The sequence below is a fragment of the Meles meles genome, chromosome 17 (genome assembly GCF_922984935.1).
Source record: "Meles meles chromosome 17, mMelMel3.1 paternal haplotype, whole genome shotgun sequence".
NCBI classification, from domain to species: domain Eukaryota; kingdom Metazoa; phylum Chordata; class Mammalia; order Carnivora; family Mustelidae; genus Meles; species Meles meles.
The window spans coordinates 15,968,714-16,112,892 of NC_060082.1; the positions used below are offsets into that span (position 1 = coordinate 15,968,714).

General features: G+C 40.6%; 3 protein-coding genes, 1 non-coding gene and 1 pseudogene across 5 annotated transcripts in view; 3 read left to right on the forward strand and 2 right to left on the reverse strand.

Annotated features, from left to right (window-relative positions):
• The window catches only part of USH2A (usherin), a 714,551-nt gene extending 695,912 nt beyond the window's left edge, over positions 1-18,639 (forward strand). Inside the window, exons 65-71 of the mRNA XM_045983172.1 lie at positions 379-617; positions 1,560-1,768; positions 6,108-6,284; positions 6,869-6,952; positions 11,228-11,472; positions 16,757-16,978; positions 18,536-18,639. Coding sequence (XP_045839128.1) covers positions 379-617; positions 1,560-1,768; positions 6,108-6,284; positions 6,869-6,952; positions 11,228-11,472; positions 16,757-16,978; positions 18,536-18,625 — 1,266 coding nt within the window. The 3' untranslated portion in view covers positions 18,626-18,639. The remainder of the gene's footprint in view (positions 1-378; positions 618-1,559; positions 1,769-6,107; positions 6,285-6,868; positions 6,953-11,227; positions 11,473-16,756; positions 16,979-18,535) is intronic.
• Positions 18,640-22,871: 4,232 nt separating this feature from the next.
• KCTD3 (potassium channel tetramerization domain containing 3) lies at positions 22,872-76,456 on the reverse strand. 2 transcript variants are annotated; one of them, XM_045983055.1, is made up of 18 exons: positions 75,918-76,456; positions 71,726-71,779; positions 71,423-71,468; positions 68,884-68,957; positions 64,302-64,360; positions 63,806-63,886; positions 62,762-62,902; positions 62,172-62,262; positions 56,860-57,050; positions 46,830-46,945; positions 39,797-39,884; positions 39,563-39,679; positions 37,138-37,308; positions 33,093-33,248; positions 29,017-29,113; positions 25,610-25,794; positions 25,391-25,523; positions 22,872-24,608 (listed from the first exon to the last, which is right to left on the reverse strand). In XM_045983055.1, exons 1-18 carry the CDS (start codon positions 75,998-76,000, stop codon positions 24,050-24,052), a joined length of 2,442 nt encoding a protein of 813 aa, XP_045839011.1. In that variant the 5' UTR covers positions 76,001-76,456; the 3' UTR covers positions 22,872-24,049. The 2 variants fall into 2 exon arrangements, with proteins under 2 accessions (XP_045839011.1, XP_045839010.1); XM_045983054.1 differs by having other exon boundaries at positions 25,391-25,529; positions 75,918-76,454.
• On the forward strand, positions 57,276-57,780 carry LOC123928026 (60S ribosomal protein L23a-like). Its single transcript, XM_045983056.1, has one exon. The coding sequence runs from the start codon at positions 57,280-57,282 to the stop codon at positions 57,730-57,732; it is 453 nt and encodes a 150-aa protein (XP_045839012.1). The 5' UTR covers positions 57,276-57,279; the 3' UTR covers positions 57,733-57,780.
• Positions 62,541-62,646, forward strand: LOC123928539. Its single transcript, XR_006815750.1, has one exon. It is a non-coding gene; the product is annotated as a U6 spliceosomal RNA (small nuclear RNA).
• Positions 69,194-69,344, reverse strand: LOC123928582 (annotated as a pseudogene).
• Positions 76,457-144,179: the final 67,723 nt, after the last annotated feature.

Below are 144,179 nucleotides of genomic sequence, written 5' to 3' on the forward strand. Positions count from 1 at the left end.
TCTCTCTCAATAAATGAATAAATCTTTATATTTTTTATAATTTTTATAATTGTATTTCATATATTATATATATTTCTTGCATGTTTTGTGTCCTATTCTATCATCTTTCTATAGGGACAAACACTAGTATGGCTTGTGACTTCTGTCCTGTTGTGTCTAACTTCCAACTGTTCTGTCATCACATGTTTTCCGTGGTTAAGTTAGGCCTTTCCAAGCAGCCTGGCAATTCCGAGGGCAAATGCACTGCTAATGGCTCCGGGGCCTCTCCCAGGGCGCAGAGCAGGGCCTTCCCTTCGGAGGAGCTGAGACACGTGATCCACAGGTTTCGGTCGTCGGTGACCGCGACCGGCCTCACGGAGTGTCCCCGTCTCCCCACAGCTGTCGGAAGGTGCGGCGGCCCAGCAGACCCTTCGAGGCCTGCAGCCCTTCAGCAGGTACTCGGTGGGCGTGGAGGCCTGCACTTGCCTCAACTGCTGCAGCAAAGGGCCAACCGCTGAGCTGAGAACTCAGCCCGCTCCGCCCGCAGGGCTGTCCTCTCCGCAGATCCAGGCGCTGTCCTCGAGGACTGCTTCGTTCCAGTGGAGCCCGCCCCTGCACCCCAACGGCGTCATCCAAGGGTAAGGGACGGGTCGGGAGGACGAACTAGCCGCAGTGAGGCACGTGCACACGGAACTGCCCCGTTGCGTCCAAGCAGGTGGTGCTTGTTGAGCAAACACTACGGCAAAACAGACGAGTCATTGGATTTGAGTCATCATGTTCCCTGCCAAGTGTTTAAGTCACAAAATCAACTAGATAGAAAGGCGAACGACCAAATTGTCTTTAAGAAAGAAAGATGATGCGGTGTGTTTGCATTCAGTGAAGGAGGCTCCTCCTCGTGGTTCCCTGAAATTACTCCTTGCTTAGACCTCAGCTGGAACATGGGCAACGGCTGTGGTTAAATCAGAATTTCCTTGATCCAATTTAAGATGTCACAAACTGGGGCGCCTAGGTGGCTCAGTGGGTTAAGCCTCTGCGTTCGGCTCAGGTCATGATCCCAGAGCCCCACATCTGGCTTTCTGCTCAGCAGGGACCCTGCTTCCCCCTCTCTGACTCTGCCTGCCTCTCTGCTTACTTGTGATCTCTGTCAAATAAATAAATAAAAACTTAGAATGTCATGAACCACCGTTTGGAAAAACAAAGGAGGTATTTCACTCAGAATCATCTGGACAAAACGATACTGTTTTGTTTTAGTTGGCTGGTGGGTTTTCATTTATTGGTTTAAAAAAAGACATTCTCTATTTTCAGCAGCAGAGAACGGTGTTATCACTCTTCTCTGAAAAGAGAGACCTGTCTTCTCTCTACCAACTTTGCTCGCTGCCGGCGGGACCGCAGCCGTGAGCACGTGCGAGCCCTCCCGCTACACCTGCTGCTGGTTTACGCAGAGGGTTGCGGAGAGCAGTTTCCCGCAGGTGGGACTCAGAAAGAGCTGGTGGTTCTGTGGACACAAAATGTGTCCTCACACAACACACCCGGTTTTCAAAGAAAGCAACACTAACTTCACGCCTGCTCTCTCCTCCTAGCTACGAGCTGCAGCTCCACGTGGCTTGCCCTCCGGATTTCGCCCTGCCGTGTACCCCCGGCCAAGCAGAGACCAAGTACGCGGGGCCGGAGCCCACGGCCCGCCTGGAGGGTCTGCAGCCCTACACCACCTACAGCCTGCGGGTGGTGGCCCACAACGAGGTGGGCAGCGCCGCTTCAGACTGGATCCGCTTCATGACCCAAAGGGAATGTGAGTAGGCGTGCCGCCACCATCAGCCAGAGAGGTAGGGGCAGCCGGGAGACACTCGTTGTTGTTGTTTTAAAGATTTTAATTATTTATTTGACAGAAAGAGCGCATGTTGGCAAGCAGGGGGAGCTGCAGGCAGAGGGAGGGGGCGAACAGGGTCCCTGCTGAGCAGTTCCCAGGACCTGAGACAGCAGACACTTAACCCACTGAGCCACCCCCCGTGCCCCTGAGATTTTTTTTGTTTTACTTCACCACTCCTTTTCTTTTCAAATTACATGGCATAGAATAATCCAGAAAGTATTTCCAGAAAGCACTGAGATATGGCACTGTCAAGAAAAGCAGAACAGGGGCGCCTGGGTGGCTCAGTGGGTTAAAGCCTCTGCCTTCGGCTTAGGTCATGATCTCAGGGTCCTGGGATCCAGCCCCGCATCGGGCTCTCTGCTCCGCAGGGAGCCTGCTTCCTCCTCTCTCTTTGCCTGCCTCTCTGCCTACTTGTGATCTCTCTCTCTGTCAAATAAATAAATAAATAATCTTTAAAAAAGAAAGAAAGAAAGAAAAGCAGAACAATTAACTAATAAATTGGGGCCTCCTTACATTTTTATAAAATAACTTCTTTTCAGAATGTATAAGGTATATGTGTCTATTGTTTAAAAATGACAGATACAAAAATAGGGTACCTGGCTGGCTTGATCAGAAGAACATGCGACTCCTGATCTTGGCGTCATGAGTTTGAGCCCTATGTTGGGTATAGAGATGACTTCAATAAATAAACTTCAAAAAAAAAAATAACAAATACAAAAATACTAAGAATAAAATTAGTAGTAGGGGCGCCTGGGTAGGTCAGTCATTAATTAAGCCTCTGCCTTCGGCTCAGGTCATGATCCCAGAGTCCTGGGATCGAGCCCCATGTCTGGCCGGCTCCCTGCTCAGCGGGAAGCCTGCTTCTCCCTCTCCCACTCCCTCTCTTTGTATTCTCTCTCTCGCTCTCTCTCTCTGTCAAATGAATAAATAAAAAATGTTTAAAAGAATAAAATTAGTACTTACAGGCAGAACCAATTACATCATGTGCAGGGCACAGTAGAGAGGAAAGTCATGGGGCCCCTCATTCAAAAATCGCTAAGACTCTCATGACCGTGACAACAGAGCATAAGAGCATTTCGTGACTCTTGTGTGAGAGGCCCAGGCAGCTGTGCGGTTCGCACACCCGTAAAGCCAGTCCTGCTTGTAATCCCACCACCCAGAGGCAACCACATTAGTATTTTGGCATAATTGATTCCTTTAATCCTTTCCTCATGCAACTTCTATTATGTGGCTGAGATCATTACTCTAATGGCAATTTCATAGTCTGCTTTTTATATGTGACATTATTTTATTTGCATTTCCCGTGACATTAAAAAAGCTTTAGCCACCAAATTGAATGGCTTTATAATTTTCCATCCTATACAATGGGTTGGACATTTTAGTTGTTCTAATATTTTCCTTTATAAATGTGGTGAGAAATTTCTTTGTGAACCCATCTTTGAACGTCTGATCATCTTCAAATTCAACTTCAATGAATGGAATTTACTGTATCAAATATTTTAATATTTTAAGGCTTTGGACACTTATCACAAATAGGCTTTCCAGCCATATTGTATCAAATTATAATCTCATCTTCAGGGTCTGGCATTGGCATTTCTTAAAAGTAAGAGTTACACATTCACAATCGTCCACTGCCTCATACAAAGACCTTAATGTGACTGGGCGACATGGCAGGATGTTAGCAATGTGTCACTCAGAGTGGCTTGGTCCCGGTACTGTTCATGGAATTACAAATAACCCTCAGCACGAGCCGATGAAGTCAATGCTGTTATCCTAATATACAGAAAAGAAAGCCGAAGCAGGACTGTGGACCATACACAATTCCAAGATGCTGTTCACATGGACCAGAATCTGATCAGAGACTCTGGAAGCTGTACCATGAAGTGATCCCAAACCAAGGCCAGAGCTGAAGTGACCTGCCCATTGCCACCCTCGACAATGGAACTGTTACTCTAAGTTCAAGACCGCCCAGCTCAGGACTACCCTCAGTTCCACTGTGTTACCCTGGTCTGTCATAAAGATTTCAGACCTCCTCTACCCTGCTCAAGTCTCCCACATCTTCCCACGCTTCGCCCCCCGCCCTGCCCCGCTACACACACACTCATCCTATCCTCCACCGCCTCTCCTATATTCCCTGCAGAACTCCTTGCCTCCAAATTCACCAGGAAAAGACAGGTCACCAGGCAGAAGTTTGCTCCTTTCGCACCGACCACCACACTTCCCTGTAATTGGTTTCATTTCTGTCTGCAACGAGGAACGTGGTCCTTCCACCTGAAATAATCCCCCCCCAGCTGCAAATACAGCCCCTTCGCCGTTGACCGTCCTACTCTCTGCAACCTTCGGTGTATCCCAGTTGGAGCGCAGCTGTTTCTCTCCCTCACGGCCCCCCTGCTGCCCGCCGCACTCCTCCCTTCACAGCCAAACTTGTCTCAAGAATGCTCTTCCTGTCTTTGCCCATTACCTTTCCTCCCATTTCCCCTTTAGCCTCCTCCAGACTGATTTTCACCTCCTCACTGCATGAATACTCTTCCTCAGTTTGCCCTTGACCCCTAGAGTGACAATCGGGGGAGGGGGACATTTTTCACCCTCATGGACATCCTGGAAACATTCCAGGCAGTGGAAAACTCAATCCTTTTTAAAAAGCATGAGTTTCACGGTTGACAGATCTGGGTTCAGATCCTGGGTCTCCTACCACTAACTGACATTAAGCAAGTTACTTGGCTCCTCAGAACCTGAAAAATTAGGAACTAATTCTTACCAGATGGTTTTGAAGATTAAATGAGATAAAAGACATCAGGTGCAGAGGGCATAGTGGCTTTTCCCGTTTTCTCAGTCTCCAAATTATTTTGACATTATTTTTGACAATTTTGGTTGTTTAATTACTCTTTCCTCTGGAAGATCTCTGTGTCCTGCAAAGCAAATAAAGCTCCTATCTTTCTATTTTCGTACTATTTACAAGCCTCCTCTTTATTTATACTGTTACAAAGGAAATCTACTGAATTACGCGACAGAAAGAAGCCACAAATACAATAGTACATTCCATTGTGTTTTAGACAAACTTTGTGTTGGAAAAACAGATATTTAAAGAGGGTTTTGTAGCTTCTGATTTTCATATTTGCAGAAATATTTTTTATGGCTTTATAAAAATGTCTTATTTTGAAAGGTAAGAATCAAAGTTGTCTCATGGTTTAAACCCCAGGATAACCAAAGTATAATTATCCCTTATTTTGTTATATTTCCTAGCATCAGCAACAGATGGGTCTAATTTTTAAAGGAAAAAAAAAAGGATATCTAATTTATTTACACCACTCCCTTTTTTTCTTTCCTTAAAAGCCAATTTAGTATATAGATGGATCTTACTGCTGTTACAAATGTATTGATTATTTTGGAGAAAACAAAATCTCATGAAATAAATCTCTTCTGACTTGACAAGATGATATGGTAACTCTTCATTTGTTTCTGCAAAAATTACTCATTTAAAAGATGAGACTCGGTTACAGATTGTTTTTCCTTTGTTTTAGTAAGGAGCTGAAAAATGGAAAGAGAACATGCACACCAAGTCGCTTCTGTCTCTGATATAATACTTAGGAGACCCGAACCTGATGATATACTAATGTACTATGCTATTGATTGATTAGTCAGGGCAATGAATTATTATAGTAGAATTGCTATTTGCAAGGCTTTTTAACTATCTTAGAAAACAAACTAACGGTTCAAGAAAAAGCTTTAAAAATAAATGGGTGCCAAAAGGACATAATTCACCATCTAAGCAGTTTCGTTTGGAGAGAAAAAAAAAATATATTAACTTCATCTAGTCCTTGGGGCTTTGTAGCAATAAATATTGATTCAATATGAAAAATAGCAATCCGCTGTAGTTAATAGTGTTAAGGATACTTTACCCGTTAAAAGAGGGAAAATGCAACAAAATATGAGCTCCAGGGCTATGTTGGTAAGCACAACCATTGTATGTTAATAGTTTTATTTCATAAAACACTGCTCTCCATTGATTTTTTTTTTTTTCTGGAAAGCAGGTGCAACGTTGCTGAGAAAGCATTTCACACATGTTCCCATTGGTGAATCCCGCCCCCCATGCCAGGTTTAAAAAAAAAAAAACAAAAAACACTGGGAAAAATAAGAAAGTTTCCAGCAATCCAATTTAGGGGTGAGGGGGGCCATATTAAAAAAAAAAAAAAAAGACCTATATATACACACATGTACTCTGAGGTAACCATTTTTAGAACATACAACTTTCTCCCCACAGTGCCCCAGTACCGAGCCCCGTTTTCGGTGGACAGCAATTTGTCTCTGGTGCGTGTGGACTGGAGCGGCTCTTTCTCGCTGAACGGCCCACTGAAGGAGTTCGTGGTGACCGACAGAGGCCAGCGTGTGTATAGCGGGCTCGACACCACCCTCTATCTACCCAGGACGGCGGACAAAAGTTAGTTTCTGACTCCCATTCCATAGTGCGTCAGGACCTCTGGGTCCCCGCCTGATGGTCCGTCTGGAAGGTGACCAGAGAAGGGGGAGGGTCAGAGGGAGAAGCAGACTCACTGCCGAGCAGGGAACCCCATGTGGAACTCGATCCTGTGATTCCAGGATCATGACCTGAGCCAAAAACAGTCACTCAACCAACTGAGCCACCCAGGCGCCCCAACACCTGCACCTTTTGGAAAGAACAGGTGTAGACCATGTACAGAACAACTAAGATACACCGTGCATTATCCTTTACTGTTCTGATTCTTCTTTTGGGGTTTTTTGTTGTTGTTTTGTTTTGTTTTGCTGTATAAGCTCTAAGCTTCTTCAATTCTGTTATTTATAAATATGTACTATTATTACACTGATGATAAGCTATTTTTCTTGGCAATTTTAATACTAGAAATAAGTTTGCCTATTCGATACAACCTCACAACTTGTGCTGGAAAACTGTTTTCAGACTTTCCTGTGCTGTGAGATGCTGCCCTGCAAAAAGCCTGCCCGCTCTTTGTAGGTATTAAATGACTGAGGCATGTATCTTTTCTCTAGCCTTCTTTTTCCAGGTCATCTGCACCACAGAGGAAGGAAGTGTTAAAACGCCTGTGGTCCAATACGATACCTCCACCGGATTTGGTAAATGTTTAACTCCTATTATATTTAGTATAGAGCCTTTTCATTTTTCTAAAGAAACAAGCATATGTTCGTTTCTACATACTTGTGCTAACATATTAGCATAGACTATATGGAAGGAAATGTGTTAAGTATTATAAGAAATATTTTTAAAGGTTCTCATGGAAATTACATCAGGCGAGGAGTTAGGCAATGTGGTACTCTTAAAATATCAAGTCATTGAATTATATACACAGAGAGATATAACTAAATTCTCTTCTACACACAAATCCTGTCAGTTAAGAGCTAAACTACTTTGTTTACCAAAAAAGTGCTTTATAGAGGAAGTCAGAGAAAAGAGATCAGAGGAAGAGAGAAAATACTCTAATGCCAATATGTGTTGATCATAGAGATAATATTGCAGATTCAGAGCCTAAAATGGTGAATTGGAGAGATTTCTCTCTTGTATTGTCTGTAAAAGATTATGATTGATTGTTATTACCAAGTAATTTAGCTGAAGAGATGAAATTGTAATTTTTATGCAGCATCTTTTAAATTGAGTTCTACCTACAATCTTTGACTCTAACATGTGTAATACTTTACAGTTTCAAAGGGTGAGTTAGAGAGATGTCAGATCTTTTCCATTAGAACAGAACTGGAACTGATACCTTATTTTAAATTCCAGTAACTAATGTCATATCAAATTTGTACGCATGTGTAATTAGGATTTTTTAATACAAATGTCCAAAAATTCTGAAACACGGTAAACATACATATTGTTATCAAGTATAATTTCAATCACTAAAACTATATATATATATATATATATATATATATTATACTATGATTCCAGACTTAACATGTCTGGATGCCATGTACAATTTTGTACAATACCTAACACAATTCCACATAGTCTGTCTCATTTCGTTTCATAGCTGTTGTGGATTAGAGTAGACTTTATTTTGGTTTTGGTTTTTGGGTTTTTTTAGAGAGGAGGAGAGGCAGGGGCAGGGGGAAAGAGAGAATCTGATGCAGGCTCCATATCAAACTTGGGGCTTGATCTCATGATCTCAGGACCCTAAGATCATGAATTGAATCTAAATCAAGAGTCAGATGTTTAACCCACGGAGCCACCCAGGGCCTCTCTGTTTGGTATTCTTTTCGCAACTCCAGTGTTTCCATAAGTGGAGTAGACCAATGGAGGCCTAAGGGACACCGGAACTTACCCAAGAATGCCCGCAAGCTCATTGCTAAGATGCGAATTGGAACGTGGTTTCCCTGCTGACCCCTGGTCCCGTCCTTTTTCTTGAGCAGCTGTTCTCAAATTTAAGGTGCATAAGAATCCTCTCCGTGTGCTTGTTTGTTATATGGTTTCCCAGGCCCCTGGCAGAGATCCAGAGTCAGTAGGGCCCAAGAATCTGCTCTTTCATCAAGCCCTGCCCATAGCATTGTGGGTCAACTATACTCAGATTTTAAAAATCAAAAAGTAAACAAAATAAACAAGCCCCACCCAATGATTCCGGTGCAGAGGACCCAGATGACGAGTTGAGCAAAACCCCATAACCTAGATTGAGCCCCCTCCGAAGCCAGCCCGTCCAGTCTCCGAGGTCGGGAGCAAGTACGCTTTCCCTAGGGCGGGCAGTCCCCAGGCAGGGACCTCCTCTGACACCGCTGGGGTTTTTCTTTGAAGTCGAGTGAACCACTGCAGTGCCTTCCCTGACCCTGGAGCTCCCATGTGATGGTTGGGGTCCCTTGAAATCAAAGGGACTTTGAAAAGAAAACTGAGAAGGGATAAAGACACACCATCCCCATTTTTTTTAATTTTTTAAAATTTTTTACTTTGTTTTAAATTTGTTTTTAATTTTTTAACATATACACCATCCCGATTTTAAGCTCTCCATAAAAGAGGGGAAGCCTGTATTCAGTTCCTGAATACAAGCAGAGGTTTCCACGGGTGAGAGAAGGAACACCGAGGACAGTGAGAAGTTATGAAAAAATTCCAAGATGTATTGTCCAACTAATACCCCCAGTCAGCTTTAATTTTGTGATGTAACTTTTAAAATGTTCCTGTTCCCTTCCCTGAGGCAGCCTTGAAGCACCAAAGTCTGGCGATCCTCATTTCCCTCCTCCTGTTCTGAGAGCTGTTTGCTTTCTGCGGCTTCCCTCAGGCAGGCTGCCCTACATTCCCTGTGTCCTCCCAAGCACGGGGCCCACTGGACCCATCAGATCTGTTTCTGGAGTTACAGCTCCGTGCCACACAGAGGAAATTCAGCTCTTCCCGTAGACAACCAAGGTTGTTGGTTTTTTATTTTGTTTTGTTTTAAATTCAAACAATACATATTGATTCCTAATTAGGGGAATTCCTATCTGCTGGAACTTGGCAGAGCTTCGACTCCAAGTCTTTACTTCTGAGATGGTGGAGCGGAGCGACTTTTAGAACCACAGAGCTATGGGAAGTCCAGTAAGGATTAGCCAAGTCGTCAGCTCCTCTTAGGAAGCTCAAAATTCAATCTCAGTCACCTTCTCTCTCTCTCTTAAACCTCCTCACCCCAATTCTAAAGCCCTCCCCTTCCCTTCCACTGAAAGTGTGGGTATCAAGTGTCTAACAGCCCCCCCCACTGCCCTGTCCTTGAGGAGCTGCAAAGGGGGAGTCGGTGCCGATAGCAGGGAGGCCCTGGCCACGGCGTCTGTTCGCCTTCCTGCTCTGGGCCACGGGCACGAGCGCTGGAGCAGCAGCTCTGGCCGCCAGCCCCCCACCAGCCAGCGTGCCTGCTGCATCCACGGGCTTCTGAGCCCGCCCTGTGACCCCAGTTGAGGTTTGCTCCTTGGGGTCCATCAAACTGAGCACAGTCAGAGGAAGTGTTGAAAGCAAAAAACTTATTTGTTACAAGTAAGGAGACAGGGAGAAAGCTCTGTCTCCCCCAAGGTTCGTACAGGGAGCTTTGACTCAGTGCATTAGGGATGGGCGCGGGGGCGGGGGGTTACAGAGGCACTTCTGGTTCAGTTGGACGTGCCTCGCACATCGACATGCTAGGGCCAACACCGTATGTTCAAAACACGGCAGAAAACTCCACCCATAGGAGGAGATCTCAATGTTATAATGAGCTAAAGATGACTTCGGGATAACTCCGGGGGGCGTCTGTCTGCGCTGGTGCTCCTCCAGGCCTGTTCCAACGGGCTCACGTAAGGGGCTCTCTGGCAAAACACCTGCTCGGCGGTTCCCTGGGCTGGAACTGTTCGTTCTGCAAAACAAAGCACATTTCTCCCCAGCTCTTGTCCTTTCCCCGCCTCCTGTCTGCTGAGAGGGTGCAGCCCTCTTCTTGAGTGACTTCCCGTGACGTCTCAGCCAACAGCCCCAGCAAGTGGCTGGGCTGGAGATGATCTCTGAGCCCCGCTCGGGCTCCTGCCCCGTTTGCTTGATGGCACTGCGTTCTGCTGCCCTGCAGGGAGCTCCGTGAGCCTCTCTCCTGTCTGCCCCGGCTCATTCCAGCATTCTGCACACCCACAGATGTAGAGCCGTGGGCCCAGCACAGGGTAAATAGTTGCTCATTCAACATGAGCTGCTGTGATTAGCCTCAAGTGCAAAGAATCACATTGACCGAACTTGAGACCCTTGAACAGAAATCCAGAGTAAGTGGTCTTGTGGCCAAAGGGTTTCTTTCCAAGGGAAGCTCTCTGAGGGTACTTGAGTAATGACTCCCACAGCCTTTGCTGTGTCACAGAGAGGCGAGGGTGCGGGAAATCGGAAGACAACATGTTGGCAAGCACAGACTGTCAGCATCACGATAGAAAACGGGATCTGGGGTTTCTAATCCAGTTTGGACCAAACGTCCCAGGACCATGAAGTGAGGGGACCCTGGGTCTCCTCAGCTTTGACGGGATGTATCCAGAAGTTTCTTTTTGGCGACAGTGGTCAGGCTTGTCCGTCGGAGAGTCCACTGCCCAAGGAAAGGCTTTGCGCTCAGGACACACGACTGTGAGGCAGGAACTCCTCAGGTTTACTTTGGTGACCCCCCTTAGGATCCCCTCACCTTCCTCCCCCTGTCTTTCCCAGGAAGCGTGCAAAGGCAGCAGTGATTTCCATCCCGAGCTGTGTGTGTCCCAGAGGTCTCCCGAGGGCTATAAGCTTCTCCCTGCCATACACAGCACCATTTTCCCAGCCGGAACACGAGTACAAACAAGCACCGTGAGACAAACTGCTTTAAACTCCTTTCCAATTTACTATCAAACATCGGGGCAAGGGATCACAGAACTGCCTTCTGAAATAACATTTCCCTCTCCCGTCCCTGGGTTTTGCAGGCCTGGTTCTGACGACTCCTGGAAAAAAGAGAGGATCGGGGAGCAAAAGCACCGAGTTCTATAGCGAGTTATGGTTCATCGTGTTAATGGCGATGCTGGGCTTGATCCTGCTGGCCATTTTTCTGTCTCTGATACTACAAAGAAAAATCCACAAAGAGCCATATATCAGAGAGAGGCCTCCCTTAGTACCTATTCAGAAGAGAATGTCTCCACTGAGTGTCTATCCACCGGGGGAAACCCACATGGTAGGTGTCCGACGGTGGGCCCCGTTTCCCTATCACTGGGCTGGAATACTTGCTGTTATGTAGAGGGAAACATTTCCCGAGTCATGGTAACAAGAGACTAGACAACAGTTATGTTTGATAAAATATAGGGTCCGAAAAAGGCTAATATAGAGACCTTATGGAAGAGAACACCAGAGAGCTTTCTCGTCCCTTCCTCCATGCGAAAACAACAGCAAGAAGACAGGACAACGCCTGTCTGTGAACCAGGAAGCAGGCACCTACCAGACACTCCATCGGCTGCCACCTTGAACTTGGACTTCCTAGCCTCCAGAACTTGAGAAATAATTTCTGTTGTTTATACACTAGCCAGTCTATGGGATTCTGTTAAAGCAGCTCAAAGGGACGAGGATACCTGGGAAGTTTGTTTTTTTTTTTTTTAAAGATTTTATTTATTTGACAGAGAGAGATCACAAGTAGGCAGAGAGGCAGGCAGAGAGAGAGGAGGAAGCAGGCTCCCTCCCGAGTAGAGAGCCCGATGTGGGGCTTGATCCCAGGACTCAGGGATCATGACCTGAGCCAAAGGCAGAGGGTTAACCCACTGAGCCACCCAGGCACCCCACCTGGGAGGTTTTTAAAAACGCCATTGCTTGGGCCTTATCCCAGGAACTCTGATTCCATTACTTTCAGGTGGGGGCTGGGGATTGGCATTCTTTTTTTAAACTCCAAAAGCGATTCTCTGGTACAACGAGGAGTGACTGTCTCTGCTCTAACATTGTAAATCAGGGGATGGTGGAGAAGAGCTGCATATTGAAATCACCCAGGGAACTTACAGGTTATTTAACTGTGCAACTTGGGTGGGGGGTTAACAGTAAAAAGGGGGATCTAGGGAGAAACTAAATTGCAGGCAGTGTTCAGTTTGTCCCCTGCCTATGACACGTGGGCCACTGAGGGTGAGTGACTTCTCATAGCTCCCAACCACCTGCTCCCAAGATAGGAGGTCAGGCAAAGGTTTAGGGGGTGAGGCCACACGTGTGGTGGTGCGGGGGGATCGTAGCCCAGAGCACTCGATGACAGGGTAAAGGGTGATTGGAACCGAAGTTGCACTCTGGTGTGGGGCTGGGTCTCTCTGGAGGAGGAAAGGCTACAAATCCTAATTCCCACCAGGTGCCAGTGCTTTCCAAGCCGTGCATCCAAAGGGCTACATCTGCCTGAGAAATCTCTTTTTACCCAGTTTGCGCAAAGGTTGAGCTCATGGCCAGCCTGTGCAGCTAAAACTCTGATTACCACTTCCACCAGGGGGTTGGGGGGGGAGTTCTTCCACAAGAAGTGGTTCTCAGACACGAGCTGGGTGTCCTACGATTCAACTCAGTTCTGACTCTACTGAGAGACGGTGTCAGATTTTACAAATCAAGGGTTCAGTTCTCCAAGACTATCCCCGCCCCTTAACTTTAGACACCAGTCACAAGTCCAGGCTGCCACCGGGCTTGTGACAGACCAGCTACAGACTGGAATTCGCAGTCGCCCCTCCTTGGGTTCAGCTGGTTTGCAAGAACAGCTCACAGAACTCAGAGAAACATTTTACTCACTGGATTATCAGTTTATTAAAAAAAGGATAGAAGTCAGGAAGAGCCCCATGGAAGAGCTGTGTACTGGGGGGGGGGGGGGGGAGGGCAATGCTGCAGGGCTTCCTCACCCTCTGAGCTCGCCACTCCCAGAACCTAGACGGTTCACCAACCCAGAAGCTCTTACACCCCAGCAACGGAGGCTTTATCACTTAGGACCAAAATTAAGCCCAGAATCCTGGTCAAACCAGTTGAGTTGCAATACTTTAAAAAATAGAAATGAGTGAATCGCCGGCCATCCAGACCTCTTCACTTTCCACAACCCAGCAACAAACAATGGTTAAGGCTCTGACAAAGCCATATCATGCCCAAGTAGTGGAAGTGCAGGCACAAGGACTGTCATCCCTCTGAGACCATGACTTGTGTCTAGCCATGGGACAGTGTCTTGGTGGTGGAGAAGCCAAGACAACGTCCCCATCACCTGGTCCTCAGCACTCACCAACCCTACCTCCTCCCACTCTTTGCTCTCTAAGTCTCCTTCCTCCCCGAGCCCATCAAGCTCCTCCCCCAGGGCCATCGCTCCTGCTCTTGTCTCCGGTGGCTTCCACGCTCACCTCATGCAGGTCCCTGCACAAATGTCACCTTCCCTTCCATGTGAAATTAAATTCCCTAGCTTCCTAGCCTACTTCCATTGTGCCATCACCACAAAATAACCATAGCAGATATAGTTGTCTGACTCCTCAAAGAGAATGTGAGCTCCCCAAGGGCAGGGATTTTGTGGGTCATTTACTATTGTACCCCAACACCCAGAACAGTGCCCAGCATATAATAGATAATCCACAAATATTTGTGGAGTGAATGAATATTGAATGGCCAACTCAAACCACTGGCCATGTGCTCCTGTTCAGTGTATGTGCATTAGAAGATTCTCACTGAAGAGCAGATACTTTACAGTTTCCTCTTGTTGAAGAGGAACACTCTGTCTCTCTGAGGAAGCCATGTTCTTAGATGAAAGACGCACCACCACTTATGGAGTTCAGAAGTACATGGAAGAGCCCAGAAGACCTGAGATCCCTCTCGCCTGCGGATACCAGCTAAATCAACCCTGGGCCTTAGGGGGTGCATGGAGAACGTGGAAGAGAAACTCTGGAGCTCCGCTGGGTTCCTCTACTCTCTCATGTGAGGTGTGCTTCCAGGAAAACTTCCCCACACTCCATTATTGTAACTCCTTTCAGTGATCCAATCCCCCGTCTCTTGACCCAAACCCTACAGGCAGGCACTTCTGCCTCATTACCCTTTACGAGGAGGAATCCAGTTTTGTCCACTTGGCTAACTGAGGGATCCAGAGGCAATCACAGCATTTCAGCGGGAAGATACTCTGGATGGTGCTGTTGCTCACGGTTCTCATGAGTCTCGTCAAGCTTTGTTTCATCAAAGCGCGGCCCGTGAACTGGCGGTGTCAGCATCACGGAGAAGCAGGACCTGAAGTTCTGGAAGAGAAACCAAAGGATCTGCTACTTTGACCGGCGCTCGGGAAGTCAGATGCTCAGTAAAGTCTGAGAATAGCCATAAATGAGCTAAAAATAAAATACATAGAATACAATTCCTGTAAGCGGTGTGTATAGTCTCGTAACCAATGAAAACAGGTTGGGGGGATTCCCTGATTTCACGTCTATGAGGGATCTAAAATAGCCAGATTCATGGAAGCAAAATATGGTGGTTGCCAAGGTGGGGAGAGGGACATGGGGAATTGCTTATTAGCAGGTTTTATAAAGGTTCAGTTCTGCAAGATGACAACATTCTAGAGATCTGCTGTACGGCCTTGTCCCTATAGATAACTATATTGCCAGTCTGCTAAGAGAATAGATCTCATGCTAAGTGTATTTATCGTGAAAAAATTAAAAACCATGGAAAAACAAAACAAAACAGGTGGGGGCTGCTGATTAGCCCTTTTAGCCCCCACAATACAAGGCCAAGCTACCTCTGGGACTAGACTTGGACTTTGACTAGGATGAACAGACCGAAGAATTGAGACACCCTCTTCCCATATACTCCTCACCACTGGGGAGAAGCAGAGTGGCTCCCAATGGGTTAACTTTTGCTCAGTGGCCAAGGGAGGTGTGAGGAGGGGAAGGGCTGGTGGGGACTGGCAGGCCACCAGCGGCTCCTCTGGGTCCCCACACTCGCTCATCTTCAATATTGAGAGTGTCAGTCACAGGTCCTGGAGGGTTAGCAGGAGTGAAGTCTGGAGTGTCCCAGGACCCTGTGCAGTATTCCAGAACCCACTGAAATCCTAAATTAATCCTACCCAGGTAATAACATGCACTTGCAAGCCTTCTTCTGATGCTTTAAAAAAATGTTGAAAGTAAACCGTTCTCACAAAGTTGGAAGAATATTAGTGAAAGTTAGTCAAACAAAGGAGAGTAGAATTTGCATTAGTAGAGCAAAACAAGGAGCCATCGCTGGTGTCCCTGAGCTCCAGAAACAATGGCTAAGATTCTGAACAGCAGGCGGGATTCACCTGCTCAGTGTTTCAGACTGACATTCTTTTCACTTGGGGAGGTGGGTGAGAGTGATTCCGGCAACACACACACACATACACACACACACACACACACACACACACCCTGAGATGCCTCTCAGAATGATTGTGTGATTATGCTATCATTGGAGAAACAAAGAATTTGTTTTATGGTCATTTTGTTTGTTCCAAACACTAACCGATGCCTCCCCATTTGTTCTCAGTTTGACTCTGTGGCCGATATATCTGATGTGTCAAGCAATGTGACCCTAAAAAGTTACACCATGCACTTCGAGGTACCTCTGTGTGCTGCATGAACGCATGATCTTCTGCGTGATGTGTTGACTGCACAATGAAAAGCAGGAACATTCCACTGACTGGACGAGCTAAATCAAACCTCAGACATTTACAGTAGCTCGGTTCTCTTACAGCACCTTCTAGGCTCTGACCATGTAGTGCCTTTGTCTTTCTGATGTTAATACCAGACCTGATTTATTTTGAAGGCTGAGTCTTACAACAAATAAAACAATATGAATGAGAAGAGAGGGTGGGGGCGCCTGGGTGGCTCAGTGGGTTAAGCCGCTGCCTTCAGCTCGGGTCATGATCTCAGGGTCCTGGGATCGAGTCCCGCATCGGGCTCTCTGCTCAGCGGAGAGCCTGCTTCCCTTCCTCTCTCTCTGCCTGCCTCTCTTGTGATTTCTCTCTGTCAAATAAATAAATAAAATCTTTAAAAAAAAAAAAAAAAGAGAAGAGAGGGTGGAAAGAGTCCATTTCCCTACACAAATCCAGAAATTTTGAGATATAACACAACCACGCTCACTTGGCAACCAGGAGAGACCATTATTAACATTGCTCTGGGAAAGCATGGATCTCAAGACACAGGCTCTGTGGTGACACGTCTCATGAAGGGATTACTTTGTGCACCAACCTCTATCTCCTTCACCCACCACTTTGCAAAGCAGAAGCTCTTATCACAGGAACAACAGCCAGAGCACTAGGGCATTAACTCTCCAGGTGCTAAGAACACTGGGTGTCTAACATGACTATTACTTCATCATCTCACCCTTACCAAGAAACCAGGGGCCACAGTATTCCAGATAAGCTAAGTTCTGCAGTAGGATATGGTGTGTTCCTTTCACTGACAATGTGTGGCACAATTTTCTGTCGTATTTCAAGCCCATTTCCTTGAGACTCTAATTACCAACAACGACTTTCTTTTCAGGGGTTAGCTAACACCAGAATCCCCCGGTCTGGGACACCCATCAGCATTAGGAGCAACCGGAGCATATCCGTCCTTCGAATCCCAAGTCAGAGCCGAGGAAGCCGCACCTATTCCCAAGGCTCTCTCCACCGAAGCGTCAGCCAGCTCACCGACATTCAAGACAAGAAGGTCTTGATTGATGACTCACTGTGGGAAACCATCATGGGCCACGATAGTGGACTGGTGAGTTGATTTCCTTATCCAGGGCCTTTTTTTTTTTTTTTTAAGATTTTATTTATTTGTCAGAGAGCAAGCGAGCACACAAGCAGAGGGAGCAACAGGCAGAGCAGACCGAGGGAGAAGCAGGGTCCCCGCTGAGCAAGGAGCTTGATGTGGGACTGAATCCCACGACCCTGGGATCATGACCTGAGCCGAAGGCACATGCCTGAATGACCAACCTATCCAGGCATCCCAAGAGCCTTTTTTTTTTTAAAAAGATTTATTTATTTGAGAGGGGGCAGGGGAGAGAGCATTTATGAGTGGGGGGACAGGCAGAGAGAGACTATCCAGCAGACGCCCCACTGATTGCCAAACCCAATGTGGGCTTAGTCTCATGACACTGAGGCCAGGACGGAGCCGAAAACAAGAGTCTGACGCCTCACCGACTGAGCCACCCGGGGGGCCCTCCTTACCCAGAGCCTTTGATCCGCCGCCCAAAAGATATATTTTCTTAACTAACCGCAAGGAATACAGCAGATTTCCTGGCTCCAGGTTCCAGTCACAGGAAAAAGTAGAATAAAATGCTCTGTCCTCCTTGGCTGGTTCAGGACGATGTTTTACGATATACATTTTGAAGTTATGGGCCTGCTTGACCTCGTGATGGCTCTTGAACTCCAGGATTCCATTCCAGATCTGAAGTTTCTAAATGGAGGAATAATTACATTAGGATGAAACATGAGGGACTGTTAATTGATCACACTTGACATGCAAAATGGCGAGTTTATGGGAGACAACAGGACAACATAATTGAGGGCTTAGATGCCTATGTGTCCCCACCCAAGGATACACAGAAATTTGTCAATGGAATTGGTATCTTGAAACCATCCTTTGATTACAGCCCTCGGTCCTCACTGTGACCCTTCAGTGCCAGATTGGCTTGCTTTTGACAGTAGCAGCAATAGGCGATGTGCAAGGCAACTTGGAGAAAGCTTTTGAAGTTGCCCATACTTGAAAAATCATCTGTTCATTATAATGATATAAACACTCTTACTAACCTGCTTCCACAAATACAAAAATACAGTAAGAGAGTGGGAAGCAACGGAGCAAAATAGCATGCATTCTGTCCCTTCTGCTTGCATTTTGAACTAAATCTTAGGTTTATATTGCATATATATATATATATATATATATATATATATATATATATACACATATATACACACATATATATAAAACACACAAATAAAAATATAAAATAAACTTGAAAAATATAATCTCCCCACTTTACAGATGAGAAAACTGAGGTTTAGAAAGATTGAGGTATGGCGCACCATAACACTCAAATGACATTTTGGATTAGTCCACAGTTCATGTGTACATGTGATGTGATCCTTTCTTTAAGGTAAACTTAAGGGAAGGGCAGTCTCAAACCACTCCTTAGAGTTTTGAGAGCGCCGGATGTTAGCCTTTAACAGAATATTTACAGAGTACTTTCTATATTACATTGATAGAACCATCAAGTGATGGCCAATACTATTAACAGTGACTGTCCTAATCAACGGCGATTGGCTTATTTTCCAGTATGTGGATGAGGAGGGCCTGATGAATGCCATCAAAGGCTTCAGCTCTGTGACTAAGGAGCACACCACGTTCACCGACACCCACCTGTGAAGGATGGAAACTTGCAACACAGAAACCTGAAATGCCTGCCCCACGCCCCATCCCCACGGGGGTGTCACGGACCGACACACCATATACGCTAAAAAGCCATTGCTGCTTCTTATTCTGTAATCCTTTTAAAAAAAAACCAAGAATTGTTTTTGAAATTGTTCCTCCTCAATAGAGGTCTGTTTTTCTGGTGGTCTGAACTGAGGGGTACTGTCAGTATGAAAATACTTATTTTGCTCTTACTTTGTGGAAGCTTAAATAAGCATGTAATTTTCACTTGGCTCCAACAGTGACTCCATTGGTTAAATGAATAATTAGTGACAATTTCAAATTGGCCCGCAGCTGTAACAAGTAAGTGAAGTTGCTAGTTTAAAAACAAAGCAGGTTTTCTGAGAGGATGTCACTACTGCTCCTTTCAGTCCCTTTTTCCCGTTCAATCCTGTAAGAACACGATCCTGGAAGAATAATTCCAATGATCATAGCTACAAAAGAAAAGTCGAGCTTCAGGCCAAGCTCAATCAGTTACAGAACTGCACTGAGGGATACACACTGGACTGACAGTCCAATTTAATGACAATGTTTAGGGAGAAGTATTTACCAAACTTAGTGGAAAAAAAAGTTTTCACCAACCTTTTGACAGAGCACCACATAAACTGGTAAGCCTCCGCCCTTGTATTTATGAATCTTCTGAAAAGGACTGAAGAGCTATTTCCCACATATTTTACACGGCTTTGAAACTACAGAACTTTCCATAAAACTCTGCCAATTCACTGATTACCCAGGAATACTGACATCTTTAACTTTGCACCTTTCACTTGGTTAAATATTTGCATTATTTAATTAGACTACATGGAATTTTAAAAAGGCACATTTTATGCTCCTTCCAGCTTTGAAATTGTTTAAATTAACACACATCAACACAAGAGGATACATAAGCATATAAATTCTATGTATAGCTACGTGTCTATTACTCTGTACTATATCCTTTCATTTCAGGGACCTCGCTGTTTTAGCCCTAGAGTCACTAAGAGCGGGTGATTTTCCACGGTTCCAATTTCCATGGGTCACAGTTCTGTCATCTGCTCTATTTGGATTAGTCGTTGGTGAAAGTCCTACAGTAAGACATTTTTTCCCCAAGTTATCAACATAAAATTGAAGGTATTCAAGTTTGTTCTTCATGGAAAACAATGTTAGAAAAAAAAAAAAAAAGAAAAGAAAGTCTTCCTTATTCTTGAAGATCTACTTAAGGATCCCAGGAAACTATTTTGAATCTCTAGGCCTCATACACAATTGTCTGACAGCATTTTGTGAGTTAATTGAGGGGTAGGTGGATTTTCCCAAAGCTGAATTGGCAAAAATCTGTAAAATAAGGGATAACCTTATTCTGGCTCAAAACAAGCCAGACTCTGGATTCTGGGGTACTGAGGCTTTCACCACACCTGTGGAGGAAGAGCTTGTCAGACTAACCAACTCCCAACAACCCTTGCCAACTCTAAGTGTCAAAAGCACAGGCCAGTATTAAACACAAGTTCTGCCCCCTCATCAGAACTACGTTAAGCAAACAAATCTGAAATGATTGTGCGCCCTTGGCAATGGATGTACAAATTATAAGATTCTTTTTTTTCTTGCCAAGTTTTATACTTTCTAAAACGGAAACACAGGATTGGCTAATTTAGTTTACTGGTTTTAATACCATTTGTTGATTCTGGGTCAAGTAGTTCAAAGCTCACTTCACAAATGAGTCTTAACCAAGGCTGAGTTTCTGAATCACATGAGCTACTTAAAGCATATAGGGGAAAAGTGCTTTTTTCCAGTCGTAAGCTTGCATCTTTCTCCTTGGTCTACTCTTCTGCAAATATGATTTGCTGGTTACAGGTGAATTTAGGAGACTGAGGTCTTCCTCATTTTTGAAAAATGAACTAAATACCTTTATCACAATTTAAAACTTTTTAAAAATGGTTCCCTCACATTGCTACTTTTTTTTTTTAAAAATTCATGAGAAACAGAAAGAGGCAGAGAGAAGCAGGCTCCCCACAGAGCAGGGAACCTGATGCGGGGCTCGATCCCAGGACCCTGAGATCATGACCTGAGCCGACGGCAGAGGCTTAACCCACTGAGCCACCCGGATGCCACCATCACAGCGTAGAAGCTAAAGAACACAGAGAACTGCAGGGGATTTTGTACTAAATCATTCTCCATTTAACCTAATTAGACATTTAGTTATTACATGAATTCGTGTCGCTGCATCATTTACATTTTGATCCCATAGCTGGACGAAAGCCTGTATGGCTCCCACCAAGTACATTGCCCCCTGCAACACTCTGAACCTGACTTTCACCTTTCCTAGAGAAGCCCAAGATTTTGTTCTTTGCGCTGGTATTGTGTTCCCAGCCTCACTGACGTGTAGACTCATCCCTAGGGATTGATTCAGTTGTCTGCCATGGGGCTGAGGCATCAGAGCTTTTCTTGGTTTTTATTTATTTATTTGACAGACAGAGATCACAAGTAGGCAGAGAGGCAGGCAGAGAGGAGGAAGCAGGCTCCCCACTGAGCAGAGAGCCCGATGCGGGGCTCGATCCCAGGACCCTGAGATCATGACCTGAGAGAAGGCAGAGGCTTTAACTCACTGAGCCACCCACGTGCCCACTGAGCCACCCAGGCGCCCCAGAGCTTTTCAAGGCCTACAGGAGATCCGGGGTTCTGGCGTCGAGAGCCAGTAGCGAAAGTCAGAAAGCAACCCAGAGGCACTCAGGGACTGAGCTACTAGCTGTGCTCAGGGACTGTGGCCCTGGGGTACACCACAAAGGAGGACGAGCAGGTCTCTACAAATCCCTTTAAATTGGTTCTAAATCTCCCAACACAGTCTGACCACTCCCAGAGGCCACCTTCCCGGCTTCAGAACTACTGTTACTCCTAATATTAGCGGTTTGATAAGAGTGTGTACCTATGTTTTTATAATCTCTGTTAAAAATTTTATTTATAGATGAGATGATGTTGTTTCCACTAAATGGAAAAACCTAAATACTAATCCGTCCGTGTACCTGATCTTAAAGTCATTGCTGTCATCAATAGAATTCAACTCGAACAACCTGTAAATAAAATATAGGCCAGATGGAGTGATTCAGGGATAAAGAACTTAATTATGTCACATCTGAGTCGTTTATTTCCAACACACAGATATCACGTAAATTCATCTCAAGATGGTTTGCTTAATTTTTCAACGTAAACAAGGTTTATGAAAACACACTAACAGCTCTGAGTTATGATTCACACATAAATGATGATAAGGGTGAGCCCATTTAATAGGATGTTCTGATCTCTCAGCCATCAGCGTCCGTTAGAATCAACTGTGGCGCTTTTTTCAAAGCGTGGATCCCACCCACCAGATTTGAACTTGGCAGGTCTGGAGGCCCCCACCAAGTGTCCGTGTGTAACCTGAGGTGAAGGCCATGGATCAGCCTTGATGAGAAAGCCAGGAACAAGACCACAGGCTCCCGAAACAGGCAGACGTGGGTTCAAAAGTTGGCTCGGTAGCTGACGAGACTTGGGCTAAGCAATTTCTCCTCATGATCTCCTCTGTGAAACGAGGGGAGCAGTACCTCTGCGGCTGGTATGTGAGTACTTCTGAGACCGCTCTGAAGTACGAATTAGTGGAAACACTGTCCTCATCGTGACAATTCTGATTCTGTTCCTGTTGTTCATCAGACACGGAGTATACAGATTCAGCTCAAGTTTTTCAGTGACAGAAACACCTGGGGTAGGCAGAAGGAAAATGCTGAGGCCCAGAAGGGATCATCTGCTCCAGGCGACAAAGCCCCGTCACAGCATCAAGGTTCAAACTCTCCTAAGTGAGCGAAACACAAAGATCTGCCTCGTAGTAGACAGCAACCTGTGCTACAGCGAGTTGCCTTTTTATGGGCTTTTACTATGTAATAACCTCCAGCTCCTCCCTCCCCCATGGCCTTTTACTCTTGGAGAAAGCTGGTTAAATACAATTTTTTCACTCATTTTCTTACTCGCCCACCCAGCTTTTACCTGACCATGGGAAGGGGAAAGGCAGCTACGGAGATAATGGCAAATCCTCAGCAATATGGCAATGATGTTGTGCCCGACCCTCCCCCTCAACGGGAACACAAGTCAGCCTCTGAGCCTCTTCCGTTCCCCCTCTGCCCTCCCCGCTTCTTACCGCCGGAAGAAGACCCCAGCCAACCTTGTACGTGTACTTCAAACAGCATAACTACTCCTAAAATAACCGAGAACACATCGTCTTCATCATTTTTATTAGACTTCATTGATAAATAAATACAAGTGTTGTGAAACCACTAGCAATATAGTAAACTTTAAAGAATTTATTTCAATTTCACTCATTATTTCTTGATGGGGGAATATATACATTATTCACCAATAAATGTTTAATGCTTTAAATTTACAATTGCCCTATGTGCAGAAACTTGAAAATTATTCCAAACGAAAAAAAGGTACAAAAAATCTGTCTCATAATTCAAAATGTATTTTAAAACAACTATTTGTATAGCAGCCAAAACCTTTAACCAAAAGTTGAGAACTGCCGTCTTAGAAGCTTAACAAAATGGCGACATTCTGACTTAATTATTTTCATTATTGACAGTGGGAGGAAACACGTGGCCCCTAAATCAGACAAGGCAGACGAAAGACTAGGATGGTTTCCCTTCTGGGCACACAAAGCTCTAGGCTTGATTATTATTTTTTATTCCATCTGTTCAAACACAGACAACTGCTCCAACTTTAAAGAAAGTTTAAATGGACTTTGGGTATTTAATATTGGTGACACTTGCTAAGATTCAAGAACTCCAAATAATGAGAATCAGAAAATGACCCACGATTTAAGAAACTATCTGAAGGGACTGCCTACTACATAGTGTAATCTGGTGGTCAACATCAATAGTGTTTCTGAATTAGGTAATTTTTCACAAACATAGCACCTCATTAAATATCTGGTAAACACGTGGCAATCACAAGAGACTATCCAGAGAGATTTAACGTGATTCCTTTCACAGGACGATGCGAGACAAATCTCAAGCACGACGAGATCAGGAGCGCCATCTGCTGGTCCCTGCGCCCTCAGGGATGCCCAAGTGCAGTGTATCCCCATGTCAGTAGGACTGGGTACTTTGCTTCCAAAATCCAGGGAGTAGCTAAACATTGAAATGGACTCCTGCTTTACAAATGATCTGTAGAATGTACTTGTAAAACTAAAAAACCTTTCCAAAAGGTCCAAAGAGACAGAATTATTTTTACCTCCTCACTCCAGGTAATTGTTAAAAAGATACCAAATGAGTCCGGTTTTAATTTCTTGTGAAGTTTTGGTGTAAAAGCGAATGTACTGAAATCCAGTAAAGTTGTGAACCTTCATCGGAATTAACAAAACAACTTTATTTTGGTGAGTTTTCACAAGCTGTATTCTTGACCTGAAGAATCGCTTTTTTTATGCCGAGGAGATGGCGTGGTCTTCGTAGGAGACGGGGATGCAGTACCGGGGGAGTCCGTTCCTCCGTCAGAAGTACTCGGGGATGAGGCCAGATAGGGAACTTTCTTTCTCCCAAGGAATCCTCCTCCTTCAAATCCCCCTTTCTTCCGTAATTCCACTTTATTTTCATTTTCTTCTTCTGAGGACCTTTTCTTGGGTTCTAGACCTTCAGCTATTTTGTGCACTTCCAATCCACTCTCTGATTCTCGCAAACTCTTCATTTCTGTTCCAGGAGACTTTCTCTCTGACATGTTACACTCCCCTGTTGCCCGCTTTACTTCGGCTTGTATTGGACCCATGTTCCCATTTTCAGGGACACCTCTGTCTACATTTCTGTTCAAATGAACAGTCTGGAAGTCCCTGTAACTGTGGAAGCTCTCAGTCCTCCTTGCTCTTGCTAACAGGGGACTCTCTCTGTAAGGCCTCATGGAACCGTAAGTAGCTGCTTCGTGGATGGTTTCATGGTGCTGGAGCTGAAGGCTGAAAGAGAGTTTTTAAAAATTACAGTTCAGATTTCCGAGATTTTTCAGGGGTATATCTCATTAAACTACCTGAAAAGACATTATTTAAATATATAAAGAATGATGTATCCTTACTTCTATATGTAAAAATTTACTTATTAAGACTCTTTACAGTATGTATTAGTGTTTGCATAGGTGTACGTGTATCAAATTACCAATGAAAATAATACCATATACATATTCAGTCCAGCTGGATTTCTGAATAGCTGAAAAAAGCGAGGTGGGGACCCTTTAAAACTAATGCGGAACTAATATAAATCAGTATTTGGTCCTTAGTTCAAATTATGGAGTTGTTAAAAATGTGCGAGCTGGAAGGTACACTAAGCCCTGTATTAAAAGTACGTAATAACTAAATCCAGGATTAGACAGATGATGTAATCCCTTTAATATGTCCCTGAGGCAACAGGAACAAAGTTCCGCATACTATCCAAGGTGACATGTGGTTTTTCTAATTTCCTTTGAACGAACTCTTGATTGCAAAAAAGGCATCCAAATTGGCAGGAATTCACAAAATAAGTTAAAGGGAAAAAGCATTTTTCTATGAAAAGAATCAGATATGCTTGAGGATGAGAAATTACTAAAGCTTTTTTTTTTTTTTTAAACTGAGTATCAACACGAAGTCTGAATTAAAAACGTGCTTTGAACAACGTGGCTTCCAACAACTACGTGCTTACGGATCTCCCAATCTTCCCCAAAGCAACCAAGTGGACTCGCGGCACAGTGCCCGACCCCCGCCCGCACCTGGAACTGGACTCCCGGAGGCGGCTGTGCTGGAGCACGGAAGTTGCTGGACTGATGTTAGGAGTAGCGCAGCGAGATGTGCTCAGGTCGCACTGATCCAGTAACTTGAGCAGCTCCTCCTCAGTGGGACCACCTGCATCTTGGGAAAACACACCCTCATCACCATCCCTGCCGTCAGAGGCTCGCCCTGCGACGAAGAGCTCTCCATACGGAACCTACCCCTCTCTTCGCTTTTGTTCACCATATCCATGGCGGTGGTCAGGTCCCACATCTGGATGCTGCCGTTCGTGTGGCCCGTGAACAAGTAGCGCCGCGGCCGGGAGCCCATCCTGCTGGAGCCCTCACATTCTCTCACCGTGAACGACGATATTGTTGTGCAGTCAACAGCCTGGATCTCACAGATTCTGCCGAAGACGGGGAACAACTAGCGCTTTGTAAGCCAGATTTTTGAAATCAATTGTTTATGTATGAGGGTCCTCTATATGTAAAACATTAAAAAGTTCAAGGCAAGTTGACAGAAATAAAATTTGAGTGCTGTTTCTTTGAGTATAGAGAAAAGGCTCTTATAAAACAATGTATATGAATAACTGAAATAATGAAATAATTTAAGTCACCCTTAAGAGAAAAACAGAAAGAAAAAAAAAATTAAAAAGAGAAAAACAGAAAGAACCTTAATAGGAATTGCATAATTCTTTAAAAAGACGTTATAGAACTAAAAGGGCAGAAAGAAACAAAGCAACTAGGCATGAAACTAGAGAAGATCCTGAGAGGTCATTTAAGACTTATGTGCAAATTATAAGTCTGAAACCAGAAAAAAAATGTAGAGTTGTATGGAGAGGTCTAAGTAGCACCCTCCATTAGGATAATATTCTTAACTTTTCTGAAGCATTTTTATAACTATTTCATTAATTTTCTTTCATTAAGGGTAAAAGAATCTGAGAATGAACAATTATCCACGTTTAACAAATAGGAAAACCAAGGAATAGTGTTAGCAAATGATGTGTCAAAGTCATATAAGAATTGACTAACTGCACTTAATTGAATTATTTATCCCAGACTACCTCAAAACAGAGGGGCTTATAAGTAAAAAAAAAAAAAAAAAAAAAAAAAGAAAGAAAGAAAGAAACAATTAGTACCAGGCAAATGCAAGGTCAAAAAATAAAGGAGGAAGGGGAAATACAATCCTTATCAATGTAAGAAACAAAAAATAGAATATGAAGCATAGCTGGAGCTTCCTAGCAGGCAGGGCAAAAAGTGGTAAAAGGAGAGGGGTTAATAACTAGATGCCCACATATAGTGATAGAGGCTGTCCTAGTCTCACTCCCAATCTAAGGGAAAAGTTTTCAATATTTCACCAGAGTATAAAGCGTACTATAATTGTTTTTGTAGGTATTATTTTCAGATTAAAAAAAATCTGTCATTTTAAGTACAAGATTCCTTTTTTTGAAGTAAAAAATGGGTGAACTATCAAATGTTTTTTCTGTGTTTATCAAGATAATTACAATTTTTCTTGATATAGTGAATTATATTTAATACCTATAAATTGATATAAAATATTTTATAAATCTAGATTACTGTTTACATTTAAAATAAAGTGAAATGAAACAATATAAACCTATCTGCTTGAAAACAAAGATGATTTTGCTTTTTGTTTTCCCTGTGGGCTAGATTCCTTAGAATTACTTCTTCCTTTAAAACACTGACAAGGTCTGTTCGCTGCCCACTTTCAATAAAACCTTTTTCATTTTGCTTCTCATTCTTAAGAATCTGAGCTATCTTTAAACAAAGCTTTGCTCCACATTAGCTTCATAAAGGGTTGATTTCCTATTCAAGTCTATAAAATAATTTCTGATTATTTTTTTTAAAGATTTTATTTATTTATTTGACAGAGGGAGATCACAAGTAGGCAGAGAGGCAGGCAGAGAGAGAGAGGAGGAAGCAGGCTCCCCGCTGAGCAGAGAGCCCGATGCAGGGCTCGATCCCAGGCCCTGGGATCATGACCTGAGCCGAAAGCAGAGGCTTTAACCCACTGAGCCACCCAGGCGCCGCTCTGATTATTTTTATAAACGTATCTTTTCCTCTGGAATCGTAAATGTAAAAATTATAAAATTTATTTTGTTATACAGATTATAATTGATTCTAACACTCGCTACTGTTTACAGTAACAGAAAAGGGGCACCTGGGTGGCATGGTGGTTGAGCTTACGACCCTTAGTTTAGGCTCTAGTCTGATCTTGGGGTCATGACTGAGCCCCACGTCAGGCTCCACACTCAGTGCAGAGCCTGCTTGGGTTTCTCTCTCCTTCTCCCTCTGCCCCTCCCCCTTCCTGCTTGATCTCTCTCTAAAATAAGTAAATAAATCTTTAAAGTATCAGAAGAGGGGAGACACTAGAATTGAACAAGGATATGAAATACTACATCGTTAGAAGATGTTATGTGGCAGTTTTAATGTTTGGCAACATCTTCACTGAATATGCAGAGGACACAATAAATCACAATGACATAACATTTCTCAAGATAATAATTCAAATTCTAACTATATCACAGGTTTCTAATACATTTTCTTTAAAAAAACAAGGTGACAAAAAGATAGTTTAGTACATAAAAATCATTCTCTGGAATCAATTCATTTAACAACCGCTGAGGACTACATGCAATGAACTTTGATGGAAGAAAATATATCTCCAAGAGATTATTCTTTAAAATATCAGAGACCATATGCTGAAGAGTAAGAATATCCGTAGCATTTGTTAACATTTATATGAAAATCTGTAAACTTCTTAATGACCACTAACGGGAATTCTATGTTTTTCGCTTGTCTGGCATGCAAAAAAAATCTTGGGTTTTTATTTTTATTTACTTATTTAAGATGTTATTTATTTATTTGACAGAGAGAGACACAGCGAGAGAGGGGACACAAGCAGATGGAGTGGGAGAGGAAGAAGCAAGCTTTCCACCAAGCAGGAAGCCTGATACGGGGCTTGATCCCAAGATCCTGGGATCATGACCTCAGCTGAAAGCAGATGCTTAACGACGGAGCCACCCAGGCACCCAAATCTTAGGTTTTTAAAGAAGAGAAATGTACAGCAGCTCAATCTGTGTGAAGCTACATGTAATAATTTAAAAGAAGTAAAATTTCACTCCAATGGAAAAGGAAGGGGAAACTAACTTCCATTGTGCATCTGTTAGTGCCAGGGACCACATAAGATATTTCATGTTTTTAACTCATTTTCTCTTATAATATCTTGCAAGGTAGGTGAACCTTCTTTTATAAAGAAACTGGGGGGGCTCAGAGAAACAAAGCAACAAGTTGAATTTTCATAGCTAGTAAGAGCAAGTGCCAAAAATCAGAATTTAGTCCAACTCTCTGCCATCAAATTCATGACTCCTTGCTCTATAGCTTGTCCTTCGCTATCCACAGCATGCTTGAAAATCTAAATAAATGCTAGAGGATAAGGACTAAATACTATCTTTATTTTAAGCTAAAATGATCACAAGATTGACTAGATTTCTTTTTTCAATAATTTGTTTCTGACAGCACTCTTTCATCAATATGCCAAATTATTCAACAGGTTTTTTAACACAAAGTGACTTCTGAATATAAACACCTCTACAATCAAGTTTTACCTTTTCCCAGTCGATGAGAGTCTTACGAACAGTTTGTTGGTGATGGGAACAACTTTCTGGATAAACACCTGTTGATCATCTCGCTCTCCGAAAGGCCCTGGGTTAGGAAACAGACAATGCCAAAACAAGTTAACTGAAATTTCGTTGGTTTCGCTGAACAAAAGGAACGTGAATATCAATACCAAAGAGGAAAAGAAAGTTTTCCATGCCTATCACTATATGGCATTGTGTATTTCATGTCCAAGTCAGACAAGAATGAAGGGCTTTGGCAAGTACTCCACCTTGCATTAAATCTTTCTTAAAGAAATACATAATATTTCAAGTTATATTTTATGCACTACGGCCATTAAAGCTGAAGGCATTAATTTGCATAAGACTATACCTCAAAAGTATTAGAATGAGACTGTTAAAATATAGGCTCTACATGTTTTATCTTTGAGAATGTGCTCAGTTTCTTATAACCCCAGAAAAAGGATATATAAGTAAAATTATGTATTACAGATTTTACCTTTTTTTTAAAATTTTTATTTATTTATTTGATAGAGATCACAAGTAGTCAAGAGAGGCAGGCGGGGGGCGGGGGGGGGGGGGGGGAGGCAGGCTCCCTGCTGAGCAGAGAGCCAGATGCGGGGCTGATCCCAGGATTCTGGGATCATGACCTGAGCCCAAGGCAGAGGCTTTAACCCGCTGAGCCACCCAGGTGCCCTGGATTTTACTCTTTTTTTTTGCAAAGCCGCATGCAAACTCTTAGAGAATAAAGTGCAACTTCATTAAACAGAATTTAATTAATAAAAAAAACCAATTTAATTAATCAGAAGCCCGCTGCATCCTGCAAGGTTTTCCATCTGAAAAAAAGGATTCAATTATTTTCATTTGATTATACTTGGCAAGGCAGGTGAATAGCTCATATATTTTAGAAAGATTCTGAACAATATAAAAAAAAGTATTTCAGGTAAAACTTAAACATAAAATTCTAATAATTCTCGTTTTCACACTCACTCGCTAAAATAATACCAACTCGTTATTCACAAAAAGTATGTGATGTATGATACAATTTTACCTTATGTGAATCATACGTAATTAACAAATGGAACATGTTTATTAGCGAGCAAGTACCTACACTATGCATACTGTGTGCCACAGTAAATGCTTCCCAAGTAACTCATTTTAGTCATCTTAACAACCACATAAGGGATACACTATTATTATCTTCATTTTACAGATGAGAAAAGTAAGGCATCAAGAGATCAGGGAACCAAAGACCTCACAGGTCGTGCCTAACGGAACTGGAGTTCACACCCAAGACGTCTGGCTCACTAGGCTGTGCAGGTGCACAGCGACTGGACAGTCTTCTGAAGTCTGATTCTACTGGAGGAAATGACAGTCCTCATTCAACAACCCATAACCGAAGTCAAAATAGCAATGAATAAAATGACCAGGAACGAGGGTTCTGGGACTGTATCTTCTCTCCCTTCAACCTTTACCTTCATGGGAGATTCTCACTTAACTTTTCGTACCTCAGTGATCCACAACCCCCCAACCCCGAACTTCAAGTTTCTCCACTCCTCTCCCCAAGCTGGCTCCTTCGAAACGCAAAATGCTCTCAGGTGTCTATCTTCAATGGTGAAGAAGGAGCAGGGAATCGGAAAGACTCCTCAGAATCTTCTGAACTTCTGCCTCTGAACTTCTTGCCTTCTAAGTCACTCCGTTCTTTGTTTCACGGCGGCCTCCGATACTGATCACTCAGCTGCCCACTGCCGTCCAGATCGCACCCACAGGAGCCTCTGAAGCTGGACTTTTTACTCTGTTCCACTAACCTGAATGTCTAGCTCTTAAAATATTTTCTTTTTTTTTTTTTTTTTTTTTATATTTTTTATTTATTTGACAGAGAGAAATCACAACTAGGCAGAGAGGCAGGCAGAGAGAGAGGAGGAAGCAGGCTCCCTGCGGAGCAGAGAGCCCGATGTGGGGCTCGATCCCAGGACCCCGAGATCATGACCTGAGCCGAAGGCAGAGGCTTTAACCCACTGAGCCACCCAGGTGCCCCTTAAAATATTTTCTTAAAGAACTATAAAGGGTGGGGGGGAATCTCTCTTCCCTCTTTCAAATATTTCACAAGGCTACTGTCACTTACAGGGCTGTTTATTCACATTCTACATGTTCTCCCTGACCCGACATTCCATGATTGAACCCTGCCCTTCCACCCAGTCTCATGCCCTACAATTCTTACCCACGTACCAGCAACTATAGTGACCTGGACATTTTCTAAACTTGCCAGGTTCTCTGGGCCTCTATCCCTCTAGCATGCTGTTTTCTCTGCCAGTAATGTCCCGATCCAGTAACATTCTATACCTTCATGTCTCAGTTCAAAGTTTTAGTTCAAACATTAAGACCTCGTCGGTTTCCATCAATGTTAAGTGGCAATAATCTACCTCATAAAATTGTCAGGGAGATTAACTGAGATGGTAGGGGGCAACACCTAGCATGGAGACTAGCACTATCTCCCCTGGGTGCCTCGCCCCATGTAACTGTTCGCTTTTTATCCCCACTGGTCACTACACTGCAACTTGAGGTTCACTGCATTTCTTTTCTTTTTTTTTTTTTTTTAAGATTTCTAATTCTTGGAGCAAAGGCACTCAATATAATTGTTGATGCGGTTAACTTAACCCTGCACAATGTTGTATGTCAATTATAGCTCAATAAATCAGGAAAAAAAATACATTGCTGAGATAAAATTAACTTCCAGTGCTGAGATCACAAAGAAAACTGGGTCACAGAGCAATTAGTTCAAATCACCAAAACTGAGTGTTTCTTTGAAAAAAACACTAAGACTGTGGTAGTACAATTCCCATAAGCACCTTGTATTTTTTCCAAAGATAACTATTTTGAGGGGCCCCTGGGTGGCTCAGTGGGTTAAGCCTCTGCCTTCAGCTCAGGTCATGATCTCAGGGTCCTGGGATCGAGCCCCACATCGGGCTCTCTGCTCGGCGGGAAGCCTGCTTCCCTCTCTCTCTCTGTGTCAAATAAATAAATAAAATCTTAAAAAAAAAAAAAAAAAAGATAACTACCTTGAAATCTTTTACCCGGAAAGCATATTCTGGATGGACATATATTTAAATGTTTCACATAAAAAAATCTGGCAAAAGACCTCTCACGTACTCCCTATTTTCCATCAGTGCTACAATTTCTGCTTATTTAAAAAATGACCAGAAAGGCACAGGAATCAGTGAGCAGGTCCTATGGAACTATTAAAAGTACGTGAGACACAATGTATACACAGTAGAGATTCTTCCAAAAGGGCCCTCGGGAAAAATGATCATTCGTCTCTGTGAAGACTGTGTGTGTGTATGTGTATGCGCGCGCGTGTGTGTGTGAGAGAGAGAGAGAAAGTCCACATCTGCACGTGTCATACGGTGTCCTGACAGCGAAGTCACACCAACTTCATATTCTTTTGCTGAAGAGAAAGGGGGGAGGGAAAAGAGAGAGTGTATGTGTGAGAGAGAGAGAGAGAGAGAGAAAATTCACGTGTCATATGGTGTCGTGATGGACAAGTCACACCAACTTCATAGACTTTTGGCTGAAATCAGAGCGTATCCGCTGAGATGCGCTATTATCATCTCCGAAAAGCCACTGCAATGCCATCGGGACAACTGCTAGCATGTAACACAGCCAGCCCTTTGCCAGCTTCAAAATTTTATTTTCAGATTATTAGCAATGAAAGGAAAAAAAAGCTTCAGGTGTCAAATGTGCACGGCTATCCTGACTTTTATTTATTTATTTTTTCCCTATCCTGGCTTTTAATTACAACCTAAAGTGGTCAGCATTTGGAGATACTATTTTAATAAGGAAATGATAAACAGATGAAAACTCTGCTCTCAACTTTTTAAACAAAAAAAAGACTATAATTTGTGAATTTATAGAACTAAGAAACGCATTGAATTTCTTTTAAATGAGTTTCAAAACTGAAGTGAAAAATTTCTATTTGAAACTCAGTTTTAGGTTTCTACTACAGTTAACATACTACTTCTTCATTGCCCACAAAGTACTTGAAAATGCCCCCAAATTATCTAACCCACCTATGTCATTTCCAGAGGAATAGCTTCCGTGACTTTCCGTCTCCTCCAGAGACAGTATCTTGAATGATGCTAACGGAGTAGAACCTGGCTGAGTAGAGATCATGCCTCTGAAGCGTGTTACCGTCCACGTCCGGACATGATTATTATCGGCACACACTAGGAAAGATTATAAAAGCATCAACAAAATCACTTTTATAAACAAATTTTAACTTTTTAAACTATAACCTTGGATAGATCACAGCATATTTTGAATGGCCGATGACATATTTATCCTAGAGTTATGTTTAATCTGTACCCAGCCAACAAAATTGAAAGAACTGAATACAGTTTATCTTGTTACAAATCTAAGGAATGTGAGTAAATCCATGGGTCCTTATAAAAGTAGCCTGTTGAGTATAAATGTAAAAAAGGTGTACGCAAGACAAAAGATGCTGAATGTTATTCTGTTCTGTGGCTAAACTACATAGTAAATGAGTTGTGCAGTTTATTTTTTTCAACCACTGAAACTGCTTCTGTTAAATATTAAACAACCTAGATCAGGAGTTCCTGAAAATTTACGGCCACAAATTACACTTGTCGAAAAGCTTGTATCGCCCACTCATAGCTATATTAAGGAAATTAAAATAAAGAAGTACTTTTATATAAAATGAGAGGCTGCATTTAAGAAACATACTCCAACTAGCTTTTTTTTTCATGTAAATAATATTAAGTGGATATATAGAGATATCTAACAAGTACCTGACCTCTATTGTTTTTTGATATAAATACTCCTTTAGAAAATATAAACCAGCAACTGACATTAATGTAAAAAAAAAAAAAAATACTTTTGTGGCATGCCTTATTAAAAAAAGTGCTATAAAAAAAATCGGGCGCCTGGGTGGCCCAGTGGGTTAAGCCACTGCCTTCGGCTCAGGTCATGATCTCAGGGTCCTGGGATCGAGTCCCGCATCGGGCTCTCTGCTCGGCAACGAGCCTGCTTCTCTCTCTCTCTCTGCCTCTCTGTCTGCTTGTGATCTCTCTCTGTCAAATAAATAAATAAAATCTTTAAAAAAATAAATAAATAAAAATTAAAAAATAAATAAATAAATGTGCTTTTGCGGCATTCCTTTTTAATGGAAAAGTGCAATTTATTTGGATTCCAGAGAATGTGCTATTGTTAGCAATGAGCTATGACTTCACCAGTAAAACCAGGAAGTATCCAAACTTTCATATATACACAGCTTTCCTACTGGGTAAATCACCACAGTTGCAAATTTGAAATAAAACTTTATAAATTTAATTTTAACAAATAGCAATAAAAATTCAAAGTATCAGTGTTATTTATGTAACAAAATTCTCATGTCTCAGGATACTGGTTTCTGGTGAAAAAGGAGACATTTAGTTCTAGGCTGTTTAATCAACTTCATGGAAAATGATTTCCTGATTTCACTCTTACCAGGGTTCAGAAAAATACCTTAAAAAAAAAAAATAAGAAAATACCTTAAACACTTAAAGTGATTCAATAGTTAATTATGGCTATTGTGTTAAAATTAATCATTTAAGTTTCTATTTAAGACATGAAAACTAACACTATCAGAAAAAGAATGTCGTTACATACATGTTGGTATCCACCAGGTGGCAGAATAATGTAACTGAGTTAACATAAAATACTCTAGATTTTTAGCTCAACTGGACATTTTTCTTGACAAATTTATTTAAATTTCAAACCTACAAGCAATATTTGATGTTAAAATGCAGACTGCACTGTGTAGTTCTCTGGAACCTCATCCTGCAGGAGCCTCATCACCAGCAAACAACAGCACTTATGAGTCTAAGTATGGTCATTTGAACATCACAATAACCTTGGCAAAACAGCCTTATTTTCTCACAGGATCTAACTACCTCATTTTACGTAACATTTATTCAGCATCTTTTATGTGTCAAGAAGTATGGGTAAGTGTTGAGAACAGAGTCAAAGAGCTTCTGCTACTGTAAGACTGACATTCTAGCAGAGGGAGACAGACGAGAAATAAGCAAACAAAACAACGATTCAGTGATAAGTCTATGAAGAAAACAAATCGAGATGATGACAGCAAAAGCGACCTGGGGAGACGTCTGGCTAAGTGGGACCGGGTGGCCTCACTGAGGAGGTACTGGAAATGGACCTGAATGACAAGAAGGCAGCCAAACAAATACCGAGGGGTGAAACATTTCAAATAAAAAGAAGTGCAGGGGCGCCTGGGTGACTCAGTGGGTTATAGCTTCTGCCTTTGGCTTGGGTCATGATCCCGGGGTCCTGGGATCGAGCCCTGTGTCGGGCTCTCTGCTCAGCGGGAACCTGCTTCCCCCTCTCTCTCTGCCTGCCTCTCTGCCTACTTGTGATCTCTGTCTGTCAAATAAGTAAATAAAATCTTTTAAAAAAGAAGTGCAAAAGTTCTGAAGCATTTTTAACAAATCAAAAAGCCAAAGGGTTAGTTAGGGTGTTGTGAGCAATGAGGAAAGTGACATGAAGGGCAGAGAGAAAAAGAGGCTTGGAAAGAAGACAGGACCCGTAACAGGAAAAACCCTATTAGTTTATTTATCCTGCACTCAATAGGAAGCCATTGGGAATCAGCATGGTTTACATTTTTAAAAGATATTTCTGGCTCTACGTACCATAAAGAACATGAACCACAGAGAGACAAGAGAGAAACAGACAAAAAAAAAAAAAAAAAAAAAAAAACACTTGAGCTCAGTGATCTGGGGGAGAAATGATAAAAGCTACCAGGCTGGCAGCAATGGACACCGAGTGATCAGATCCATGACATACGTTGAAGGGAAGCTACAAGGACTTAGTGACAGATTACACATTTGTGGGGGAGTGAGAAAGGGAAGAACCAAGAGCGGTTCCTAGGTCTTCAGCTTCAGGAAATGAGCACTGGTGATACTGTGTACTGAGATGGCTTCTGAGAGAAACAGCGCAAGTACTGTTTATCCAGGTTAATTCTGACATGTCTATCCAACCAGAGACAGACACTAGATATGCAAGTTTGGAACTCTGAATGGTCACGGGTGGAGAAAAAGTCTGGGGGTCACTGGCACACAGACGATAACACTCAAGTCACCAAGAACAGTACAGACAAGGAAGAATGGAGACTCGAGGAAGAGCTCTGAGGCAACCCAACACTTAGCAACTGGGCAAAAGAGGAGGAACCAACAAGAGCGTGACAAAGACTCTTCAGAGAGGCAGGTGAGTTGCTTTAAGAAACCGTAGAGAGGAGATGGACTGTTTGGGGTGAGGGGGGCATAATTATACTCAAAACCACTTGACTTTATACTCGACCAATTAAATATCAATAAAAACACACCTACCACCCATCCACCCACCCATCCATCCTTGGACAAGGTATTTCAGCCCCATGAGTGTTTACTTAGACTGCAGATTAGTCAAAGATGCATCACCTTTTAATATGACGTAGTCTTCAAATAAACAATAAACTTGATAGATGAAAATGATGCTTATAAAAAGTTTAAGTTAGGCAGGAACTGATCTACAAAAGATTTAATGTAAAAGCAAACTCTACTGATACACCTGACTCAAAAGAAAATTAAAGCCTTTTAGAAATTTCATATACAGTGAGCCTCATCAATGGAATTTTACTGTGTGATCATCATACTGTGAGTGTCACACTCATTAAGCTTAAAAATCTGTATCATCTAAGTCCCTAATTAGTATCTACATTTAAAAAAAAAACCTAATGACTAAGGAACAACAAACGCAAGAAAATGTAATTTTCCTCAAATAATCTCCCAGGAGAACAAAATATTAGAATAGAGAGTAAGTAAAAGATATGATCAACGCTTTACTAGATTTATGTATACTACAATCAGGCAAAATTAAAAACAAATTTTCTTTAAAAAGACAACCATAACATTTCTTCAGTTATTAAACTTTTCTACCATTTCTTTTAATATGTTTTTCTCACATAAACCAGTGTTTTTCTTCTTCTTTCCATTCGTGGAGTCTAGAAAACTACACACAGGCGACAAGGTTTTAGGGGGACAGAGCTCCTCACCAGGACTTTACCTGACACCAGATGCTTCTCGGACAGCATGATTTTTGTAACAGGACTTCGGTGAACGGTGAAAGTCTGAAAGAGCTGCGGGCCCGAGCCCACCGTCTCCGGGTGCTGCACGATCACCCGCACCGCTCCGGAGCTCGTACCATAGGCAATCTCAATCCAGTTCCCAGAGACACCTGCACGAGGGCAGAAGTTGAAAGGGGGCACATCAGATGACAACAGAAAGCTGCCCTGGGAGAGAAGCGACAAGAGCTGGATTCGGTGCTTTCGCGAGCCCCAAATCCAGGCCGGCATGGACGCCGTATTAAGATCGTTATTTCCCTCGCCAAGTCCTTTCCCAGCCCTGCCTCCCGGATAGACGCGTGCAGCCCTCCCCGTGCTGCCCGTTAGGGTCTCTCGCAGTCACTCGGACACCCGCTCCTCTGCTGCCACGTCTGTCTCCGCTCGTCACTGACAGGGACTCCATCACAACCATCTTTTTGTTGGTATCCCCTTACGGAGTGCCTGAGACATGGCAGGTCCTCAACGAATGTTTAAAGAATTAGTAAATCTGACACGCTAAGTATTTCCTAACAGTATTTCTAAAGCAATATTCCATTACCACTTCTAGCCTGGAATAACCATGCGTTTTACTTTCACTTTTGTCACATTATTGATTCTTTCTTGAATACTCACGTAGATACTATTTAAGAGACTCGAAACACTTAGCTCTGAAGCAAAGACACCCATGACGTTGCTTACATCATACTTACCTTCGGTGTGCCTTCTAACGACGCACGGCTCACTGTCAAGCTCACCTGTGTGTGTGCGTGTTTGTTTGTTTGTTTTTAATATTTTATTTATTTATTTGACAGAGAGAGATCACAAGTAGGCAGAGAGGCAGGCAGAGAGAGAGGGAGAAACGGACTCCCCACTGAGCAGAGAGCCCGATGCGGGGCTCGATCCCAGGACCCTGAGATCACGACTTGAGCCGAAGGCAGCGGCTTAATCCACTGAGCCACCCAGGCGCCCCGTGCGTGTTTGTTTTTAAGACGAGTGTCCGGACTCCAGTACATATTTAAGGATAGAATGGAGTTCAGTGACCACTATACTTAGGAGGTTCACAGAAAGAGAACCTTTTAGCTTTAATAGTTATTCTGCCGGATTCACCCGAAAGCACCTGAGTCAGAAGAGAAGCAGCACACCGCAGCAAACGCTTCTAACCAAAAAGGTCACCCCGTTCTCCCCCTGCCACTGCAAGGTTTTTCCTCCCTTTTTAATTCCACTGAAAAGAAAAGCACATCTCATTCTATCGCAGGGGACAGCGAACTTTCCGGAAAAGGCTAGAAGGCAAACATGTCGAACTTTCTACGCCATACTGTCTGTCACAACCCCTCAACTCTGACAACTGCTGCACAAAAGCAGCCAACATGTAAGACCATGTTACGGACCCACCGCAGCACAAGACAGCTGAAATCCTACTGTAATATTAATCAAAATCATCTGCATACATTAGAATTATTGCCACTGAAGATCACTTCCTTCAATGAAACCAGTAAAGTGATGATTTTATAGGAGTACCACATTCAAATATATTAATATTGCTAGACACATTACTATTTCCTATAATTCACTACAGATAAATTTTAAGTTTCTCACTTATGTTTTCTTTCAATCTGGAATGTAAAAATATAAAAACGCAAAAATTCTTAATAAAATTTCATTGCACTGGCCTTGGAAAGACTGAAAGCTACAGATACTAAACCTCCAAATAAGATGTTTTTTTCCATAACAAATTAAAATCTTTCCAAGGAAATAAGGCAATTTCCAACAGTGATTAATAGTCTGAAAGCTTTCTCACTTTTAGTTAAAAAAAATAAAAAGCTCCCGGGACACCTGGGTGGCTCAGTGGGTTGAGCCTCTGCCTTCGGCTTGGGTCATGGTCTCAGGTCCTGGGATCAAGCCCCGCATCGGGCTCTCTGCTCAGCAGGGAGCCTGCTTCCCTTTCTCTCTCTCTGCCTGCCTCTCTGCCTACTTATGATCTGTCAAATAAATAAATAAAATCTTAAAAAAATAAAAAATAAATAAAAAATAAAAAATAAAAAGCTCCCAATTTCAAAACAAAATCAGCTACGGTAAATAGGAAGGTAAATGTACAGATTTTTTTTTTTTTTTTTTTACTAACTTTAGTTCTAAATACTGCAATATTTTACTTAAATATAACTCAGAAGAGGAAAAGTCCTAATTTCTGACCTCAACTTATGCTTGTTTATGGGTCATGTTTGGCTTCAATATATAACCAAATATAGACTTCAGACTGAGAGATGAGATCCTCCAAACTGCAGTTCTCAAAAAGAAACTATTATTAGTTTTAGCATAATAAACCAATAAATAAACCATACATTCTCAAAAAAAGGTCAAGAATTTATAAGAACTTTGCCGGGTACTAACTTGTTTTGGGTGTGAGGTAAACGCTGAGCGCCGTAATGGCATCATTTGAAGGATCGTGGTAAAGCTCGGTTACAAGAAGATCATTATCCTTCATTCTCAAAGGAAACTTCTGCATATCTAAAACAAACATTTTAAGTATTAAAATAGTGCATCTACTTATCATTTTTAAAAGTAGTATTTTATTTTTTAAAAAATCACATTAAACAGGACCAGGCTACATGTCCACACATTTACCTATGTAGTATATGGATCCGTTGTTACATCCCAGCAGCAGGAATGAGCCAGCTGTGTCGTAACTCGTTATAGGAACGACATCTTGAACCTGACGTAGGAAGATTATTATTGGATGTTAGGTATTAATTATCATTTACTTTTCCTGCTCAATTTGCCGAAAATCTTGACTCTTAACTACAACAAAACAAAACAAAACAAAAAACTCACTAGGGCTGTCTGACTGAGTAAAGCAAGGAACTCAATCATGAGTTCGAGTATCATGAGTCTGAGCCCCACACGGGGTTTGGAGATTATTAATTAAAAAAAAAAAGAAAGAAAACCTAGGGCTCCTGGGGTGGCTCAGTGGGCTGAGCCTCTGCCTTCAGCTCAGGTCATGATCCCAGGGTCCTGGGATCAAGCCCCGTACTGGGCTCTCTGCTCAGTGGGGAGCCTGCTTACCCCCCCGCCCCGCCTGCCTCTCTGTCTACTTGTGATTTGTCTGTCAAATAAATAAATAAAATCTTTAAAGAAATTTAAAAAAATAAAATAAAATATTTTTTTAAAAAAACCCTAACATCTAAACAGTGCTTAGAAAGTTACTTTTACACACAAACACACTCCACAGGGAACTCTGGATAATTCATCCCTGAATCTTTGACAAGATGCTTCCTCCACCTTCCTTCTACTGAAGACCCTACCTGTTTCCTAGGAAATGGCAAGACAAAAATTCCCCTTAAACTTTTATTTTCTTAAAATACTGGAATAAAAACAACAGCTTCCCAAGCAAATCAGTCTACTTAAAAATTAATAACTGCCTGTACCTGCGCTACCAGAAAAGCAAAGGGCACAGTTCTACTACAAAGCAAACAACCGATGTGTTTTAGAGCAGGGGCAATTAAGAAAGTTGACAATGCATCTTCCTACTCAGGGCTTGGCAGGAGATGCCTGGGCAACTGCAGAGCCGACACTGAAGTGAACTACTTCCCATGCATCGGCTTCTGGCTCAGAGGAGAAAGCGGACTGGATGAGGGATGCGAGATTTCACACTTGCTCTGTAAGAGCTCGTCAGCTGGAGGGCGAGAAAGAAACCTGAGAGCAAGAGAGGCAAGAAAAGACAATCACAGTGTGATGGGCGCTGCAACAGTGTGTGCGATACCATCAGAGGAGGGAGCATTCTCTGCTCCGTCCCATGCGGGGAGAAGGGCAAAGATCAAGAAGAGTTCAGGAAGGAAGTGAAACTTGAAAATCGAAGAAGGGAAGGGCATGTCTGACAGAACACCGAGTGTGTCCGCGCACCATCTGGGTCCCTTCTAAATGAAAGGAACACGTTTAACCAAAAGCTAAAACTTGGAAGTAATGATTCCGAGAAAGCTGTAGACACATGACCCTCGCTTCTATGTGGACCTTCTGGGGTCACACACAGCAATAGCACAGATTCAGTCACCACCCCCTGTGCTGACCCCAGGTCAGGGTCTCATCAGAGCCAACAAGTTCGTCGAGAGCGACACAGAGCTTTTCACTCATGTGAGTAAAGACGTCTGGGGAATGGAGGGAAGACGACTTTAACGCCAGTGACCAGTTTCCTCATGCCAAGTTCATTTCTTGGGTTCTAACACTCCAGAAAGAGCTTCAACCGCTACCCCAGAATCTTCAGAGTGGGAGGAGGGGGACAGATAAGGGCACGAGATTCCTGTCCCTTTAGGTCCCCTTTCCACGCAAGAGGCAGCACCTGCAGGATCCCAGGGCACAGCTCAGACAAACATTTCTACCGTCTGTTCTCCAGAACCATGGGCTCTAGGGTTAGAGCCTTCCCACTTCTCTTTCTGCAACCCTTGCCCAAATCCTGCTCTGCCTTCAGGCCTCCCTCTCAGTACAAGAGAATGGGGAAAGCATGGGACCAGTGAGGTTACAGGAGTTGGGAATGAACTCTCTCCCAGCATAAGTGAGTCGGTCATTCTGTGGCCTCCTCTTCTTTACCCGAACAACTTCACATCGAGAACCTGAGGAACCGTACTGATGCAGGGATGTGGCTGAGTCAGGACGGTCACAAAGCTAGGATGGAAGTGGATTTTCCCTCTAAGGCGGCACACAGTGATGATCATCTCTTATGTACAAAATTAAATGATAGGTAATTTGAAAACAATCAGTCTAAAAAAAAATCAATCTATGTTCCCAAGCAATACAAGGCCCCTAGTCTTTCAACCAGTATCTACCTAGGTCATCATCATTTTTAACAGCATGTTTTAACCCTCATCCATGACTTACTAAATAATCACTTATTTAGTTTACCAGCCTATCGATTTCTTTGCTGATGTTCATTTCATCCCAATCCCTCCCCCTTCAAAGTATAAATAAATATCCCTCTTATCAAAGGGCATTTATTTTATTTTATTTATTTATTTTAGGTGGAGGCGGGGGAGGGAGGGAGGGAGAGAACAAGAGAAGTGGGAGGGACAGAGGGGAGAAAGACAGGGAGATGGGGCAGACTCCCCAGTGAGCAGGGGAGCCTGACGGGAGGGGGCAGGGCCTCGGTCTCAGATTCTGAGATCATGACCTGAGCCAGAATTAAGACTCGGACATTTAACCGACTGAGCCACCTATGCGCTCCGAGGAGCATTTCTTTAGTGGCTTTTTCATTGAAGATTATAAGTTTAAGCAAAAAAAAAAAGAACAAAAACTAAAACATCTCTTTAAAAAAATCAATTTTCTTTTTTCTTTCTCAAATCAGATAAAATGATTTTGTGAAATTTTCATTAAGATCTTAATGAGGGCTTAGTCAGTGAAGCATCTGCTTTCGACTCAGGTCATGATCTCAGGGTCCTGGGATCAAGCACCGTGTCAGTCTCCCTGCTCAGCGGGAATCTGCTTTTCTTTCTCTCTCTGTCCTCCCTGACTCCTGCTCTCTCCCTCCCTCCTTCTTGTGCTAATAAATAAATTCCTTAAAAATAAAATAAAATTCTACTGAAGCTGTCCTAGGGAGCCTGGGTGGCTCAGTCAGTTAAACTCCTGATTTTGGCTGAGGTCCTGATCTCAGGGTTCTATGACGGGAGCCCAGCATGGGGGTCCGCACTGGGTGTGGAGCCTGCTTACGAGTCTCTCCCTCTCCCTCTCCGCCCCTCCCACCTTACGGAAGCTGTCCTAATAAAAACCGCTACACCAACAATTTCACAACAGCCTGCAGAACTTACACACATACACACTCTCTCTTAGTCATCTGATTTACAGACTTCAAATCCATCCTGATGTATGTACAACAGCTGTCCTGTGTACTTTGTGCGTTACTCATGGGCAGAACCTTTGCTGAAGGCCAGACAGAACCTACTCAACCAGAGTCACACAACCAGAGTCACAGCCGTCCCAGGAGCCAGCCTCAGGACAGGAGTGTCGGGTGAGATCTGCATTTCAGTCGCTGAGACTTCATTACACACGGTCTCTGCTCTGCACTACAACGAAATTCATCCACTGGCCTAAGAGGCTTGTTTGCTGCATGAATGCTCAACTTTCCCAAGGACTTCCTGAAATGCAGTAACAAATCTCTCTGTCAGATACGTTCTGAGCTCATGGGGATACCAAACAAGGAGCAGCGGGTTACACCGGGAACTAAAAGCTTAAGAATAAAGGATGCTGGTACTTCTCAGGATCCCAAAGATACAAAAACGTTTACATGTAGTTTTGAAAACACTGGTTAAAAAAGACAAACAAAAGATAATAAGGAAGTTCTTTACCTGAGTGGTTTTACAGATGGTATAGCCTCCCTCACCCACTAAAAGCTTTGACTTGACAGAATTAGTCCAATAAGCTACCTGAAAGCAAATCTTCCATTAATTGTAAAAATAAACATTCCTCTTTACAGAAATATCAGCAGCTGAAGCATCCACCCACCTTTCTTCGACCTACGCTCTGGATCCACTGAAACCAGCCCTTCCTACTCTCCTCGGCCCGTTGCTGTGTGACAACCATCATGCCTCCGGCTGCGCCCATACGGAAGGCGCACTCCAGCTAGTATTTTTTTTCCTACAAACAGGACTTCTTTCCCTCATCTAACATAAAACCTAATTTTCTCTCACCATCAGCCCCAGATCTCAGGAATGCTGCTCTACAAGCTCAACCCATCGTGACACTCAACCACCATTTATTTCTACCTGGACTGTAACATCCCGATCAACCCATCATCTCTGCTAGGATCCGGGCATCTGGGCCACAGGTGCTTTCCTTCTTACTCTCTACTACTCTCCTGGCACCTTACCGGACATACCGACCGCCCTTGCAGCTCGCTGAGTCCTAGATCTGACACTGTCACCTTCAAGTCAGCTGCACATTAGGATCACTGAGAACTGTCCCAGCTCCAAAATCTTAAATGTTTCTCATCTCTGCAACCCCTGATACCTACTGCCACTTCTTTCTCTTCCTCTGAATTTTCGTTCTTCAGCACTCCTTTCTTATTCTGTCCGAGAAAGACGTAGCTCTGGTCTCTGCCAGGCAAACCCCTCTACACGGTTTTAAATCTCACATGCTCCTGACTTCCATGGGACTAGAAATCCTCTCCACTCTTTCACTCTGTGTGTGCTTTCTCCGACAACTCCCCTCTCTGACTACAAGCATGCTCGAGTTTCTCACGTCCTAGAGAAAACATGAAATAAAGCAATGAACATCTTTACCACAATCTAGCCTCAATCTTCAAGCTATCACTTTGTTTCCCTGCTTTCCTTCACCAAACTTCTTGAAAGGTTAACTCTGAATTTGCTATCTCTAATCTCTGATCTTAATTCCCCAGTTCCCACAAGGTGGCTTTCTCCAACCAAACCTAATTATATTTGCAAATCATACCCAAGACTAATGTCACTTCTCAGTCGTATCACATATGTCCCTTTGTGGTTTCCTATCTTGTCCCCTGAAATGCTAATGTTTCCCAGAGTTCTAACTCTGTCTTCCTATGTACATCCACTTAACAGAAAACCTTATCCACTCTTATTTTTCAGCTATCACGGAAGTATTGTAGTTTCCAAGTAACTTCTTCCTAGCCCTTTCTTGGCTCCTAAGTGTCAAAGGGGTACTCCCCAAATGTGTAGTGAACACCTGCACTTGGATACCCTCAGGAATATCAAAGTAAACATGTATCACCAATCTAATTATTCCTCACACTGTCCCCCACTATATCTGCTTCTCTTCCTATGTTCCATTTATCGCTATCTGTCAAAACTAGGACTCCAAAACTTGAAATACAGCTCATCTCTCTCCTTCTTTAATTTCCATACCCAAACCAGGTATCAATCCTGTAACTTTAGGAAGGTTTATGAAATGTTTTTCAAAGAGTCTCATCTTTGCCATCTCTACCACCGCTGTCTTTAGTCAAATCTCTCCACTCCATTGTGGCATTACCCTCCTCATCTCCGGCCCAGCTTTCATACTGGTTATCCCTGTGACTTCCTAAAACATGGATCTTATCATGTTACTCTTTGCTTAAAGTACTTTAACTTTTCCTCTCCTTCAGAATTAGGTAATAACTAATAACCCTTTTATACTCCTCTTGTTCCACCCAAGTACTTGAGATCATTTAGCTTGCTATCTTCTCTGAAAAGGCTTTGTACGTTCACAAGGTCTGTGTTTCACTCGGGGAAAAGAAGTCTGCCTGGACTACTGTTCCCAAAGCATGGAACTTAAAACATTTCAGAGAAATGAAGAAATGTCAAACCACAGTTTAAATACTCACTCATTTTCCGAAGTAATTTAAAATTCTTGGAAATATAATCAAATCTGTATCTAGAAGTAAACTGCCACTACAAATAAATATTCTGTGTAATCAAAAATAGAAACAAAAAATGGGCAGAGGATCTAAGCAGACATTTCTCCAAAGACCTACAGATGGCCAACAGGTGCCTGAAAACATGCTCCACATCATTCATCATCAGGGAAATGCAAATCAAAACCACAATGAGCTACCACCTCACATCTGTCAGAATAGCTATTATTGAAAAGACAAGAAATAACAAGTATTGGCAAGGATGTGGAGAAAAAGGGCCCCTCGTGCATTGTTGGAGAAGGTAAACTGGTGTAGCCACTATGGAAAACAGAAAGGAGGTTTCCCGAAGGATTAAAAATAGAATGACTACGTGATCCAGCAATTCCACTTCTGGGTATGTATCTGAAGTAAATGAAAACACTAACTCAGAAAGATATCTGCACCCCCATGTTCACCGAGGCATTATCTAAAACAGCAAAGATAAAGAAACAGCCTAAGTGTCCATCAATGGATGAAGAGATAAAGAACATGTAGTATATATATATAATGGAATATTATTCAACCACACACACACAAAAAAGAAATCATGTCATTTACAATAATATGAATGGACCTTGAGGGCATTATGCCTAATGAAATAAGTCACACAAATTCCTATGATCTACTTACCTGGAATCTAAAAACAAACAGGTAAACAAAACAAAATAAAAACTAATCAATAGGCAAAACAGCCCGGTAGTTGCCAGAGGCAGGGGGTGGAGGGTGGGCCAAATGATACAAGTTGCCAACAAAAAAAAAAAAAAAGAAAGAAAAGAAAAAAGAAAAAAGAAAAAAGTCAGTGCCTGGTTGGCTCAGTCCATAGAGCGCCGGACTCTTGATCTCAAGGTTGTGAGCTCAAGACCCTAATGGATGTGGAGCCTACTTGGAAAAAAAAAAAAAAAAGATACAAACTTCCAATTATAAAATAAGTCATGGGGATGTAATGTACAGCATGACAACCGTAGTTAATACTGTATTGTATATGTGAAAGTTGCTAAGAGATTAAATCTTAAAAATTCTCATCATAAGAAGGAAAAAACCATATAACTGAATATGGTGAAAGATGTTAACTAGGATTTATTGTGATCGTTTTGCAATATACACAAATTACCAAATCATTATGCTATACATTTGGAACTAATATAATGTATGTTAATTACACCTCAATAAAAAATAATAAGACACTATGAATTCCACAAAAATAAAGCAAATACATAATCAGCAGGACTTTCAGAAACACTTTCATTTCTGTAATATGCTTTAGTTAAAACTAACCTGCCAGTGCTGAGTGACAGCATTCCACACTCCCACTTTCCCTGTATGACTCGTCGCCACCAGCTGGTTTCCGATGAAGAAGAGAGCATCTACAGGAACGCCAAGGCTGAACACTCCTTAAATGAGAACAAAAAATAAAGAGGTTGAACAGTCACTGTCTCTAGAATTATTCAAAACCCAGATCAGAAACATTATGAAGGTAACGAATTTAAACTTGTTTTCATTTCTGTAAGTGACAAGCTAGACACTTTGGGGACCAAAACCAAGAAACTCAGTAAGCTCTGAGCAGTTTGCACAACTAACAGATAAAATCTGCCCTGAGGAATCTAACACTGATAAAACACCGTATTATCTGAAGCTGTGGTTCCCACACTTGGGTGACCATCAAAATAACTGGGTGGATTTATAGTGAGTAGAATAAAAAAAAAAAAAAATCCTAAGATTCATCCAAGGCCTGCTAAATCAGAAAACCCAGGACATTTTTATAAAATCTGTAACAGGTTTAGCTATAGCTTGCTAATGAAGTGGGAACCACTGATCTAAAGACACAGACTTAACACCCTCAACCATCTAGAATGTTTCTAGAAATCCAGACACGGACACACACACACACACACACACACACACACAAAGGGAAAAAAAAAATCTTACTAAAAACCAAAAAACATTCAGAACTTTACTCAGAATTTTAAACTCCTTGGTTCCCAGCATTGCAGATCTCAATTTAATTCATTTTAGTAGGCCATGGAATTGAGCAACATTAGAAGACAGGGTATTACTAGGTACATACGGTTTAAAAGAGAAAAAAATATAAACAACCAATTACGACATAAATCCAACAGCAGCTGAAGGATGCACAAGGTTAAGCAACATCACAAGGAGTAAATGGGGTAAGAAAAATGGGTTTGAAGATATTTCTTAGAAAAGAAGCCACCTGAGTTGAATTTTTTTAAAAGGAGAATGGTTCATCACATGGGGGTCAGGAATGGGCAAGTCCAGGGAATCAAAGAAAGGGGAGAGGGGATGTAGGTGAAGGGGGTTGTTAAGGAGCAAATATCCCCATTAATAGCAAAGATCCAGGAATATTTAAAAGAGAGAATTCTAGGGTCACCCTGGTATGGCATTATGTCCCTTTCCAGCTGTTTCTGGACAGTACATAATAGGAACACATGCAGCATAAGGCTTTGGAGACTCATGGGAAGAAACAAACCAATTAATTCCAACTGCGCATGTATTAAAAGCATAAGCCAGAAAAGATAACTGATTTCTTTTGACTCTTACACCAGTGCGGGGTATTTCTCTTTCTGTTCAGAACTTTACCACATACAAGACAAAACAAGCAGCAATAAAGAACACCTTGAAAATTCTTAACCGGGGCGCCTGGCTGGCTCAGTCAGCAGAGCGTGACTCTTGCTTATGAGGGTTTTGAGTTCAAGCTCTGTATCGGGTGTAGAGATTTCTTAAAAATAAACCTCCCCCCCCAAAAATTCTTAAAAAAAAAAAAAAAAGAAAAGAAAGAAAAAGAAAAAAATTTTTTTTTTAGATTTTCTTTATTTGACAAAGAGAGAGAGATCACAAGTAGGCAGAGACACAGGCAGAGCTCTAGAGAGAGAGAAGCAGGCTACCTGCCGAGCAGAGAGCCTGATGCAGGGCTCGATCCCAGGACCCTGAGACTGTGACCTGAGCCAAGGCAGAGGCTTTAACCCACTGAGCAACCCAGGTGCCCCAAGAAAAGAAAATTCTTAAACAATCTTGAAAAACCCAGGCCTGTAGCAGGAGGAAACCTGATAAATACCGGGGGGGGGGGGGGGGGGGGAGAGTATGCTATGGATGTTTTCTATATATTTTTAAAAATTTATGTAAAATATGCATTTATACACATGAATTATATCATCTTAGACCAACTGGTAAACCAAAAAAAACCCAGCAAAATAACACACAACAAACATACAAAAAACTAATAAACTCTTTAGCCAGATTAGCTGAGAAATAAGCTTGCCACTTCAAAGCAGAAAATCGTCATTTCACACCCAATTTTAGGAAGTCTTTTAATTTTGATGCCAAACAATGGTTCAGAACATATGAACCAACTATACTCAGGACTATGGCCCACGTGAAAGGTAGAAATAAAAAACAAGAAAACCAACTACTAACATCTAACATTACTCTAGAGAAGGATGAGGTTCTGGGAAATCAAGGAAGACATTCTGAATGATCTCAAGAAATTTAAAGTGTCACTCCTAGTTAGGCTCAACAATCTTGGCCACTATCCACAGGGAAGACACAGTACAAGTAATGACAAGTTCCTGTCTTCGGGGACCCTTTCAGCAGAATATTGCTTATAGCAGCAATCCCACAGCGCTGCCTTACACAGGTTATAATGAAAGGAGCCCAACCTCTGGAAGCGCTCTATCACGGACATAGCAGCCCTAGCAATTTTCTTTGGATGGTGTTGTCAAGTTCTGAAGAACATTTGTAATAATAAATGGTTTCTTTTACTGGACGTGAACAAATTACTATGTACCATCTCATAACATAGCGGCCTACCACACTGGCCTTTGAAAACAAAGGAAGGCACAAAACCTCCTTCTCTTACGGGTCTGTTACAAGTGGCTACTTGAAAAAAAGGTGGGGAAAAAAGAAATCACCACTTAATTTCTCTCTGTATAATTACCAGTATATCATAATTTGAATAGGTAACATTAAAATTTTTTTTTCTAAAGCTGTCAGGGAGGATTTCCATGCCAGTTATGATGGAATAAAGACGGCATCAGATTACCCCTTATGGGGCGGCAACAACAAAGTGGCCCGAGTCCATGAGGCAGCTGTTTTAGATATAGGGCAACAGGCAGCAGAAGGCTGAAAGCTGGGAAACAGCCAAGAGAAGGCCTGCATTCACCCACAGGGAGGGGAGATCCAGTGCAGATGCTCTCCCTGAATGGAAGAGTCTGAGACCAGAGTGCACAGCTGCTGAGGTGACTAGAACCTGTGAGCAAGGTAGAAGGGAGGGTTCAACGACACCAGGACGGGAGTGGGGATGGCACAGAGGTTGCACAGGGGACACCAAAAATGTCTCCAGACATTTCCACATGCTCCCTGGGGGTTTCCTATGCCTTCGCAGAGGCTGGACTGCACCTGGGCAGGAGAAGCATCCCCCAAAATAGGAGAGACGCTGTCACAGGACTGAGCGCTGAGTGGAGGTAACAGAGGTGAGTACACAGGTAGACGCCAGTAGTTCCAGCTCAGCAGGAATGGAAAACCCTTGCTGAACACCTGAGACATTCCTCAGTAAAGACTCCGAAAACCCAACACTTTAGGAGTAAGGACCACACCCCTGAAAAGGAGCCAAGCCCTGAAATAAATGAGCAGAGGGAGGCTACCTCCCCTTAACGAAGCATAACAAGCCCAGCAGGATCAGGAAGATCCTCCAGTAATGTAATTGCCTGCCGGGACAAAACTCACGTATTTTAAAGGAAGACGATATCCCATGTCCCCTACATACTGCATCATGCAAATGACCAGCATAAAATCAAAACTTACTAGACATGTAAAGCAGAAAAATGTGACCCAAAATAAAACCATGACATGATCCAGATATTGGAATTAAAGTAAAAAACAAAAAAACAAAAACAAAAAAAAAACTGAAACAGCTTTAATGAATATGTTAGATTTAATATAAAGTAGACCGTAATGAGTAAAAAGGTAAGAAATCTCAGGAGAGAAACAAACTAAAATGGAATCAAGAGTTAACTTTAGAGCTTAAAAGTCCTGTATCTAGAACAAAAAACTCGATAGTTGGGCTTAACTTCAGAGTGAATACTGAAGAAAATAGGTAAAATACATTAAAGACAGATAAAAAATTTTATCTAAAGAATGAGGAATAAAGAAATAGGAAACAACAAAATAGTGCTTCAGTGATCTCAAGGCCAGTATCAAGTGGTCTGATAGAGAACTGAGTCCTAAAAAGAAGAAAGAAGGAGAAGAGAAAGGGATAGGCGTTGGAGTGAAGGAGGAAGTGAGGGGGGAGGGAGGAAGACAGGGAGATACATACACTGAGAACTCCCTTGGTTGTGCCAATCAAAACTGTCTCCAGACATTTCCACATGCTCCCTAGGGGATAATATTACCCCTGGCTGCAAACTTCTAATCTGGAATATATAAAGAACTATTACAAATCAATGACAGGATGGCAAACTCATAAAAAGAGAACAATGATTTAAAGACACTTCCCAAAGGAAATAACACAAATGGTCAATAAGCACATGAAAAGATGCTCAGTATCATTCAGCAACAGGGAAATGTAATGAAAACCACCATTAAAATCACTGCATACTCATCCCAGCTAGCAGAAATGTAAAACAGTACACTTGCTTTGGACACAAGTTTGTAAGTTTCTTCTGACACTAAACATTCACTTTTCATATGATACAGAAATTCCACTGCTAGGTATTTATCTTGAGAAAACCTATTCACAAAACAAAAAGAAAACACGTCCAGAGAAAGACTTTTTCTTGGATTCCTAACACTTCTGCACTGGAAATAATCCAAATGTCCACCAACACATAAATGGACAAATTCCGGCACACTAATCAAGGGACTATTACTCAGCAATAAAAAGGAACGGACCACTGATACATACAATAGGGATGAATTTCAGAAATGCTGTGTTCAATGAAAGAAGACAGACACAAAAGAATACATGCCATGTAATTCCACGCATGAAATTCCAGACAAAGCAAATCCAATCCATGGTGACACAAAACCTCAACTATGTATACAATGGAGTTTATGCTGAAAACCTCAACTATGTATACAATGGGGTTTATGCTGAATACCTGCTTTCCATTTGGAAATCTGGACCCTTATTATGTGCTAGACAGAGGGTGCCTATGTGTGAGCCCCAGAAATAGACCTGGGCACCAAGTGTCTAATGAGCTTCTGTGGTAGCCATTACACAGGTAGTGTTATACAATTCATTGCTGGAGAAGTGTTTCTAGCTTCCACTAGACTTCACCCTCCATGTCTTAACGCTGATTTTGCTTATATTTTTTGTTGTAAGAAATCATAACTCTAAGTAGCTCCTGCTGAATCCTATGAGTCCTCCTAGGAAATCAATGAACCTGAAAGTGGTCTTAGGGATCCCTCACACAAACATAATTCTGAAGTTCAAGAGGAAGGTTTCACATGAGATACACGAACATGCAAGTCATCAGCACACAGAATGCAAAGTCATTAGTCTATGATATCACTAACAATAAATACGAAAGAAAGATGAAATCCAAGGACTGAACTCTGGGGCATGCCAACATTGTGAAATCAGTCAAATGAGGAAGAACTATTACAGGAACTGAGAAGAAACAGAGAAGTAGGATAAAAATCAGGATTACAAGGTATCTTGGAAGCCAAAGGAGGAAAGACTTCAAAAAGAATCATTAACCATATCAAATGTATCAAGTGACTGCTCTAAAGTTTTAATAAGATGAGACTAGGAATCGATCATCGGATTTAGCAGAGAACAGACCACAGGTAGTACTAACAAGAGCAATTTTACGAAGTGGTGTGGGCGAAAGAACGATTAGATCAACTTCAGAAAAGAACAAAAGAAACAGACAGAGAAACAAGACCAGGTCACTCTTTTTTTTTTTTTAAAGATTTTATTTATTTATTTGACAGAGAGATCACAAGCAGACAGAGAGAGAGGAGGAAGCAGGCTCCCTGCTGAACAGAGAGCCCGATGCGGGGCTCGATCCCAGGACCCTGGGATCATGACCTGAGTCGAAGGCAGAGGCTTTAACCCACTGAGCCACCCAGGTGCCCCAGACCAGGTCACTCTTTATCTTCTGCTTCAGGAAAACAGAAAAATGGAGCAAGAACTGCAAGAGACTGGAGGGTAGTTTTGTTGTTATTCTTAACAGAGAATTACAGCATGGTTGTGTGCTGGTGGAAATGATCCAAGAGTGAGACGCTTTTACAATGAAGGAGAATGAAGAAACAGCTACTGGAACAATGTCGCTGCACAGGTGAGAGCAAACAGGATCTAGTCTACAGCTAAATACAAAGAGTTGGCCTTAGATTAAAGCAGAGACCATTTAATCACAGTGACAAACAGGACAATAGAGTATATGAGCACAGATACACACAGATGGCCAGATGGGATTTGATTTTCTCTATTTTCTCAATGGGAAGGACACAGTGTTAGAATTCTAAAGAAAAGGAAAACAGCTGAAATAGTCATTCAGGAGAGTGACAGAACTGACAAGGATAATGCCATAGGTTTTCTGGGTTGCATTTAGAGGCCCACTTCAGGGTAGAGTTCATGAATTGAGACTAAGTATTATTTTGTGTGTGTGTATGCATTTTTCTTCTCTCATCCTAGTTATTCAGGTGGAAAGGTGGATTTGGCCACGGTAGGGTTTTTTCCAGGTGAAAACAGCAAAGAAAGTGGTGCAGAAAAATTGAGGCTCTGTTGTAGGGTAACTGTAATGACAGAATCTAAACTTGATAAAAAGGGAAATAATAAGTGAAGATCTCAGTGTAGTCTGAGAATTTTTTGAGCTGGGGAACTAGAGCTGGTAACTTCAACGGAATAAAGGATAGAGACCCACAAGCAGCTGAACACTACACCAAGGACAAGTCCAGATGGCATGAGATCTGAAATCTAGGGAGGTAGGATGGGAACTTGGGAGAGAAGGAAAGGAAAATGGTCTAGAACAGTAATTCTCAAAGTGTGGTATGTGAACCTCTATGGGTCTCTGAGACACATTCTAGAAGTGTGAGAGGTCACGACTATTTTATGTAATATTAAAGAATTATTTACCTTTTTTGCTCTCATTATCTCAAGTATACAGAGGAATCTTCCAAACACTACATGACATGATGGGGTCATCATGACAGCTAACAGAATCTATGTGTTTACTCTTATATTTTCTAGAATTGTCTCTGTTGGTAGCTTTAGGATATAACTAACTTTTTAAGTCTCCCCAAGACTAACTTAGTTTGTTCTAAATACTTCCACCATGTTCTTACTGGATGTCTTCGGTTTTAGTTGCTATAATCTCTGTAATTGCATTTTTTGTCCAATAAATTATCTTAAAATCCAAATTTTCCTTGAGCCTACAAAGAAACACAACAAGAAAATAAGTACATTTTGCTGTGTTTTACAATATTACTATTAAAAATGCTCTGGAAACTTTCGTAAGTTTTTTGTTGTTGTTATAGTTTTAAGATTTTGCTTATTTATTTGACAGAGAAAGCACAAGCAGGGGGAGCTGCAGGCAGAGAGGGAGGGTGAAGAAGGCTCCCTGCTGAGCAGGGCTCCATCCCAGGACCCTGAGATCATGACCTGAGCCGAAGGCAGAGGCTTAACTCACTGAGCCACCCAGATGTACCACTTCCATAAATTTTTAAAATTTATCTGAAACTGTTTAAAATATTTTAAAATAAATTTATTTTAATACATTTTTCATCAACTTATTGAAGATTTTTGGCTTCAAAACCAAAATATTAGAACAGGTGCCTGCTCAACCCACAGCAGCACCACCCAAGCCTAAGGGCCAACAAATATATGTGACCTGGAAGGGGGCCTGGGCCAACACTGAGCCAAACAGGAAATGAATATTAGAAATACTAAAATATAAAAATTACCTTTCCCTCAACGTTATAGATGTTGATCCCCGGCCTCATTTGCGCTATGCAACAGGACATTTTTACATACTGTTGTAACGCCAGTTGTGGGTTCATGGAGACCAAATATTCAGAGTTTAAAGAAAAAAAATAATACTTTAAATGAAGATGTGAACAAAGTCTTTAAAGGCCAGAAACTGTTCTAAAATTTCACCCTGAGAATGAAAAAGGCCGTGAAGCACCTTCCAGGGTAAGTTATGGCCCCGCGGCATCTGGAGAGGCGCGCACCACTGCTGCGAAGCCGACACAGCCTTGAGACCTGACAACGCCGACGCCTGCTGGATGGGAGGTCAGTGCAAGAGGTCACCGCGCTGGCTCTTTGCCGTCACACAGTAAGGCCCTGAATTAAAGATGTGGGAGACGTGACACCTTGCCAACAGGACTACAAACAGATGAATACCCAGTCCTAGCCGACCCTGGTATTTTACTTCTATTCATCTGGCATGAGCACCAGCCAGTCATTAGAGATGTTTTGCGTGAATGTTTGGCCACAAACACATGAGGTGTTGAAATAGTCCAAGTGGTCAGAACTTTCCTGAGTCTCATGCTCTCCCCAAAACATCCGTGTTGACAGCTGCACTGACGGCGCACAGCAGTGTCGTGAAAATGGCGGGCGTCGTGGCACGAATGAAATGAGGGGAACCAAACTGTTCAGTATCTTCCAGTTCTGTGCCACACACGCTCAAGGAAAGAAAAGGAGGCCAGTTTAACTTCCGAATGTCCTTGATGAAGCAATGTGTATAAAAATTTGTACTATCTGGGGCACCTGGGTGGCTCAGTGGGTTAAAGCCTCTGCCTTCAGCTCGGGTCATGATCCCAGAGTCCTGGGATCGAGCCCCACATCGGGCTCTCTGCTCCATGGGGAGCCTGCTTCCTCCCCTCTCTCTCTGCCTGCCTCTCTGCCTACTTGTGATCTCTGTCAAATAAATAAATAAAAATATTAAAAAAAAATTTGTACTAACTAAATCTTAATTTAGTAAATACTAAATCTTAATTTGGTATGTGTTCTTACTATGCTGTGTGACTAAGTACAATATGTCAAGAAAAAGCGTCTTCTGGACACTGGAGCTGAGAGCTGACCTAGCTGTTCTTTTTACAGAACACCAGTTTTATTTGAAAGGATGACAAATTCTTCTAAGTCAGATTTGAGTACTTGGTAGACTTTCCTTAAAAGTGAACAAAGTAAGCTTTCATTTCAATGATAAAAATTCAACGTCTCAACTGAAAATTAGAATTTTGGAAAACTTATCTGCCACAGTCAATGTGATGGTTTCCCAATATGTAAGAATTCAGGGATGTGGTCAGTGGCTATAGTAATAAGTGTGATTTTGGGGGTTTTGGGGGGGGTACTGTACAATGAAAGATATCAACGTTTGGAAGATCTACATAGCTCAGTAAACCAACATTTTCCAAATGACCAATGCATGATGTCACAAAATCATGCATGGATAAAAGATCCAAGTATAAAACAGACTGATGAATTTTAATTTAACAGTATGCAAAATTCACTGACATGATTTCATATGTTTAGAACAGTGGCAAAAAAGAAAGTCCATGGTTATCTGAATAGACTGTAAAAATGTTTTTTCCAACTACATATCTGCATAAATTCAAATTTTCTTCATAAGGTTCAACCAAAAAACATAATGCAACACACAAATTCACAACCCGGCACCAGAACTCAATAAAACACTGAAGAGATTTACGAAACTGTAAACCAATGCCACTCTTCTCACAAACGTTTTTGGAAAACAAAGCTATTTTTCATTAAAATGTTATTCATGTTACCATGCAATGGGTTTATTATTGCTATTTTTAAACTAATTTATATTTATAAAAATTTCAGTCTTAATTCCCATTATGCTAAGTAACAGAAGATAGAATCTACACAAGCAAACTCTCTTAGTAGTCCTGAATGACAACAGTATACGGAGTAGTTCTGAGATTAAAAGGTCTGAGTATATCTGGTCTCGAAGCAACAAATGAGGAAAAGCAAGAAAGTTATTTACCCTATTTTCAGGCCCTAAAGCGTGAGGAACTGGAGAGAAAGCAGTCATCACTAACTGGGATCCAGGAAAAGCACATTCTCAGAAAGCAGCCAGGTTTCAGCTAGAGCATGTTGGTAGAAAGATTCTATCCTCGCTGCTAAAACACTAACTTTTTCCCCCTCTTCCAGATCTTTCCTCTCATATGGGGTGGTCCTATTACCACTGAACCCTGGCAAGATGATGTGGCAGCTCTCCTAAGTAATAGTCCAGGTTAGCTCTTATAAAGATGGGCAATCCTTCTTAAACTTCAGAATATTATGTGTACCAGCAAAATGTAGCATAAACAAGGTTTTCCCTACCAATTTCACTTCCGCTCCCTCCGTCCTGGACACTCCATAAGATGATGCTACTCTCTGAAGCAACAGCAACCATTTTGTCTTTGTCTCCATGTGGACCTCCAACCACTTTTGCATTTAAAGCTACTCGCTCAATAGTCCAGTCCAGATAAGGACTCGTAAACACTTGTTGCCATCCTGAAGATTCTTTGATTCTGTTAAGTAAGAATGGAAATGTAAGTTAGACTCAGCAGCAGTTAAGCAAATACAAAGAAATGTATCAAAAAATTTAATCACAGCTATATTTATTAAATATAAAATTTTGCCAGTGTTTTTCCTCTACAAAGCCAGACCGTTATTCCTAAGCTACCTTGTATTTATCCACAGAGGACACATAAAGCACTTAAAAAGAAACTAGAGTTCTGGGAAATCCCTTTTACAAAGATGGCGCCGAAAGCTAAGAAGGAAACCCCTGCCCCTCCCAAAGCCGAAGCCAAAGCAAAGGCTTTGAAGGCCAAGAAAGCAGTGCTGAAAGGCGTCCACAGTCACAAAAAAAAGAAGATCCGCACATCATCAAGTTCCGACGACCCAAGGCAGCCCAAATACCCTCGAAAGAGCACCTCCAGAAGAAACAAGCTTGATCACTATGCCATAATCAAGTTCCCCCTGACTACTGAGTCAGCCATGAAGAAAACAGAAGACAACAACACACTTGTGTTCATTGTGGATGTCAAGGCCAACAAGCACCAGATCAAACAGGCTGTGAAGAAGCTCTATGACATTGATGTAGCCAAGGTCAACACCTTAATCAGGTCTGATGGAGGGAAGAAGGCATACGTTCGACTGGCCCCTGACTATGATGCTTTGGATGTTGCCAACAAAATTGGGATCATCTAAACTGAGTCCAGCTGGCTAAATCTAAATACAGTTTTTTCATGATAAAAAGAAAAAAAACCAAAACAACAACAAAAAAAAAACCTAGAGATCTGTATTTCTCCAAAGAAAAGTTCAGAAAAATACTTCAAATTGGAAAAAAGTTTTAACAGCTAAAATAAAATAAAATAAAAAATATCTTTTACTTTTGTACACAGAACAGTGCTACCTACCATCATCATCTATTGATAAGAATGGTCAATAAAAATCAGAATTTTAGGATAATTATTATTCCTTTCAGTTAATTAATCAGTTATTCAGTCATTAACTGAAACTACCTGCAATCAACCTATTATTTTTTTGGTACTTCAGATAACAAGGTAACAGTCTCTCCAGGCAAACCAAGATAAAGGAGTAACCTGGTATACCACTATGCACTCCAATATCCTGGGCAACCAAATGAATAAAATGTAGGGCTTTGGAAATCCTTAGATTTTAAAGGTTTCTTTCATTAAAAATTCCATGAGCCTATTGATTCCCCATAAATAAAGTCCTACTAAGGTTCAGATTTGCAATTCAGTGAATATAAATGTTTTAATATTTAATTTCTGAAAAACATACTGATAAATTTTTAATAATTTTTTCTGCCTTATCTGAATTCAAGTCTTTCAGACATGTATTCTGCATGATTACACAGCCAACCCTCATACATTCGGAACTTAAGAGTTATGTAATCACGACAATGGATGACGTAAACTTTAATAATGGAGTTTCTATTATAAGTTACCAAACAAATATGCAGACAACACTGTAAAGCTTTTGTTTGCCTTACCTAAAGAGAATAAACACCTGTGAGGAGAATAAGTACTCATTTATATAATACCTGACACATTCATCACAAAAAACAAACTTTAGTATTCATAAATGATGGCTATCGAAAGACCTAAATGGAATCACTTCAGCTTCATTTTTGTGTAAAAATGTTTGCTGAAGTAATGCAACCACAATTCACAAAAAAATGCAATTTGGCCTTATTAATTTCAGTAACTAATGATTTCTGTAGCCTCAAAGGAATACACAGAAACTGTGTAATTTTTTTAAAGAAAGCATTGTATCATCTGCAATTACCCACTTTGGCCACCAGATGGGATGTGTTATGACCAACAAATGGAAATAATCATTTAATAAACTAAACATTTACAAGCACTGAGGTATGACACATAGGCGCTCTTAGGAACTCCCAAACTAGGCACAAAGCAGGGACCGCCAGCACTTCAAGAATAATGATAAAACGCTGCTACGTGGATGCGAGCACGTACCAGGCTCTTAACAATGTTCAGTAAAGAGATGTTATATAGATTTAATGAGGTGAATGATGTGATTTTGTGATCATTAATTCAGAAATGTAACAAAACTGTATGTGATCTAATCTTTCACAGAGATTCTACTTCTAAGTCATCTTTACAGAAATTAAGATATTATAAAATAAAGAGATGCCAAAAAGAATAAAAGAATCAGGACAAAATATCTGAAAGTGATTATAACAATTAGAAAATCTAACTCTATTGATATGATACTTTTGTTTTTAAGTTAAAATTAAATACAAAGATTTAAAAAAATGTGCTCCATGATTTTCCATACGAATAACACAAAACTGAAAATACATAAAACAAGACAGAATGAGCTCTGAACAGCACTCCAGCTCCTTACTCCTGCCCACTGAACCAACACTACGAAATCAGGACAGCTATGCATCTTCCACATCATAATCTTAAAGAAATACAGTGGAGGAGTCATGTCCAACAACATTCTTAAACTTAATGCAAACATAGTGTACATCAAATTGTATGGGAATAGATAAAATATATCAGAAAAACAGAAGAAAGTCTAAAATTAGACCCAAGTATACATATAGATACAAAGCAAAATAAAGAAGGGCATTCAAATTCAATATACAAGGTAATTTATGTGATAAATAATCAGAACATAATTAGTTACTACCCACTTGGAAGAAAAGAGATTCCTAAATCTCACACCATAAACCAAAAGTAAATTCTACATGGATTAAATGTCTAAAAAGAAATGCAAGCTCCAAGAGGGCAGCAATTTATAACTACTCTCTGGGGCACCTGGGCCACAGTTGAGCATGTGACCAACTCTTGGTTTTGGCTCAGGTCATGATCTCAGGGTCCTAAGGTCAAGGCCCATGTGGAGCCCCGTGTCTGTTCTGATCTGGTCGGGCTCTGTGCTCAGCATGGAGTCTCCTGGAGATTCCTTCTCCCTCTGCCCCTCCCTCTCATGATCTCTCTTTCTCTCAAATAAATCTTTGGGAAAAAAAAAAAAAAGGAAACAACTCTTCGTTAATATATATACAAATAAAGCCTGAGAATGTAGAAAATTAGTGAATCTGGTGAGAACATACTGGGAGTTCCATGTACTGTTTCATTTTTTAGGGTTTTAAATTTATTAATACAAAAAGCTGTGCAAAAACGACTTGTGGGAAAGATTATGCTATTTAAATAATTTGAGTATTTCTTTTGAAATCTTTTTTATTGCCACTGTGTTAAATGATTTAACTGTACATGAGGAAATGTAATATATCCTCAATTGTTTTCGTTTGTCACTATGCATATTAGTCTGTCATCAGTGACACCCAGTGAAAGCAAAGGTAGGTCATGATCAAAAGCAAACGCAAAGAATGGAAGATACAACAACATCCTTCTTTCTGTATTTGTCATTCAGTGAGTAAAGTTTTGTGTAATTTAACTGCATGCCTCTGTGCCTCTGTCTGGCAAGTAGCAATCTTTAGCAGGGCTGAGCAGTAACATAAGTTACACCTGGATTTATTATAATTGTTTCATAATTCCTCTGGAATTCCTTGTCAATAAAAGTATGTATATAATATTTCAGCAAATTAAAAAGTATAGTCTAAAAACAGTTTTCTCCATTTAGATCCATAAGTTAAGTTCAAAACATTTCCTAAGGAAAAAAAAATCCTTCTTTCAAATCAGTCTTGCTTCATATAAAAGTCATCCCCCAAAGAAACCACCCGAAGTCATTTCCATAGGATTTGCTAACTGGAATAAAAACAGAATGCTCTCAAAACAAAAAGTTGGCACTGAATCCCTACTGCAATGAAAACATAAAGCAGAGATTTATCATTATAAAGGGCTTTTTTACACACATGGCAAACCTACCATAAACTTAGATTAAAAAGAAAATCTGGATTCTTTTTTTTTTTTAGATTTTATTTATTTATTTGACAGACAAAGATCACAAGCAGGCAGAGAGGCAGGCGCAGAAAGAGAGGGGGGGAAAGCAGGCTCCACGCCGAGCAGGGAGCCTGATGTAGGGCTCGATCCCAGGACTCTGGGATCATGACCTGAACCAAAGGCAGAGGCTTTAACCCACAGAGCCACCCAGGTGCCCATAAATCTGGATTCTTAAAAGGTATCTATAAACTTCAGAAGACCTATTAAATATTTTTACCCTATTATGGCTCTTTTTTCTTATCTAAACTCAACAGTGACAAAATGTTTATATATTACTTTATTTTTCAGCACTTAAATGGGATCATAGTCTAAGCTAGAATATCACAACCATTTATGTGCTTCTACACCATTCTGTCATCATAGCATTGTCTGCAGAGATTCTGAACTAAGAATCCTACCCCTTCCCCAATTTAAAAAACAAAAATCACTGGTCTACACTCTTCCTCATTCTCTTCTAGTTTCTGAGAATGCAAGAATTAATAAAACCAAACGGTGTCTGTGTGAGCTTCCCACACTATAGATGTTAAACTGTATCACTTATCCCCACAACTGTCTTGCTTCACTACCTCATTCCCAACTATTTGGTAGTCATGACCAATGCAGAGTCTCACTACCCCCAAGTATAGAGTTCAAAAGACTGAAATCATTATACACAGAAAATCACAGGGCGCACATTAATAATTCTGCCTAGTCATTTTGTACAATAGTTATGTGATCAGAGGTTGCATATAATAAGCAAAAAAAATAACTTCTGGGGCGCTTGGGTGGCTCAGTGGGTTAAAGCCTCTGCCTTCGGCTCAGGTCATGATCTCAGGGTCCTGGGATTGAGCCCCGCATCAGGCTCTCTGCTCAGCAGGGAGCCTGCTTCCTCCTCTCTCTCTGCCTGCTTCTCTGCCTACTTGTGATCTCCATCTGTCAAATAATAAGTAAAATCTTAAAAAAAAAAAAAGTAACTTCAAGATAGCTTAGTTGTATCGGTTGATATCAAGTGGGAAACAGACAAAGGCTATCTGTAAATCTTACCAATTAGCTATAAAAATTAAAAGAAGCTAAATCCAATGAAGAGATACAGAAGTAGGCAAATATGCAGGAAAAAAAATGACAAGCAACTCTTAAGTCTATAAATATAAAATCACAGTTATTAAAAACTACCCTCTCTCCACAACCAAACAATTATTAATTATACAGTACCTGTAACATACAGCAAAATGGGCATATGCAGCTACGATCCAGTTGTGATGGCCGGCAACTATTAGCACCTTTCGTGGATCCACAGGAAATCCTGTGGGTTTTCGAAAAAGAAATACTTTATGTTCTAAAGCAGGGGGTGCTAAACTATGGTCCATGGGCTCATTCTAGTCTTCTGCCTGTTTGGATAAAGTGCTGAAACAGACATGCACATTTGTTCACATGTTGTCCTTGGCTGTTTCCACGCTGCAATGGCCGAGTTGAACCATTTGGACAGAGCCGAAATGTTTACTCTCTGTTTCTTTACATAGAAAGTTTGCCAATCCCTAGACGTTGAGAGCAAACAGATCACCACACACTTCTGAAATAAAAATTACGTTCGACAAGACTTTTCAAGATACAAATGTTAAAAAGAAAGATGAGGCCATGGCCCCTGCGCAAGGATGACACGCAAATCCGTGAAGCGTTCCATATTTAAAAAAAAGAAAGAAAGGAAGATGAGGCAAAGATTACATTTTTAAAAAATAATTACTCACTGTCACTCAGAAGTAAAAACATACACATTTTTGTCTATTTCTGCAGTCTTTGCTTACCTAGCCGCACAGTCTCTTCCCCTGTTCCAGAGAGAGCAGACTGGGCTCCGTTTCCCCGAGCTTCACCTTCTGCAGAATTCAGGCCATTCCTAGAACCAGCAGAGGACCTAGTTGTGTTGTTTATTTTACGACTGGGGATACCTATAAAAAGAAACAATAAGACAAATTTATTTCTAAGTTCCACCTACTAAAAATTTAAAATTTTACACGGTAACAAAGAAATATACAAATGTGAATTTCATCATAGCCAAAACATATCTCCCAGTATAGCAATTTATTGCAAATAATTACCATAAAAAACAACAAAATGAAAATGAATTAAGTTCTTTCAACAGATTTCTGATATTCAACCTCATATGTGATAAATAAAATGAAGATTTAATCACATTGCATTCCATTTCTACCTAGCTCTAGGTTACTGAACTCAATCATTAATTCAGTCTATCGCCAGTGTTCACATTTACCGTACAGTAGCTTTGTGTGAGGTACAACTTAATCATGGCAACTTCTTTACAGCTTATTGTCAAATGTCTTTTATTTGACAGGGCAGTCTTTTTTGGAAGGAAATCTTGCTCAGAAGCCCACCTTAACACAAGTAAAGGCAGATTCTATTAACTGACCAAGGTTGGGGCAGGGATGACACACGATTCGCTGCCTCTTTCCTGTACTGCAGAGCTCCTGGGGTTCTACCAAAAGGACAACTGACTGACAACCAGTGCTCTGATATCGGGGTTGGCAAACAATGGGCCACGGCTGTTTACGTCAATAAAGCTGTACTGGTCGCACCCATTTATTTCCACAGAGTGTATGACAGAACTGAGCTTGTAGCTCACAAGCCTGTCTGGCCTTTTACAGTAAAGAAAAAGTCTGGCACATCCCTGTTCTAACATACACCATGACTTCTGTTAAAATTGAAGCTCGCAACATTTCCAGTATATTTTTACGTGAGAAACTCAATAATCAAAACAGATTTTCTAATATACATGTTTGTACTCGCTTACAGATAAAAACCATTTCTTAAAAGACTAAATTAATGAGAAGTACCTGGTGGAGGCAGGTAACCATGGAAAAGGACACTGCCGCAAGACGAGCGCTCCAATTCCTCACACAAGAGAAGCCTTCTTACTGAAAACATTTCAAAGCAAACTTGTCAAGAGTACATGCAAACAGAAAAATAGTGCTCCATTTTTATTTTCTCTAGTTCAAGAGGGTAAGAAAAGGGAAATGCTTAAGTTAAATCAGTTGACATCTATTTACTATGAAAACCACAAAAAGTAAGCACCCTGAACTAGTCCATCAAAAAACAGGACCTAGCCTGGGATCGAGCCCCACATCGGGCTCTCTGCTTGGCGGGGAGCCTGCTTCCTCCTCTCTCTCTATGCCTGCCTCTCTCCCTAATTGTGATCTATCTGTCAAATAAATAAATAAAATCTTAAAAAAAAAAAAAAAAACAGGACCTAGTATAAAATATATTTCATTTAGGCAAGTTTGCTACATGAAAGGTCAAATCATAAATATAAAATATCGGGACAACACATACCTAATGGAGTGATTCCGTAAAATTCTGCTTCATGCCTGAGAACATTAATACTCACTCCCCTACAAAGAAAAACCAGATAAGTGATATATATCCCCCAGTAGCAGCAACTTGGATTATCATCTGAAGCAGTAGTAGTAGTACTAGGTTCTTAATGTGAAAAAAGTATAAGGCTTTAAAAATTACTTTTTTCCTAGTATCTCCAGTCATTTTAAAATGTCTAAATAAAAAAATTACATGCCAACAAAAACATTTCCTTTCCTATGCAGATGAATTGGGTGACTTAGAGATTAGGGCTTCAAAGGTCTAGTATAAGTTAATTATCAGTAAGTACCTAATAAGGCAAACGAGTAGAAATCATTCTTGTATGGCATTAGTCGCTTTTCTATTTTCATGGTAATTATTTCTACACGTATTTTAAGTTCCCCAATTACACTGTAAAGCTCCCTACAGCATGACCTCCTTCTATTTTTGTATACCTCACACAGTGCTTATATGTAATAACTACATAATAAATATTTATTGAACAAAGAAATTCAGATAAGTGGTCCTCCTCTCATTAGAACAAAAATAAAAGCAAACTATAAACAGGAGGGGGAAAAAAGACTAGCTTTAGAAACAGGCTAACCAGAAGATGTTACAGTACAGTCAAATAATATGAAAACAAAGAGTAAAAACAACAGAAAATTAAGAGTTTACGATACTTAAAAAAAAAAAAAGAGCTTACAATACTAGTGATTCATTTTAGGTTTCAGTTATAATTTGTCCTTACTTAAAAAATATTAACTGGAAAGAAATGAGTCAGCATCACTACAGATTCCATAGAAATTAAAAGGACAATAAAAGAATACTATGAAGAATTCTATTCCCACATCTAATACCTAGATGAAATGGACCTGGACCAATTCCTTTAAAGACACAATTTGGGGGCACCTGGGTGGCTCAGTGGGTTAAAGCCTCTGCCATCAGCTCAGGTCATGATCTCAGGGTCCTGGGATCAAGCCCAACATTGGGCTCTGCTCAGTAGGGAGCCTGCTTGCTCCTCTCTCTCTGCCTATCTCTCTGCCTACTTGTGATCTCTGTCTGTCAAATAGATAAATAAAATCTTAAAAAAAAAAAAAATAAAATAAAGAAAGACACGATTTGCCAAAAACTCACCCAAGAAAAAAGAGACAATCTGAGTAGACCTGTATCTACTAAAAGAACTGAACCAATAATTACTAATCTTCCAAAACAGAAAGTAACGTACCCAGAAGGACTCACTGGTGAATTTTACCAAATATTTAAGGAAGGAATCATACCAATTCTCTAAAATCTCTTTCAGAAGAAAGAAACAAGGGAATACTTCCTAACTCATTTTATGAGGCCAGCATTACGCTAATACCAAAACCAAAGACGTTATAAGAAAACTATAGACTAGTATCTCTCATGAACACTGATGTAAAAATTCTCAACAATACCATCGGCAAGAAAGTGTTCCACAGAGTGGAACAGAAGACATACAACGGTTATTCACAGATGACATGATTATCTATGTAGAAAAATCCAAAAACATAGACAAAAATCTCCTGGAACTAATAAATGATTATAGTAAGGTTGCAGAATACAAGGTTAGTATACAGAAGTCAATTGCTATGTGCCAATAAAGAACAATGGAATTTAAAATTAAGAACATAATACTAGGGTGGGAGGTTGGGGAACCAGGTGGAGGGTAATAGAGAGGGCACGTATTGCATGGAGCACTGGGTGTGGTGCAAAAACAATGAGTACTGTTACGCTGAAAATAAATAAATAAATTAAAAAGAACACAATACTACTTATGTTAGCAGCAAAAAAATATATACTTAGTTATAAATCTAACAAAAACTATGTAAGATCTATATGAAGCGAACTACATAACTCTAGTGAACAAAATCAAAGAACTAAACAAACGGAAAGGTATTCCATGTTCATGGATTAAAGATTCAGTATTTTGAAGATGTCAGTTCCTCTGAACTTCATCTAAAATTCAATTAAATCCTAATCAAAATTCTATCAAGTTATTTTATGGATAATGACAAACTGATTCTAAAGTTTATATGGAGAGTCAAGTCCCCCCAATAGGAGAATAAAACTGGAGGACTGCCAGTACCCAACTACAAGATTTACCAAAAAGCTAATAGTAATCAAAGCAGTGTGGCATTGGTTAAAGAAAAGGTAATCTGAAAAGTCAACATACCGTATTTTTCCCAATATATTACTTTCTAGAAAAGGAGCTAATAAAAAGATCAAAGGTTGCACAGAGTGGGGATCAATAGGCAGAGCCCAAAAGATTTTTAGGACAGTGAAAATGCCTTGCACGATATAAAATGATGGACATGGGTCATTATACACTTGTCTAAACCCACAGAATGCACAATACCCCGAGTTAACTATAATATAAACTATGAGTTTTCTGTGGTTATGATGTTGATAGTGAGAGAGACTACGTATGTGTGGGACTAGAGCAGGAAGTACATGGGAGATCTCTTTTCTCACTCTCAATTTTGTTGTAAACCTGAAACTGCTCTGAAAAAGTCTTTCAAGAAAAAAAAAAATCCCTGTGTTTAATAAACATATGCAACTGCAGTGTTAAACTGCTTTTATTTGTCACTGGTTGTGAGTGGTTTAACACAGAAACAGTTAAGCCTTTCTTACTCTAGTTAAATACCCTCTGTATTAACAGTAGACTGGCTAATTACAAGGTGGCTCAGGACACAGCAGTTCTTTAGAACTCCAGTCTCCTGAGGAGGACAAGAAAACGAACATGTAATTTTAAGTTTGATAAGGGCATCACAAGAATTTTATGGAGGGTAGAGAATTAGAACACAGTATTTTTAAAATTCCTTCCTATCTTCTTTCAAAAGGTAACACTCAAAATTTTAATTTGCTAGGCCTCTTAAAGTGAAATAGAGAAGCAATTTACAAGTAGAACACTCAATAAATGCAGATATTTAATTCTAACTAGTTCTGCCTTTCCTGAGTTATCTAATGGTGGATTAATCAACAAGGACACTGACTAGAAGTAAATTTAGGCTTCTTTAATCAAATGCTAGGTGTCAAAATAATTTTACTGAAGAAGTAAGCAGTTAGTAATTTATATGCCACTTTCATCTAGACCAAGAAAACAAACAAAAAGCTCCAATGAACTTTTTTATTCATTCAATAAGTATCTATTGAAAAGCTACTATATGCACTATTTTAACACTGGAAAAATCCCAGGAAATAAACTAGACCAAAAAATTGTTCACTTTTAAGGAACCCATATTCCAGCGAATGTAAGTCAAAAATCATACTCTATTATATAATATATATATATTATATATCTTATATATAATGATAATAATATATAATATATATTATATATAATGATAATAATATATAATATATATTTTATATATATAAATATATAAAGTATTATAAAGAAGCAGGTAAAATAAACTACCAGAATTTTTTTTTTAAATTTCTTTAAAAGATTTTATTTTTAAGTCATCTCTACACCCAATTTGGGGCTCGAACTCACAACCCTGGGACCAAGAGTCACAAGCTCTACCAACTGAGCCAGCCAGTCACCCCTAAACAATTAGAATTTTAAAAACTGTATCTAAAAAAGTATAAAGAGATGCTCAGTGAAAGTTCACTGGGAATATACGAATAAAAGAATAATAAAATTCAAATTAGATTGTAAATTCTTGGTAGGAATCCAGACTATGGCAAAGTTACAAAGTTAAAGAAATAGTTTAAGTGGTCCTTCGTTTATCTACAAAAACCCATGTTAGATCCTGGGAATATATAGGATAATGCGTGCCCTGCTGGAATTTAAAGTGGAACAGAAGAGAGCCTACTGGAAAAGGAATACGTGTAAGGAATGCTGTGGTGGTAGCAGGACAGGAAACCAGGAAGACCTGTATTAGGGGGACACAGCAGGGATCACTGAAGAGGTCTGGATTAAGCCAGGACCGGAAAGGGGTGAAACTATCAAAGCAAGAGAAATTCAGCAGAGGCAAGATCACAGAGAGCCTGAAGAAACAATAAAGTCCAAAATCCCTAGCCATTAATCCAAGAACACATTAAATGAGAGGGTTTTTGTTTTTTAAGATTTTTCATTTATTTGACAGAGAGAGACAGAGCGAGAGAGGGAGCACAAGCAGGGGGAGTGGGAGAGGGAGAAGCAGGCTTCCCCGAGCAGGGGGCTCGATCCCAGGACCCTGGGATCATGACCTGAGCCGAAGGCAGACACTTAACGACTGAGCCACCCAGGCACCTCTTAAATGAGAGTTTTAAGCAGGCAGCAACCAGATGAGATTTGTATTTGTAGAAGGTAATCTTGGCTACAGTATAGAAAACCAATCAAAGGAATTAAAGACTGAAGGCTTAGGAAACTGGTTAGGAAGCTGCTGGGAGTAGTCTAGAGGAAGAGAGAGGATAAGATGATCTCTGTTGAGTTTAATTTGGAGAAAACTTTCCAGCAAAAATAATTGGGGAGGGGGGACCTTCCTCTCCACAAAATATACCAGAAGTACATACCTATCACTAAGAATTTACTTGAAAAGGACGCGTTTCTTACCGTAAGTCTAATTCTTTTGTCCGAAGGAAATTTAAAATGGGTGCGAATGCTGCTGGATCTCGATCAATAAATATCTGTAAAAGAAGAACCGTTTTTTTAAAAATTGTTTTGTTTTCAAATTAAAACTAACATAAATATGTGTAATACAAACTTAGGGAACGAACACTAAAGTATTTAAATACTATATTTACTTGATTCCACTCTTAAATTTGAGTATTTCTAAAGATGGAATGCAATTCTAATTCTGTGCATGTAATGCAGTACTGTCTCCCCACCCCAAAAACCTATTATTATACTCATAGTATTTTAATTTGTAGGAAAAATGGCATGTATTTATTGGTATCTTTGGTAAAAGTGCCACCCGAGGGAGAATTTTTATCTGAAATATACTAGAATTCAATTAGCAATAATCGCGCCTCGGATAAACCTCATTGGCTACGATACTGCCACTGCGCAAAGCTGAAATATACTAGAATTCAGTAAATATTTCAAGAACATCACGCACAAGTAATACCTTCTTATATTAATTATTGGTGACAGTGACATAATTTGTGATTCATATGTGAATCATTCAAACAACAATGTACTTCTATAACACAGGGGTAATCAAGGAAAGTAAATACTGCACATTGCTGTCAAAACTGGAAGAGAGGGGCACCTGGGAGGCTCAGTCAGTTACTCATCTGCCTTTGGCTCAAATCATAATCTCAGGGTTCTGGGACTGAGCCCTGTGTGGGACTCCGGGCACAGTGGGAGTCTCCTTCTCCCTCTGTCCCTGCCCCACCCCCACTCCTGCTCCAGTGCATTCTCTTCTTTCTCTCCCTCAAATAAAATCTTCAAAAAAAAGGCGCAGTGGGTTGGGCCGCTGCCTTTGGGTCAGGTCATGATCTCAGGGTCCTGGGATCGAGTCCCGCATCGGGCTCTCTGCTCGGCAGCGAGCCTGCTTCCCTCTCTCTCTCTCTGCCTGCCTCTCTGTCTGCTTGTGATCTCTCTGTCAAATAAATAAATAAAATCTTAAAAAAAAAAAAACTGGAAAAGAATACTATTCTCCTAATACCTTTACATCTTATTACCCCAATTTCCTCAAAAGCTGGGGATGGGGGATGACGACAAAAAACATTTCTTAAAACCACAGAATACATACGAAGAAAATAAAACGCTTTAGAAAATATGAAATATATATTTGATAACTTTCTACGGGAATGTATACCAATGCTATTTTGAATTGATTATAAAAGCATGGATCGTAAAACTGAACAGCTCTTAAAGCTTAGGTTAGTCAGCTAGACGGGGGAATGGTAGCTTACAGTAAAGCTCTTTATACTATGATTATGTTTATACAATGAATGAGGCTGTTCTAACTTCATAAATTCTTGCTTTTGTTTTCATTAGAACCAATGAGAAGCTGGAGAAACACCACAGATCATAGAGAATCTTATTACTGTTATCTTTTTTATAATCTCATATGGACAAACCTGCTTTTGCTGCTTTTCATATGCAAATCCCATCACAGCAAATAAATACCTCTGGCCAGTTTGTTGCCTCCATTCGGAAAGCTTTTTTTTTTTTTTTAAATGAGTACTAGCCATTTATTTTATATACAATGCTGCACACATTATAACTGTTTCTTAAATGTATAAACCCATATTTTTGTACTAAAACCTAATAGTTCTGTCCTTCCCTCACTTCTCCATTGCTGCACAAGTTCTTCAGGTTATTCTCCAACAAACAGAAATCGCAGGACTTCACTAATTAACAATCTTAGCATTCTAACTCAGTATCAAAATATTTTATTTATATTTATCTATTTATTGTTAAAGTTTTAATTACTGATTAAAAGTACTTCCACAGGCGCCTGGATGACTCAGTGGGTTAAGCCTCTGCCTTCGGCTCAGGTCATGATCTCTGGGTCCTGGGATAGAGACCCACATCCAGCTCTCTGCTCAGTGGGAACCTGCTTCCACCCTTCTCTCTGCCTGCCTCTCTGCCTACTTGTGATCTCTCTGTGTGTCAAATAAATAAATAAAATCTTTAAAAAATAAAATAAAATAAAAAAATAAAAGTACTTCCTCTCCGGACAATGTGAGCTCATATCCTCACATCCCTCTACATACTTAAGTTGTTATATTCACTATTTCATTTAGAATTCCTGTCTATTAACTATAGAAAAACTATATACAACAAGAAATTAAACTTTTTTTTAAATATTTTCTTTATTTGACAGAGAGAAATCACAAATAGGCAGAGAGGCAGGCAAAGAGAGAGGAGGAAGCAGGCTCCCCGCGAAGCAGAGAGCCCGATGTAGAGCTCGATCCCAGGACCCCGGGATCATGACCCGAGCCGAAGGCAGAGGCTTTAACCCACTGAGCCACCCAGGCGCCCCAAGAAATCAAACTTTTTAAGTACATATATGTCACTTTCATTTAGCGGTTATTACAAGATTAGTTTTTCTGTCTGTTAGTCACTATATAATAAGGGTCAAGCATTGCAAGCATTAGTTGATTCAGTTTAGAAACATATATCAACATGTTATACTCACAGCACCAGTTTCATCTCGAAGTGTTGAAATTCTTCCACTCAGCAAACTAGAAGACATGAATAAGCCAGAGTTAGTTCTTAAAATCTGACAATGAATAAAATGTACTAATTATTTATCAAATATCAAAGACCAATACAAATGAATCATCCTACCTCCAAAGTAAAATAAAAAAATTTTAATTCTATTTTAGGAGTTTAGATTTTTTTATCCAACAAATAAAAACATTAACCAGAAAAAGGGAGCTTTTTATTATTTTAATGATCAAGTTTTTTAAAAATGGTATTAAAGAATTACATGAAATACCTGGAAAAAAAAGAATCTGGAATCCACATAAGAGTTTGTCTTGAGGTACTAAATCTGCAATTAAAAATTATCTGTTATTATGAATAAGGACATGATTTGAAATTTCAATATTCGCTAACCTGCTTTAATATGCTGGCTAATAATTTACAAGTTGTTACACAGCTATAGCTATATCAGTATTGTACATTTATTATTTTAAAATTTCTCCACTTTCAATTCAGAGTTAAGATTATTTGAAGAGCTCTCAACAAATCAAATAATTAGCTCACTGACATACACTGCTTCTTAAAACCCTACTTTCCAGCATGCCCATCTGAAGAATCAACAAGTCCATCACAACGAATTCGAACTTCTCAACTTAACATTCAAGATTATCTTTGCGTCCTCTTTCATCTTTCCAACACGAATGTCTTCCCATCTAATAAGGCAATACTTCAATACCCCAGACAATTCGTGCTTCCTACCATTTCGGTATCTTCGCCTCCATCCATTTTCTTGAGACCCCTCAGATGTTACCTTCTCCTTAAAGGCTTTTCCAAATAGTCTATCCTTTATTATCTTTTTGAGCTTTTGTTGCATTCATTCATTCAAAAACTGCTCAATTAAGTAGCTGTTCTGAGGTTAACTGCCATCTGATCAAGTTCAAGTTGTCTCAGTAGCACCAGTTCTGGGGGGACTTCATCCCAGCCTACTGCAGCCAACTACCTGTTGCTGTTGCCATCACGTGTCCTCACACAGAAGAGAGCCTAAGAGACAGCTTTGTTCCTCCACATTCATTATCTAACACTATTATCACTGCTTTAAAGCAGTCCCTGTGCCCATTAACCAGATTGAAAGGATCCAAGCAGTTTATTCAAGAAACCATGGCAAATTTTCCTAAATCTATATCTTAGCAGAATCTTAAGAAAAACTGAGGAACAGATTACAACAGTCAAAGGAAATTGACTTGGCCAAATAAATAAAAGCCAAGTCCAGTGAATGGCAAACTGAAAGATACAAGGATCAACTGCCCAAATTTAAAGAAAAGTAATAATAATAATAATAATAATAATAATAATAAATCACTGTGTTCTGGAGGATATCAAATTAATTCTAAATAAGGTCATTATAATTTATAATCTTTCACATTTACTGATTATTGAGCAAATAGTTTGCCAGATAACTCAAATTCTGTGTTACTTAGAAAATTACACAGGTCTGCTTAAAGTTGTATTAGCAATTTGAATTAAAATCAGCAGTTTGGGGTAGGTTTAATAATTTGAAATCTCTGGGCAAAGGGACTGGATCCTCACCCCACCAATTTCTTTTTTCAAACAAGAGAAGACAAATGGGAAACACACACACACACACACACACACACACACACACACACACACAATAACAACAAAAACCCCAGAGACCTTTAAAACTAAGATCCAAGTATGACTTCATAAAAATGACATTTAAAATTATATATGACAAGCATAATTTTCTACAATATATTTGAAAGCCTTTTTTTTTTAAAGATTTTATTTATTTATTTATTTGACAGACAAAGATCATAAGTAGGCAGAGAAGCAGGCAGAGAGAGGAGGAAGCAGACTCCCTGCTGAGCAGAGAGCCCGATGTGGGGCTTGATCCCAGGACTCTAGGATCATGACCTGAACTGAAGGCAGAGGCTTTAACCCACTGGGCCACCCAGGCACCCCTTGAAAGCTTTTCTAGTGTTTTTTGGTTTTTTTTTAATCTCATACCCACAATGTGCCAAGAAGATGACATAAAAAAGATGTGGTATACATATACAATGAATATTACTCAGCCATCAGAAAAATGAAATCTTACCATTTGCAATGACCTGAATGGAACTAGAAGGTATTATATGCTAAGACAAGTAAGTCAGTTCTCTCATGAGGCCTCAAATCATACCCATTCATAACAGAATTAATCACAAATTGAGTCATATTAGGTTTCTTTCACTTCTTTAGGGGTTTTTTTTGGTAAATAATGTTAATTCTAAATGAAACCTCATCTTCTCTATTTCCTGAATCACTCATACATGTAAAACAAATCATAAAAAACATTGCTCATTTTTATAATCCGTTGAGTATTTCCAGTTTCATATCCTTGGGGCGGGGGGGGGGGGGTAGGGCACCCGGAAGACACAACAGAAACAACACCACACATCTTACCTGTAACATATGCTTCTCTGCTCACAGTACGCTCTCCTTTTGATTTTTACTCTATCACCTCAGAGTCTACTTTTATTCTATGCCACAGGTGGTTCTCCCAGTGGCAATTCCTCAACTTTAATGACAATGAAATCAGGACTTTTTTTTTCCTTTACAATGATTTAAGCGATTGTGTTAATATGTTCTGTACAACATGTACAGATGCCTTCTGAATCCCTTCTAGTCCTAAAATACTCCCAAGAGTCTATGATTCAAAGTAACTCAAGAAAATATTCTCAGAATGCCTGGAGCTGGATGTTCTATTTTTCTATAGGTCATGTCATTACTTATTTCATAAACTATGTCATCTTTGCAAACTTAAAGTTCGTGGTATTTTTACTTAATTTCTCATTCCTACCTAACAACTTTCACCTTTTCTAAATTGTTCAATATAATAATAATACATTTACCTTATTTTGTATTCTTTGCAAATAGAAAGAAAACCTTGGATCCTATTATGATCTAGTTCTATACCCAGTGAAACAAAATAAAATGTTCCAGCTCCAAGACGGCTGCCTTTTATGATTTAAAAATGTAAACTGAATTCTACACTCATTAACAAGAATGCACTCATTGACCCACCCACTTTCAACACGCAGTAAATAACAACATATTTAATTTTTTTCACACTAACGTACGTCCTCTACAATGCCTGAAAAAAGATGTCCACAATCTCTAGCAATTAGGAACCAGGACAGGGATTTTAAATGCCTCTAGTGCTACTCCTCAGTATTAACACACACTCTAGACCAACTCTTGTGGAATAGTCGGCCCATTTTTTGCATCCGGAAGTTACCAAACCTGCGAAATTTTCATGTGATTTTAGGGAAAAAAATCCATTTCTTACATTAGGAGACATAAATGTTCTCCAAAGGACCGGTAGCTGTATAACGCAATAATGTAGTATCTTATCTTACACTGTTAAACAGTTTTGTTTCCGGATGTGACAGAAAAGAACAGGGAAAGAATGAAGAATTACTGTTTCTTGTGCTGAATTCTCTGGCACACTTAGAAAATGATTAAGTGTTTAGGATTAAAACATGATACATTTTATTCCTACGGCCCACACTGATGCTGTTTTGCATTTTAAGAAATATTAGTTAAGTTTCACATGCTGAAACCCTTTCACATTCTCGAGCATTTCATCTCCCACCAAGCTTTAAACTCAACCACCCCTTCCTTCCAACAGAACTGGCAAAGTCCCATTTCTGAGAAGAGTGACTCATAAGCCATAGCAAATCCACAAAAAATGATCCCCCCCAAAAGCTTAATAAAAGGCACAGACAGGGAGTGGAAAGCAGAGAGAGGATAAAGAGGTTTCAGTCTGTCTACTCTGTGCCACACTGTGCCAATATCCAAGGCTTTCCAGAACTGTTAAAACTGCAGTTCCTGGACCCATTGCCCTGCAAGTTGAACAGATCATCCAAAGCCATGCACCCAGAAACAGAAAAATAAACAACAACGTACTGCCAATCGACTGCACCCCATCCACCGAAATCCTGAGATTACACACCCTCCTTAATTAGGAGGGGAAAAGAACACTGCACTCCGCATCCAAGCCAACCGACCCCCCCTGTTGCCCGGAGAGAAGGGAGGTTCATCTGCAAGAGTCAAACCACGAGGCCAGGCTTCTACAAAATAAATTCCTCAAATACACCGTAATGTGAGGTAAGGAAGGCCTTTTACTGTTCCTCTTAGGCCGATAGCTCAGAAAGGGGGAGGGACAAAGGTTGGCATTCTAGGAAGGCGGCCTCCGGCACATGGGCCCGGCTCGCGCCCATTCCAGAGGCCCTGCAGCCGCTCCTCCCGGGGCCCAGACCGCAGCTCCAGCCCCGCCGACATTCCTCCCGCCGGGAGGGTCCCCCGCGTGCCCCACCTGGCTCGGCTCCCACCTTCGCCCCTGGCCCCGCGACACGCCGCCCCCGTCGCGCCCCTGCAGGCCGCCCGCGGCATCCCGGCCCGGAGCCCCTTCTCCGCCGACTCACCTGGTCCCCCCCACGTTCAGCTGCACGATCTCGCCGCTGCCGGCCGCCGCCGCGGGGAAGCTGCCGCAGTGCCCTCCCGCCATCTCCGGTGGCTCCGGGCGCGCACGCCGCCCGCCCTCTCCGGCCGGGGCCGTCGAGCCCGCGGCGGGAGCCCGAGGCGGCGGCGGCAGAGGCGGAGGCGGCGGAGGCGGCGGCGGAGGCTGTGGCTGGGCCAGCGGGGCGGCGGCGGCGCCGGCCGCCGGAGGGCGGGAGGTGTGCGGAGCCTCCCCCACCTTCCCCGCGGCGGAACCAAGCTCCCTCGCCGCCGCCTCTCCCCCTCCGCTCCCGCAGCGCGGGAGGGCGGCCCGGCCTCCGCCCCTCGCGGCCTCCAGGCCGCAGGGCCGGCCCGGACCTCTCCTAGCGCTCAGCCGCCGCCGCCACCGCCACCGCCACGGCGGCCGCCGCTGCCCGCCTGGGAGAAGGGGTCGCCGCTGGGGACAAAATGCCGCAGCGCTCGCCCCTTCGCCCGCCGCTGCCGCGAAGGAGGTGGAGGAGGAGGAAGGAAAGACCGGGGAGGAGCTTCCCAGCCCAGCGGGGCCGGCGCGAAGGGAGATGAGGGAATGTGCTCCTGGCCCGCCGCCCGCTCGGGCGGGATTCCGAGTCTTTCCTCCCCGCCGCGTGCTCCCAGCCTGTCGCTTTTACATGTGAGGTTTTCTGACGCCGCGAGTCAGATGCCCCAGTTTGGGGGCAAGTCTGGGCAAACTGCCCTTAAGCAACTTTATTTATTGTCTCCTTTCTCCACACGGATTTGGGAGGTAAAGGGAAGTTTCCCGAGAGCTAGTGGTGGATGCCTAAACGTGGGAGGTGTCCGTGCTGTGAACATGTGGGGATTTTATAACTTCTTTACAGTGTTTACCGCAGCAAGGGCGTTAGTGTATTACCTTCTTCAGTCTCCACGCTGGTCCCCCAGCAAGTTTGTTTTTTGTTTTGTTAAGCAGGGAAGGAAACAAAAGGACACCAACAAACAACCCTTTGACTGTAGGGCAGTGTGTTTCTGGAATATGGTAAGCGTTCAGTGGTAGTCACACCCAAATGCACACTTTTTTAAAAAAATGTTTGCTTTAAATAGTATATATATTGGAAGCCCAAAACTTAGTGGCTACTGAAGTATATTTTTAAAATCTTAACACAGAGGGGTACCCGGCTGGCACAGTCCACAAGTAGGCAGAGAGGCAGGCAGAGAGAGAGAAGGAAGCAGGCTCCCCACCGAGCAGAGAGCCCCATGTGGGGGTGGATTCCAGGACTCCGGGATCATGACCTGAGCTGAAGGCAGAGGCTTAACCCGCTGAGCCACCCAGGCGCCCCCCAAAATAAAATCTTAACACTATAACACTTCATATTGGCGAACAAAGACAGTGCAGTGTGTTTCAGAGTTTATTGATCTGTGGTACTAAATTCTGTTTAAAAGAAATAGTCCCAATATGGAGTCACTTTTGCTAATCCCCATCAAGACTAAATGTCTAACCTGTGGAGGCCTGGTTGGGTTAGTGGGAAGAATATGGGAGTTGTTTCTTGCCATCCCGTTCTTGCGACCTCAGTTGGAGCCCCAATTTAGGTGTGGAGATTACTTAAAAATAAAATCTTAAAAAACAAAAACAAAACAAAACAAACAAACAAAAAAACACTTAATGCCTAACCTAATTGCAGTTTCAGCCTCTCCTAGCAGTGGAAATTTAAACCAATTAGTCTGGAATTTCCAGATCAGCATTAGTGAGGTAACCTGCCAGATAAGGCCTCTGTACTTCCCGGAGGGAAGGTAACCCTGCCTGAAATAATTTAGTCTTTCTAACCTCCCAGTCCTACCTTCCTTTGCCTCTAAAAACCCTTCATTTTGTATCACTCTAAGGATCTGCCCAATTCCTGAATCACTGATTAAAGCCAATTAGATCTGCAATTTTACTCAGTTGGATTTTAACAGTTCTTAGCGTGAATTGTGGGTTTTTTGTTTTTAATAATTTTAACATTAAGGGAGCTTGGGTGGCTCAGTGGGTTAAATAAAGCCTCTGTCTTCGGCTCGGGTCATGATCCCAGGGTCCTGGGACTGAGGCCGTATCAGGCTCCCTGGGAGCCTGCTTCCTCCTCTCTCTCTGCCTGCCTCTCTGACTGCTTGTGATCTGTCTGTCCAATAAATAAATAAAATCTTAAAAATAATAATAATAATAATTTTAACATTAAGAATTCAAACAAGACTTACATGATGTTATGATTTTATTTTCATTGTCATAATTTTTAAGAACACTGCTGAAAAATATACCCATGATATGACTTTATCCAAATTTGCTTTAAAAGAGGAGAGCACGACTTACAAGATAAATATTACCTCAGTTAATGATGATATTAATAATAATAGCTATTTTGTCTTGTTAAAAAACAAAATTCAACTGAGTAGATTTGAAGATCTAGTTGGCTTTATTAAACAATTCATGAACTGGGCAGCGTCCTATCTAGCAAGTAGAGGGGAGACTCTGAGGATTTTTACAAAATAGAGGGTTTTTATAAGAAGGAAAGTGGGGCAAGCAAATTAGTAGCAAAAGAAAAGATTTTTCAGGCAAGATCATCGTCCTTTACAAGGAGGGATAGGGGGTGTTATTGAAACTACCTCATCTTTTTGAGGGATGGAGAAGGCCCATGTAACAAATTATTTTATTGGTACCGGTTAGAAAATTTCTGAATGACTGGCTAAAACTTACATTTCCGGGGGAGGTTGACACTGCAGTCAGGTTAGGTGCCACCTGGCACTTAGATTTGGCCTAAGTGATATCATTTTGGGCCTATGGTCTTGTTTTTAACAGGACTTATTAAGGATTTATCACATGCTAGATGGTTTAGATATTTCTTGTCATTTTTTTTCTTCACATCTATTATTACTACTATTTTACAAATTAAAAAAAAACTGAGACTTAAAATGATCGGGAAACTTGCTTAAAATTACATAGCTGGCAAGTGGCATAGCAGGAATTTGCAGGTAGGCAGTTTAATTTCAGGACCTCTCTGCAGTGTATACCTTAAACCTTCACTTTATACTGAGAAGATGAGTAACAGTTCCAATTAAAAGAGCAGGAAATTAAGACTTGCTCATACTTTAAACAGTGTTAGCTGTCCTTGCTCTAACCCATAATATCTGCTTCCTACCAGAATCTGAAACTCTGCATTCAAAGTTGCAAGATAGAAATTAGGTGCCCAAAAAAGGCCGCTTAATTTTTCCTAGGCCCATACCTTGGAAGAATGTAAAAAAGATCACTTACTAACAGATTTTTGCCTTTAAGGAATTCAAGAGGCAATATGGAGTTAACCTAAGGCTCGTGCTAGTATGATTTATAATAAGAAATAGGTATTTGGCCTTCATCCTCTGTTCTAGGACAGAACTCCTAAAACCATTATAAATTCCTAAATGATGAGAACAATAAGCATTTCTTTAGTTATATAATGAGTGACTTCTGGAAATCAGTTAAATAACCTAAGGTTAGGGGCTAGTTCCTCAAAGACCCAACCCTGTGATTAGTGGGTTGGAACTTTTAGTCCCACCACCCCCAACACCCACCTCCAGGAAGAATCAATTACCAACGGCCAATGATTTAATCAATGAAGCCTTTGTAAAACCCGAAGAGACAGGGCTGAGACAGCTTCCAAGTTGGTGAACATGTGGATTCAGGGGTATTGGCACTCTCTGAGAGGGCATGGAATCTCCGTACCCTTTTCCCATATCTTGCTCTTTAAATCTCTTCCACCTGAATATTCCTGAGGTATATCCTTTTGTAATGTATCCATGATCTAGGGAGTAAATGGGTTTCCTGAGTTGTGTGAGCTGCTCTAACAAATGAATCAAACCCAAGGAGAGGTTTGCAGGAACCTGTAATTTGTGACCACCAGTCAGAAGCACAGAGAGCAACCTTACTTTGCAACTGGTGTCTCAAGTCCAAAGAGTAAGTTGGGGGACCCTCCGATCTATAGCCCATCAATCAGAAGCACGGGTAAGAAACTAGGCTTGTGATTGGCATCTGAAATAGAGGACACTCTGTAGGACTGAGCTCTTAACCTATGGAGTCCAAGTAGATAGTGTAAAGTTTCGCAGGCAAGGTAAACATGACACCAGGCAAGGTAGGCGCAAGGCAAGATTTATTAAAGGCACTCTCCGGCGACGTTTCAGGGCTCAGGAGAAGGGGAGCCAGGAAAGTCGCGCTGGGAGGAGGTGGGCACCCTCAGGCGAGGTTCTGAGACTCTGGACAGCCTAGTGGAGAAGTCACGCTGGGAGGGAGTTGGTGAGGGCCTTTTATCGGGTCAAGGTACCACACAGACTCGTGTCCATATATGGTAAGGTATGTGGTGATCGGAGAGTATGGGGCGGGGAAAGTCCCTGATGGGCAGTTCCCAATTGGGAAGTTCCTGGGTGGAGAGTTTCAGTTTCCTGGCGGTGACATGGAGGCCGCAGTAAGGATGGCGGGAAAGTCCGCCATCTTGGAGAGGGTTGGCAGGAAGATCCGCCATTTTGGAGCCCCGGTTTCCCAGCCCGCCCAACAGATAGTGTCAGAATTGAATTGAATTGTAGAACTGCACCACCCTCCCCGACTGGTGTCCAGAGAATTGCTTGATGGTGGCAGGTAAACCCCTCCTTTCCCCACAGTGGGATTGTGTGCAGAATCCCTTAGTAGGTATTCAAGTGAGATGTTGAGTAGGCAGTTGTAGGAGGATAGTTGGAAGACCAGCAGGCAGGGGCAAGGGACCTGTTCTGAGAGAAAACTACCCTTAAAAGGAAAAATATCCCATCCTGTTATTCTACACCACCCTGGAAGGAGCCTGCCACCCTTTCCCACGTGAACAACTATCTGATTGGTAGGTGAGCACATGGACAAAAACCTGATTGGGTGGTAGGCAGGTGGAAAATTAATCAGATTAAAGCAGCCTGCCAACAAGCCCATAAAACACCTGGATTTAGGGGTACCTGGGTGGCTCAGTGGGTTAAAGCCTCTGCCTTTGGCTCAGGTCATGATCTCAGGATCCTGGGATTGAGCCCTGCATTGGGCTCTCTGCTCAGCGGGGAGCCTGCTTCCCTTCCTCCCTCTCTGCCTGCCTCTCTGCCTACTTGTGATCTCTGTCAAATAAATAAAATCTTTAAAAAACAAACAAACAAACACCTGGATTTAAATGCCCAAATGGCAACACTCTCAGGTCCCCTCCCTCTTCCAGGAGCTTTGTACTGTCTCCCAATAAACTTTGCTTTGCTGTCAACCACTCTATGTCTGGTCTCCTTCTTCATTCTTCAAAGTGGCATGACCAAGATCCATGGGCACTGAAAGAAAAGAAATCCCAAAACACATTTGTATATGGAAGTTGGAAGTTTGGAAGAGAGGTTCAAACTGAAAATACTTTTAATCTTTGCCAAAATAAAACTTAGGGATTAGCAATATTGAAATGGCTGGTAGAGACATGGAACTGACTAAGATTGTAAGAGGGAGAGTGTAGAATGAGACAAGAATAGGGTTCGGGAGAGAGCCCTTGACTACCTAATTTGGGAGACTGGGAGAGGAAGAAGATCCAGCCAAGGAAAAAGGAATTCTGGTAAGATGGAGGAAAACCAAGGAATTAGGGGGTCCACTGAGATAATGGGTCAAATACAATAACTGAGAATTGACCACTGGATTTAGTAACATGAAGAAAATTGGTGACCACCTAAGTAAAGATAGTTCTAGTACAGCAGTGGGAGAAAGAACATGATCAGTGGGGTTTTGCTGTAAAGAAAAGTAAAGAAATGGACAGTAGCAAGCAGGGAAAGTAAGGTCAAAAGAAGGCTTTGTAAAGATGGTAAAAGAAATAACTATATACTGATGGAAACCATTTAGTAGAGAGCAAAAACTGGTAATTCAAGAGAGGTGGAAGATAATTATTACAGTTATGTCTTTATGTAGATGAAAAAAGACCATATCTAGCCAACACATAAAGATAGACAGAGCCACAAGGATAGATAATTTGCCCAGTGTTTGCTGTTGTCATTGTTATTATGGTTATCTTTGGCCCATCCCGGGTGTTGATACACCCATTATTTGGGTACATCTGGAATGGTATACTCTGTGTATCAAAGGTTATAACCATAGGCATGAGATTACTAACCTCCCACCGAACTGTCAATATCTAAAGGCAAACCATAAAAAAAGGAAAAATACTCAGAGGTTCACTGGATCCCATCCCTCAAACCTGAACAAACAAAACACATTCCTAATCTGATGGCAAACTCATCAAAGAAGTTATAGTTTAAGGGGAAGATGTAAGGACAATAATCTGGAAAGACTGGTGTCGGGTCCTAATGCCATCTCCCCTCCAGGACCATGGTATGAGGATTATGGGAAAGAAAATAACCTATAGTTGAGAAGGAAGCAAGGGAGCCAGTGTCCGTAGGGGAGACCCTGCTTTTATCCTGTGCCAGGAATATTTAGAAAAGAGAGTGAGGGTAAAGGGAATTTTCCTTTTGAGGGACCATAAATTCCAAAGCTCACATTGGAAAGGTTGTGTGCTGGGGGAGAAGACTGGAGAATGAAAAACCTAAGTGCTGAATTTTTGTGCACAACAGTATAAAATGGGAAAATTGGCATGAACAGATTAGTCCTGAGGTTCCCTTGGGCAGATTTTGGTGGTGATTCAGAGGAGGTTTTGTTTAATTTGGGGTGGAAATGACAGCAAAGGCCTTTGCCTGAAGCAAAGAAAGTTCCATGAACACTCCCAGAAAACTATTAAGGCCTGAGATGATCTCATACACCACCTATCAGCATTCAGTCTCCTGCTATCTTCTTCCCATGTTCATTCCTACCTCTCTACTCCATTCCAAGTACACTGGCCACCTTGTTATTATTCCAAAACGTCAGATATGCTCCAACTTCAGGGTTTTACACCTTGCTTTTCCCTCTGCTTATGAAGTTTTTCCTTGAGATAGACAAAGGGCTCGCTTCTTTAGAACTCTGCTCAAATATCACCTTAACAGAGACATGTTTGTTCTTCTAAGACAACAAGAGAAACAGAATCATAACAAATATACTTAATTAATCCAAAAGAAGGTATAAAAAGAGTAAAGCAAGATAGAAATAGAAAACAATTAGCAAGATGGTAGATTTAAACCAAGCCATATCAATAATCACATTAAATGTAAATGGTCTAAACACACCAATTAAGGCAAGGTTCATCAGACTGGATAAAAAAACAAAACCAGGCGCCTGGGTGGCTCAGTGGGTTAAACCTCTGCCTTCGGCCCAGGTCATGATCCCAGGGTCCTGGGATTGAGCCCTGCATTGGGTTCTCTGTCTGCCTACTTGTGATCTCTCCCTCTCTCTCTGTCAAATAAATAAATAAAATCTTAAAAAAAAAAAAAAAAGAAGAAGAAGAAGAATATATGCACAATGAGGTGGGGTTTTCCCCAGAAATGCAAGGTGTCTTTGTGCATCAGATCTCCCTTTCATCTCTTTTATAAGGATCCCAGTCATCAGTCATTGGATTTATGGCCCACTCTAAATCCAGGATGATTTCATTTCAAGATTCCCTAACTTAATTTCATCTGTAAAAATCCTATTTCAAATAAATTCACATTCACAGTTTCAGGGATTAGGACTTGGGCATATATTTTGGGGACCACCATTCAACTCACTATTTCCATGTTCTTATAAAAACTGTTACACAAATATTTATATCAACTTTATTTGTAACAGCCAAAGGTAGAAACAATCCAACTGTTGATTATCGGGTGAAAGGCTAAACAAATTCCATTCCTTAAAATGAAAGGCTTCTCAACCATAAAAAGGGATGAAATACAACACATAAAAACCAGATGAGTATAAAAATAATTAAATGAACATAAATATAACTGTAAGTACTGTGTGATTACATTTATGTAAAATTCTAGAATATATAAACAAGTCTTTAGTCATAGAAAGTGGGCAGATCAGTGTCTGGGCATGAGAAATGGAAAGGTATTTGGTGGGGGGAATTACCAAGGGGTACAAGGAAACTTTCTGAGTGATGGTTATGTTCATTATTTTGATTGTGGTGATGATTTTCTGGATGTACATGTCCGGTCCAAACTTAGGAAGTTGTATACTTTAGTAAGTGCAGTTTATTGCATTTTTATTTTTTTATTTTTTTAAAGAATTTATTTATTTATTTGACAGAGAGAGATCACAAGTAGGCAGAGAGGCAGGCAGAGAGAGAGGGGGAAGCAGGCTCCCCGCTGAGCAGAAAGCCCGATGTGGGGCTCGATCCCAGGACCCTGAGATCATGACCTGAGCCGAAGGCAGAGGCTTAAACCACTGAGCCACCCAGGCGCCCCAGTTTATTGCATTTTTAAATGCAATAAATACATTGTCAAAAACATTGTCAAAAATAATGTTTCCTTGTGGATCCTACAGCACCTTGTCATCTGTGGTAACTCCTGGAAATAATGCTAAGCCACTTTCACACTCCTTATTTTTTTTTTTCCTTTTTCTTTTTCCTATGTGCTATGTGAAACTTAAATTAGGGACTACATCACATGGGCTCCCTTCCCTCTGACTTGCAATTTGTGTTAGCCAATGGGAGGTGCTAGCAAGAGATTCAGGACACAGGGAAACCATTGCCAGGGGATTTATTTTCCCCTGTTTCTCCACAGTTCTGGAAGTGTTTGCATTCTTAGATGGTCACACTTCATGTAAGTTATCCCTCCTTCAGAGGTCTAGCTCTGATGAGAATGCTTGTTAAACCATGTCTTCCCTTAAAATAGGTAAAGTGCCTTCCTGTTGTTCCTACTCCTTGTGTATTTTACACATCCTTCCCCATCCCTGAAATCTGCTTGCACCTCTCTAAAGGGTACCTTTATTTAACACTCTTTAATTAATATCTTTCCGTCCCCCTCCTCCCCTCTCTTTCTCTCATACAATGCGCACACACACACACACACACACACACACACACCCCTCCTAAGGTAAAACAAGATGTTCTCAAGGATAATACTCCTAACAGTGAAAATATGATCTGCTAAAATTTCCCAGATCTGCTATGGAAGATTCCACAATTACTAGGCAGAACTGTTTCAATTCTCCTTTATCTTCTTATTTCTGGACAGTCATTGATAAACTGTGGCTCAAAGGTCAAATCTGACTCATTATCTGTCTTTGTAAATAAGATTTTATGGAAACATAGTTTTATGGAGACACAGCCAGGTCTATGGCTATTTTCACACCACAATGGCAGAGGTGAGCAGTCTTGACAGAGATCACGTGGCCTTTGAAACTATGATACTTGCTATCTAACCTTTCATAGAGAAAGTTTCTTAACGTAGACCATGCCCAGTGCTTACTGATGCTTAGAAGATCAGGCCATTATTGTAACTTTCCAAAGAACAGAGCAATCTTCACCTTTAGACAAATAACTGGCAGAAGATTTGAGATTAGTTTTGTTTGTTTGTTTGTTTTTCTTTTTTCCCTGCTATCAAATTTTTAGGCAGGACTATCTTCCCACACTGTCACCATAAGCAGAAAGACAACAATATAATGATTTTCTTTCACCTTATCCAGAGGAAACTGGGTTGTTGGAACCCAGAGCTTGGATTGTCCTTCCCATTTATCCCTGATGTCATGCAACCTTTAATCAGAAGTGTGGGTTAATTACTGAAATTGAAATATGAGACTTCTCATAAAGTTTAAAACCTAAATACAACCAGATATAAATACGTGATTCTTATTTATACAAAATTGTGTACCAACAGTACAAAAGTAAAGTGTAGGAAGTGTAGGAAGAACTAAAACAGATGACCTCGGCTACACTAACATTTCTATTTTGGAACAAGTTCTCTGATGATAATATTAATATATTCAGTAGAGTACTTTATTTTATTTTTTTTATAATTTTTTAATTTTTTATAAACATACAATGTATTATTAGCCTCAGGGGTACAGGTCTGTGGATCGCCAGGTTTACACACTTCACAGCACTCACTATAGCACATACCCTCCCCAATGTCCATAACTCCACACCATCTCCCTCCCCCCGCCCCCCCAGACCTCCCTCAGTTTGTTTTGTGACATTAAGAGTTAGAGTACTTTTAAAAATCTTATATTATTAATGAGTAAAAGCCTCTCATAACCATTAGTCAATATATATTGAATTCTCATTAAAAGTTAATAAATCGTGGGGTGCCTGGGTGGCTCAGTGGGTTAAGGCCTCTGCCTTCAGCTCGGGTCATGATCCCGGGGTTCTGGGATCGAGCCCCACGTCAGGCTCTCTGCTCGGCAGGGAGCCTGCTTCCTCCTTTCTCTCTGCCTGCCTCTCTGCCTACTTGTAATCTCTGTCTGTCAAATAAACAAATAAATCTTTTAAAAAAAGTTAATAAATCGTTATATAAAAGTTCTTTGAAAACTATAAATCCAAATCCCATCCCATCATCACCAGGTTTGAAAGAAATGGGAATTAATTAGAACAATTCTTCATGTGTTCAAATTGTAATATTATGCCCCGTGATTTAGTTTGTTCTTACAAAAGCACAGAATATAGAAACATTTCCTCTGTAATTGATATTGTCCATCTACTTTCATAGGGATGACATCTTATTTCTTATCTGTTCAACCCCAACAGCTTACAACATAGGGATGATACATTCTCTTTTTATCTCTGGCAGTTGGTTCATTAGAGAACATTATTAAAGGCTTTGCCATCCAGCCATACATCCTGTCATATTTAGTCTTCATCATAGTTTACATACAAACTCATTTCTTTACCTTGATGTCTACTGAATCTGGCTACTGACCTTTAAAGACCAAAGATTCAATAGTGATTAAAATATCCAACCATTTGTCCTGAGTGAGGGGATTATAAGCTCATTACCAGCATTATTATAGGGATGATACTCCATCAGAGTCATTACTCAGTTAACTCTTCAGAAATTTTTTGCCTTCTCAAGCTGATTTCCAGACATAACTAACTTCTGGGCAGGTGGCCATAACCAGCTTTCCATTATACGCAGACAGCTGTTTTAGCAACATATCATTTTGATTTATGGTCACACTGAGTGCAGATCTCTGGTGTTCACATCTCCTTTATACATTGATGGTAATTCTCTTTTGTTGTCTAAAAAATACCCAAGTGGTAAGCATGGGCTACATAATGTGAACAGAGTAACAGCTATAATTGATTACCTGTAAATTGAGTCATTAGGGTGTTGTGTTTCTTCTTTTCCCCTAATTGTGCCAGTGGTGTTAGATAGAGCTTGCAGAATACCAGAAATATAATCTTCATTCCCTGGAGAAAAATGAGTCCTAAGTGTTTTTCAAAACACTGGATATCAGTCAGCCCCAAATCTTCATCACAAGAAATATATCTAGATGAGCCAAAGTGATAGACAATTTACTGATACAAATATTTGTCTGACCATTTCTTTGGAATATGATTTTTAACACAGAATACAAACAGTTCTCCAGTTCCATGATTTTTCATTTTTAGGAAGGCAAAGTATGAGAACACTGCAATCATTTCGGTTGAATTGTTATAGAATACTGCAGTAATCACCCAATTCATAGATTTTTTTTTAGATTTTTATTTATTTATTTGACAGAGAGAGAGAGATCACAAGTAGGCAGAGAGGCAGGTAGAGAGAGAGGGGGAAGCAGGCTCCCTGCTGAGCAGCGAGCCCAATGCGGGGCTCCATCCCAGGACCCTGAAATCATGACCTGAGCCAAAGGCAGAGGCTTAACCCACTGAGCCACCCAGGCGCCCTCCCAGTTCATATTTTCTAATTGACGTATAAGTTGACATTGAATCTAATAAAAGCCAGGGAAGGGGGAAAGGGAACAACAGCAATAATAACAAAACAACAACTAAACAACAAAAAATAATTTTCTAGAAAACAGCAAGCAAAATCGTATGGTTGAGTCTAACCATGCCAATAATTGCATTAAATATAAATAGTCTAATACCTCAATTATAAGACAGAGATTATCAGATTCTGTTTTTATTTTTTTAAAGATTTTATTTATTTATTTGACAGACAGAGATCACAGGTAGGCAGAGAGGCAGGCAGAGAGAGAGGAAGGGAAGCAGGCTCCCTGTGATCAAGATCTGAGATGAAGGCAGAGGCTTTAACCCACTGAGCCACCCAGGAGCTCCAGATTCTATTTTTTTTAAAATCAAGACCCAAGTGTATGCTCTCTATAAGAAGTCCACTTAAATAAAAGCATACAAGTAAAATAAAAATAAAGAGATGTAAAAGATATACGAGTGTCAGTTATTAATTTGTAGCCCCAAATTTATGCTTCATTATCTCATTCACAAAAATAGATCTGGACCCTTTAAATAAATAAATAAATAAATAAATAAATAAATAAAATACATATATTAAAAATATATATATATATATTTTTTTTCTTTGCCAGCTGGCATAAAACTAAATTTTGTTAATAGTGGGCACTAGAGAGACATTGCAGTATAAAGGAGCAAGTTCCCAGAAATCCCAACTTCTTTCCCCCCTCTCAGCCAGTGCATTTCCTCCAATGCAGAAGGCCTACAGGGTACAGCTTTCTACAATATTTGGCTGCTCCTGGATGTTTCACCAGCTCTTGACTCAGACCACCATATGACCTGGGCCGCCAGTTTTTTCCTTAAGTTTTCTCTACCTCTGACTTTCAGCAATCCCTGCATGCCTGAATTTAGAGGGAGCCTCTGTCCATTCTCTTTCTTGTCCCTTTCCCAACAGTGGATTGGTGTTTGTTATCACTCCTGATGGGCTTGTGGTAAAGGCAAGGGATTCTTGTTTGCCTTGGTTATCCTCAGTCTTACACTAATCTTATACTCCCGGACCATGGGAATGGGACTTTGTTCCGGTGAAAGGTCTTTAACAGGAAAGAGTTTCCTGATCATTCCCCCCCATCTCTAACCCTGTTCATTGGTTTTTGCTTTGTTACTGTGAAAGATCTTGAGCCTAAGGGGATCTCCTATTTCCTTTCAAGGCAAAGGGCCCTTGCTTCAACCTTACCCCCCAGAATCGGTTTATTTGCTCCTGTGAGCCTTTACTACTCACGCAAAACACTTCATTTCTAACACTTCTGGTCACCAAATACATGTGTGGGGGATTTCCACACAAACAATTCTCTATGACATCAGCTGGGTGTTCTACAATCTAACTTAACTCTGACACCAGATACCTGAGGAGTGTCAGTCCCCACAGGTTAAGGACTCAGTCTTACAAGACTGTCCCCCTCCTTCAGATATTAATCACATGTAGTAGTTCCCTAGGTTACCCACAACTTCTGTCCAGCTTGGCCATAAATCAGCTGTCCCTATAATCCCTTCCTTGAATTCAATTAATTGGCTAGATCAGCTCACAGAACTTAGGGAAACACTTACATTTACTAATTTATTAAAGGACATGATAAAAGATATGGATGAACAGCCAGTTAAAGGGATACAAAGGTAAGTCTGGAAGGATACTGATCACAACAGGAGCTTCTGTCTCTGCGGGGTTGGCATTCATCACCTCCCTCGTGTCTGGATATGTTTGCCAACCTGGAAGCTCTCTGGGATTTTTATGGAGGCTTTATCATGAAGCTTTGAATAATCTTTAATTCTATTGCTAGCACTCTCCCTCCTCAAGAGAGTGTGGGATGGGGCTAAAAATTCAAAATTTCTATTCATGGCTTGGTCTTTCTGGTGACCACCCTTATTTGGAAACCATCTAAAAGCACCCAGAGTCCTCTCATTATAACAAAGGACACTCCTATGACCCAATAAATTACAAGGGTTTCCAATCTCTGTGTCAGAAATTAGGGGCAGATACACTCACACACACACACACACACACACACACACACACATATATGCATATACATATACATACATATATATGCATATTTATGTGTGTGTGTGTGTGTGTGTGTGTGTGTGTATTTTTTTTCCCTATTGTCTCACACATGGTGATTGTCTGGAGTGGGTGGTTCTGGGACTGGAAGAGAGTGATAAAAAGGAAATATAGATAAATAGGTTAAAAAGCATATTATAAGGGTCTTATATGCCAAACTGGAGATTTTGACATAGTATTATAGACGGAGGCAATCACTAAAAGATTTTTATTTTTATTTATTTTTAATTTTTTTTAAAGATTTTATTTATTTATTTGACAGAGAGAAATCACAAGAGAGGCAGGCAGAGAGAGAGGAAGGGAAGCAGGTCTCCGCTGAGCAGAGAGCCAGATGCGGGACTCGATCCCAGGACCCTGAGATCATGACCTCAGCTGAAGGCAGCGGCTTAACCCACTGAGCCACCCAGGCGCCCCACTAAATGATTTTTAAATAGGAGTGCATGCATGGCTCAGCTGGGAGATTGTCTTTGAGAAAAGATTGGTTAGGAGAGAGATTGGTGGTAGTAGGTGTCTTGCTAGGAGTCTGTTACACCATATCAGGTAAGAAATGGAGGCATGGGGGCTCCTGGGTGGATCAGCGGGTTGAGACTCTGCCTTCGGCTCAGGTCATGATCTCAGGGTCCTGGGATCGAGCCCCACATTGGACTCTCTGCTCAGTGGGGAGCCTTCTTCCCCCTCTCCCTCTGCCTGCCTCTCTGCCTACTTGTGATCTTTGTGTCAAATAAATAAATAAAATCTTTAAAAAAAAAAAGAAAAGAAAAAAAGAAATGGAGACATGACCCAGGACAGTGCCAGTGGATGAAACTTAAGAGGACATCCTGTCAGTACTTGAACTTTGTCCTTTTTTCTAGACTCAAACATCTGTTTCTGTGAAGCAATTTAACTAGTACTCTGAGACAAACTCAGTGGCATTCAATGCTTATATATTAGGACTAATTATGAGGTAGCATATGGTTGCTTCTGGTTATTTTTTTAAATCTTTACCATGTATTTGATGAAGGTTCTGCAAACAGTCACTACTGTTGAGCCAACACTCATTTGCCTAAATGTGAACATAGTGCATGTCGTTCTAGACACGTTTTCCCTCCCCTTTCCATATTAGTGCCTCTCTTTTTTGTGCAGTGCTCAGTACTTTTTACAACAGTACAACGTAAATATCTAATCAAACTTCTGTGATACCCCAGGGGCTAGCCCTCAAGTAAGGAAAAGGAGTCCTTTCCAAATTAAACCAAGCCATTCATATTTTGTGAGGAGGGAAAGGAAACTGTTCCAAATTAAGAACACCAGGAGCTTCATGGCTATCACATTTAAAACTAAACTTTGTAAATTCTCTTTAATTTTAGAAAAGTATTTCTTAGTTGAGAGACTAAAAGCCCAAAATGCATCTGAAAAGCAGCTTGAAATTGGAATCATTTTTATGAAACAAATGCTGTAATGAATTAAATAAATCAGAAATACATGTCTTGGGCGCCTGGGTGGCTCCATGGGTTAAAGCCTCTGCCTTCAGCTCAGGTCATGATCCCACGGTCCTGGAATCGAGTCCAACATCAGGCTCCCTGTTTAGTGGGGAGCCTGCTTCTCCCTCTGCCTGCCGCTCCCTCTGCTTCTGCGCTCTATCACTCTTTCTGACAAATAAATAGATAAAATCTTTAAAAAAAAAAGAGTATTTGTAAGATATCCCCTCTGATACTTGGATTGTACCACCACATTGATTCAACACCTTGAGAAATAAATAAATTGGTCATATTGAAAAGCTTCAATATTAAAAAAGTAGAATATCAGCTTTTATAAACTGAAGTAGTTCTCTAATAATATATTGTGTGGATTTCAGAACTCACTTCACATGAAGGCCAGAGTAGCTCTGTGGTGGAAGGGGTAAGCAGACCAGCAATGGACCCGGTATGGGACCATCACCTGGTCAGGAGTGGCGGGTTTGTTTGTTTTTAAACTTTTTCATTTCCGGGGCGCCTGGGTGGCTCAGTGGGTTAAAGCCTCTGCCTTCGGCTCAGGTCATGATCTCAGGGTCCTGGGATCGAGCCCCGCATCGGGCTTTCTGCTCGGCAGAGAGCCTGCTTCCTCCTTTCTCCCTCTCTGCCTGCCTCTCTGCCTACTTGTAATCTCTGTCTGTCAAAATAAATAAATAAATCTTAAAAAAAAAACAAAACTTTTTCATTTTCTACAAGATACGCTGCTTGTTTTCCAATATCCATATCATCTTATTTAAGTAGCAAGAACCTAAATCTCAAACATATCTTGCTGGAGTGCTCACATGCGCGCGCACGCGTGCACACACACACACACACACACATGCAAGTTGTCAGCACAGACTCTAGATGCCATATATTGTCGGCTTTTATATGTTGTTATGGGAAACAGTGCCTATGCACTATGTGAGTTTTAAATGCACACTTCTCTACAAAATTGACACAATCAGGGCCAAGTTTATCAAAATGAATTATTGGAAATACAAGGAAGGTTCTCCTCGTGTGAATTATAGTAGCTTTTATAAATGCTAAAATCTGCAAACCTGTGGGAAACATTTTCAGTAAATTGATTTTTCCAGACATTGCCTCAGTCATAAATAAGTCATTCTGGTGACTAATAAGTGCTCCTTCCTTTGATTTTGTTCCCTTGTAATTAAAAAAACCCTGAAGTCAATTAAGAGAAATCTCAAAACTACATCTGACAAAATATCACAGTAAATCACAAACCAGGGCCAAGGCACCATAATTGTTCATATAATTTCCACTGTTGAGACCTTTTCAGTTGCAAATGACAGGAACAGGATTTAGAGGAAGTAAGCAAATGAAGAAATTTTAGGGCTTGTGGAACTGAATGAATCTAGGCTTGATTGGACCAGAGTAAGTGAAGGAAACCAAAATATGTCACCCCATATTTTGGCCTCTTTGACATAAAAATTATTTTGACATGAAGGCAATTAAGAAGCAGCAAGCCCCAGAAAAGCTTCCCCTTTTCTATCTCGAGACAGGAAATAAATTCTTTTTCTGGTGACACTCCTATCAACCCCAATATCTTCCAGAGGAATCTGCAAATAAAACTTACTTTTTCCCATATACAGTGTTTAGGGCCACCAACCCCCTACCCCAAGCTGAAAATCTGCATATAACTTTTGACTCCTCCCAAACTTAACTAATAGTCTATTGTTGATGGAAGGCTTATTGGTAACATAAAAAAAGCCAATCAACACATATTTTGTATGTCATATGTATTATATACTGTATTCTTACAATGAGGTAGGCTAGAGAATAGAAAATGTTAATTTAAAAAACCACAAGAAAAAAAAGAAAATCATAAGAGAAAATACATTTACAGTACTGTACTGTATTTTTTTTTAAGATTTTATTTATTTATTTGACAGAGAGAGATCACAAGTCGGCAGAAAGGCAGGCAGAGAGAGAGAGAGGAGGAAGCAGGCTCCCTGCTGGAGCAGAGAGCCCGATGTGGGACTGGATCCCAGGACCCTGAGATCATGACCTGAGCCGAAGGCAGAGGCTTTAACCCACTGAGCCACGCAGGTGCCCCTGTATTGTATTTCCACATAAAAAATAACCCCCATGTAAGTGAACTTGTACAGTTCAATCCAGTGTTGTTCAAGGGTCGCCTGTGTTTACCTTCCCTGAGTTTGCCATCCTTCGAAGGCTACGACTCTGTGCTTTGTTCTGTCATTTCTCTATAATGCATTGTTCTCTGCTGAAGACGCTACAGAAGCTGGAATCCAAGCGGCCATTTTTAATTACTCTCCGTTAGGTTTCTCTCATGGGATGTGCACTGTGCACATTCATAAACTCCTTGTTTTTCTCTTGTCAATCTTTTTGTTAGAGTGTCGACTGAAAACCTAAGAGGGGGAGAGGTAAAGTTTTGCCTTCCTTACATGCGAAACATGTTATCAGTACCTTTCTCCCCATTCATCTTTTGGTCCTTAACTTTTCTGGGAATCTTTCTCAAATTTCCCCCCTCGTTGGCAAGCAGCTGACCACAGAGAGCCCTCTGCCTACCTAATTCCTGTAGCCTGGGGATCCAGGGAAAGACTCTCTCTCTCTTCTAAATTCTGCAAATCAACTTTCAGAGCTATATCCTCAAGTGTAAGTGGTATATCAGCCCTGACGATGTGGGCCAAGGTGGGGTTAGTGTTCCGAGCATCTAAAATATGCCAGGTATTGCCCTGGTACTCCCTTATTTCAGGAGAAATAAGACCCCCGCTCTCCTGTGGTTTCCCTGTTGCTGGGAGGCAGCAGGAAAGAAACTAACCCATCAGTCAGCCAATTTCCAATAACAGTAGCAACAGCTTTGTATCATAAATGTGCTCTGAAGGGAAACTAAGCAGGTTAAAGAGGCGAAGGATAATGTGGTGTGTAGCAGTGGTGTCGGTGAATTTTAGGTAGGGAGGTCAGGAAGGGACTTTCTAAGGAGCAAACGTCTAAGTAGCCACAGAGCATGGGTTCCGTGTATTGTGTTGTGACCCCTGTTTACTCTAGAGGAAAATCCAGAAAGGGGACATCTGCCTCCTGGACTCTCAGGAATATCCTTTATCAGAAATCTCCTAGGGGCTCCTGGGTGGCTCAGTGGATTAAGCCGCTGCCTTCGGCTCGGGTCACGATCTCAGGGTCCTGGGATCGAGCCCCGCATTGGGCTCTCTGCTCGGCAGGGAGCCTGCTTCCTCCCCACTCTCTGCCTGCCTCTGCCTACTTGTAATCTCTCTTTGTGTCAAATAAATAAATAAAATCTTAAAAAAAAATCTCCTAGACATGTAAGGTTGGGTGTGTTAAAAGACAATGCCATATGTAAGAACTATTTCCTCCTGCTGGAGATGGGGCATCTTGCCCAAGACACTTGGCTTCTCTGGATTGAAGTATGTATGACTTCCAAGGTCCCTTTCAGCTCTAAATCCAGTGGTTTTGCATTCGTTCTATAAGTAATTCATTTTCATATTTTCTTTTAACATTCAATAATGTCAGAGTGAATGATGCAAGCAGGACAAAATTAAATTGTAAGATTATCATTTACATTAGCCAATTATAGAAAAGCATTGTAAACAACCTTACCTAAAAATGACAAAAGTTCTATTTTTAATGACTCATGTGTCAATAATTATAACTTCTATTCAATAACTTTTAAAATGCCTAGTGACATAGAGTCATTATTTATTTTCAAGTTTCAGACACTCTGTGATTAAATTAACATCTTTTTCATTAGGAAACAGCTTCTAAGTATAGCTGACATAAACTTGGCAGCCAGGAGAAGAAATATTTAAAGAAAAATAATCCTACATTTTCTATTTTGTGCTTGTTAGTACTAGTACTATTTGATTTAATGAAACTAAAAGAGGGGGCACCTGGGTGGCTCAGTGGGTTAATCCTCTGCCTTCAGCTCAGGTCATGATCCCAGAGTTCTGGGACCGAGTTCCACATCATGGGGCTCTCTGCTCAGCGGGGAGCCTGCTTCCTCCTCTCTCTCTGCCTGCCTCTCTGACTACTTATGATCTCTCTCTCTGTCAAACAAATAAAATAAAATTTAAAAAAAAGAAACTAAAAGAAATACCTAGAGACATGTTACCTACGAGAAACTCTTCCTGTTCTTCATCAATCCTGCTTGCAAAATCAAGATAATAATAATTACCTCTAAATAATTTCTGTTGTGCTAAGTAATAACAACAATAGTGACAGTGAATACTGGCCCTCTAGGCGACTATCAGTTTTCCAGGGGGGACCTGCCTTGGATGCTGCAGTTTGGGGGTTGTCAGAGGCAAACAGAATGGCACAACTTCCACTCTCCCTCTTTTGATCGTCTCTTTTTCCCTCTTCTATTTTTCATTTCTGCTCCCCCTCCATCCTTTTTCCTTCCTTCCTTCCTTTTTTTCTTTTCTTTTCTTTCTTTATTTATTTACTAACATATAATGTATTATTAGCCCCAGGGGTACAGGTCTGTGAATCGTCAGGCTTGCACACTTCACAGCACTCACCATAGCACATACCCTCCCCAATGTCCATCACCCAACCACCCTCCTTCCTTCCTTTCTAACGAGAGCTGGCATCCTACTGCCTCCTTTTGAATTCTGGCTCTTATACCTTCTTACTGCATGCCTTCGGTGGACAAGTTCTTGAACTTCCCTGTATACCTCGGTACTTACTTCACGGGGAAGTTCAAAATATTAAAGGCATTCAAAACGTGTGAAGCACTTCAAATAATGTCTGACCGATCACCGTAAGTATTCACATGTTACATGATGATGCCACTATCAGCATCATCACCATCATCATCAGTATTCATTTTCATAAGCATTACTGAGTCTTACTTACATCTTAAATGCCGTGCTGAATAATTAAGGTGACCAAATAAACATTTCAACAGAGAACTTTCCACTCTAGGAGCCAATGCTCAGAGTCCCCCAAGCCAGGAGTATACTTTTCACACTGTCCATTTCCTTAGGGCATTCTTACTCTTTTCCCTGTGCAATCGTGCGTGTTCTGTTTTCTCATTCCTTAAAGAATGTTCTTTGCCAAGTGGCGATAGGTGAATATATGCACATAAAAATGTCACTTTGAATCCCAGGAGATGGCATCTTTCCAGGCTTCCAAAGAACTCACCATGTGGACATAGTTTCATATATCACAGCTACTTTTACGACTAAATTTTATTCATTTTGGCCATTCCGGGATACTTAAATCATACCTCGGTCTAGTCCTTATTTTGCCTGCAATCTGGAAGGTTCTTCCAACTAATTTTCTCTTGTAATTGATATACAGTAGATGAAGCTGAAGGAGAAGATGCTTTTTCACTTTTCATGATGTTTTTAACTATAAGAGGTACTCACAACTTTTTTTTGATAATATTTTTGTTTCAAACTTGAGGGTTCATTTTAATTCATACTAAATAACAGTTCTTTTTTTTTTTTTTAAAGATTTTATTTATTCATTTGACAGAGAGAGAGATCACAAGTAGGCAGAGAGGCAGGCAGAGAGAGAGGAGGAAGCAGGCTCCCTGCTGAGCAGAGCACCCCCGATGCGGGGCTCGATCCCAGGACCCTGAGATCATGACCTGAGCCGAAGGCAGCGGCTTAATCCACTGAGCCACCCAGGCGCCCCCTAAATAATAGTTCTTAAAACACCACCTGCTTCAAGCCATTTTTTGTCAGATTAATGAAGAAGAAAGTTGGTAATACTATGGCCATTTTCTGAGTCCTTTGCTTATAATTCCCGTGTTAAAAATGATCACAATTACTAGTCTTCAGAAAACCACATATATTGGTACTGTTCTAGTTCACTTTGGTTTAAGCACTCCCTGAAGAGAAAGTACATATTTTCATTTTTTTCCTTTCTTTGATTTGTTCATTGATATGCAAGAATGGTCAGAACTTCCAGTCCATGTTACAAGATATATTAGACACTCATTGAGTACATCCCTGTGGAGGGCATTTATGCTGGAGGCTTTTTCCCCTGAACTCTCTTCTCCTTGTCAGACAACAGAGTATCCACTTCTGGTCTCTGTTTTATTCAGTTCGCTAGAAGCGGCGCTCAGGCAGAATGACTAATTTGGAAGCCACAAGGGTTTCTCTCTCCCAAACAGACTGAACCTCTGTCTAGGTCATGGTAAGAGAGAGAGATGACCAGAACTGCTCCAAACACGTCTCCTGGTTTGCAGGCTGAAATGTAGGTTATCTTTCTGCCTTTGGGGCTTCTGCCTGCAAATAATTTAAACAGCTAAAAAATATATATATATGTATATATACTGGAAAGAGGACAGCATGGACAAGTGGATTTACAGAAGGCACCCTTTCTCGGCTACTCATTTTGGTCAGAATAACTTCCGACACTGCCTGAAGTTGTATGACATTCCACTTCACTCTAATTTTTCCTTTTGATGAACAAAATCTGTTTTGAGTAACATGCATATGGGTCAGTAGTCTTAGCTTGAGACGCGTCCTGCCAAGATTACCAACTATATATCGATAGGGTTATTGTGGGGATTAAAAGAGATTTAAAATCTGTAAAGCATTTAGAGCAGTGTCTGGTATAATTTTAACCAGTCAATGCTTGTTAGCTGTCAATAGTCTGATTATTGCTACTGAGAATTACTCTGAGCTCACTTTATCCCGTGGCACTGCCTTGTGATTATAGGGACAAAAACTAATACAAATGCAAAAGAATCTGATACGAATGTTGATTTTAACATTGCTCCTTGGAAAATACAGCAAGTTCTATCAATAGTATTGAGAGATCAACTTGAAATCATTTGAATTCAGTTATTACCGAACAGTTTATTTGGGTGACTCTGTCAGGCAATAAGGTAGGCTTATTCAACACATATTATTTCTACATATATGATTATTCCCCCTTTCAACAGGTGAGAAAAACCAAAGCTCAAAGAGGCTCTAAGTAAATTTCCCAAGGCCCCACAGCTAGAAAGTGGTAGAAATTGTTTACTTTATTGGTTTACAAAAAGTTTCAAAATAAGTTCTTTATTGTGATATTTTGAGCTCCCAATTGTCCATTAATTTCCCCTTCCCTGTGGTTGTATATGAGTTGGCTGTTTTAGACTATTGATGATTTCCATTAAGTACTCCGTGAAATCATGTTGATTTCTGTTTCCCAGGAGTTTAGATGGCTTACTGCTCCTCCTATTGCCTGTGGAAATCATTTACTTCAATGGGAGGTGGAATAATGCCCCTCAAAGGTGTCCAAGTCTAATCCCCAGAATATTTTACCTTCCATAGCAAAAGAGATTTCATGATTAAATTAAGGATCTTGAGTTGAAGAGATTGTAGAATCTGGGTGGACTGAATGTAATGCAAGTGTCCTTATGAATGAAAGAGGAAGACAGGAGAATCAGAGAAGATACTGCAAAGGCCTATTTAGCCAGAGCGGCTCCATCTTGGTTGAACAGCCATTTTGTTGTTTATGCAGTAAAACTTAAACTGACCCTGCCCCCGGCCCCCCCAGGGGACTTACTTAAAAACAAGTCTGGGAAACTAGTAAAATAAGGTCGACCAGTCCCAGATAACAGAGCCTAAATACAAGGGCGGGTCAGGACAGGTGGAGACATCCAATTACTATCTCTCTAAAGAATGTGGGCCCCGCCTTTTGGGTGCCAATTCTGACCAAGATGATAGGCTAGTTCAAATATCTACTACAGGGTAAATTGTAATTCAATTGGCCACCTGTGTGTGACCTAGCATGACTAAGCAACTTTCTCTGTGTGTTACAATCTCATTGGCCACCTGTGTGTGGCCAGGCTCAACCACATGGCCTTTGCTCTATAAAAGTTAGTCTGTGAGGCTGGGAGGGGCCGCTCTCTCTGTAAGAGGTGGCCCCGACCGGTTGGTTTGATTCTCAGTGCTGGCGTGAAATAAAGCTTTGCTTGACCTTTGCTTTGTATCAGTCTTGCTCCTTTGATCACGGACCTAACAATACGAGGACAGAAGTGGAGGTCAGAGTGTTTAACTGGTACCTTTGATGGTGGAAGAGCTGTAAGCCAGGTAATACAGGCCACTCCAGAAGATGGGAAAAGCAAGCAAACCAGTTCTGTCCTAGAGCCTCTGGAAGAAACACAATTCTGCTGACATTTTAGAAAAGATTTTATTTATTTGAGAGAGGCAGCAAGAGCATGAGGGGAGGTGGAGGGTGTGGGAGGCAAAGGGAGAGGGAGAAACAGACTCCCCACTGAGCAGGGAGCCAGCTGTGGGGCTGGATCCCAGGGCCCTGGATCATGACCGGAGCCAAATGAAGGCACACACTTAACCGATGGAGCCACCCAAGTGCCCCGATTCTCCTGACATCTCACAGTTTAGCTCTGTGAAACCCATTTCGGACTTTGGCTCTCCAGATCCATAAGATAAGTTTGTGTTGTCTTAATCCACCAAGTTTGTGTTGTCTGGGTATAGCAGCACTAGGGAACTTAAACACCCTTTTTAAAGTATTTACAAAGCGTCTCACCTTTTATTTTAATGCTCCCACAAGTTAGAACAACTGTTTTTTTTAATCATCTGTATTGGAGTTCTGAGTAATTTGTTTTCAATGAACACCTATATCGGCTTGTTTGCTATCAGGAGAGAGGTTAAGGATGCTTGAATCAGTGTGGGAGTACAGGAGAGGAAAGGATGGGAGATGGGAGCGTGACCCATACAGATTGTGGGGGATCTTGAAGAGAGGAAATAGCTTTAATAAAAAGACTCCTCCAGCAAATCTGAAAAGGCTCAAGGAGGGCTTTGTCTCACCCTGTTGGAAATCGCTGACCTGATAAAAGGACCGCTGACATTGGACAGATCATTGCTAACTGGAATTCGAAGAGCTTTACTTACATTGACTTGTTCATTCCTCACAACAGCCCTGTGAGGTCGATGCTCTTGATAATATATCCATTTATGACTAAGGAAACTGACGGGTAAGGACACAGATTTTGCATTAACTTTTACATAGCCACATTTTGTTTACAATACACTTGTTAACACTGAACTTGGCCCAAATGTAAAATTCAGAAACATTTGTGATCACAGTATCATTTCACATTCAAATTTTTAAAAGCTTTTAACTTTTTTCCCCCTGCCACTTTGTCTTTAGCTATTGTTACTAGTTTGCCATTCGGAATGTAACTGTTAAAGTAGGTTAAAAGCAAGTATTTTAAACATCTTGTCCATCAAGGTATTAAGCAAGAAGCTAGCTTTGCACAAAATGTCCACTGGGTGGCAGCTTTTCATAAAAAGTACCCAGCATTAGCTCTAGCATTTTCAAAAACTTTTAAACACCAAAAGAATCGTTTGTTTTGGGTTGTTGAGTAGTTAATCTTTGTTTGTTTGTTTGTTTGTTTAAAGTGGGGGCTTTACTGTTTTTCATATCCTCTCAAAATCAAAACAGAGTCTTAGCAGCTTAACACATTTGTGTTATAATATAAATCCCTTAAACAAGAACTTTGAAATGCATTTTGCAAAAAAAGGAATCACACCATACACAGATGACACTTGACCACAAAAGTAAACTTGTAAAACAGTTTGAATCCTTAAAAACAAGCTATAACAACAACAAAAGCCTGTGTAACTCTATACGAAAGACATTCGGAATTTTAGGAAAGACCAACAAACTATTTTACACTATAAGTTTATTTACATTTAATTGCATGACTTTTCTTGTGTGCTTACAGTTTTCACATTGATGGTAAATTTCCCACCATTAAGTATTTTCAGGGTTACAATTTGATGCCAGATCAAAGTTATTGACTTGCTTAGTGCTGTAATTCAGAAAAAAAGGGGGGGTTATTTTGAAAACTACTCGGCGAACATTTAAATATTGTCGTAAAAATGTGGTTGGCCCATGTTATCAGCCACACTCAGTCGCCTGCCCCCTGCCCAGACTGTAAGTTAGAACATGGCCATCAGGGGGCGCTGTATAGTGACCGCTTTTAGACAACAGGTTCCAGCATCGAAAACTTGGTCATGGCAAAGATCCAGGGCAACCAGACAGGCCCATCAGGTGACCTACCTCAAAATATCCATAGGCCCAAACTTACCAATTGGCTACTTACAAACCAGGCACACTTATCAAAAAAAAGATAAATTCCATACTTCACCATATCTCCTTACCTCCCCCCCTTAACAAACAGCCCCTACCCACTGCCTCCTTGCAGACGTCTTCTGAGCCCTCCTTCCCGCTGCTCCCTTCTGTCTCAGTAAACTTCTGTCCTTTGTTTTATCTCGGGGGAATTCTTTTCACCATCCTTGCTTCCGGCTTCCACCCTACCGTCGCCCCACATTTGGGGGCCCCATCGGATTGGGAGAGACACCACGTTTAGACACCACACCCTGAACCTGACACGGAGAAATCCCCAGGACCTTTCCACATTCAACCAGATGCAGCTTATTCACATACAACTCTCCTCCTTCTCCTTTTATCCTGCTGTATTCAGTTTTCCTTTGGGTTGTACATCAGATTGTTAGGACAGTGCTCTAGGTGTTTCTAAGACATCCCAGACTCTTACAAATGCCCCATCTTTCTATCTTTAGTTGAGGCTATGAGCTCTGCTCACTAGCTTTCAATATGTAAATATGCCAATTTGTGAATTTTAAAATGTACTTTCAAATGATCAGTTCAGTAGTTTGCCATAATCATAAAAAGGAAAACATTCTGCCACTATTTCCCAAATTTAAATGTCAGCGACTGACTTCACATTTACTAGCTCTTGTTTTGTGAACTTTAGGAATTTATGAACTTTAGGAATTATGTTTTTGAGGTACAACTATTCAAGTATAGTAAACTTTGACCCGATTACAGCACACACAACCCAAAACAAGTAAGATGAAGTCCATCAGACTATTTTCTACATTAGTTAGCTGTTTCACAGCAGAAAGATGAACTGCCTAGTGGCGACTGGTTAACACTGGCTTTGATGACAATTTTCAAATATGAAAATTAAAGTTAAACATCAGTACTTTATCTTATCTTACACCTGTACTAAATTGAAACAACGTCCTAAGTTGAGTTGTCATCATTTCCTTATTAGAAAAAAAAAATCAAAGGAAATGAAAACAAGTATCAATTACTGAAGGGTAGTGGAGAAAAAACATCAGTTAATCAGACCAATGCTGAGTACCTTCAATGCTGAAAACTACTTAGAAGATACTCAGCTAATACACCCCTGCTGACTGGGCGATAATGTTTGTTTTTGTCCACTAGGCTCCATTAGCTGTGTTTTTGTTTTGTTTTGTTTTGTTTTTAAAGAAATGGCACTGTAAGAGAAATATCAGCAAGTATCAGTCACTGACTCTTTGGTTTGGTTTGATTTTAGTCAACTATGCTACTAGAATTCTGGAAAATAGAGATCAGCATTAACCTTAAGCATAATTGTCCATTTAGTAGAGTGCCAGATGAGTTTTAGCGTAGTCAAGTTTCTGCTGTGTTAGTCTAAGGGCTTTTTGGTTTTGTTTTTTGGGTTTTTAAAATTACATGGCCCGCTGGCTTCCATCAAATAGCTCACAATTTTTGGCAAAACAAGATATACATAAATTGAACATTTGGCTAATGAAAGAGAACACAATACAAACCAAGTGTCAAAATGCATAGTGTAGTAGCACTCACAGTGAGAAACAATGCAAGGCAAAGCACATGTCCGCTTAGACAGCTTTTGCTCTACAATCTATCTGCCTCTAATTTTCTTTAAATAAACACTTATAATGCATCATTTTTTCTTTGAATTCTAAATGAACACATGTTATAAATGCAATTATTAATACCTAGGTCTTTTCTACTTATAATTCATTTTGAATTACAGGATAATTAGCATTTTTCTTTTATTTATACCTCCATGGAGAAGTTACCATATCATATCATATAAATACATGGGCAATGTATTTCAGAGAAATGCTCATCAAACTTACTGACATATAGACTTAATTTTTCCCTGTAGGCTGATTATAGTAATAATAAAAATCAGCACTGAAGGCTATATTTTATTTTAATAATCATTCTTTTTTCTTCTTACATTAGGTAACTCTCCACCCCAGTTTTAGTCATTGTTTTGAGCTGTTCTCCACCATTTTGTGGACTTGCTGTTGGCTGAGGATCAGAGAGATTTGGCAGGAGGCCGGCTCTTTTAATCTCCTCTGGGAGTGCTCTTTCTTGCTCTTCCTCATGATTTTTTAAAATTAACTTTTATATTTTAGAGAAAGAGAGAGCAAGTGGAGGAAAGAGCAGAGTGCGATAGACAAGCAGTCTCCCTACTGAGCATGCAGTCCCACTCAGGGCTCCATCTCATTATCCCGAGATCATGACCTCAGCTGAAATCAAGAGTTGCACCCTTGAGGGACTGAGCCATCCAGACGCCCTCTTTCCTCGTGATGTAATGGAAAATATCAGTAAATACTTCGTAACTTCACAGCTCCATAGGTTTGTTACTCTACAACAAATGGCAAAACCAGTATGTGGTCTGCTGACACACTCTGAAATTCAGGTACAGAATCAAAAGCATTAAATCAGATGTCCGCACCCTATTTAATCTCGATAATCATGAATGAGACATTCTAAGTTTGAATTATTTTACCTTCTGTCTAGAATTGCCATGCAATGTTATTGTTGCTCTAAACCCACAACAGTTTATCTCCAAACAAGTCACATAACACTAGAAAATAATTTATTATTCCATTTTTCATAAGAGCTCAGATTGAGGTCAAACACTACGGAGGCAAGGAAGCAAAATCAGTTATGCAAAGCACAAACTACTGGTTCACACCTGTTATTTACACAGCCTTTGCTTGCCTCATCCCCTCATTCATGCATCTAGCTTTCCAGATGCTACAAAGATGTAATATCTTCAGATATTTGTAAGGACCTGTTAGTCAGAGACTTCCATCAAGGTTAAACAATAACCTTGTTGTTTAACCCTTAAACTGTCCCTGCTCCCCTTCCCCCAGAGGACTTATTTAAAAACAAATCCCGGAAACCAGCCCCAGGTAACAAAGCCCAGATACAAGGGTGGGTCAGGCCAGGTGGAGACATCGGATCAGTTGGGGGTTGCATACTGTCTCCCTAGCTACCAAGGAGTATGGGCCCTGCCCTTTGGGAGCCTTTTGGGCACCAATTCTAACCAAGGTGATAGGCTAGGTCAAATGTCTACTATAGGGTAAATTGTAATTCAGTTGGTCACCTAGCATCACTGTGCAGCTTTCTATGTGTGTTACAATCTCATTGTTCACCTGTGCGTGGCCAGGCCCAACTGTATGGCCTTTGCCCTTAAAAGCTAGTCTGTGAAACAGAGAAATGTCGCCCTCGCTTGTAAGACATGTGGCCCGGAACTTTCGGTTTGATTCTTGATGCTTGGCACGAAAAAAAGCTTTACTGACCTTCGCTTTATATCAGTCTTACTCCTTTAATCACGGACCCATTATTGGGGGATCTATCAATTATACTGGGAAAAAAAGGCTGGGGAAAGACCAACTGTGGTCAAATTCTGCCTCTATCACTTACTTAGCTATGTGGTTGAATTTCTTAACTTCTTTCCTGGTCTGTAAATGGGGATCAATAAAACTTACCTTAAGGGGGCACCTGGGTGGCTCATTTGGTTGGGTGACTGCTTTCGGCTTGGGTTGTGGTCCCGGAGTCCTGGGATTGGGTCCCACATCGGGCTCCTGGCTCCATGGGGAGTCTGCTTCTCCCTCTGACCTCCCCTCTCGTGCTCTCTCACTCTGTCTCTCTCTCAAATTAATAAAATAAAATTAAAAAAAAAACAACTTACCTTAAAGTATTGTGAAAATTAAATAAGAGATTAGATATTAAGTTCCTAGTTTATTGCATGAACTCAACATGGTAGTTTTCTCTTTATTTCTTTCATAGGCAACTCCAGAGAATAATGAAGAATAGTGGTACACATAGAATTACAGAATAAGCAGAAAAACCTTAGAATTGAAATAAATCTTTAATATTATCTAATCTACTTCCATCTCAGTCTTTTCATAACATTATTGAAAGCCTTGTAGGATGGCTGAGTCTGCACAATGAGACATTAAGGAGACCCTGGATGGCATATTGACAGTATTTTCAGCTGGAAGACTCAGAATAGCTTCAACAAACAAAACAAAGCACAACAAAACACAGGATACCACATTATGAACAGTCCATTGTTCAGGCAGTGGGATTGATCGAAGGGCTCCTGATTTTCCCATCTCTCTGCTTGGCCATCCTCTGTGTGAGTCTTACTCTCCAGCTCATGATCTCAAGATGTTTCAGCTGTGTTCGGCATCACACACAGGACTACAGCCAAAAGGAGAAAGAGATCTTTTCTCAATGTCTATGTGATGTGGGGAACAAGGGCAAGAGGAAATGCAGGCAAAATTAAATTTCCTTATAACCTGCAGCCCACTGACAAATACTTGAGCAGGCAGAGTGTAACACTCACTCCTTTAGGAAACTCCAGACTGTCTTAATGTTAATACTTTGCTAGAGGGAAAAATAACCTCAGCTTGGCAATAGCAAAGGCTCCAGAAGCCTGTGAGCCTTCCTTAGTATATGAAAGTCCTTTTGGAAACTTCCTTTTGTCTTTAATCCCCCAACTCCAAAGTATTTAAGCAATTGCTCCTCAAGTCCCCAGGGCAGCCCTTTCTGCCCATGGGGCTTGTCCCCAGGCTTTAATAAAACCACGTTTTTGCCCCAAATGATGAGGGAACAGAAGACTGGCTGAGGATAAAGCAAAAGCTGATAGCTTGCCACCTTCCCCCACCCCACTCCTTGATGGGACCTATGTGACATTCTTTAGGAATCTTCCAACTATCTTAATGTTGGAATGCTTGCTAAAAGGGGAAAAACAACCTTGACAATGGCAAGGCCTCTGGTATCCAGTATCTTGTAGGTCCTCTTTAGCATATGAAAGTTCTATTGAAACCTCCCTTTTTCTCACCTCCCCCAACCCCATCCTACAAAACCTGCCCCCCCCAACCCCAGCAGCTCTCTCTGCCCATGGGTCTTGTCCCTGTGCTTTAATACACCACCATTTTACACCAAAGATGTCTCAATAATTCTTTCTTGGTCATTGGATCCGGACCTCACCCCACCGAACCTCACTTACACTCTAAAACTTCATCACAAACACATCTCAAGGATTCTTTCTTGGTGTGGGCTCTGAACCCCACCACTCCAAAGCGCATCATATTTACTTATACGTTTACAAACACAGAATCCATTCTCGGAAATCTCCACTGCACATTCCCTCTCATTGGTCGATATGTTCATTTCCAAACCAAATCTTGGCAAAAAGATCCAACTGATGAAGGAAAGACATTAGGGTTTGAAGCCAATGGCCAAGAAAGAATTCCTGAGACATCTTTGGTGCAAAAATGTGGTTTTATTAAAGCTCAGGGACTGGACCTGTGGGCAGAAAGTGCTGACTTGGGATCAAGAGGAGTGGCCCATTGTATACTTGTGCAGTGGGATGGGGGTTAGGGATAGCATAAGCTTCCCTGGTATTTTGGAAACAAGGCTTCTAGGATCCTAAGGGGTTAGCTATTGTTAGGAAAAGGTCATTTATTACTGTTTAGTAAAAACTCAGTCATGAAAGTCTTCAGATGTGTTATCAGTGGGTTATATGCTTGGAAGATGATTGCCAACATGCATTTGGGTTGAGATAAAGGAAGTTTCCAAAAGAATTTTTATATTGAAAGGTCCCCAATGATGGGTCTGTGATTAAAGGAGCAAGACTGATACAAAACAAAGGTCAAGCAAAGCTTTATTCTGTGCCAAGCATCAGGAATCAAACCGAATGGCCGGGGCCGCACTTCTTAGAGAGAGGGCGACCCCTCTCTGCCTTATAGACTAGCTTTTAAGGGCAAAGGCCATGCAGCTGGGCCTGGCCACACACAGGTTGCCAATGAGATTGTAACACACAGAGAAAGCTGCACAGTCATGCTAGGTCACACATAAGTGACCAGTTGAATTACAATTTACCCTATAGTAGACATTTGAACTAGCCTTTCACATTGGTCAGAATTGGCACCCAAAAGGTGCCCAAAAGGCCGGGGCCCTAGTCCTTGGTAGCTAGGGAGACAGTATGTGCCCCCACTGATTGAATACCTCCACCTGGCTTGACCCACCCTTGTGTTTGGGCTTTGTTACCTGGGACTGGTTTTGGGGACTTGTTTTTAAGTAAGTCCCCTGGGGGGACGGGGGCAGGGACAGTTTAAGTTTTACTGCATAAACAACAAAATGACTGTTTAATCCAAGATGGAATTGCTCTGGCTAAATACGCCCTTACAATATGTTAAGGGGTACCTGGGTGGCTCAATCCTTAAGTGTCTGCCTTCGGCTTAGGTCATGATCCCAGGGTCCTGTGATCAAGCCCCACACCGGGCACCCTGCTCGGCCGCAGGCCTGCCTCTCCCTCTCTCATTCCTCCTGCTTGTGTTCCCTCTCTCGCTGTGCCTCTTGCTGTCAAATAAATAAATAAAATCTTTAAAAGAAGAAAGAATTTTTATATGTTAAAGTAGACTTACAGAATCCTGGGGGTTGGGCTAAGATTGCCTTTGGTCTTAGCAAAGTCTTAAGATCAAGGAATCTGAGTTCCTAGAGGAATGTTACTCTGCCTGTTTCAAAGACTTGTCAGTGGGCTATAGGTAGTAAGGAAATAATTTTTCTTCTGCCTTTGTTAACTACAATATCACAGCGAGATTATTGTGACTATTTAGAATAATGTTTGGAGAGAAAGATTGTTGATGAGTCAAACTTGTTATTATTTTGTTTCTTTTCAAAGCATCTCCTGTTCAATAGAAGATTTGTTAGTTCTGCTACCCCACCAGTTTGTCCTTTGTTCCAGTTAAGAAAATAAAAGGTCCTTTAGAAATGCAGAATCAAACTGGAATGATCGTTACAAAGCTTCTGTAATAAATGTGTATACAAATGTTATTGTGCAAATGAATCCAGAGGTGCTAATGAAAGAAGGTTCATGTTGGTGCTGAATATGTGATTACCCCCCCATTTTTTTTTTTTTTTTTTTTTTTTTTTTTTTTTTTTTACGCCTCATCCTTGAGCTCTCTCAACTTGAATCTGGGTAAAAATAAAGATGGCTGGTGTATGAAATTTTAGTCTTATAATCCCATTGAACCTTAAAATATTGTCTTCAAAACTATCCACACTCACCTTTGGATATCATAATCATTTTTCTAATGCTTAGGAGGAAGGGCAGTGGGTAAGACTAGGTATTAAAGAGGCAGCGGTCTATTTTAGGTAGACAGTGCCAGGCACGGGTATGTGCTTGCTGTGTTGGGTCCATGGTCAAAGGAATGAGACTGATACAAAGCGAAGGTCAAGCAAAGCTTTATTTTGAGCCAAGCATCGAGAATCAAACTCACTGGCCAGGGCCATCTCTTGCAAAGAGGCGACCCCTCTCTTTACAGACTAGCTTTTAAGGGCAAAGGCCATGTGGTTGAGCCTGGCCATGCACAGGTGACCAATGAGATTGTAACACAGAGAAAGCTGCACAGTCATGCTAGGTCACACACGGGTGGCCAACTGAATTACAATTCACCCCATAGTAGCTATTTGAACTAACCTATCACCTTGGTCAGAATTGGCACCCAAAAGGCGGGGCCCACACTCCTTGGTAGCTAGGGAGACAGTTTGCCCACTTTACTGATTGGATGTCTCCACCTGACCCGACTCATCCCTGCATTTGGGCTGTTATCTCCACCTGACGTGACCCACCCTTGTATTTGGGCTTTGTTACCTGGGACTGGTTTCCAGGACTTGCTTTTAAATAAGTTCCCCTGGGGGGTGGGGGGAGGCAGGGTCAGTTTAAGTTTTACTGCATAAACAACAAAATGGCTGTTTAACCGAGGTGGGGCCCCTCTGGCTAAATAGGCCCTTACAGTGGCTTCTTTGAAACCTTGCTCTGGTATAGCCAAATTCTGTTCTATTTCCTGCCAAAGACATCTCTTAATGGAAAAAGGAGAGGCATAGCTTACACTTTAATGAGAGAATTACTGCACTCTTGATGTGGATCTCTGCTCCAGGCTGAGAAACAGAGAGAGGCTCTTCAATCCCCTAAAGGAAGGAAGAGGGGGATTCTGGTATTTGTTATTTTTAAACAGAAAAAAAGAAAAAATAGGAAGGAAAAGGAGAATTATCTGAAGGAGAATTGTGTCGGAGGAATTTTTTCTTTAAATTTATTTAAAAATAGTAGTGGTGATACTGGTAATTACAATATGGTCATGAACTGAAGGATTCCATTCATAATTGCATAAATTATGGGAAGAAGGACCTAGTTAAAATATTTTGCCTATTATTCATATATTGTTTTCAAATGACATTGTCCAGGTTATCTTTATTTTTTTAAGTTATTATTATTATTTTGTAAGATTTTATTTATTTGAGAAAGAGAGAGTGAGCAGGAGCAGGGGGAAAGGCAGAGGGAGAGGGAGAAGCAGACTCCCCATTGAGCAGGAAGCCCCACATGGGGCTGGATCCCAGGACTCCAAAATATCATAACCTGAGCCAAAGTTAAAGGCTTAACAGAGGGAGGTACTCAGGTGCCTCCAGATTCTCTTTAAAGAAAAAGCTCCCCAAATATCATTTTATTTCTTCCATCACAATGGCTAATTAAAGACAGATCTGCATGTTTTGCATGCTTCTTTAGCTGAATGTGTGGTGACTGGGTTTCAACCCGTAATTTTCCTACTTTACAACAACATTAAATGACCCGGATTTCCGGTTGAGCCAACTGCCTGGGTTTCTGCTCCAATTTTTCCTAGCCAAGCTTTTGATTGAAGTGAAGGAAAAAGAGAAGGAAGAAACAAAGAGACCGGGCAATGCTTAGTAAGCATATCTGTTGGAGTAGCATTTCATTTAACAAACGCTTCCCTGACAATATACAGTTTACACAGAAAGTATGACCAGGGGCGCCTGGGTGGCTCAGTGGGTTAAAGCCTCTGCCTTCGGCTCAGGTCATGATCCCAGGGTCCTGGGATTGAACCCCACGTCGGGCTCTCTGCTCCGCAGGGAGCCTGCTTCCTCCTCTCTCTCTGCCTGCCTCTCTGCCTGCTTGTGATCTCTGTCTGTCAAATAAATAAAATATTAAAAAAAAAAAGAAAGTATGACCAGTGATACCTTTACTAAACACCAGTATGTATGTGTGTGTGTGTATATATATATATATATATATATATACACACATATATATATAAATATATAAATATATATATATTTTATATATATATATTTAAGATTTACTTATTTTATTTGAGACAGAGAGAGAGCACAAGTGGGAGGGGCAGAGGGAGAGGGAGAAGGACTCTCAAGCAGATCCTGAACAGAGTGTGGAACCCAACTCGGAGCTCGATCTCACAAACCTGAGACCATGACCCAGTTGGGCGCTTAACCAACTGTGCCACCCGGGTGCCCCACTACATGCCAGTGTTTTAAAAATTACATAAGCCATAATAGCCAGAAATAGCGTTAAGTGCTTGGCTTCGTGCTAGGTGTCGAGAGCTGTGAAGGGCGCCGTCACCCAGCCCACAGTATGACAACTTAGCCTATCACTGTTTCGCAGAGGTGGACGGGATGCCGACTGCTGGGTGAGAGACATGGGGCTTCATGACTCACGGCAGCGAGGCAGCATGAGCCTAGTGTTCACGTGGGTTTCCCTTGCCCTCCAGTTCCATGGAGGGAGGTGATATTGGAAGGACCCGAGTGGCTGCCGCGCACACAGTTTGTGTCACAGTGAAGAACGCCAAGCTTAGGAAACTCCCAGTGTTTTAAGAAGGCTGCTAACAAGCTTGTCCATCCTTTGACCCAAAGGAAGGCATATTTTTATCATGCTCATGAGGAGACAAATCTTTCTTCCCTTCCAAAGGGAAGTACTACTGCTTAATTTTCAAGGCTGTTTGCTCTAAGAATATTCTTCTTCTTCTTCTTCTTTTTTTTTTTTCTCTGAGAATATTCTTGAAGAAAATAGTTTGGAATAAAAACTATCAGGCGCTCCTGGGTGGCTCAGTGGGTTAAGCCTCTGCCTTCAGCTCAGGTCATGATCTCAGGGTCCTGGGATCAAGTCCCGCATCAGGCTCCCTGCTCAGCAGGGAACCTGCTTCCCCCCCTCTCTCTGCCTGCCTCTCTGCCTACTTGTGATCTCTTTCTCTGTCAAATAAATAAATAAATAAAATATTTTAAAAAGAAAGAAAATGCTTATTTCAGCCCATGAAAATCTTAAAACAAAACAAAACAAAACTGTCACAGATGTGTTAAAAATTTGAAACCTGTGGAGAACTGTCTCCTAACACTATATATCACAGCCATGTATACAGTGTATGTGGGATGGTGTGTGTGTGTGTGTGTGTGTGTGTGCACACGGCATTCATATGTATATCATTCTTCCAATAATTCTATAAAGACAGCTCAAAATTCTCATGTTGTAAAGAAAAGCAATATCAGCCAATTTTCTTGCCTAATAACCAGAGATTCTAATTCAGAAACTCAACCTTTATTCTATGCAACACCCCATAATTTCAGTGATCAATCAATACATGGGTTGCCATGAAAAATCGGGAGAAATGTATGTACTCTGGGACACTGAGTTTTAGAAAGAAGGCCCTTTGACTTTTTATGTTACAACCACTAAAATTAAAGAAATATCTGTGTTGCTTCTCGCCTCATAATTAAACTTGTTACAAATTATATCATGTGTAATCCCATTCAAACAAGTATGTAAAATGATGGTCAATGAAGCAGTATGATTTTTCTCCCCCCACCCCCCTTCAATCAAACCAATTGCTCGGTGTAATTATAATCTTGGAAGATACAGTTAAAAAGATGTTGAATTAAATTGAGCTCTGAAAATTGCTCACCTCATGATTCCTTCTGATTACATCTTGGCATAACTCCACCAAGTTTCAATATGTAATTTAGGGATAATGTATAATTGGTATTGTAGCCATTGTGGCTTCTCCGCATTTAAATGGGAGGCCAATTTTATTAGTAATAACTATAACAACTCTGCTAAATAGGTTGTCTGACTTAGTTGCTCGTTAGGAAATTATTTTTCAGCAGGAACATATTACCTTTATATATTTAATTTCAAGTTTTTAGTAAGAAATTTATTAGCAATGCAAGTGTTTACAAGAAGATCATCTTTACAGATATTATAGTCAGGTCATAATCAGACAATTATTCCCGTTGGTGCTAAACTCAAAAGCTTATTTTCCATTAAGTTTTATATTTAGGAAAACTTTATATCCACACGAGACATTATTCATCATCTACTAACCTAAATATTAGCTACTCTCAATGTAGGGTCTCTAAGTGAAGCAGATTTGGAGAAAATCTGGTTCAGGTAAGTTTTTGTAGGAACTATATCGCATATTCAGTAAATAAAGCTGCTGGCTGGTCCTGCTTATAAATAAAGTTGTTTTTCTCATCATCTTTGACATATGTTTGATCACAGACTCTTTCTATGTTGTAAGCCTTCCCATACTTGAAGAAGTCCTTTAATGATCTTATTAAAGTTATTCACTATTTCAGCTACCAAAAAGTGGCTCTGGAAGTTACACAGCATGGAGTGATGTACTCTTTTTCCCACTGAAAGTTAACTCCCTCTTAGGATTTCATAATACTTAGGTGAAGAGGTGTACACAAATCGCCAACCACTGTCTAGAAGGCAGTACAATGTATGCATGTTCTTTCATTTCTTTAGAAATTAGCACTGAATTGCATTACATTTGCTTGGTTTGTTCAGCAATATTTTTGAGCCACATGGCAGACATTCCTCTAATGGCTACAGATATATCAGCAAACAAGAAACAAAAAAAATTCCTGCTTTCATGCAGCTTATATTTGCAATTGTAAGCAAATTCTCATACTTGTGGTAAAAGCAAAGAGAAAATTACAGAAAATTGGAAAAGCAGGTTAACAATAGCTTGTGAAAAAGGCTTAAATCTAATTGCAGCAAAATCAAGCAAGACTTGATGTTTCTTAAAAGAAGCTTAGTTGTTTCTTGAGAGAGACGGGGAGGGCTTGCCAGATTATGTCTAAGAATGCTGCTACAGCTCTGAGCTTCTGGTTTTAGGATGGAACTTTTTCTATTTCTAAGTGACCAGCTGTTTCTTTCCCACCCAATCTTGCAGATACAATTTAATTTGATCTTTAAATCTCTTCTCAGAAGATAGACTACATAAGACTAATTCCATTTTGTAGGCTTGAAAACCTAGGCTCAGAGAGGAGTCGCATGAGTTGAGATGGCTGTGAAAAGAAAGCGATAATAGTGTCCTTCACAGACAGGTACAGCCCAGGGTGCCTGATTTCCAGCATGCATAACTTCTAAACGGTCTTCACAGAGATCATCTTTATCTGAAAATGGATTATTATATTTAAAGTGAGATCTTGACAGAGTGCCTGGGTGGCTTAGTCGGCTAAGCATCCCACCCTTGATTTCAGCTCAGGTCATGATCTCAGGGTTCTGAGATGGAGCTCGCTGTCGGGCTCTGCACTCAGGTGGGAGTCTGTCCCTCCACCCCTCCTCCCCTATTCATGTGCAGGTGTGAGAGTGTGTTTTTTCTCTCTCTCTCAAAATATAAATACATTAAAAAAATAAAGTGAGATTTTGAACATGAGAAACAGGTTGAGGTTGTATAGCTTTTGGTCCTATGTTACTAATTATTCTAAATATAATTTGCAACTTTACATATTTTGAATGTGCTCTAACAACTTGTTCATTTTTTCCTGTGCTGTAAAGGGTGCTACTAGATCCATGGCAAATCATCAACAAATATGGGTCGCTCCGGATTTGGAATGGTATTCATACAGTATAGCAAAGAATTGCTCAGCTAGAGTGATAGGAAAATATGGCTTAGTGACTCACCTGCTTTGGGAAATGTGGCCCAATGTGGCATAGTGGTTAAAGCACCTGTTGAGGGACTCAGGACTGGGATCAAATCCTGGCTTTACTAGTGGACATTGTTTAAGATCTCTAAGCCTTATCTTCTCAATGCGCACTGGAGAAAAGAGCGATGTCTACTTCATGTTGTCATTTTGAGATAAAAATGAGATAATGCATACACCTGACACATAGTGATTACTCACTCACATGTTAACTATTATTATTTCCCTTTGAAGTTAATTGGTCAATTCAAATAACGTTCAACAAAATTATCAATCAATTAGACACCCTATTAGACACCACAAGTTACTTTTCTCAGAAGTTTACCTTGAAGATGTTAAGCACTTATGAAAATCACAAATATTGATAATCTTAAGAAACTAAAAGAAGTTTGCTTGGGAGAGATAAAGAAATGCCACACAAGCAGTGAAGCCTATGTACATTCTGAACATGGCTTCTTCTACTCATCTCATGTTTATGAATTTGATACTTATATATACATATGGAATATGTTCTAGGGGTTTATGTTTTTCTTATATCCCCTTAAGAATTCATACCATCAAGGGGGCACCTGGGTGGCTCAGTGGGTTAAAGCCTCTGCCTTCTGCTCAAGTCATGGTCCCAGGGTCCTGGGATCAAGCCCCGCATCAAGCTCTCTGCTCCGCGGTAAGCCTGCTTCCTCCTCTCTCTCTGCCTGCCTCTCTGCCTACTTGTGATTTCTGTCTGTCAAATAAATAAAATAAAAAAATTAAAAAAAAGAATTCATACCATCAATTAGATGACCGTTAAACATGGCATTCCTTTATAGATTCACTTTACCATGACAGTCATCATTTAATGAACCTCTAGGGAGTTAGGAGTAGGAAGAAAACAGAGAGAGAATCTGTAGAATGTAACACAATGGGTGTGGAGGGGATGATTTTCTAGTGGTACCATAGTGGAATTGCTTATCTAAAACATGGTACTTCCTCAAGATGACTTTTTTTTTTTTTATAACTTAACTATATGGAAAGCAGGACAGGATGATCTCAGGGGACAGGCTGCCTGGGTTCATAGCCTGATTCTATCACTTATTAACGATGTGATTGAGATTATAAGGCTTAACTTCTCTATAGTTCAGACTCATTGTCTGTAAAATGAGAAAATGATAATCCTCACTTTATAAGGTTTCTAACAACTAAATAAGACAATAAATATGAAGGATTTAGTGTGTAACATAACATGGGTTCATAGAGTATATATTAACTGTTATTACCTCTATGTTAGAAAAGAGTGCCTGAAATGACATAGCACTTAAAAATTTTTACACTTTTTTATCACCCCCTCATTTAGCCTTCACAGATCCCAAGGTAAGAAGTTCAAGTGTGATTCTCCTCCCTCACACATTAACAAATTGAGATTCAAAGCGATCCAGTGATGTGTCTTAGTCAATGGGTCATTAAATGATGGGGTTGATTCTATAAGGAGATGTCCACATGAATGAAATCATAGGCTCTCTCCTTATCATCCTTTTTACCGGGACGTGTCTTCACCATCACGGCAAGTGATGATTTTATCACAGGGTAGATATTTGACAAAGGTAACAGATAAAAACAGAAAAGCTAGGAAGACTTTAGGCAATGAGAACTACTTGATAAAATTTGGGAGGCACAACAAAATCACTACTACATGTTCAAGCTGAAAATAGATAATGAATCTAATAGCCAAAACTGTTGAATATTTTTACATGTAATTAAAAAAAGGAAATAATAAAGGATACTGTGTATTATCTAAAGGTTAGTTTCCCCATATACAGAAACAACAAATTCCCTATTTTGTTCTTATCTTGGCACATTTAAATGGAAGGAATCAGTCTTTGTTCCAATATTTAAGTTACCCATCACTCAGTATAAATTGCCTGTCTTCAACAATTATGGAAGATATTAGGCACAGCAAGACAGGAAGGAAATTAAGTCAGTTCTGCAAAAGGAAATATTGCCTTTCACTAGCTTTTACTAATGTCACTTTGAAAAATCTTGAATATCTGTTTTCCTGTTCAATTATTAAACACAATATGCTCGTGAGACTTAGTCCATTAGTTTTGAATTTTGTTTCATGCTGTTTTGTATAGCGAGATGCTACTGTAATTATCCTGGGCAATAACTTAGCCCGTCCATATTTTTCTTCTGATTTGTGACATTCTCCAATGATTTATACATATCCAAATATAATTACTGGAATATTTTTTGTATGTTTTAAAATAATTGAAAATGGTAAAGCAATATCAAGAAAATCTGTGATTTAAACATAAAAGCTTGGTGTTCCAATTAAAATTTCTACATAGATCTAAAACTACAGGCATGTGAACCCTTGGAAAAAGAGATGCAGTTTATAAACAAAGGATGAAATACTCGGTACTTGCATAATGCTATTTTGGAAATATACACTAAGATGGGCATAATGAAGTTAACTGACATTTTGGTCCAATTAAATTTTACTTAGTGGTAATACTGATTATTATTATATAAGAAATTTACCAAAAAACCTGTTTTTGAGCATGACAGTTATAAGAAAACATATAAAAGTCACAGTCCCTTTTTTACTCTCTAAAATAAAATCAGCATCTTCTAGAGAAGATGCTCACCGCCTTCATTACTCACTACCTTTCTGCCACCAGGTATCAGCTACCAGAGTGTCAGACATAACATCTAAGGAGGATAAATGCAATATTCAAGAGAATCATTTCTTTTTTTTTTCTTTTTTCATTTATTTATTTGAGAAAGAGAGAGAGAGCAAGTGCAAGTGGGGGAGGGGCAGAGGGAGAGGAAGAGGGAAAGATCCCAAGCCGACTCAGCAGGGAGCCTGTTGCGGGGCTCAACTTCATGACCCTGGATCATGACCTGAGCAGAAACCAAGAGTCAGACATTTAACCAACTGAGCCACACAGTACCCCAAAGAGAATTATTTCTAACTGTATTTAGATTATAAATTCTTCAAGATCTTGATGGGAACTATCTTTTTCTAGAAAAATGCACATATACACTATGGGTTCCAGGTTTACAGGTAAAGTATGGAATCCATGGAAGGGAAAAGATTCACTTTTTTTTTTTTTTTTAAGATTTATTTATTTTATAGAGAAAGAGAGAGCGCAGGGGAGGGGCACAGGGAGAGAGAGTCTTAAACAGATTCCTTGCTCAGTATGGAGCTGGACTTGGGGCTCTACCTTTTGACCCTGAGATCAGGACTGAGCCAAAACCAAGAGTCAGTTGCTTAACCCACTGAGCCGCCCAGACGTTCCTTAGATGTACTTTTTTTAATTAAGTAATATGTTAGGACAGAAAACACATCCACTGAGATAACTGAAAAGACTTCCCAGAATGGACTATTTACCAAGGCAAGGCGAGGGTTAAAGAAAGTAATAAAGGATCAGAGAACACTCTGTGACTGGCCCCAGCTGTGTTCTGCCACTAAGCCTCAGGTAGACAAGGGAGGGGGGATGTTGTGGGAACCAGACAAGGGCTATAGATTTCCGTGCCTCCCATTTTACACATGTATCTGGGGAAAGTCTTCAGCTTCAGGGAAGGTCCCAATAAAACAACAGGAAAAAATTAAACACACAATTCAGGAAATAGAGGAAAACCTAAATAAAGATTAGGTTCCATAATCTGTCTTACTATCCAAGTGGTGAGAGAAGATTCTGCATCCATTAAACAACAGCTGGAGGCTATCCACGGGAGTGATCAGAATAAGAGTGAGAAACAGCCACTTAAAATTAAAACTGCTAGCTTTTATTAAAAAAAAAAATGTGTGAAGGTGAACCTGAGTAAACATCCCCAAAGTAGAAAGTACAAAAAAGAAGACAATTTGAGAAAGAAAAAAAAAAAGAAAAAGAAAAGAAAAGAAAGAAATACAATTAAAGGACCAATCCCAGAGGTACATCATTGAAGGCTGAAGACAGTGGGAAATACTGTCCTTCTCCCCTGGAAACATTAGCGTGTGGTCTCTCAAGGACCCCACCAATCATCTTTCATTCTGATCGTAGAAAAAAGTACAGACTTTCTTTTAAGGTCTATATTAAATAACATTGAGAACCTAGAAAAATTAGAGCAGAGAGACTGATCTTCCAAACCACAGCTCTGCTACCTATTTTCTGTGGGATCTGGAAAACTCTGTTCTGACATAGAAAACAGAAATTGCTTATAGGGTGATCCATTGGATATAATGCAATTTACCTTTTGGTACATACATGTTCACACTAACAATTCCTGTATTCCTGTACCAACCCTGTACTTTGAAAATAATCTGATCTTTCAATAATATAAGTATTCAGGAAATAAGACTTTGTGAGACTTTTGCTTGGAGTTAATTCTTAAAAAGAAGAGCCATTATGCTTTAAGCATTTTTTAAAGACAACTGTCAATTTACATCCATCTAGCACTTTCTACAAAGGTACAGTTTGTCACATCTTACCAACACCAGAAATATTATTGTGAAACATATCTTTGTAATTTGATAGGTGAAAATAGTACATCGTGACTATTTTAATTTGCATGTATTTACTTATTATTAAGGTTCAAAAGACTATTTTAAAGGAAGCCTTATAATTTATTTTTACCACTCTCATTTGTATCTATTTTCCTTTTGCCAATCGACAATATACTTAACTATGGTCTTTTGCAAGTATGCTCTTTTCTTCTTCCATACATATAATATAGCTCTATGTATAAATATATATATATTTTTTTCTTTCTTTCTTTTTGCCAGGATAGTTTTAAAACATGTATACTTCGGTGAAAATGAATTACATTCCTTTGGCTCATTCACTTATAGATTAGATAACACAAATCAGGGAACAGTCAAAATCAGTTTCTCTTCTTATAAGAAGTAATCATCCACCAACACCTGGCATTTCAAGACTTCTGCTTCTTAGATGCCTTTTATTTTTCTAATATCTGAGTCATTCCAAGTGGACAAACAGCTCTATGAGCACCATAGGTGATGGCCTCAAAGCCTCCGGTCAAGGCAATATTCCTTCAGTAGCTCCCCAGGGAGATCTGATGGACTGTAACAACCTCCTGTAATAAATTTCCTGACATCATTCTAGTCCCGAAGATCAGGCTTCTTAATTTTTACTGTAACAAAAATATTAGGGCAATAAAAAGATTGGGATACCAAGTAAGTTTTCTTATAGGCATGTCACAGAGTACTACCTGTAATCCATTAAGTTTTGTAATCATTATACATTTTCTTGGGAAGATACGTCCAGAGTCGTGTAGCATCTTGCTTAAGAAACAATAGTAAAAGCATACATATTGATCCATGTTTTCCCAGGAGATGTATTACTTGGTCAATTTCCTCCATTTTCCTAATCTTTTAAACAGCAGTTCAGAACACAAATAAGGATAAATTTTTGTTGATAATGTATTTTTTAAGTGTGCCCTTACAGGTTGAATTGTTTCCTCCCTATATCCATATGTTAACGTCTTAACTCCTACTCTCTCAGAATATGACCTTCTCTGGAAATAGTCATTGCAGATATAATTAGTTAAATTAAGATGGTATCATACTGGAGAAGGGGGTACCCCTACACCAATGTGACTGGTGTCTTAATAAAGTGGGGAAATTTGGACATAGACACACCTACAGGGAGAATGTGGTATAAACACGTATGGGGAGAAATTAGAGATCCTGGTGATGCTCCTACAAGCCAAGGAATGCCCAAGATGGCCACTAAGCCTCAGGAAGCTAGGGACAGGCACAGGAATTTACTTCATTTCGAACAGTTTATTTTATTTATATTTCACAATGATCTAATTCATTAAGCTCTTTCATTTTGCCAAATACATTAATTTTAATGTTATCAACTATAATATTCTGGTCATTATTTCTACTAATCCCATAATTCCACGATTAAAATTTGAAGATGTGGGACGCCTAGGTGGCTTAGTCGGTTAACTGTCTGCCTTCAGCTTAGGTCATGATCCTAGTGTCCTGGGATACTTAGGCTCCCTGCTCAGCAGGGAGTCTACTTCTCTCTCTCTCTCTGCTCCTTTCCCATGTTCATGCTCTCTCTGTGTCTCTCACGTTCTCTCTCAAATAAATAAATTTTTTTTTTAAAAATTGAAGATGTACGTTTTTCCATGAAGGTTTAATTTGTCCATCACATTTAACCCTGGGCAGTTTTAATCATATTGGTTCTATTTCATGATGGTTATTTCTACCAGTGATATTCACTATGTCTTTTCATGAATGACTGAAGTCAGCTCTGTCAGGGGAAAACTGTAAGCAATGTTGTGAAACAGAATCTGGAAGAGAGAGAAGCAAAGACAAAGAGAAAGCCAAGAAGACAGTGAAGATGATCAAGAAACACATACAGAGACACACACACTGACGATGTCAGGAAGTCAGCAGCCAAGTTTTCGAATGCCGGCTAGATCAAGAACATCTTCAGGATCAAAATGCGCTCAGGGTCAAAATGCGAGGGTGAACCCGTATACTTCAGGGTCCTAAATTATGTGTCAGACACAGAGTGAAAAAGCTGTGGGTACACAAAAGTTAGGCGAGAAATTGCAAGTTTCTTTGAGCAGATGTGACACTCTTTGTATCTTAGACTGGCTAAAGGGAACACTTTGTGTGCTTAGAAATTACGAGATATAGGTCACTGTGGGAAGCTAAAGGTTAACTTTTCCCTCCCCTTACTTAAAAAAAAATCCTATGGAGGGTATAGGAAATTTTTTTTTACCAAGAAAATTCTGCTTAGAAGAGCAGACTGTAGGGCTCTTAGAATAGAAATTTGGACTGAATGCTTACAAATGAGGAGTCTGAGGAAGGTAAGGATAGCTTGGGATGACTTTCAACATATATTTAATAAGCATTCAGTTGCAAATAAAACAAAACACTCAATTTTTGCTCTCTCTCCAATACACACGCCTCTAAAACCTGGTCCCTTCTCAGCTGTACAACATCTGAGGGAGAAACAATTTGGCTGTTAGCTTGCCAAACTGTGGTTCGTTCTAATCTGACTAAAGGATTTTCTGCCTTCAAAACATTAGAAATTGTTGTTATAGATGTTTGGATCTTGGATATATACAGTTCATTTTGTTCCTTTTAAGCTTCACAATGTGTTTTTACTAATGTAAGCCCTTGAGGAAGAATGTATTGGTTTTCAATATTGATAAATACACACTCTAAGGGGAAATCTCTTAATGATCTCTCAACTTTGAGATCCACCAACAGAATGAATGGGATATTGGGACAGTAGACACTTTGGACTCATGAATGGTTTACTCTATCTCCTGCTTATGATTTAAGTCTGAAAATCTTTACAATCAAAGAGAAATGAGATACAAGAGAAGCAATAATGGAAGAACCAATGACTTCTTTCATTTCAGGTTCTAGATTGAAAGATCTGTTTGCTGCTGGAGTCTTAAAGAGCCAATTTCATGCACAATTCTCTTGAACCTAAGTTCCATAGCGGAGAGAGGTTTTAACTGTTCCCCCCCTCCCCGTATATAATATGCTATGGGAGTAGTAAAGATAATTATTCTAAATTCTACTATAGCAGTTTTACAACGGCTATGAGGCATTTGGCAATTTTCCCAAGTGTGATGCCTATAACTTTTCTTCTCTGCCTTTCACAGTTTGGATCTACAAAAGCTACAAGTGGAAGGAACCAAAGCGATGCTAACTCATCTAATCTCTCCTACACTCATAAAACCTGCTGAACTGGGACGCCTGGGTGGCGCAGTGGGTTAAAGCCTCTGCCTTCGGCTCAGGTCATGGTCTCAGGGTCCTGGGATCAAGCCCCCGCATCGGGCTCTCTGCTCAGCAGGGAGCCTGCTTCCTCCTCTCTCTCTGCCTGCCTCTCTGCCTACTTGTGATCTCTGTCTGTCAAATAAATAAATAAGATCTTAAAAAAAAAAAACCAACCTGCTGAACTCCCATACCTGAGACACTTCTTTGGGAGACAAGAGAGATTCTTTATTCTTTGTAGTAACTCATCTCCTTTTGGTGAGTCTAGAGAGATATTTTGAAAATATATTTTGCTTTGTTTTTTTTCTCCTTCAAAACAAAACAAGAGAAACTCAACAACACAGAAGCTATATAGTTCTTTGGTTTTGTAATAGAAAGGGTTTTTTTTTTTTTTTTCTTTGTGGGTGGTGTGACTCAGTTATATAACAAAATCAAGTATGGGCTTGGGGGAAAGACAAACAAGCCTTTTATCTCCATCTCTGGCATGAATTCCCGATATAACCTCAGGAAATACTTTCTTAAGTTTTAGTTTTCTTATTCCATAAAGTGAAAGTGTTGGAGGCAATGATCTCGAAAGTCCCCTTTAGTGAACTAAATTAAATGGTACCCATTATGCTGCTGTTTCTAACCAGAACAGTCATGAGCTTGGCAGCTGTTACCTCACCTGACACATATTTAATATGTCCTCTAACAAAAAAGGAGAGGAAAGCCAAAACAAACATTTGAGTGGCAAGAGCCTTTCTTTGCTACCTGCGGTGGCGTGGCCCTAGCTACTGGCTACCACTATTCACGGCTTTCCTTCCTGTTCCAGTTCTAGTGTAAATTGGGGAGGAACAGGGATCGTTCTCCCCATGTCCTTCACCAGCCTCATTATCCATACACAACTGAAAGAGCCAATAGTTTCCAAGAGGTAGCCATGTTTTCTTTCAGAGATTTAACCCTGGACTCTTCTATTAGACTATCAGTTCCTTGTCCTATTGATGACAGAAAATAAAAATTATTATCTCAGGTGTGAAAGGAATTCGTGTCATTTTCATTGTGCTAGAAAACGAGCAGAAGGACACATGGTAGCAGCAGGGAACTTCCACAACTACCTTGACAACTTGCTACTTTGACAAGGATGAGAGTCCCAGCTGTGACCAAGGGAAGCAGGATGGTGTCACTTGGACACTGCAGCTGCCCTGTTTGTTGGCAGGGAGAGTTTTGTGTGATTCTTGGGAAGACAAAACATCTAACGTATCAAAGAGGGGCCACTGTGCTGCCAAGTCAATCTCTACAAGTCTTCAATGAGTTGACTGATAACAACAAAGTCTTTTTTTTTTTTTTTAAAGATTTTATTTATTTATTTGACAGAGAGAAATCACAAGAGAGGCAGGCAGAGAGAGAGGAAGGGAAGCAGGCTCTCCGCTGAGCAGAGAGCCCAATGCGGGACTCGATCCCAGGATCCTGAGATCATGACCCGAGCCGAAGGCAGCGGCTCAACCCACTTAATTCTTCTTTTGGAAGGGCTAGGATCACCAGGTGGCTATGAATTCCTCCTCAGTTTTATCAGAGGCAAAGAGACTAAAACTGAAAGACAGATGTTTGACTAATTAGGTATGTCAGACTCTCTCTTTCATTTTTACGCCCTGTGTGAGTTCATAGTTTTCCAAATCCATTCAAAGTTAATGGACAAAGAAGGTGATTTACAGTCAACTACCGAAAGATGTTAGATCAGAACCAAGCAGTTACTTTAGGCTACTTGGAAAGCATGATAATCTACAATTATTTGGAAGCTATAAATATTGAGGCAGGAGACGAGGCATTTAATAGGGCATTTCAGAATACAATACCAAGAATGACATAATGTTTAGATCCTGGCTATTAGATCAGGGATAACTACATGACGTTAAAAGCTCCTAAGAAATGGGATATTCTCATGAGAAACCCTTCTCTTGCCAAGTTTGCCACTGAATTTAGGAAATGGAACAAATAATGGATTGAGTAATATAAGAAAAGCAGATTTGTAGTGGTACCGTGGACAGCACATTAATTATTTGACTATACACTTTATAAGTAGTGCCGGCTCTCAGAAAATACATGTTTTATGTCTTCTCACCTGTCTGGTAAGAGTCTCTCTTTCTCTCTTGGGATCGTAACAATAGGCAGCTTCCTCTCTCATGACACCACCGATCGCTACATGCTCTGCCTCTCCCTCCCCAAAGCTGTCTACAACGTTAGATTTTCTTCTACCTTTCTACTTCCAGGTAAAACATTACTTAGCTAAGTAGATGGTGAAGGGGTCTTGGCCGATAGGGCTTCATATGGGATTTTACCAAGGCCTCCCACAAACAAAGCTACAGCATACAAAGCAATGAGTCTGTCATACAAAGCAGTGGGTGCTGTCGGCAGTAACAAGGGCCTTCTTAGGACCTTGTAAGTCAGAAGATACTCCACAGTGGACCAATCCCACACATCATTCCCTGTAAGGACTCCAGTTACCAACTAGACTTTCCACTCTCGCTTCAGTTTACTGATTATGCTGATAAAGCTAAGCTTAGTGATAAGCATGAGGTTCCCCTACTGAGGGAAAGAAATGGTTGGGTGGTATGTATCAATTGTTGGCTAGTTTATATGAACTAAAATTTGTTAAATAATCTATTATCAAAGTGTTAAATTAGGGTCGCCTGGGTGGCTCAGTGGGTCGGAGCCTCTGCCTTAGGCTCAGGTCATGGTCCCAGGGTCCTGGGATCGAGCCCCGCATCGGGCTCTCTGCTCAGCAGGGAGCCTGCATCCTCCTCTCTCTCTCTCTGCCTGCCTCTCTGCCTACTTGCGATCTCTGTCTGTCAAATTGATAAATAAAATCTTTTTAAAAAAGGTGTTAAGTTAATGGCTCAATTCAAAGAGGGGAGGTATCCGAGATCTGATGGGAGGGGAGGTATATGAGCTCATTCAAAGTTTTCCCACGTGTCCTGCTAACAACAAAGGAAATTAAAAGGAGTTTATTATCCCAGGGACAGATATTCCAGTGTCCCTGTCCCCTCATATGTGGACTTGACGATTACATGCTCAATTTTTTGTAAAGATTTATTTATTTATTTGAGAGAGAAGGGGGGAGAGGCCGAGGCAGAGGGAGAGAGAGAGAGAACCATAGAATTTCCAACAGATTCCTCACTAAGATGCAGAGCCTGATGCAGGGCTCAATCTCATGATCCCAAGATTATGACCTGTACATGCTCAGTTCTTGTAGAGTTTGGCTTATGGATGGAGGAGGTGACGTTAACTGGAGGCAGTTGGTAATTATAAGTAGCTCTTGCCTTTGAGGTTTTCTAAGAATAAATTGCCATGTTAAAGCAGTTGCAAAGAGATACTTTCTTTTTTGGATTTAGAGATTCATGGAAGAGAACTATGCACACATTTTTACAGGTCAAATAGTAATAGAAGAGTGAACATGATGAACACTGACAAAAAAGTTAAATATAATAATAGCAATGGCTAAGGGACTCAGAATTGTGAAAATACAAGAGGCTTTTAGGATTCATCTATACTTAATAAAACTTTTGTTACAATAGAGAAATTCTGCACAAAGTCAAGGTTTAATTATTCCCAGGGAGATTGACTGTATTTCAGAATTCAAGTTTAACATTTTAGTCTTGTTACCTGAAAAGTGATAGTCAATTTTGAAAATCTTTTCCTAATGTTTTATTAGGACTGTAGGGTAGGAAGTTGGATAAGAATCTGATTCCTCAAGAATCTGCACTCTTGGAGAAGGTCTCTGCTTTGGGTGTAAGTTGGGGTATAAAGTATTTTAAGTAAATTTTATCAAAGGAAGAGAATGTGTTCTTGTGTGTTCCTTTCCAGGAGAGGAAAGAGGAGGAAAAGAGCAACACTGCATTTCTGACTCATCACCTTGACCGTGCTGTAGTTTCCAGGGGAAGTAACATTTCCTCTCAGTGAGGACATTGGTCCCTCTTGGAACTAGTTAACTGGGACCAAAAATGTAAAACTTCTCTTGTATTTTTCTTTTCTCTCTCTTGTTTTTAAAATATTGGACATCTATGAGACCTAAACTTTGGAAGGAGTATTTTCCTTTCCTTGGACCCTATATTAATTTGCCTCACCTCTGTAGCAAAACACCACAGACAGGGTGTCTTCAGCAAGATACATTTATTTTCTCACAGTTCTGGGGCTGAAAGTCCAAGATTAACATTTTTGGTAGGTTTTTTCTGGGGTTGGTTTCTCCTGGGGCCTCCCCCTTTTTGTTTGCAGATAGATGACATATGTCATATTTTGAGTAGAGTTGTTACTAACTTCAGTTAACCTATTAGGAAATATTAGCTGTTTTGCTTTTCTTTTTTTCTTTCCCATACTAGACTGATTCTGTCTCTCCTAAATTCTCTGAAAGGAGTAACAATATTTACTCTCAGGAAATATTTGAATGGTAAACTCTCCCAGACCTAGAAAAACCTGGAGACTTTAATGATTCCAAAAATGCTTTCACTTCTTTTTTTCCTGATAATGGTTCTCATGTAGCATTACAGTCAGTTATAGAATAGAGATGAGAGAATAGTTTTTGGCTGAGGAATTAAGACTTTGTGAGGCCAAAAACTAGGGTGAGAGTAGTGAAACAAGGAGAGGAAACAGCAGAACCCACGTGCTATCCTGGGGAGGGCAAGGGAGGGCTCCTGCGTGCATGGGCTCGGGTGGTGCACCTACCAACGGACCATCTTGGAAAATCAGGCCATATATGTTCTCACCAATGCGTAGTGGTGAATCTTTGCTCAGGCAGATGGTATTTTAAGTATTATTTATAGCAACAGGAATTAACATGTTGATCTATTTCTTTCTTGTCTGCCCTATTCTCAAGTCAATAAAATATGCCCCGTGAAAGAGATCAGGGTAATTTGATACTCTGAATGCGTGGGCCTACTCTCCGTGGAGATGTGGGCAACACTCTGAGGTTGTACCTTCTGTGTCACCAGGTGAGTCCTTATCTTAGGTGGAGGCAGAAAAATGGAGAAAGGAAATAGCCCAGCTTGGAGCTGTAGCATGTGATTAAGGAATAGAAGTCCCCAGCAACATGATTAGGGTGACTCCACGGGCATTAAAATTTAGTGTGAAACTAGAGGAAATTAGGATGTAGTAGGATATTGTACTGCCTGGTATAGTATCCTGGACAAAATCAATGAATATTACTCTTTGATCTTAAGTACACTCAATGTTTACTTTAGTTGTCTGAGGACAGAGGAGGGAAAACAGAACAAACCCAGAATGTGCTTGTGTGCATGTTGTGTGTGTGTGTGTGTGTGTGTGTGTGTGTGTGTGTGTGATATCTTATCTTCCAACTACCTCACTATCTTCTCATGTTCTTAGAAGTAGAGTTCAGAGTCATGACTTTGAGGCTCTCCCAACCGTCAAGTAGTTGCTGTTAGGGGGAGATTCCCTGTCCTGGAACGGAAGTTAGCTGTTTCCTGCATTTTGTTTTGGCATCACACAACTGGAATGGCTGGTTCATTAGGAGCCAAGCTTTAGCGGTGGCTACATGGATTCCTCTAATTTATTATCTCAATAATAGTTAGGTTCCCTGATGACTTGTTAATCCCAAATCTGACATGGAAAAGCCATAAAATGCAGGTAAAATCAGTGATAACAGTTTTGGGGGCTTTCGAGTGATATTAACAACATGGGGGGTGTTGAGTCCATTATTTGTCTTTCTCCAGGGGAATGCCACCACGAGTTTAATCGTCGGTTAAATATTTCTCATTGTGGGTAAGCTTCACAGAGAAAAAAGGGAAGTCACGAGTTGCTCAATCAACTGGCCAAAGTAATTCCTGCAGCGAGCAGCTCTGGACTCCTCCTGACTCTCAGTCTACACTAGATAAATGGTCGCTAACATGCTTTACACTGAAAAGTGCATTTCCCAGAATATGGACTTTACTGGTGCTTTCAATAAGAGAAAAACACCCCAATCTACTTCAAAACAGTCAGGGCCTGCTAATTCAGAGAATGAAGGTACATTTTCTGAGCACAAGCTGAGAACTATTAGCTTACCACAGAAGGTCATCAGGAGTAGATGGAAGAGGATAGGAAGGAAAAAGCACATAGAGAGAAGGTAACTGGAGGAAGTACTCTGGCTTGTGCAATTCAAGGGGGCTCCATTTAATGTCTCTGTGAATGCCACTTTCTGGAGCACAGCTTCATGAAATAACATATGTGAATGGTACTCCTGAACGTTTAGTGTCCTGGGGCTATGGGGCTCTGAGGGGAAAGGAATTTTTTTCACAGTGTGTACCTATGTACATTCTTGGAGAAATGCACATATTTTCCATTAGGGTTCATTAGATGTGAAGAGATTCATCCTATGGAACGTTCTCTGCCATGACTGTAGTCTCTAGCTATTTTTCTTTCTGTTTTCAGTAATTTTAAAAAAAGGTGCCATATTTGAAAAGTAACCTTTCAGGGATTCTTTTATTGAATTTATTGAAAATATTGAATTTATTGAAATTATTGAACATTCCAGTAACAGGCAGTGATCTCTATATTAGAACTAGGCAGAACCCCCCTGTTTTCACTTACCACAACTATCCTTGTGTTCTGTTGCTCTATTCCTGCAACACAGACATAAGGAAATAAAGATTTACTGAAAGAGATCTTTGTGTTAAAGATTAAGTCAATCAATAAGCAAATATTTAGTCTATATGGTATGAAACTCAGTATAGTAAATTTTTTTTTCAATTTGTTTCTAAGTGTAGAATTTTTACTTGATAACTAGAAGGAACCTAGTTAATATATAGGCCCAAAACAACAATAATTGATCATAAAGAGATATAGTCATAGAGAGATTGATGGGTTAAATGTAGCTCTCAAATATCTCAGTAGAAGCAAGTGGATTTCTCTTTGAGTGTGGTGTTGAAAAAGTCATACACATAAACTATGCATCTTTTGTGGATTGGTAGCTATCTCCATTCTCTCTCTTTCCCCACCCCGCCCTTTCACCAGGATTGCACACGGGAAGGGAAACTAGACATTTGAACGTTGGATGCTTGTGTTATTTGGAAATCAAGAAAGGATTTGAAGTTTCACTTGCAAGTCAGGGAAGGGGAGACCTTAAGTAGGATAGTAAGGTACTCCAGCAACATACTTTTATAAAATAAACAACCTCAAAATTTAGTTGGTTTAAAACAACCATTTTATTGTATCTTATGTCTGTGTCGGGAATTTACGATGTTCAGTTGGCTGATTCTTCTATTTTATGTACATAAACTTATGGAGACTGCTCGTTAGTATTCAACTGGCAGATAGGCTAGACTGAAGGGCCCAATATGGCTAAATTCACATGTTCTGAAACTTGGTAGAGAGGCTGGAAAGCAGGGCTCAGCTGGGATGGTTTTCCAGATCATGGCCTCTCCAACATGGTGGATTCTGTGTAGGCTAACTTCTTACAGGGTGGCACACGGCTTTCAGAGACAATATTCCAAAAAAAAAAAAAAAAAAAAAAAAGATAGGAGGAAACTGAAAAGCTACTTGTATCTTAACCTCAGAAATCTCATCTTTTCACTTCCACAGCATTCTATTGGTCAAGCTGGTCACTAAGGCCAAGCAGAATAAAGGAGAGGAGATTTAGAATATAATTTTCCATGAAAGAAATGCCCCCAAATTTACTGCCATCTTTAATCTGTCACAAAATGCTAACCATAGGAATAAGGGATTGAAGCCCAAGATGTTGTTAGAAATATTAAGCACTTTCCCCTCATCTTTTATTTTCAGAAATCTTAGTTCCATAGCTCATGAAAGAGGATTTTGATCAATCTACAAGCATCTGTGATGACTACCCATTTTCACCTGTACTCATTGAATGGTAATGAACAAGGGCATGACCTCTAAACCACTACCCCCATTGACCTTTGAATAGCTTGGGGACCAGAGCTGTGATCTGAAATTTAAGGAGCATACTTCTGCAGAGTTTAGTGGTGATAAATCTGAGACTCAGTGTGGGGCTAGTGTGCCCTGCAGTCACTAAACGTGTAGTAAGATTTTTGGATTCAGATGGCAGAACTGATAAGACTACATAGAAGGGATGAGTAATGAGATAAAATTTTTAAATACAGATTATTAAAAAAAAAAACAACCCAAATGTTTGCTAAATACAGGGTCATTTGTGTCCTGGAATGAGGCAGGAAGAGGAGAGGGAAAGGCAAAAGCAGAGATACATGAGACATACAGGACATGCACAAAGTTGGGCATATCATGTAAGGCAGTTGCCTCAAGTCTTTGGAATGAAATGAGACATAATAGCGATGCAAAAAAAATAAATAAATAAACAATTTAAACTCAGAAAGACACAGATAGGGAAATGTAGACCAAGAAGAACAGAGGCAAATTCATTAAAGACATGGACATGGAAAGCACCACCCCCATCCATACAAACTGTACATACGAATGCAATACTTACTTCCCTTAGGCCCCTTTTGGGATGAACTAGACTGTTAATTAACTAAAAAGTAGCTGGTAAGGCTCGTAGGGACTCAGAAACTGAGATAAAAATGCATTGAGACACAACTCACAGACACACTGGCATCTTTCCTTCTTATAAAGTGCCCCTGGCGTTTTTAAGGATTTTGCCATGAAAGTCATTTAAAGCTATGCTTCGTTTTACCATGTGAAAATGAAAAACTGTATTAAACTCATAATAAACTATATTAAACTCATCAGAAGGAGGCTTTTGGCTCAAGAACTGGGGAGTCCTTGCTTCTGTCTTACTTCTAGTAATAACATAACGTCTCTTACCATTAGCTTACAATTACTTGAGTAGTTTAATATACCTTAAAATTGCAAGAGTAGTTATTAAGGTCCTATTTCAATAAGCTATAAGTGATTATATTAGTAATAAGACATTCACATCGTGTAATTCCTTACATTTATTTTTCAGGCATAGCTGATATTTTTAGTGGTAAGGGATAAGAGAAATGAGTCATTCTACCAATATTATAAATTTCATCTTCTTGAAATTATACATTACTTAAGGACCGATTTTAAATATCACTGCTTTTTCCTTTAAAGTAAATTTTAACTAAAATATTGTTTTGCTACCCCCAATTTTAAAATGTTAACATTCTTTTTAACATAAAAAAAACCCCTGCTAATACACATCTCACTTCATTCCTGAAGTTCATGACCATCTCAACATGAGAACTGATTGATCTCTAGAATGTAAGTGATGTACTGATATAGATCAGATATCCTGATCAATGAGAAAAATAATCTTATGTGTTGTGGGTAGAAGAGATTGCATATCTATTTTGAGGAGACAAACTTTTAAAAATGTTTTTAAATTAGAAAAGTAAAATTTTAAATTTAGAATTCTCAGGTCACTGAAAAAAAATTATCCTTTTAAGGTAAACACCAAAAATGTCAATTGAGATCAAGCAGATTTTGCTAAAGCATCACAGATTATTGAAACTGTGTTTTTAAGCTTTATTTTTCAACTTGTTACCAGGTGACACATTGTCAAATAATGAAATAGCAAGTGATACTAAGACATGAAATATCATATTATTGGTGGCAAAAACGTAACTGAATTATAAAGTACTGCCAAAGACCTGAAATTAATGATTTACTTATGAGGTAAAATTGCATGATGTGCCAAGATACCTGTGGTATAAAACTTCCAAGATGGCTCCCAATGGAGTGTCACTTCTTGACATTCATGCCCTTGGGTACTCCCCTCCTATAGTGAATAGAAACATTTTGTGTCACTAAAAGGATGTTACAAATAGGATGGGGTATGGTTTTCAAAGCTATTTCATCAATAGGTTGTAGCTCCTATTTCATTCTCTTAGATTATGAGCTCCAGTGGTAAGCCACCTGCCAAGTCATGAGGATACTATAATAGCACTATGAAAAGATCTTGTGTATAGGACCTGAAACCTTCCGGCAGCAGCCATGTGAGAGAGCTTGGATGCCACTCCTCCAGCCCCAGTCAAGCTTTCAAATGACCAAAGTCCTAAAACTTCTGGATTACAGCCTCATGAGGAGCAGTGTACCAGAAATAACTAGCTATGCCACTCCCAATTGATGACCCAAGGAAACTACATGTCATGTATGTGAGTGTATATGTGTGTGGGTTTTGTTGTTGCTAAGTTGTGGATTCATTTCTTATCCTGTGTTTCAGAACTCATTGAATACAATATTGATTGTTATAGGCCAAAATCTAACACTGAAGGACTGGTTAGCATTATGAAAAATCCCTTTATTCATTTTGAGTCTCAGATTCATTACATGTAAAATGTAATGATATATATGTAAATGTAATGAAATAGTATAATTAGATATCTAGGATCCCTTTCAGATGTAGTGTTTATAAATATTTCTGAGTAGAAGACTGTGAATGTTGAGTGAATGAAGACCAACTATATGACTTGAATATTGAAGGAAAACTGTTTGCTTAATCATTATAAGCTATTTTCATTTTATATTTAAAACTGCTCAAAAGATAAGAGAGTATTTTAAAAAGTAGAAGTAGTTAGCAAACTACATCATCCTGGAATCATTGTAAATTGGCAGATATGTGGTGGAAGACAAATTGTATAATATATAAGGGATACTGATACAAGGTAAGGGAAAAATGAGTTAATAGAAGACACGAGTTTCAGTGCCGGATGAACATTTGAGTCCCCTGGAGAGATTTTTTTTTGAAACATATTTGATGCCGGGGTCCCTTTAGATCAATTAAATTAGTGTTTCTGGAATGAGGCATTAAGAAACATTTTTATACACTCCTTAGGTAATTCCAATTTATAGTCAATATTGACTGCCAAGACTCTTGTAGGAGGTTGTTACTTACCAGATTGGAGAGAATTGAGAGTGGGTGTATTGTGCAGAGAGATTAAGGACACTCAAGCTGTGCTGGAGACCTCCCCACCAGAGGAAGAGCCATTGCCCCTGGTCACTCAGAGCTCACTCACTGAAGGCTGTTCAACTGTCTGTACCTGGGCAAGTTAAATAGCTAATTAAGATCTAGCAAGAATGGAAAAGAAAGCCTGAAGCATTAGTGTTCACCTGGATTATGTAATTATATATTAAGGATAATAAATTAAACTAAGAAAATGCCAGAAGTTGATTATCAAAGACTATTTAGCCTGTGTGGGTAGGTGATACAGCATTGCCTAAGTACTGGGATATTTATTCTGTGAGTAAAAACGGAATATTTGGGGCACCCGGGTGGCTCAGTGGGTTAAGTTTCTGCCTTTGGCTTAGGTCATGATCTCTGGGTCCTGGGATCGAGCCCCACATCGGGCTCTCGGTCAGCAGGGAGCCTGCTTCCTTCTCTCTCTCTCTGCTTGCCTCTCTGCGTACTTGTGATCTCTGTCTGTCAAATAAATAAATAAAATCTTTAAAACAAAAAAGAATATTTGGTTACCCTCTATGGAGTAATTTAGAAAATATTCTCCTCCTCCTCCTTTTTTTTTTATGAGTTTATTTTCTAATCCCAACAATAAAAATAAAGGTCAGCATTTTAGATCTGATGGTCCTTACTATCTCTAAAGAAAACAGTGCCATCTGGCCATCACTCTTAATATGTAGGCATAAAATCTTAGCAACTTTCCAAATACCATTAGAGGAAGCACTTTGCATCATAAAAACAAAGCACAACACCATTTAAAAATTAATAGAGTAATGAGAAGTTGGAAAAATTTCAGGACATGAAAAATAGCACATAAATCAAAAGGAAAGTAGGTCATACCAATAAAAATATGGGCAAGTAACATGAGCTCACAATTGAGAAAAGAATAAGTACAAATGGTAGACAAAAACCTGAGATATTCAACCTCATAAGTAGATGAACATTTGCCATCTGCAAGATTACCAATCTTTTTTTAGTGACTGTATTAATGGTACGTGTCACTTCCATCCACATAGAGAGTTAATAAGCATTTTAATTAGAGGACAGTTTAGCACACTGTATTCAGATTTCATACATGTAAGTGCCCGGAAGTTTATATTTAAAATATAAATGGAAAATATAAAATAACTATCTTCAAGGAAGCTTATTTCATCAGGGTTAAAATACAGACAATTGGGAATGCTTCAATTGACATAAAAAGAGGACTGGTATTGTACCATATCTATGATAGGCATCAGAGTATAACATATTTATAAAATGAAATAATATGTAGCCATTAATAATAATATGGAAGTATTAATTGGACCTATTGTTAAAGGAGAAAAATTTAAATGAAATCCAAATCATGTATAGTGAGAAACTTAATATAGGAATAGACAATGGTCGGACCATATGGGACAAAGGAATTCTGACTTTCAACCTCTGTATTTTGGAAGCTTCCACTTGCTCAGCTGCCAAACCGCACTTCTGCAGTTAATAGCCTAGAACAGGGAGGTCTTGGTCAACGACTGCCAGATTTTCTTTTTACCTCCTCCAACTCTGAACCATCCAGAGAAAGCAAAACATGTCCCCCCTAACCAAGCAGATAATATGTCCTGGCTCTAAGTAGCCCACAGCACCCCCCTTCTTCATGCCAGTAACCCCCCCTCCCATCAGAGAACACCTGAAACTTTCTTTTTCCCCTATAAGACATTTCACATCTCTGTCTGCCTTTGAGCCTTGCCAAAAGCAAGGGATGGTAGTTGAATCACTTGCTACAGCAAACTCTGAATAAATTACCTTTGTTTGGTCTCATCTGGGTAGTCTTCAATTATTTCCACGATAGCATACTAGTATGTAAATTTTGTGAGTGTTTATGTGGGCGAGATTTGTTTCTGAGTGTATGCCTGGGGACATTCCTGAAAACTAGTTACTAAGATATTAAACTTGGTGATGTCTGGGAAGTAGGAGGCAGGGCAATTTTTACTTCATAGTATTTTGCTTTTGAGTTTTTTAATGAGTACACACAGCTTATGTAAATAGAACTACGGCCATTGGAAGTCTATAAAGCAGTTTATTGCTATGTTTAGTATTATGAAAATTAAGAATTCCATACATATAAAACATAAATATTTCTCTCTATATACTATATGTGATGATATTCAGTTGATTGGACTTAGCCTTTTCTCTATCATTCTTTAAGTAAAAACTTTAAATTTTGTTATTTTTTAATCATTTAAAAAAAAAACTTCCCATATTGGGTATCTGGAAAGGCTCATTCTGATAGATATTTTTTAAATACGAAAAGTAGACTGAGTTGAGAAATAGATTTTTAATTATAAAAATGATTAATGAGTGTTAACCATGAGGGAACTCCCTGATTCAATAGTCTCCATTATGCAGCCATAATTCAAATAACTATTATGATTCCAAAGCTAGAAAGAAATCCCCCTAGATTAATAAATATAAATCTTCATGGTCATCAATTTTCCCTCATGTTTCTTTAACAAAGGCCATAAAGATTAGATTTTTTGAATAGAGTATTGGTCATTTCTGCCAACATTTGATTATCTCTCTAAATTAAACAAAACCCTGGCTATGAAAAGACTAAACGTTGACTCTATCGGCAAACCTGACTTATACAACTGATGGGGAAAAGGAAGTCCAAGTGTAGCACCGACTTCTCTTAGCTGAGCTCAATGCTGGTTTTGACTAACGATGATGCTAGGCGTCAGCCACAGGAGGAGATATGCTGAATCCATTTTAAGGCAAGCAATTTCTTCTCTTGCGTCTAGTCTACCCTCCCTCATTTCCTGGTGTGGCTTCTGACCTTTCCTCCATAACAAGTGAGACAGCCATCAAGGACAAGTTTCTAGTCACCTGGGAGAGACCAGTAGTCATCAAACATGTCAGACCTTGCTGTCTCTCTCCTGCCATGTTTTCTCCATGTCATACTATCATTGTGAGGAGGAAGAAAATATGCACAGTAAATAAGGGGTAAGTCCAATCAGTGAGCATCGTCACATATAACATACACAGAAATATTTATGCTTTGTCTATATGGGATTCCTTACTTTCATAATACTAAACATGATAAACTACTCTGTAGGCTTACAATGGCTTTACTTCTATTTACATAAATTGTGGGTACTCATTTAAAAGACTCAAATGCAAAGTACTATGAAGTAAAAATCACCCTACATCCTACCTCCCAGACATTGCCAAGTTTAATATCTCAGTGAATAGCTTTCAGAAATTTCCCCAGGCATACGCTCAGAAACAAATATAAAAATTTTAGAAGGCAGGCTTGCTTTAGCCAAGCATCACACACATGATAGTTGCTACTACTATTTCATGTTCCAAATTGTTTTGCAATCAAGTCTGATACATGTGAAACTCTAACCGGTATGTTCTCTTTTACGAGCCTGGAGTACAGGACAAGACCTTGTTTCCTTTATCGTTAAAAGTACAAGGGATTTTTAATACCAGAGGGCTTCCCATTGCCCACATTTCCAGGATCCACAAGGTCCAAGAGTCAATGTTCTTTGTGGCTCATCTTCTGTTTCCACTGGAGAGAGCGGAAGGGCTCAGTCATGGCAGCAAACCCACTGCCTGTAAAGGCTGACCTGGGAGAGCTCCCTCAGCACTAAGGCCGAGTCTGGTTTCAGAGCTGTAAGCACGCCATGGGGGCTTAGTGCCAGGGTCCCATCTCCCTCAGGGATCCTCTAGGGTTGCTGAGGGGAACAGTCCACAAAGAGGAAAAGATTCCACAAAGGACAAGGGTTTACCTTCTGTCCCTATCATTACAAGAAGCCACTCTAATGGCCTTTCCCACAAGAAGGGGTTGTATCCCCAAAGGAAAGTGAAAAATCTAATATTGAAGACCAAAATCAGGGAGTACATTTTAAGCGGTAGCACTAAGACTTAAATAAATCTGACAGAATAATAAATAAATGAAGCAATTGGTAAAGCAATATCTGAGACCTCCCACCCTCCCCCAAATAATATGAGAGACCCAAATTCTCATTGAATAAGATATTACATATTTATCCTGGTTGATTAAAAAATATTATATAAGGCTTATCCTCTTCCAATGTGTTCTCTTAAAATATGTGCTATAGATATCTGTAAGTCTGGTGAGAAATTTCATGTATATTTATGCTTTTTGGCAGAAAAGGTATTGTTTCCATATTGAAAGCATCCTGAAAATGTCGTGTACACTATTAGGAATGATTTGTTACTCCCTCTACCAAGGCAGTTTCAAATCAACTCACTGCCCTCCATACCATCGCCCCAACCCCACAGTTGTGTTGTGGAAATTATTCAATTTACCCATTTTGGAACATTTTGCTCATTTCCTTAAGAGTTTTAATCTTCTGAAGAGAAGATCTTCACTCATATTTCTTTGCATCCTTCACAGCTCCTTGGACAGCATTCGTCATGTAACGAGGAGAATTAACTTATATTATTTGGTTTCTGATTTTAGTGTGCCCCCCCCCCCCCCGTCAGAGTTGTGCACCCACCACGCATACGTAAAGGTTGTTTCCATGAATAAAATGACGCGAAAAATGCACTGGACACACAGCCCTACTTCCAAGCTCATAAGCGCATCTGAACACTTGCAACCAGTTCATAGTGTGACCACACTGAAGGGCCTGAGGTTCACCTTCACTAATTTGATCTGGTCTCAATGTTTTTTCTTTAGAAGGAGGAGCCAATGCTTGAATAAGCATCACAGAACCCGAACTCAGTTCTCAATTCTGGAAATGCTTTCTTCCCTTCTTCCCTCCTCCAGTAAGCTTGTCATATATCAAACTCTGTACCTTACTTCTCAGTGTGCGATAAGGGGCAGCTGGATGGAAGCACCTGGCCGAAGCTGTGTCCCACCCCCTCCGACCCTGATGAGTCCTTCTCTGCATGTTAGGGGTGAAGAAGAGGGTTTCTAATCCTCCAGACTTGCCTTAGGATGAGGAACCATGTTATAAGGACCAGAAGAACCAGAAAGATCAATGAAGACAGGCATGCGGCTCCCTAGATGTTATTTCTTTTAAACCAATTCTTTTCTCTTCTTCATTGACTTCATTGGCTCGGTTAGTCTTTGAAGAAATAACCTGGGAAGGCTGTGGTCTCCCCAACCCCTTCCTAGTGAGAAAGCAGATCCCCCTGTTGTGCAGGTCTGTGTGGATTTTGTTACCTGACGAGTTTACAGTTAAAGCTTGTCTTTCTTCAATTTGTTATCTATTCTCTAGATGAAGGTAACCCTTGGCTAGTCATCTGAGTGAGTCTTTAATAGAATGGTTCTTTTGTTGAACATTTATGAAGCTGAAACAGTTACCATTGAAGAGTTCAGCAAAGGGCCACCTGGCTTTGGCAAGTTCTTCTTTGACCTTATTTATGGACAATGGGGAGAAAAAAACCCAACAAAAATAGAAACAGAGTGTTCATACGGCTGCACATTATCGGTTGGAGGAAAAAAAATACAAGAGCTCGCAGACATGATTGGAGCACAGAAACCAGTGTCCCGACACCTACCAAGGAGGTAGACGGTACTTTCCCAAATGGACCCTTTCTGTTCAAGTAGAGCAAAACACGGGTTATGTTTTGAGACTAGGTGATTTGGTCATCACTTTTGCTTTGGGCATCTAGGAAAGACAACTTACGTTGTTATGAGGAGGGTTCCACAAACCACCCTCCAGCACTAGGACTTAACTTCCAAGCCACTCTGAGCGAGGAGAGACACCCAAGGAGAACTCTATGACCCTCATTTGAGGACAGGCTGAGATAAGGCTCTGTTAGCTTCTGTGGCAGATCCAGTAATGGAATTAAAATGCCCTAGACCTCAAGGAAATTAAATAGCACAAAGGTGACTAAAAGGAAGTCCAAAGTAGCTTTCTGAAAATGTAAAACAATAAAACCACTTACACTTTCAAAATATCCCAACTTTTTCACTGTATATTTGATTATTGGGCCCTTATTTCATATGGATATCAAACCTAAAATTATTACGTTTATAGATCTTGATAGAAGTAGGTTATCTTCGTTTTGTTGTTGTTGTTGTTGTTTGTTCCTTTTGTTTTTGGGGGAACACACTCTAAAGACTCCTGGATATCAGGATGGACGGGCACAAGGACAAAGCATATGAAAATGCTTAAAAAAATGTTACTGTTATTCTACCCCTGAGACAATATATTATCCTGTCAGTAGATGAAAAGAAAAATGTTTTCTAAAGTTTTCTCTGGTAAAACAGTTCCAAAGGATCTCATCCAATACTTGTGAAGTGTTTAGATGTATTACCTTACCTCTGACAGAGGGATCCCCGAGACCCTTCACAACCTCCGTCCGCCCAGGTTGTGACTTTTGTCACAATAGCTCGAGTATTGCTATTGACCTGTTTCTTCAGGTAACTCACTGCTCAGACGTTCCACAGGCCAAATCTATTCACTCTGTTTATTCCCAGATAGATGCAGCCAACAGGCGCATTAGATCAAAATGACAGTATATCTCTCATGGGCTATATCTTGCTGATATAGATATTTTCTGTTTTAAAAGTTAATATGAGCTACTCTCTGATAGATGCATGACCCACATACAAATTTAACATGCATTCAGGGGAAGTGTCTTTGAATTATCACTGAGAATATTTTTCAGGAAAAAAATTTCCTGAGTCGTGTCGAAAATTAATGAGGAAAAAACCTGGCGACAAACAAATCAAAGTAAAGACAGCAACATGATTTTTATAATTTGAAACCTAAAAATAAAGCACAGATGATTTAAAAACTGTTGGCACAATATTACTTGTTCTTATATGAATCAATGGCCATGTGGAAAAAAAATAAAGCAACTTCTCATATGAGAATTTTCATATCAAAATAATAACTAGCTTATCCTCTCAACACACAGATCTAAAACAAAAACAGAAACAGATCTCTTATATGGGGTAACAATATACTCTAAAGGTTCATAGTTTGAGATGAAATTAGATGTATTTAGTCACTTGGACATACGGTTAAAGACAACTTTTGGTTTAATTATCAGAAACTTATGTACTAGTTTTACATTATATATTTCCTTTACTGGGAAATGACATTTAGACAGTTTTTGCAAGCAATGCTGCTGATGAGTCTGACAGGTCAGGGCTACCAAAGAAGAGCAAAATCACAGAACTTGAGGTTCTTTCCTGGATTCACTTATGCAAGCCTAGAAGCACATTTCTGTGACTCTCCTCTCCCACGGAGGCAGCGGATATGCACCTGAGTATACAAAAAATTACAGCCGTTCTCTCTGTATAACAGCTTAATCCTATTTACATCTCCCGTTCCACCAGGAGTAACAGGATCTTAATGTCAATTAGTCTTTTCCGCTGTCATGTATGTGTACTTTATCCTGAGTTGTGTCTAATCTCCCGGAACCTATGCATTAGTCAGGGTTCTTCAAAGGAACAGAACCAATAGGACAATAGGGTGTGTGTGTGTGTGCATGTGTATGTGTATCTGAGTCTCTGTATATAGAGACATGTTTATTTTTAGGAATTGACTCTTGTGATCACCAGGCGCAAGTTCAAAATCTTGGAGAGTAGGCTGGCAGGATGAAGACCCAGGGTACAGTGTCTGGTCTGGGTTTGAAAGAAGTCTGTTGGCAGAATTCCCTTTCTTCTGGGAATTTCAGCCTTTTTCTTTTAAGGCCTTCAACTGATTGGATGAGGCCCACCTGCATTATAGAAGATAGTCTTCTTTAACTCAAAGTCTACTGACTTAAATGTTAATTTCATCTAAAACCATGAGAGACTCATAACTCTGGGAAACAAACTGAGGGCTGCTGGAGGGGAGGTGGGTGGGGGGTGGGGTGACTGGGTGATTGGCATTATGGAGGGCATGTGATGTGATGAGCACTGGGTATTATATGCAACCGATGAATTATTGAACTCTACCTCTGAAACTAATGATGCATTATATGTTGGCTAATTCAATTTATTTTTATTTTTATTTTTTTATAGATTTTATTTGTTTATTTGACAGAGAGAGATCACAAGTAGGCAGAGAGGCAGGCAGAGAGAGAGGGGGAAGCAAGCTCCCTGCTCAGCAGAGAGCCTGATGCCGGGCTCGATCCCAGGACCCTGAGATCATGACCTGAGCCGAAGGCAGAGGCTTTAACGCATTGAGCTACCCAGGCATCCCGGTTAATGAATTTAAATTTAAAAAAAAAAATTTAAAAACCTTCACAGAAATGTCTAGAATAACATTGAACCAAATATCTGGGTACTGTCACCTAGCCAAGTTGACACATAAAACTCACCGTCACAATGTAATTAGTACCAGTGTGGTGGGGAGGGAGAAAGGAAGAACCAGCTTATCTTTGAGGTCATCATCCATGCCGCATGCACGGAAATAATCAAGGTCATTGTCCTCAGGGCCCTGACTCCCTGACCTTTCAGGTACGTAGTCTCAAGTGCTTCTGTGAACACCGGAAAAACTGCTTCCTTGACTGCTAGTGAGGAAGAATTTCTGCCCAGCTCTCCACAGCATCAGGTGCTGAGACTCGTGAGGGGGTCACCCTCTGACTGAGTCTGTCTCCTTGGAAGCTGTGTTGGCATGAAGCCAGCGAACCTGAGGGACTCAGCACCCCTTCTCCTCCACCTGCTCTGCATTTCCCAACAACCCCCATCCCCAGCTCCCCTGCCCTGCCCGCCCACCCGAGACATGATTCCCTGCCTAGATCTGGATCATTCTTTCACATTTTTGTCGGAATCCTCTTAATTGCCACAAGTGTTCAGGCTTTTTGAACCTCAAAACTACATATTAACAGGGATTTCCTTTTGTTATTAGTGCTATTGCTGTTTTTTTTTTTTTTTTTTCATTTTTGTTTTTCCAAAGTTGCCCCTTCTTTGGCTATCTGCTTCAGGATTGAAAAGAGTAAAGGGGGAGGAAAGGATAAAATATGCCTTTAAAATTTATTACATAAATCAGATACACTAAAGCTTATTTTATAATCCTCTTGCTGCTTTCTTGCGCTCCCCCACTACAGTAAGGACCGAGATGTTTAACCAAACAACTCATGTTTAACCTGCTCCTATGGCCTGATGCTGCTTGAAGACCCATGTGATCCTAGAACTTTCTATTAGAAGCGAATGTAGAGATCTTCTAGGTGTCCACCAGATGGCACTGTTGACCAGAGAAATGTGACTAACTTGCTTCAGCTCTGAAACAAACAAGTGTTAATACTGATTTAATTCCAAAAATAGAAGGGGGGAAATGTCAGAAAAAAGAAACAAGTAGATATATCATGCAACCCATCTTAGGTCAAAAGTAACAACTTTTCACTAAGTGAGAAGGCACAACTCTGCCCTCAGAGCTCAGGAACATCGTCCTTGAGGTGCGTTTACATTTCACTCACATCGGACCCCACAGAACTCTGATAGGGACACAGGACAGCTGCTTCTGCTGAGTCCATTCGCGAGGTTAGACCACTGGAAGCTTGGGCTCAGGGTTGCACCCAAGGTCTTGTGATCAGAACATCCATGTCCTGGATCAAGTTCTTTAATCAATCTGGTCTTCCATTTATCTAAAAAATAAGAATTTGAATTTGGTAAACACTCCCAGCTTGAAAATGTAATTCTGGCTTCACAGATAAATTTCAGAGAAATGCCTTTCTCAAGGTCACAATATCTTATCTTCTGAGTATGCGCTAGAACTCAAGTCCTTCACTCCTGAATGCAGGCCAGGTCCACGAAGGCATGAAACTTACGATAAGCTGTTCCTTTTTGCAGAAACAAAAAGAGAGATCCACCGAGCAAACTACCTTTTGCAGCCATTTTTCTCCTATACTCTTAAAACATTCCTTCCTTCCTCCCTCCCTCCCTCCCTTCCTACGTAGAACAAGAATGGGGGGCAGGTGTAGGAGAGAGCAGAGGGAGGAGAGAAAGAATGTCCAGCAGACTCCCCACTGAGCACTGAGCCCAGCACTGGCTTGGGCAGTGCTGGGTCCTTGGGTCCTTCACAGGACCTTGAGAGCATGACCTGAGTCCAAATCAAGAGTTGGATGCTTAACCGACTGAGCCATCCAGCCACTCCTTAACAACACATCTAATTAAAAAAATTGAAATAAATATGATTTATTGGGGTGCTTACCATTTAGCTCTCAGGCTTTTTTATGTTTTGGAAAAATGGCCCAGTTTTTAAAAAAAATTTTTAAAAAGATTTTATTTATTTATTTGACAGAGATCACAAGCAGGCAGAGAGGCAGGCAGAGAAAGAGAGAGAGAGAGAGAGAGAAGAAGCAGGCTCCCTGCTGAGCAGAAAGCCTGATGTGGGGCTCCATCCCAGGACCCTGAGACCATGACCCGAGCCGAAGGCAGAGGCCTTAATCCACTGAGCCACCCAGCTGCCCCATGGCTCAGTTTTTTTAATGAATTTTTTTTTTTAAGATTATTTATTTATTTATTTATTTGACAGAGAGAGAGATCACAAGTAGGTAGAGAGGCAGGCAGAGAGAGAGGAGGAAGCAGGCTCCCTGCGGAGCAGAGAGCCCGATGCGGGGCTCGATCCCAGGACCCTGAGATCATGACCTGAGCTGAAGGCAGCGGCTTAATCCACTGAGCCACCCAGGCGCCCCTTAATGAATTTTTTTTATAAATCAAAATATAATGTGTACATAGATGTATTTATGACTAATAAAGTGAATACACATTTACCTACCTCTCAGCTTTACAAAACAAGACAACTTTCCTACCTTATTATACAAAGAAATCCAGCCCTTTCTTGTTTATACAAAATCATATCAAGACTTAACTTGACTCCCTCCTGCCCTCCCAAAAAAGGAGTTTTCTTCTGCTAACAAAAGATCATTTCCTCCAGGATTTTACCCTTCATGGCTTTATACTCTCTCTCTTTTTTTTTCTTTTCAGCATAACAGTATTCATTGTTTTTGCACCACACCCAGTGCTCCATGCAATACCTGCCCTCCATAATACCCACCACCTGGTTCCCCCAACCTCTCACCCCCAGCCCCTTCAAAACCCTCAGGTTGTTTTTCAGAGTCCATAGTCTCTCATGGTTCATCTCCCCTTCCAATTTCCCTCAACTCCCTTCTCTTCTCCATCTCCCCATGTCCTCCATGTTCTTTGTTATGCTCCACAAATAAATGAAACCATATGATTCTTGACTCTCTCTGCTTGACTTATTTCACTCAGCATAATCTCTTCCAGTCCCGTCCATGTTGCTACAAAAGTTGGGTATTCATCCTTTCTGATGGAGGCATAATACTCCATCGTGTATATGGACCACATCTTCCTTATCCATTCGTCTGTTGAAGGGCATCTTGGTTCTTTCCACAGTTTGGTCACCGTGGCCATTGCTGCTATAAACATTGGGGTACAGATGGCCCTTCTTTTCACTACATCTGTATCTTTGGGGTAAATACCCAGTAGTGC

Coding starts and splice junctions, on each gene's coding strand:
- LOC123928026 (XM_045983056.1), top strand. CDS start 57,280: ATGGCGCCGAAAGCTAAGAAGGAAACCCCTGCCCCTCCCAAAGCCGAA.
- KCTD3 (XM_045983054.1), bottom strand. CDS start 76,000: ATGGCGGGAGGGCACTGCGGCAGCTTCCCCGCGGCGGCGGCCGGCAGC. Junction 63,887..64,301: donor TTACGGAATCACTCCATTAG/GTATGTGTTGTC, acceptor AAATGTTTTCAG/TAAGAAGGCTTCTCTTGTGT. Junction 62,263..62,761: donor GGAAGAGACTGTGCGGCTAG/GTAAGCAAAGAC, acceptor GAAAACCCACAG/GATTTCCTGTGGATCCACGA.